A 126262-nucleotide genomic window follows, 5' to 3' on the forward strand; every position below is an offset into this window, starting at 1 on the left:
TGCTTAATATTTTTGGAAGCTCTGTTCACGACGAATATCACAACAATAAGGGAGGTAACTCAACTGGAAGAACAATTCTAAATCGAAAAAACGTGCAAAAAAATATCACCAGTCAAAATTTCAGAAGCAAAAGGCCATTTTTTGATTGTAGGGGAATTTTTGAAAATAAAAGGGCCAAAAATGAGATAAAAAATTGACAATCTCGGCAATCAACCTACAAAGCTGAAATTTAGTGTGCATCCTATTTTCGACCCACTGAATTGATTGGAAACTGTTCCAAACGGTTTTGATAATCCCTGGAGCCTCCCAGAGAATTTTGAAAGTTAAAATTTTCACAAAATTTTACGGGAGCCCTGCAATTGCGCCAAATCACCAAAATCATGTACCTGGAATTGCGCCGGGTGTTCAAAAAAGTATACTAGCAATTGCGCCGAGTTGAAAAAATGCGAAACGAACAAGATATGAATGAATCGTTCAGTCGCAAAAGTTATACCTATGATTTATTCACCCACTCCAGAATCTTCCCCCACCTAATGTCGCAAAAAAATAGGTTCAACGAACAGGAACAAAATTAGAGGTTGTTCGAGAGGGGGTGGGGAGGTGACTGAGAATTTTCCCATTGGTATGAGGAAAAAAATACCAATTTTGCCGAATAAAATGACGCATTTCTAAATAGGTACCCACTACTCACTCATCCATTAAAGCTTATTTAAAAATTGTAACTTTCCCTTTTGAATTTATGGAAGTTCCAAATATGAAATTTTTTTAGTTTGGAAAAGAGATAGGAATTGGTCCGAGCGAAATGAGGTCAAAAGTATTAAAAAATTTGTATTTCAAGAAGTGAAAAACAATGTGTTTTTTAAAAACTTATTTCTTTTTCTGCTCAAGAATTTTAGAATTTGAATGTTGAGTTTTTGAAAATTTCAATTTTGAAAATGAAAATCAAACAGACGTGAACGAAGCGAGGACAAAGCTTGTTTCGAGAAGTAAGAAAACGATGTTTTTATATTGCAAAAATTTATGTTTATAAAAAGTGAAAATATAATAGCAATAAGTACCTCATACCCCTACGTCTACAGTGTCTACACCTAATTTATAAGAACGAATCATTCAACTACACCACAATTACGATTCTGACAGTTCGCAGTGTGAGCAAAGGGTCGGGAAGATTCGTTCTTTTGATTGGCGCAATTCCCCATGAACACATTTCTCTATCTGGCGCAATTGCAGGTATGCTTATTTTTTTACTCGGCGCAATTCAGGGTATATTTGGCGCAATTGCATGGCAGCCAATTTTACAAATGAAATCGGAAAGCTAATATTTACTTTAATGCCATAATTTCAACATGCTGAGTTGATTAGAGGTAGTGTCAAGCCATTCTGGAGATTTTCTCCAGGCATAGGTGGAAATTCCAGATTTTCACGAAGTGCCATAAAAACTATTCAAATCAACTTCAGCACGAATAATCGCTATTGGTGCTTGTTAGTGGCCCATTTGATCGATTGTACACCATTTTTTCAAAAATCGGTTTCTGTCAGTTCAGAAATATAAATTTCTCTTGTGATTTTTTAATTCAACATCAAAACATTTATCGGTTCTGAATCGACCGCAATGTGGGCTACTAACTTGCATTATTATCGCGAGTATGCGATTTGGAAAAATTTTATGGCCTTCCTTGGAGAACTGAAATTTTCAAAATGTCGCTGGAGACTCCAACGTGACTTGAAACCACTTCCAGACTACTTAGCATGTTAAAATTAGGGTAATATAGTAAATTTTGGAATTCCAATTATTTCATATGGTAAAATTTTGTAATTTTAAAAATCTACTGAGGCTCCACAGCTGCTCAAAACGGTTTTAAACCGAGCAAGTTGGTGTACAAACCAAATTTCAGATTTTTTAGTACCTGCCTATATTCGATCAAATTTTGATTCTTTTGTCTTTTCTATTTTTTTGGCCCAAAAATTTTCAAAAAATTCATCAAAAATCGTAAAATGCTCTCGACATGAAATTGTGGCTGGAAGCTGGTGATCTATTTTTGCATGGTTTATTCTCGATTTAGCTTTGCCCAGTTCAAAGAAAATTTTGCACCCTTTCTCCCCTCTCAAACTCGAACAACATCACGTTTTTGAAGATGCTAAACGCGAATATGACCTTCATTTTTCTTAATTAGACCTCTGAGACCGTTCTCATCTTAACTTCATCACCTAATGTGGCCATAAGTCTGAAAATTATTCGATCAACAAGATACTCGTATCACACATTGTAAAATTCTATCTTTTCAAAGACGTGAAACACATAGAAATCATTTCACTTGTTCGAGTCCTAGCTGCTTTTGTGTTTTTCCATCTAAAAAAAAATCAAATTTTCAAACTTTTAGTTTAGGTAGGTATTTGTATTTTTTTTTTCATTCTTCTAGTCCGGCATATGACAATAGGAGTAATTGCACCCCCCCCGGCCGATCCTCCGGGACAACATTTTTCTTAAAGGGGACATCCTAAGGAACATTTTAATGCAAAGTTGTCAAAAAAAAAGTTGGCCTTACTTACAAAATGGCCGTCAATTTTGATTGACAGGTCAGCCGAAATCGCAGATTTTGCGTTTTAACATGGGACTTGCACGAACTTTTTCAAACTTTACAAAGGTAGGTCGAAAGATCATGCAAAAATTTATCACCTGTCCAAATTTCAAGTGTCAAAGTGCGTTTTTCGATTTTTGGTGAATTTTTGAAAATCGAATTTAGGCCAAAAATGAGGGAAAAAATCAAAATTTTACCAAATTGACCAAGAAAGCTGAAATTTGGGATATACCCTATTTTCGACATGCCAAATCGATTGGAAACGGTTTCAACCCGTTTTGAGCAGTTCTGGAGCCTCCAGCAGATTTTTGAAACTCGAAATTCCCACAAAATTCCATCAAATTGGAGTTGTAAAGCTAAAATTCATTCTAAAAACTAATTTCAATACGCTACGAAGTACTGCAGGTGAATTTCAAGTTGTTTTGGAGCCTCCAGCGACTTTTTGAAAATTCCTGAAGCCTCCAGCAGATTTTTGAAACTTTAAATTTTCACAAAATTTCATCAAATAGAGATGGAAAGCTGACATTTACTCTACACTCCAATTTTAACACCCTCTGAAAACGACTTCTGGTGGATTTCAAGTCATTTTAGAGCATTCAACGACTTTTTTGAAAATTACTGGAGCCTCCAGTAGATTTTTGAAACTTGAAATTTCCCCAAAATGTTATCAAACCAAGATGGAGAGTCGAAATTCATTCTGCGCACTTCAATACGCTACGAAGTTGACTGCTGGTGAATTTCAAGTTTTTTTGGAGCCTCCAGCAACTTTTTGAAAGGTTGTATGACGTTTTTTTGGAAAATTGAAATTTCCTAAAAGTAGCTGAAAGCTTCAAAACCATTTGAAACCACCATGTAGTCTGCGAAGTAAATTTCAGCTTGCAAACTCCATTTGGTAAATTAATGTTGGGGAAATTTCAAGTTTCAAAAATCTGGTAGAGGCTCCAGTAATTTTCAAAAAAAGTCGCTGGTGGCCCTAAAATGACTTGAACCCACCTAAAATCGTCTTCCGAGGGTGTTAAAATTGGAGTGTAGAGTAAATTTCAGCTTTCCATCTCCATTTGATGAAATTTTGTGAAAATTTAAAAGATTCAAAAATCTGATGAAGGTTTCAGGAATTTTCAAAAAGTCGCTGGAGGCTCCAAAACGACTTGAAATTCACCTGCAGTACTTCGTAGCGTATTGAAATTAGTTTTTTGAATTTTAGCTTTACAACTCCAATTTGATGGAATTTTGTGGGAATTTCGAGTTTCAAAAATCTGCTGGAGGCTCCAGAACTGCTCAAAACGGGTTGAAACCGTTTCCAATCGATTTGGCATGTCGAAAATAGGGTATATCCCAAATTTCAGCTTTCTTGGTCAATTTGGTAAAATTTTGATTTTTTCCCTCATTTTTGGCCTAAATTCGATTTTCAAAAATTCACCAAAAATCGAAAAACGCACTTTGACACTTGAAATTTGGACAGGTGATAAATTTTTGCATGATCTTTCGACCTACCTTTGTAAAGTTTGAAAAAGTTCGTGCAAGTCCCATGTTAAAACGCAAAATCTGCGATTTCGGCTGACCTGTCAATCAAAATGGCCGCCATTTTGTAAGTAAGGCCAACTTTTTTTTTGGCAACTTTGCATTAAAATGTTCCTTAGGATGTCCCCTTTAAGAAAAATGTTGTCCCGGAGGATCGGCGGGGGGGGGGGGGGTGCAATTACTCCTATTGTCATATGCCGGACTATTCGTATAATTCTTCTTATACGTCTTTTTGGAAGTGGGAAAAATTTGAACTGAATAAATTTCAAGTCGCTCGTCTTCTCGCAGTTAACAAACGCTCGAAAAAATTTCCTGCCAAAAGTCCTGTTTTTTTTTTCATGTTCTCAACCCAACTTCAAAATTGTCCATTCTTTTTCTTTATGTCTCAAAAGATGAATCCCTCTCATTTTTATTTTATTTTTTTGAAAACGAATAAAATTTCTATGTAGTCCTCTTCTTTCTTCGAACAGAAAAATTTCAAAAAAATCCAGTTGGAAGTTTTGTTTTTGTCAGCTGCCTTTGCATGTTGTCGTGTTTATTATACCTACCTGTCTTAGCTTACCCTTAGGGTAAGACAGAAATTAGTTTGCTTGTTTCATAACAGTTCATATTAAGTACCTATACGTAATAGGTCAGCAGTTTACTCCAAAAGTCCTGAACTTCTTATGAGAAATTCGTTGAAAATTAATTTCCTAAATGCAATGCTTAAATTAAAGGGTACAAGGGTAGCCAAAGAGTCTCTTTCTTTGCATTTTTTTTTTTAAATAATAAACTTTTTGGTCACCCTATCGTATAAAAAGGAAAAAAATTGTTTTCAACCCAAAAATCATAAATTACAGGGATGAGTCAAAACAACATAAACCACTTTTTTAAAAATGACGCTATTTTGAGGACCTCTGGCTCAGTCTTCTATACCTATGTCGAAAGAAGAACTCTAAATTTTTCTAGATAGTGATCCTTTAAAAATGAATTTTTTCGCCAATATTTTTGTAAGATTCCAGGCCATTGTAGCCAAAAAGCCTACAGTTTGGACTTCTTTTTCCTGTATTTTTTTCGGTTTTCGAGTTGAAGAAAAGTAGTTTTCTAATGTTTTCTGATTCTTTTCTGCTGGTTTAGGACAAGGTGACCCGAAAATATATTGGCTTATTTTGAAAATACGAACAGTTTTGAACTTCCTGTATTTTGGGATTTTGTATTTTTTAAAATGTTTTTTGATTCTTTCCTCTTTACTTATATGAGACAGAAAAGGTCCATTTTCATTTATTTTTTGTTTGAAAATACAAAAGGAATTTTTGGCTACTTTATAGAACAAAAATGGATTTGATGTTATCATCATTTTTGATGAAATCTGTGAAAAATTTCAGTTCAGTTTTGGTGAATTATTAGTTATATGTTTGAAAGAAGGTGTAACTGTTTTAGACATAAGAGGGAAGGACTCATTTTTTTTGAAGGGGAGAGGGTGTGTTGAATGTACGATCTAAAAAAACACACACATTTGAATCTTTAAAGTAAATTTTTACGATGGGAACTTGATGGGAAGGAGTGTTATATCCAAGAGTGTGTTTTCAAGATTCTGAAAAATGATGAAAAGGTCCTGTAAAGAAATGCTGCAAAAATCATGCATTTTGATTTCCATTATGTTTTATGAAGTTTCATTCGTATATTTTTTCGATCCCTTTCCCCCTCCCCCTACACTCCTGTTGGAGTACGTTTTTTCATGAATTTCGGTTTCCATGTATTTTTCAAATTTTTCCATATTTTTGAGAATTCAGGCACAGAATTTGAAAAATTACGATAAAATTAAGGAATCATTTTCTATTTTTGAGATTCTGCGTCGACCTAACACCATTTCCATCAAAATTCAAGGTCTCTTTAAGGATTCTACGAAGCGATTGATTTGCAAACTGCTGATTTTTGGGGCAAATTCATATTTTGAAACATTTTTTTCTATAATATTTCGCATTAATTTTGCCCAAAAGATTGGAAGATATCATTTTTTAAAGGGGGAAATATTTTCGAACGCAGTGGTGCCAATTTTTGAATCATTAAGTATAATTGTCAACTTCGAGAAATCTAGAAAAATAACCGAAAACTGATCAAATTTTTTCTGATTTTTTGAAATTGGCAATGATGACCAAAAAATTGATATCGATTGCGTTCTAAAATATTTCTCCACTTGAAGAAATGATATCTTTCGATATTTTGGCAAAATTAATACGAAATATTCCAGAATAAAAAATTTTCAAAACACGAATTCACCCAAAAATTAGCGATTTGCAAATTTTCAATCTCTTAGTGAAATCCTCAAAGTGGTCTTGGACGTTCATATAGCAATGGCCTGAGTCGATGCAGAATTTCAAATACTATATATATATTTTGGAACCGCGAGCCATACTGGTTGGATAAGCCTCGAGCAAAAATTACACGTTTTTTTTTTTTTTATAAAATTCGCCCTCTATGAGGACCTATACTAATATACTTATATCTTCTCAAGGTGCACCACTGGAGCTAAAAATTTTTCTGAGTGATTTTCAACTGAAATAAATGAAAGGTTCCCACCGAATTCGGTCGAAACCCCGCGATATTTTGTTGACCCAACCCCCAAATAGGTACCTACTACCTACCAATATTTTGTTGTCTACATATAAATAGGTACCCTTATGTACACATTGTTATATTATTGTATTCAATTTATTAATAATTTTCCATCAATTTTTTTCAGTATGTTCGACGCTTGGCAAATCCGTATGAAAAATCTGCTCCCAGGTTTCGAACCTACGAATAAAGAAGTAAGGGAATATCTACATGACATTGATGTTGAACCAAAATATCCATGTAATACCTATACGTAGGTATTTAATTAATTCACGTAATTTTGATTCATTTTGCAGGTCAAATTGAACGATAATACATTTTTCAACATACCCGGTACCGAGATGTATGACATTATTGGTTACGCAGAGCTGGACTTATTTCTCCGTAAGTATTATACTTTCAATTAGATTTCTCTCGTCAATCTCAATCTCTTTCTCTTCAAAATACCTACCTAAGTACGTACTAATTATATATTTGATTACAGGTTACCATAAGTGGCTTAAACACCACAAGCTCCATAAATACCTCTACTTCTTCGCCAATTTATCGTTTTGCGAAATACAGAGTATTTGCACGTCGGAAGATATTAAAAAATTCGAAGATAAAATTAAGCTGCATAAGATGACCAAAGGTGCATGCGATGCGATAGTCAAAAAATTGGGCGAATTGAAAGAACGAACGACCAAATTGGAGATATTTTGCGAGGTAAGTCGAGTTCCATTTGCAGATTGTAATATTCGTTACAGGTAGGTACAGGTAACTGTGTGATTAATGTATCTTATTCGAGTTTCGCGAGCGAATAAGGTGAGACTTGAAGTAGGATGTGGCTTATTGGATGAATGAAATCTTGAAAGGCGGTACTTGTTTGAATCAACAAGTGGGCTAAATTGAATAGACTGCTCTCGTAGTTTGGAATAATACATATTATCTTTCTTCCACTCGTAATAATATTGAAATTGAAAAATATTCGGAATAAACATTTAAATGATTCGCAAATCAAAAAAAAAAGAAAAAGAAAAACCATCCGATAGAACGATTAATTAATCTACTTCCAATAAAATTAGTTTTCCTGGTGCTTAGTGTAATTTTTAATTTATTATTTCAGAAGGATTACTTCACGAGTGCCTTGCGAATTGACAACTGCATGAACGAAATCAAATCAATCTTGAAAACGCCGATTAAGAAAAATCACGTATTTAGTCAAAGTCAGTTACCGAAATTGATACTCAAAGCTATACAAACAGGTAAAGGAATCAATGTGTTACCTACTTATATTTACTCGAATACGTAGATATGTAAGGTAAGCTATTTTATTTATTTATTTTTTGTTTTGTGCAGTTATTTCGGAGATCCTACGCTTGCCAAGAGGAGATTTACTGAAAATGTACGATCCAGCATTATCGTTATTGAAAATGGCGTGGGGATGTAACTTTTTTGAATCCGATGTGAAAAACGAGCTAAACACGTTGCAGTCCTACTTGAATTCGAAGAAGAAAAGGTAAACTACACTCTTATTATTTTCATCATTTTATTCAATCAGGAATAAAAAAAAAAATTGAGCTAAATCGGAGGATTCCTTGTCGAATTTTCGTGAACTAATATGGGATGATTAAAATAAATTCATACTCCATAGTCACAAAATAACTTATTATTTTTGTTTTTCATTCAGTCATGTAATATACTTAAGTATTTTTATAATATTTTTCAGTTGCTATAAAAGGAGGCTGGTTATTCGGAAGAAGGCTATTAGAAACCATTGTTACAAACTCGATCAAAAAAATATTTGTGCAGTGCACGTAAGTTCATTAACTTATCTACTTACCTATCTCACGTTCAATCATTTTCTCAGCGTTTGATTCAAGTATATTAAGGTTGCCTGATAGTAAAACTTAAAACTCATAATTTTATGTTCTTTACAGTTTGACATCGAAAATGGAATTCGAGCAATTACGTGGTATTTAGAAAATGTCATATTATTCGAAGAAATATGAATTTGGATTAATTAGGTATTCATTCACGATGCCATAATATTAAGTATAACTCGTTTTCGTTCATTTTTCGTGATTGTTATTTTATTATTGTTAGATGTTTTTTTGTAGTTATTTTCTGTTTGACGAGGAAGCAAAATACATATTGATATGTACCTTGATTTACCGGTGTAAATTTCCGGTCGATATTATCGTATAGTTGTAGTTACCTAGATTAGGTATATTTTATAATAATTACCTTTTTATTCAATTTTCTTATGATACTTTTATCATCGATCAACAATGTTATATCGTTTTATTTTTACCTACCTATTTAATTTAGATAAAAATACTTTAATAATCGATTTTGATTCTAGTTTTATACTTAGACATAGTTATTCGTACCAAAAGTAGGTATACCTACCTTTGATTCTCAATCATATTCTCGAAGAAGTGTTATTTATGTTAATGTAAGTTTCTTTTTTCCTAAATAATGTAAAATTCAAAGGTTTTGTATAATAATTGAAAACTCTAGTGAAATAATTTTTTTTTTAATGGTTGCTTCGTCATGATATTGATTGTTCAATTTTTTTTATCTGTATTTTTACGCATTGAACTAGTAGCAAAATTGCTAATAGGTCTCATTTTTTTTTTTTTTAAATAATAATTACCTTTTTATTCAATTTTCCTATGATACTTTTATCATCGATCAACAATGTTACATTGTTTCATTTTTACCTATTTTATTTAGATAAAAATGCTTCAATAATCGATTTTGTTCTAATAGTAATAGTTGTATAATTATTCGTACCAAAATAAGATACCTCTGATTCTCATCATATTCTCGAAGAAGTTTGCTGAATAAGTGTTATTTATGTTAGCGTAAGTTGATCAGTAGGTAACGTAAAATTCAAAGATTATGTGAAGGTGTTGTTCTTGTTATCTAATAATTGAAAAATCTGTCAGGTAGAAAGCAATAAATTTTTTTTGTGGTTGCTTCGTCATGATAAGTATTGATTGCTCAACTTTTTGATCTGCATTTGTATGCATTGACCCTACCTACACGTACGTCTCCATTTTTTGCCAATAATTGCAAACAAGTGAACTGAAGATTGTCTTTTTTTTTTTTTTTTTTTAAAAAAAAACATTTTTTCAAATTGTTTAAAAGTCTCGCTTTTTTGACAGAAATGGCGAAAAAACATCATTTTTTTACCTAAAAAGTCCTGCATTCTGCCAAAATTGTCAATCTTGCTTTTTGCTAAAAATTGGAAAAAACTACATTTTTCAAATTTCAAACTCTCACTTTAAAAAAAAATCGTCCAAATATCTGGCTTTTTTAAAAATGAAGAAAAATTTGCGTTTTCAAGAAAATAGCATCGTTTTTTTGGTTGAAAAAAGTCCAAAAAGTCTGTTCCAAAGTTTAGCTTTTTGGCAAAAATTGCGAAAAAATGTAATTCTTTTGTCAATTATTGACAAAAGTTCTACTTTCTCCAAAAAATTTACTAAATCTAATCGGTGAAAAATTCCAAAAAATCTCACTTTTTTTCCAAAAATTGTACCAAAGTTTCGTTTTTTTCTGCCAGAATTTGCCAAAAGCTCTTCCTTTTGCTAAAATTGTCAAAATTTCTAGCTTTTTCAAAAACGAAAAAAAACGGCTAAAAATTTTATTTTTTTGCAAAGATATCCAGAAGGTCTCACTTTTTTCACTTTTTTCAAAAATTGTCCATAAGTCTGAATTTTTGCTAAAATTGCCAGTTTCACTTTTTGCGAAAAATTGAGAAGAACTCAACTGTCACTTTATACTAAAATTTCTAAAAAATGTCAGTCCTTTCAAAAATTCCAAAAAGTCTAACTTTTTTCAAAAATTGTCCATAAGTTCGGCGGCTTTGTTAGAAATTATTGCCAAGAAAACGATTTTTTCAGCCAAAATTGCCAAAGTATTGCATTTGGCCAAAAATTGTAAAAAATTCTTGCTTTATTCGAAATGAAATTTTTTTGCTTTTTAACAAAATGACCAAAAAATTAAAAATTGTCGTTTTTTTACCAAAAAAAAATCCAGGTGTAACTTTTTTCTGGCAACTGTCCAAAAGTCTCGCTTTTTTGATAGAAATTGTGAAAAAGGAAAGTATGTAAAAGTATACAAAAATTTTCAAGTCCCACTTCGTTGACAAAAAATCGTAAAAAACTCTCGCTTCCTTCCAAAATTAGTAAATAATTTTTTTTCAAAATTTTAAAAAGTTACTTTTTTCTAAAAATTGTCCTAAAGTTAAGCATTTTTGGCAGAAAAATAAATTTTCAAAAATCCCTTCCTTTCGCTAAAATTGTCATATTCTCGCGTTCTTTTACCAAAAATTTACAAAATATGTGCTTAGTTCGAATTTTCATCATTAAAAATTCTACTTTTTGCTAAAATTGTCAAAAGCCTTGCTTTTGGCAAAAAATTGACAAAAGCTCGCTTGTTTGTTTCTTCCAAAATTAGTAAAAATTTTGTTTTTTTTTCAAAAATTCCAAAAATTATGCAAAAGTTTAGCTTATTTGTTTTCCTTTCGCTAAAATTGGTGTTTTTTGCTCATATTTTGTCACTATTTCTAGTTACTTTCCTATTTCTCTGTTTAGAGCTTTTTTTGGTAACTAAAACCATTTTTTTAAAATTTTTTTTTGAAAAAGAAATCGAGTCTACACAAGTTAATAAGCTCTAGATTAGATTTGGATTTGATCTGGTTATTAACATAAAAGGTTATTTATGTGTATTTTACCTTTCATATATTGTAATCCGTCAAATGTCCTTGTGCTCACTCAAACTTTCAAGTTACCTATCAAAGCTTGAAAGCTTAAAGAAAGAAATCATGTTTTTTAATTAAATTTAAAAAAGTTCAATGGAACCTTCAATGACGTCACTTGACGGATATCTGTAATGATTGTGATTGGCTAATATCAGAAAATAAATTTGGCAACGCTGTAACTCGCCGGTTCAAAACAGCTGATTCTTCTGTTATCAAAAATTCAAATTCTAGCGTTTTCTTTTCTTTTTGATCGATGCAGATTGCTGATTTATTTCTAGTTTTTGAATAAAAGCAAGTCACCAACTGCTTCGGAGTATCTACACGATTTACGATTTATAAATTTCGAAAGAGGTGAACCGATCTTTTATTAGTCTTATCGAGTTTAAACACTGTAGAAAAATGCAAATCGTATGTTCGATTTGTCGCGATGCATTCACCGGCGCAGATAACGAAACTATTTATACTACCTCCTGTGGTCACGTTTTCCACCATCGATGTCTCGTTCAGTGGATGCAAAGGTATTCGTTTATTCATATTTTTCTATAATTTCGTACAAAAATATAAGTTACTATACCATGATATCTTCTTGCAGATCAAAAACATGCCCTCATTGTCGAATGAATTTAACGAATAAGAATATGTTCAAGTTGAATTTATACTTCGAAGGCACAGCAGGCCCCAGAAATGGATTAGAAAACGCCCAACAACAAACTCAGCAATTTGAACAAGCTATGAAGAATATCGACATGAGGCAGCTCAGAGAGAGTGCTAGAATCGCAACTGAACAAAGTAAAGGATTAAGGTAAAAACGACGAATTTCGAACTGATGTACAAAGAATAGCTTTAGCTTGTATGCATTGTGATTTGGTATCTATTTGGATTAATTTGATAATTTCTCATTTCAGACTTCAAGTTAGAAAGCTAGAAGATGAATTGAAAGCTGTTAAAAGTAGAGAATGCGATTTACTGGGAAAGATCCGAAATTTAGAGCAAGAAGTGAGATCAGAACGTCAAAAAAATCTACATTTTGGGTAAGATTAACGATATCTTGAATTTTGATTTTATATGTAGCTTTTGTAGTTCGAGTATTAATGAAAATTTTTTATTCCTGTGTAGGGGTTCAAATCAAGGTGCTGATGATGATGTGATACATTTATTAGATGACTCCGATCCCGAACTTTTATTAGATATTGATGCAAATTTACAACAGTGAGTTGGTTTTGGAACTATTCCAGTATATATTATAATTTGTTTGCTTGATTCATTGATGATTTTTTTTTCTAAATAGAATGAGAAGAAATCGAGAACAAGAACCGGAAGTAATCGATTTAGATGATACCGAAATGTAATTCTATTTTTCATACGTGTTGGTAAATTATTAACAACTTGTGTGGCATTGTTGACTTCCCATTTACTTATTCGTATTTTTAGGATGAATCGTAACGAACCAAACCAAGAAATACAAGATCTCAAAAGCCAAATCGAGATAAAAGATGTTATGTTGGCTTCTGCTCAGGCCAGAATTACCGAATTGGAAAAACAAAATACTTGGGTGTTGAATGGAAATAGAAGTGGGCATTTCAACTAGTACGTCTCATTGTGGTATTTTTATTTTATTATTGTTAAATTAAGGGAGCGCCCAGATTGCGAAACGAGTAATTAGTAATCATAAAAGAAGATCGAAAACGGATTTTGTTTAGGTTTTTATTATGTGATTGTTTTTTTATACCTTTTGATTAGTTTTGTAGTATCTTATTTGTGATTTCTTTCTTTTCTTTGTATTTAGATAGATTCAATCTTCGTTTTATGTATCGTCAAACGTTCCTTTTTTAGCAAACAATATTTTAATTTTATTAAACGTGAAATATTTTCCATTTTAGATTAGGATATTACGTTCCTTCTTTTTTACTTATTTTTAAATAAAGATCGTATTTTTTAAAATGAGAAGTTTGTTTTTTCCAAAGTGTTATTTGTTTCTTCCTCAGACAGTACTCACGAAGAGAGCTATCAGAAACTGTCAAAGTGTCTACAGTCCTGGCAAAAAGTGCTCCAAAAATTGAATTTAGTTGTTGACTTTCTTGTGACTCAAAAAATTCAGTTGGCTCTTCGTAATATGAAGAATATGGGTCTAATACGTGACAAGTCAGAAAAGACGTAATTTTAATTTTCGCAATTGCATAATAGGAGGGAATGGAGGGGTAGAGACTGAAAACACCTGATTTTCAAAATGGCTCGGGCTCAAAAATAATTTCAACAGGTTTTAGTATGGCTCGCACAATAGGGCATGGTCAAATTTCAAAGTTCAAGTTTGAAATCCCCCCCCCCCCTCCCATATTCTGATCCTTTGTAGAATTATTCTAAAGTGACCTTGCAACCTATCAAAATGAGTTGAAATTTTGCGAAAAATTCAAATTTTAGGACGAAAATGTATTTCGAGCGTTTTGAAGAATTTTAAGCCTCGAAATGGGATCATGATTTTTGAGATTTTTGGAAAAATGTCATGCGACCTATCAAAATGTGTTAAAATTTTGAGAGAAATTAAAATATTTCGTTGAAAATGTATTTGGAGCATTTAAAAAAAAATTTGAGTCTTAAAATGGGTTTATGATTTTTGAGTTTTTTTTTTTTTTGAAAAGTGTCATACGACTGACCTATCAAAATGCATTAAAATTTAGCTAGAAATTTCAATTTTTCAATGAAAATGTATTTTAAGCGTTTTTGAAGAATTTCAAGACTTAAAATCCGGTCACGATTTTTGGGATTTTTGTAAAAAATGCAAGCAATCCTATCAAAATGGATTAAAATTTGGGGAGAAAATCGAGAAGATATCAGTGCTTTTTTGAGCTGTTTTAAAGAATTTTGACAACAAAATGAGATAGTGATTTTCTGAATTTAAATAAAAAAATCACGAATTAATTTTGGGACTCAAAATACTGTTTTTGAAATCATCTTCACTACACCTATTGGAAATGTTTTATTATGTTTCAATCATTTTTTTTTTGTTTTTTGATAGGATAGGATTTTAATTTTGAAAGCATTTCAAGTAATTGATCTCCTCGTAGGAGTTCCAAACCTACTTCGATAGACTGTGTGTGGGTACCCCTTTTTCTATAAAAAGAGTTTTGATGGAAATTTTTAATTTTCTGCTGAAATTTTTACCCATTTTGGTAAATTGAATGACATTTTTTTCAAAAAGTCCAAAAATCATGACCTAATTTTAAGGCCCAAAATTCTTCAAAAATGTTCCAAATACATTTTCGTTGAAATATTTGAATTACTCTCAAAGTTTCAACCTATTTTGGTACATCGCACGGTCACTTTTTCAAAATTTCCGAAAATCAATACCCGATTTTTGGGCTTAAAATTCTTCAACAAGCTGGAAATGCATTTTCGTCAAAATTCAAGTACGTACTTGAATTTCTCGGGAAATTTTAACCCATTTTAATAGGTCACATGACACTTTTTCAAAAATCCAAAATCATCATAACCCGTTATGGGGGGGGGGTACGAAATTCTTCAAAAATGCACAAAATACACTTTCGTCGAGGTATTGGAATTTCTCGCGAAATTTCAACATACTTATTTTAATATTGGGATTTGGAGGATCATTGGAGGGGGAGGGGGAGGGGGTTGTTCTGCATGTCATTTTCGTTCCCCTAATATTTTAACATGCTTGAGTCAATTTCAGGTTTTTGAAAGACATTTTGGAGTCTCCAGCCATATTTTGGGAATTCTAGATTATCAAAAAATGACACAAAAACAGCCTCAAGTGTCCCAATTCCATCCCATTTGACCGATTGCACACAATTCCAACAAAACCGGTTTTTGATTGTTCAGAACCATAATACATATAGGTATAAGTACGTAGGTTCAGGTAGGTATGCTAATTTTTCAAATTTCCAATTATGAAATCGTTGGAGAAAAATACGAGTTCGAACCGACGACAGCCAATCGATTATACTTTTCATTAATGGAATGTAATCGATCATGGAATGTAATCGATCAAGAGGGTCACTGATAAGGACCAATTGCATTAATGCGTTCCAAAGTTGATTTAGACAGTTTTTATGTCACTTTTTTTTTTAAATTTTAGATTTTTTTTAACCTGTTAGCTGGAGGTTCCAGAACGGCTTGAAACCATCTCTAATCGGCTAAGCTTGATAAAATTTGAAGGTATGAAGTGAATTTTAACTGTTCAACTTGATTGGGTAAAATTTTGTGGAAATTTTGGCTTTCAAAAATTTGCCAAATACTTACTCTTATACGAGTATAAACGAAGAACTTCCAAATCATTCAATTTTTTTCACTTTAACCGGAATGCTTCTAATACTATATCTTACGTAGATTAAATAATAATTAATGTTCACAATTCACATGAAAATAATCACTTCTTTTCCTTTGTTCTCAATCCAGAAATGTGTATGTAGGTATCAATATAAGAAATCTTCATTGATCTGTATAGATAATTCCATGTCTAAAAAAAAAAAACAACTTAGAAATACATTCAATATTCATGCAGGTAGGTACCTATCTTATACATTAGTGAATGAAAGGAGGAGTATTGATATCGATACAGCTATTTTTTGGCACCAGAAAATTCTCCGCTGGTACCCATAAAAATCCACTTTTCCAATTTTTCGTAATTTCGATAATTTTGGGAACCCCTGGGGCGATGACAAATTTATGTTCGGGTTGAAAATGGGCTTAATCGATACTTTAGACCCTAAAACAAAAAACACGGTGATGGTTTTCAATTCGAGTTGTTTTTGTGGTCAGAAGACATGATCAAGTTGCAAATAACTGGTCGTTTTTGCCCTACTTCAAGGCTTTGTAGGGACATCAGTATAGTTTTTGGAAAAAACCAAGGTCATTTTCGGATTCTACGCACTTTTTTAAGTAAACTACTTTCTCCGATTTTTGTTTTTTGAAGTTTCAAGCGCCTACGGAAGACTTTTATGAGAGCGCTCGACGCTGGCGTTACTCCACCAAGTAACCGTGGCGCGAAACCGTGTTCCCCCGAAGTTCAAAATTGAATTTTTCGTATTTAGGAAAATTAGTCTTATGCGCTTGAAATATCGAAAATCGAGAATCGGGGAAAGTAGTTTACTTAAAAAAGTGCGTAGAATCCGAAAATGGGCTTGGTTTTTTTCGCAAAACAATACGAATATCGCTACGAGTACGAACTTTTGAAGAAGGGAAAAAACTGCCATTTTCGCAACTTTGACAGTCTCTCCTGTCCACAAAAACAACTCGGATTTAAAAAATTCATTCTGTTGTTGGTTTTAGGGTCTATAAACTATCAATTACGCTCGTTTTCAACCCAAACACCAACAAAAAGTTCAAAATAGTTGCCTAGTGTTATCTATAGATAAAAAATTTCAATTTTAACTCCTTATTTTTTGTACATTCGTAATTTTGAACCATTTTTAAACCCCCCCCCCCCCCAGTTTAGGTCAAGATTTTCGCAAAATTGGTCGTATTTTTTAATTTTCTACAAAAAAGGACTTTTGTAAAATTTTTCTAGGTAAATTGGACTTACAAAAAAATTTGCTTACGCAAGAAAATGGCAGACAAGCACACCACCTGTTATAGTGCTCTATTTGCTAGAATAATAAATTAATTTTTAAAAGGTAGTGATGGAATCGAACTCCGCGATGTTCTCATATTGTAGATGAAGACTGTTCGAGGAAGCGTTATGGCGAAAAAAATTTGAAAGGGGACATTTCAAAATGGAAAAAGATTTTCATTTTTAGTCCAGATTACGTATTAAGTATATGTACTTGGTGCATTTTCGTAGCATGCATAATGAAAAATGTTTTCAGTATAATACGAATATTTACATACCTATAGGCTTTTACGATTTGCTCGTACATATAATCGGTACCTCGTGTTTTTGAAGTTGAACCAAACAACTTTACTGAAGCAGATTAAGTGCATGATTTACGTAACTTCTTCTCCACTTGCATACATGCATTCGCGACTCGTCACAGACGAAGATCTTCAAAATAATGGCAACGTGACCACGAAAATATAAGATAAAAAATTGGACGGATGCGTGACTAAAATAATCTGGCACTGGTAAAAAATTTTTTAAAGCTTTTAAATAATAATGTGAAATAGTACATTCGATGCTTATGAAGGTATACACTTCGTGAAAATATATTAAAACGATTCACTTCGCGATCTCGTAAAAATTCGTTCGAAATCCGCACAATTACACAATGGTACGAGTACTACTTACATAAATCAAAATCATACACCAATAAAACAATGAACTTTTAAAACTCGCTTGCTACTGAGTAGAAATCTAAGACTTCTAAGAGAAACAATTGACTACATCCCTTTACCTATATTAACCGCATGTGTCATCTTTGTATACTGTATAGTGCCATTCGCACTTACATTGTGGCAATATTCTTCACCCCCACCCAATATCCCTTCCCAGTGTTGCCGAAACATTAATTAAACAGTTCGGTCGGACTACCGCAAAATTAACATAACAAAAGAACGTAACAAACAATTACCTAACAGAACGAAAACAAAACAGTAGAGCGACGTCTTTCTTATATTCTGCAGACTGCAACTTCCCTTTATGATTTTGTGCTCGCCGAAATCGCGAACGAATTAACGTAGCGATTTGAAATTTTAATATGTTGTTAACCTCGTTAAGCTCTTTAATTTGAGCTATGAACAAAAGCTGTACGATTGAAAATACCGAATTTTGTGGGTATCTCAAATTAGCGTTTTGAGAAGGAATTTTTTGAAAATATGAGTTTTTAATTCCGGAAGAACCAGTGAATGGATTTTGATGACTTTGAAACGTGATTAGAATAGGTAGATATTATTTGCTTAGTTTGCAGAAAATTTTTTTTGGCCCCTATTCTCAGTGATTGAGAGTTTGCTTTCCCCATAATTTCCCTTTAAAATTAAAATTTCAAAATTTTCATTTAAAATTCAAAGTTGGACAATTTTACGAAATGACATTTTTTATTCGTCTTGAAAAGTTACATAAGAATTTACCTTCAAAATTGACAAAAGTTCAACTTTTGAAAACTTGAAAAAACTTGAAAAAAATTTATTCCATGTAGGTATTTGCAAAAATTATATGGTTGCCTGTTGCGCCTTCAGTTTTAGAGATAGGCAATTTTGTCAAAGAACTTTTTTTGTTCGTCTCAAAAAATCATGCCAGAATTCATGGTCGAAAATTGGAGGAGCCTCGTCAGGGGGGAGAGGGGGTTGGGGAAACTCGCTCCTTTCCAGATGGAGAAAAATAATAAATTTTGTTTTTTTTTAATATTAAAAAAAGTAGTGATGGATTCCCTAAAAAATGCTTTATAAAGCGAAAAACCACCAAGTTGAAAAAAAGGGCAATCATGTCATCATCAGCCTATGTATGTACTAAGTATAGCAAAATATAATTTTTCTCCATCGATTTCAAAATAGGTAGGTACTCTAGAAGGTGCTAAAATGAAATTTTCACCAGTTGAAGATCGATTTGAGATTTTCGCACATCAGAGATATCCGAAAGGGTGACGAGGGAGGGATGTCTCACCCATCTCCCGCCCCAGACAGAAAAATGTTGGCAAAAATTAGGGAATTTTTGGAGATAATGGAAAATCGAAAAATGTTACCGAAAAATCATGTTTTTTATTTTTATTTTTACTTCTCGAATATTATAAATTTTCAAAAGCTTTCGCTCGAGCCAGATTATTTTTCTTTTCCTTTCTCTGATCAATAAAGTTTGAAAGTAGAAAAATGGACTTCTCACGTCAAAAATAATGTTGTTTTACTTGAAATTTTCTCAAAAAAAAATCCAATTCATTCCGATAAAAACTGCCAGAAAGTCCCAACTTTTGCTAAACTATCAAAAAATGTCTTATTATTCGCATAAAATTATTCGGAATCAATTTCTGATTTTTTCCAAAATTGGTCCTTTTTGAAAATAACGAAGAATTGTGAATTTTCGAAAGCTTTTGCTCTCGTTACATATTTTTAAAAAATTATTATTATAATTTTCTGAAAACTAAAACAATGCTAAAGCCATGAAACCCAGTTTTTTGCATTATCAAGAATATTTGAGAATAATGTTTTTTTAGCGTTTCGAATTAGGTACCTACCTATCAATTTTTCACAGATTTTGTCTTATTTTCCTCTTCTTTTCTCTTGCTAGAATTTTTATACTTTTCGAATTATTAATTTTTTCAAATCTTTTGCTCTCGTTTCGGTCGATTAAATTTAAATTCTGGTACACAATTTCTCAAAAATTTTTCAATAATCAAAAACAACTTCTGAAATTTAGTAAACATACCTACCTATCCAAATCAATACTGGGTTGGCGAAAAAAGGTGCAAAAATTCATTCAAAGGTAGCAAAAAGCACAAAATTTGACTGTACCTCACAAATTCCAAGTTCTCTGAAGCTTTCGCCTCCATTTTGCGCTGGGGCAAAATCAAAAACTTTCCAAAATATATGGTCTGTCTTAATTGATTTTTAAATTTTATTTTTACAAACAAAAAATCTAAATAAAAAAAACACCAAAAAGGTGCGAATTATTTATTTTGGATTTCTGTACACCAACCTTGGAATAAAACGATTCAAATTTTTGTAATATTTGTATAAGTAAAAGCATCGTTTTTGAAAATTTTAAATTATTCAACATTTTTACTTCCAATTCCCCTTTGAAAAATATTGTTCGAACCACATATGAGTTCTGATTCTGACTAATTAGCTAGAATAATTCGGGAAATGAGAGGGGTAAAAAGTTTGAGAAAATTTCAGACTCAACCCCCCTCCCCCCTCCCACTCTTCAAAACACACTGACACCTCTGTTGAAGGTAGGTAAGTACACAAAAATGAATATCAAAATCGATTCGAAACTTCGAAACTTCGAAAGAAACAGGGAGAACTGGAGAAGATAGAGCTGTGTACACAAATTTTTCAGATTTTCATCTCCTAAGTTGTTTTCATCTGCACCAATTTTAAAAACAATATGGTAAACAATTAATTATAATCTCTTTCGAAAATTTAAATTTAAATTTTTCATCAACAGGTAATCCCTTCCCTTCCCCTCCACTCAATTCAAGAACGATTATTTCAATTTGGCAACGTCGCTTTCATAAAATTAGGCGGGAACGAATCAGCGATGATCATCAAAGTAAATAAGTAAATATAAATAATAGAAATTGAAACTTTCATCAAAAAGCTCGAACTTTATCGCGATAAATTCACCAATAATTATGAATAATTGTCTAAATAATCATGTACCTGAAAACCGTAAAGTTACCTACGTTCACAATGACACCTTAATGCGCCTATCATCGAAAATTCCCAATGTACAGAATAGAGTAAGTTCACATAATTCAATCATTCAATCATTCTTACCACAATTTTCTAAATTTTATTCGAATTCTAGGCTTCAGTCGTTCATAATCTGATCAAGTCGTACGATTTATTGAAGCATATGAACGTTGTAAACGTTGCTCCGGCGACCACCGAAGACTTGTGTAAATTTCACAGCAGTCTTTACATCGATTTCCTACGAAACATTTCAGAAAACTATACCAAAACTGTAGAAGAGGATAAAGACGAAGTAGTCGAAGAGTTTTCGAATGAAAGTGAAGATTATGGAATAGGTATTCGAATTATCCAGTCTAGGTTTAGATTAGTATTTGATTGATTGAGTAAGCCTAAATAATGAGTTGTATTATTCAGGTTATGACTGTCCAATTGTCGAACATGTTTTCGAATTATCATCGTTGATCGCTGGAAGTTCTATAACAGCAGCGAAGATTTTATGTGAACGTAAATCCGACGTTGTTATTAATTGGTATGGAGGATGGCATCATGCCCAAAGGTAACGCAGATCTCGAGTGATAGTTTTTAATCTTCTCTGTACCTGTACATTCGTTGATTTCATTGATTTTCTCTATACAGAGATCAAGCAGAAGGATTCTGTTACGTGAACGATATTGTATTAGCTATCGAAGAATTAAGAGTATCGTTCGGCAGAGTTCTATATATAGACTTGGATATACATCATGGTACCTGAATTATTATCGCATCGGATCAGCTGATGTACAATTTTAATACTGAAACCTCTTTTTAAATTACCTTTTTCAGGTAACGGAGTCGAAAATGCGTACAACTTTACATCCAAAGTACTCACTTTATCATTCCACAAACACGAAGCCGGTTTTTACCCAGGAACCGGTGATTTAAAAGACGTAGGCATTGGAAAAGGCAAATTTTACACAGTTAATGTACCTCTAAAAGAAGGAATGAATAATATTTCGTATCGTTATTTATTCGAATGGTTCGTATCGATAATTCATTGTAGGTACTCTCATTGAACATATTCGTTGAGCGATCTATAACGTTGAACTTGTGTTTTAGTATCATCAAAGAAATTATGACCAAGTATAAACCTAATGCTGTGGTTCTTCAATGTGGAGCTGATGGCTTGACAGGAGACAAGTTAGGCGGTTTTAATTTGACCCAAGAGCTATATGGGTATTGTTTGAGACGAGTACTCGGTTGCAAAATACCCACTTTGGTATTAGGCGGAGGTAAGAGAACACGAATTGAAAATTTTTTTCATTTTGATCTTTTTACTAATGTAAATTACTTCACGTAGGAGGATACAATGTGCCAAATGTAGCTCGATGTTGGACTTATTTAACCGCTATTTGTGTGAATCAAAATATATCGAATAATATACCAGATAATGAAGTACGTGATGCTTAAAAAAATATCTTGAGATTTGAATTGAGGCATAAGGTTGATTTATTTAAACTTTTGTTACAGAATTTCAGTATTTTTGGACCTGATTTCACCTTAAATATAACCGAAAGTAATCGAAAAGATTATAACAGTAGGGAATACCTCAACTCTGTACTTCATGAGATAATTTGTGAGTGCTGAATGCTGATGTTGATATAAAGCACCGTCTGAGTTCTACAATTAATCGTATTCAACTGACAGAAAAATTATTCTTTTTGTTGCAGATAATATTCGTGATAATATACAATAAGTGAGACTGAAAATGAAAGTCATTTATAGAAGCAAAGCTGGTCTTTGGATTGAAGTATTGGTTTATCATCGTGTAATTCTTTTTGTAACTTTAGGGTAATTTGTACCTTTTTGTTTAATCGTGATAATTTTTTAATTTTGAAATAAATCGAGTATTTTTTTACAATTTTTTGAATTTGAGTTTACTATTCTGAGTTGATCGAATCTATTGATATGGATTTGAAAAAATTCAATCCCCCCCTCCAAAAAAATAAAAAATCCAAATTGCAAACAATATTTAGCTATATTTTGACTTACTCGAAAAAAAATACATAACACAAGAATAAGCTCAAAATTTCTCAAACAACATTAAAACAAACATAATAAATGCATCAACTTCCAATTAAATACATAAATATTGTGCTCTATCGTTAAATAAATCGTTAAGTACTAAATAATACCTAGCAAATATATGCACAGTGACTAGGAAAACAATTCGGGAAGATCACAGAGATGTTCAAACTCTACCGCAGCAGACAGCAGACCTTGAAGAATACTTCAAAAATGGGAAGACAATTGAACAAAGCAATGTATGTACACTACTATACGTACCAGGTACAGCTTTTTCAAAGGAAGGCTGAATGGAATTTGGCTTAACGACGTAACGATTAAATAGTAATAATGGTGCAATAGGTAAATATGACTAGTGAAGGGTGAATTTTCGGACGCAAATTTCAAAAATTGATTTGGTAATCGTTTTAGGAACTATTGATCCTTTTTAAATTCAAATTATTGTAATGGAATTGACAAAATTTATGTAATTGACTCTGCAGAAGTGATATTTGAAATTGATTTTTTGAACAGAGTATTCTGGCGTGGTGGGCATACTTTTTAGGCCGAATCGTAATTCCTGATTATAACAAAATAATTAAGTAAATTAGACGTATAATAAGCGGTGACCATTTTAAAAACGGTAATATGTATGGTGTCTAAAAGATCAACAACGATGATGATTGATGATCTATACTTCGTCAGAAATCGATTCGTGTAAATTATCCAAATATGAGCCGGTTACCACATCGGTAGGAGGTATTCCTAACTTAGCCATGGTATTTTTAGCCACCTCTTCTCCTTCTTCAGGTGTCTGATCTTTGGTGAGAGAAACCTGTAAACGAATACATAATGAATAATGGAAGATGAAAGTAATCTCAATGGTAGTTCTTCGAATTGAACTACTCACCTCGATTTCGAAGTACTTTCCAAGTCCTTCAACATCATCGATGTGTATTCTGGAATGCTCGATCAAGAATAAACGTCTAGTCTTCCTTACGATTCCTTTCACTCCTAAAGACATCTTCAAAACGTTGAGTAAATCTTCACCATGAGGAATATTGCACTTGGAATACAACGATAACTTGGGTCCTTCGGTGTAAGATTTCTCATAGTAAACCAACTCGTACACAGAGTAATCCTGAAAGAAACACAGAGGTAAATATGGAGTCATTTATGGATTGAAAAATCCACCTTAGAGATCAATACATACCGAACGTTTCCTCAATTTTAATCGACCATTGGGTGAATTGAAGAATACGTCTTCTTGCTGGATTATTTCTCCATGAGACGAGCACATAGCTTGAACTTCGGCCATTATTTTATCATAATCGCGGATTTTAGCTTTGATTTCAATTTTCTTGTGGATATCCGAATGATTCATTTTTCAGCGCGGTAAGTAACGTCAAACAATAACCTACGTGTACTTGGTACTGATAGAAGACTGAGCTGCGATGACGAGGTGATTATGTCATAAAACGGAAATGTCAATGTCACCGAAATATTTCAGATTATTAGTATTTTATTTCACTTTTTGTTTTTAAAAAAAATTAATCTTTATTTTGTCAATATTTACATTCTTTTATCAGTTCACAGATGTGTTTTACAAACATAAAAAATCAACCAATCAGATTCAGCGACACTAGCGATCCTAGAGAACGTGTTGGTTACAACGATCTCATTCTGCAATATTTCATCTGTGAACATTCTGATTCCATGTTTTTAAAATTTTTTTATCAAAATTGACTCGTAATTTTTGCAAATTCACCAAGAATTATTGAAATATTTATTCATTTAATTGTGAAATTATGTAAATTGATATATTCAATGTTCATTCTATGAAAATTCAAGTGTAGTTTGATCAACAGTTGAACGTGAAACTTTGGAAATAACATCAAAGACAGAACGTTTTCTCATGCCGCCTGTAAAATTTTCCCGCGTAATAAGTGTCACTTCGGAGGATCCGGTAAGATTACACAAATCATTAAATATATGTATAAATAACATTACAAAAAATACCAACTCTACTCAATTGAATTGACTCTGTTCACAGAGGTACCCTGCGAAAAATCTACTCAATTCGGATGTCGTGAGTCCTTGGAAATGTAAAGAACCAGGTGAAAAACAGGCAGCTATTATTCTACAACTGGATGAATCATGTGTAATCCAAAGTATAGATATTGGCAACGAGAATTCAGCCTTTATCGAGATATTTGTCGGAAAATCCATAACTCCTGATAGTTTCGAGGTAAACGAAACACTCACGTGTGATAAATTCACCTGTTACAACTTCTATAACACTGGTTTTCATCTACAGATTCTTCGTGTAGCTTCCGTATTGATGTCAGTACAAGATTGTAAAACTGGTAACAACAAAAACACTGTGAGGTTTTTCAAACACGACGAATTCGCCAAACCTGTCTCGAATCAGTCGTGGGATCAGTTGAAAATCGTTTGCACGCAGCCGTTCAATAAACATGCCCAATATGGAATATCATTCATTAAAGTACATTCCAAAAGTGATACTGCTCCCGTTAGTAATTCAGTTTTTGGTAAATTTGCTATGAAAAAAGATGAAAACGACGATGTGTCGATATCTACCGGTAGCTTTTTCGCTAAAAGGAAATTATTAACGCAGGATGTATCAGGTAAACGACTAAAACTCTCTATTGACTCTCTTATTTTCACTCGTGAAAGTAAACACATAATATTTTCACAGCTGCATCTGCCATTAGACAAGCGGCGAATGATCCTAGTGGTTCAATATTGAATAAAGTGACTACCGGTACGAAACGACTCAGTGATTTGTTACCAAATAAAAGTAAGCTGTTTATAAATTTTTCTCTGTTGATCGAGTTTTTTCGAATCTAATCCACGCATATTTTCAGATACGAAAAAACCTCGTACAAACGGTGACATAAACGATGACTCGTTATCAAACGATTGTCGTCGTAGTACAAAAGGACGTTTATTATACTCGCAAGACGACGCTGACGATGATCAGGATGACGACAGTTCTTCTAAACCAACCACTCCTTCTAGTTCGCAGAATAAAAATCAGACTCCTAAACGAGATACACCGACTACTAAAAAAAAGGATACCCCTGTTACTCCGAAAATTACACCTAAACGAGATACTGTTTCTCCTGCTACTCCTAAAAACAAACCCAAAATCAACGATACGCCGAAGCAAAAAAACACCAAAGATGAACCATCTAAAAAACGTGTCAACAACGATCCTCCAACTGGTTCGCAGAAACCCCCGAAAATCGATATTGCTCCGAAAAAAAGAAAACCGTTTAATAAACTATTGGAAGGTGTTGTATTTGCCATCAGTGGGTATCAGAATCCATTCAGAGGCGAACTAAGGTCGAAAGCTATGAAAATGGGTGCCAAATATAGAGCTGATTGGGATGATACTTGTACACATCTGATGTAAATAATTAGTATTTCTTGCGATTTTTATTCGAATTTTTGAAATGGATTTTTAGTAATGCAGAATTGTTTCAGATGTGCTTTTACGAATACACCGAAGTATGTTCAAGTTCTAGGTTTAGGATGGATTGTTCGAAAAGATTGGATTGAGGATTGTTTTAAATCAAGGAAACGTCTTCTAAGCTCAGGGTAAATATTTGTGGCAATGAATATGTACTTTTGAAATATGAAAATATTCTAATCTAATTTCTCTCAGGTATAAGTTGGATAAAAATGATCCTTACGCCAATTCAAACGACGAAGAGATTTGGGAACTTGATAAAACCTCCACCAACGACCCACCTTCTCAACCACCTCCCAAAGAGAAAAAGTAAGTCAACATCTGAACCCCTTGTCAGTTGTCAATTTCTCTATTTCATTGGCTAATATTCTGTTTCGTTTGTTCGTTTCCTAGAGTGACTTCTCAACCAGTGAGCACTGCTTCGTCTAACGACTTGATTGGTTCGCAAGATCTTACTCAATTTGATCCCGGTTCTCCGATATTTGATCAGCCTCAGACAGACATTTATGATGTTGAAACAGACGTCGATAGCGAGCACGAAGATCCTCAGCTCGACTTGAAATACGAAACAGTTTCGATGAAAGTACTTCCAGAGTTCTTCAAAAATAAGAAATTTTATTTAGGAACTGATTTATTACAATCTGCGTCTAAAACGCTTCGACGATATATTACCGCTTATAAAGGGTAAGTAATGTTGATTTGGGTACATTGTTGTGTTCGTGTTACGGCTTCAAAATAATTATTGAACGTTTTTATTTTGTCAGAGAACCTCAAGAGGATGTTGATGAAGCTGATTATATTATTAGTGAAGAAACAAGATACAAAGATGTAAGTATCGTAAAATTTCATTATTTAAAGTATTTTTTGAAATGTTTTAAGTGAAATTATTTCAATTTTAGAACGTATCTGGTACTCCTGTCGTGTTACCTGACTGGATCTGGGAATGTAGCGACCAAAAGAAATTAGTCCCAGTTGATAATTATTTAGTGTAAATTTTTATGACCTTTTTTATACTAACTTAATTTTTTTTTTTTTATTCAGCTGTATAATATCATCGTAAGATTATATTGGAAGGGAGAGCACAGTATTTCACATAACTTTGTCGAATAAGTCCGGCTGTACGCTCCTTTCATATCACTGATTTCTGGTTTAGTACAAAAAAATAAATCCCTCTTCTTTGTGTCGTAACCGTTCTGATAATCGGGATTATTTTATTCGAGGTCGTTCTACTTTTGCATCGGAAGCCCCATTTCTGGGAATAGATTGATCTGAAACTTCTATAATCAAAATTTCAGCCGGCGAAATGGATTTTTTCATTTTTGGCCAATTTTTTACAGTTCAAAAATGCCAAATAAAAAATCCAAAAATGGCAAATTTTGGAAAATTCAAAAATGACAAATTTCTGAAAAATTCAAAAATGGAAAATTTTTGAAATTCAAAAATGACGAATTTTAAAATTTTAAAAATCCAAAAATGGTAAATTTTTTGAAATTTTGTCATTTTTAAGTCACTTTTTTAAAGTAAAAAATTATGAAAATTTGGCTGTTATGGACTTAACTAAACAAAATGTGATCATTTCCAAGACATTCTGGAGCCTCTAACACGATTTTAGATTTTTCCTGAATTTTTTGAATTTCTCCAGAAAAATGCGGAAATTTATTTGGGCAGAAAAATCCGCTCTGGACCCAAATTTTTCCATTTCTGACCATTTTGAACCTTCATTCAACTGATTCATTTAAAACTGAGATGATTTGGTAGGAGAGAGTCAAACAATTGAGTTTTTTTTCAAAAAAAAGAAATTGAGTCAGGCTATTGAGAGTTATCTTTGTCAAAAAATGACAAAATTCAAGAACTTGAATCTTAAAAAATTAAAATGTAGTTTTTTGGATTTTTCTTATTATTTTTTGATTTGAAGCGAGCACAAGTTCCACTTTTCCATAATCCAAGAGGGAGGGGGGTTGGAGATATCTACTGCTGTTTTTCTCATAAAAATTTCCCAAATCCAAAAATAAGAAAGCAAACACCAAAAATGTACAATTTTTCTCATTTTTTGAGAGGGGAAAGAAGAAGGAAAAGGTAAAATTTGAAATTCAATTTTTTTCATCATGTACAGTGGTCAAAATGAACCAAATCCAAGGGTTAAAACGTTAAAAATAATGTGAAAAAAGTTCATTTTTTGGATAATTTGGAGGGTGGGGGGGGGGGATTCTCAGGATTTTTTTTCATGGAAACAAAAAAAAAATGAAATCTTTTTCCAAACTTCGCTCTTTCCAGCCATTTTGGAGCCTTTACTGCCACCAACAAAATGTTATATTTTTCCAATATTTTTGAATTTCTCCAAAATGAGCTCAAATCAACATGGACAATTAAAAATCGAGTTCTGGCCTTTTCTCGACCTGCTTAAATTTATTTCCACACCTTTTGGAGAAATTCATAAATTCTGAAGAAACCGAAAATCAATATGGAGGCTCCAGAATAATTGGAGATAGTGAATTCGGTCAGGTGAGTCCACATTAGCTTTATCAGAACTGTTTTTTTTTATCAATTTTACATAGAAAATGCTTTTAAAAAAGACCCAAATTTCAGGAAATTGTCAAAAATTCACAAAAAATTGTAAAATCAATTCAAATAGCTGAAATTTTGGTTACGAGGGTTTTAGACCATGCCCTTTACAAAAATCACATTTTTGTTCAAATCGAAGGCAGACACTTCGAGTGAGCGTTGATCCATTTGTTAGTTGGAGATTGAATCGATAATCGTTGATTTATTTGTTTATTTTTTACACTGTTTACATCTTCATTTACATAACAAATTATTTGTTTAAAGCTCTACGAAATTATTGCACATAAAAATCCCCAAACAGATCTCTTTTCACTCGTCGAATTTATAGTTATTGTACATTTCCATGAACAAATCATAGCATGAAAGCTTTGATTTCAGTTTGCTGTATAAGAGAAAAGCACCTGCAAAAATTTCAAAATTTAGATCACTTGGTCGAAATAAAATGAAAATATCACATGTGGGATATGATACCGCACCTGATAATTTACGATGCAAAGAGTAAACTTCTTCCGGAGGGGGACATAATCTGTGATGAATCATGGTAGGAACAAGAGCTTGTATTCTATGAACAGTGTTCTGTTTACTGAAATCGAACCCTTCTTTACGCAGTATCTCGCCCAAAATCATAACAGCGTCTACGTGAGCATCTTGCATTATCTAAAAAACCAACTCACATTAATATAGGAGCACCAGCTTGAGAATTCTATCGTGAAAATAATAGATTCATTCATCTCACTTTAGATTCATATCCAGTCAAAAATCCCATTTTCTCAGAATAACTTAGCACTAGAGCTCTATCTCCATCGACAGCTGCTTTAGCTACACGAAGATACTGATCCATGAATTTCTTGCTGTACTCTCGAGATGCTCCGAAATCGAGTAAAACGAGCTGTAGGTTGATGGAAAATTCCATTTAAAAAGGATCAAAATAATCGATCATGAGATGACATAATGGTGACCTGTTTGGTGTTGGTGTTGTAAAAGAAATTGGACCAGTTGGGATCGGTTTGCATGTAACGGAATTCGAACATTTCTTTCAGAACTAGGTGATGAATCAGCATTGAAATATGACAACGAGTATTATAATCTAAATCAACGCATTTATCGACTGGTATTCCTTCTATGAGTTCTGAGGTAAATACTCCTTTAGTGCAGAGTTCATCTGTACGAATAAAAATTGAACGAAATTAATATCAACAAAAATGGAAACGACAAATGAATACTGGTACGAGTACCTATGACTTCGGGAACGTAATATTGTGGATAGGGGGCGAGTAATTGTTTGAATTTTTTAGTACATTCGGCTTCTCTTTCGTAATCTACTTCCCAAGCGAGTTCTCTTTTAGCTACATCTACTAAGTTATCGATAAACATGCCTGAAATGGAATAAAATATTCGCCAATTTATTCGCAAAAATCAACTCGAATATTTATTCCTTTGAATTAGAGATTTTTACCTTGAGGGAAAATATTCCAAACTTTGAGAACTGACATTAAATTATCGATATCACTTTCAATGCCCTGAGCTACTCCCGGATACTGAATTTTAATAGCGACGTCTCTGCCATCTGGTAAAGTACCAGCGTGTACTTGCCCAATAGAAGCGGCAGCAAATGGTTTTACTTCAAAGGAAGCGAATTTTGATTTCCAATCATCGCCCAGTTCTTTTCGCATCACGTTCTGAAATACGTTTAATTCATGTTACGATAAAGTATGAACTCTTCCGGAGATTTTTCTTCTATGAGAAACACTCACTTCAACTTGCCAAGTGGGCATAAAATCAGCAGATTGTCGTACTCTTTCGAAGAGTTTTTGAAACTCAGGACTGATGATGTTGCTATCTTGAATACTAAAAATCTGACCAATTTTTAAAGCAGCTCCTGTAACGTAAAAATAATATCAGTAACATTGAACTAAATGAATCGAATTCTAGTGGACAGCTCACCTCTCACTTTACATAAAGTGTTGACAATTCGTTCAGCGTTCGCAGGTGTAATAAAAACTTTATCTAAAGTATTCGCAACTGAATTCGTTTCAGACATTCCTAATGTTCTTCGAGTAATCTCAGCTACAGTTCCTATTCCTAATCCTGCGAATAGACCGCCGAAAGAAACAACTCGAGCTATTCTGGACGCCGGTACTGCTCTTTCTTTAGCTTTATCACTCAACTAGAAAACAACATTGATTATTTTGAAATTTTAAATCAAGACTAAACGAAGATGAACACTACCTTTGGTAAATTCTTCGATGCTTTAGAAGCCTTAGGAGTTGGTATCGTTTTAGTTTCCTGAGTTTGTTTCGATTTTGAACCGCTTTGAATTGGTATTTCAGTTTGTTCTGGTTTCGTCGAGGTGATATTTTGAGCTAATCCAGTTATTTTGATTGGTTCGAAATTGGGTATATTAATTGTTGAAATTTCAGGTGTATCTGATTTGGTTATATGAGCAATGGGAACTTGAACCGGTGGTTTTTCAGTAATGTGGATTTCTTCTTTGATGCCAACGTGTTCGTGTTGTAAAGGCTGCAGAATCGATTTATACGAGAATTCAATATTTGGCACTTCTACGTTCAAAATGAATTCTTTGGGGATTTGTAAATCATCTTCGGATGTTTTTTCTGCAGCAGGGCTTGCTGAAATTGAAAAATTTCACGATGATTTTCAACCATTGCATTTGAAGTTATACTCGTTTGTAGGGTTACCAACCTTGAGCATATTTAGCAACAGCGCTTAATCCTTCGAATACCATAGAAGATCGTTGCAGAATCTCGCTGACATTTTTCTCCAACTGAAACACAATAATATGTTGGTGTTTCACGTTTTTCCCATGTTCACTTTCAAGTTTAGAAGCAAACGTACCTGACCGGTTTCCAAATTAGTATATTCTTTGACTTTCTCGTTCACAGTTTGAGAAGTTTGTTCGACAGCGCTTCTTATAATAGAATGATTCCAGGTTTCTTTACATTGCATATCCTGTAATTTGACTGCTTCAGTCAGCACAGACTGGAGTCCTTTGAGGACTCCTGTGATATAGGTGCCTTTTGGGCAGCTCATTTCAGCCAAACCTCGCACGACTGAAAGAAAATTTCGATATGAGAAACAAATGCGAAAGATTTACTTGACGATCTTGGCATAAATAGTTAAGTAATTTATTTCATCATACAGAGCAATTGACATACTGAGGACGTTTGATGATAAATTGGCAACCGATTCAAGCAACACAAATGAAGGTAGAAAATCAGGTGAAGGATCGATGTAGTTTTCAAGTAACCGATAAGAGTCACCACTTATTGAATATTTTCCAGCTTTTTCATCGATAATTCACCATTTAATCGGATATTTCTACAAATTTTTTCGAAATTTTGAAATTTTCCTCCATCTGCTTATCAGTTTGGATCTCTTATCATCGAAAAAATGTAAACAAAAAATAGATAGGTAAATGAGATAGGTAAGCAGGAATTGAATTTTTTATTTTTTATTTACCAGCAAAAATATCACTTCGATGATCATTTGAATGATTTATTATTTATTTTTGATCACTTAAAAAATCAGAGAACTTAATTTCACTTCATAAATTCTTGAAAATGAAAGAAAAACAGAAAAAATGTAATTTTCCAACTCTTATTCCAATCCTCTTCTCTGATTGGCTGATTCATTTTCTCATCAAATCCTGATTTTGAGATTTTGGCTTGGCCTGGTAACACAACAAAGATGGCAGTGCTGAGTGTTGTTGAGGGAAAAGGAAAAAATATAAGTTTTCATCGGTCGACGGTTTTCATCGTAGATTTTCGCGAAAATAATAATTCATTTTGTATTTTGTTATTAAATTTATCGCTCGTATTGAAATTTTGGTTCTAGTATTGTGTTATTCGTTACCATTTTGTCTTAGAACGATAGAAATACCGTATAATTCAAGTGTTGACTGTAAGCCGTACGATGACTTTAAGGTATAATTTCAACTTAAATTCTTCATGTATTTCATTTTATTTTTAAGTACTCTTATTCATAATAATGTGTTGCGAATGAGCATCATTTCACCTGACTCAAGTCACACAAGCCGGCTCGAGTAATGGCGCCGAAAATCGTAAACTTCTAGAACGCTTACTTCGTAGCGTCCCCCATTCCAATCCTAGTTAGCTCGTATCTGTTTCATTGTTCTTTATATTAACTTATTTAATCACGATGAATTTCTTTGCGCAGATAAAATGCACGCTTCGTGGAATCAATGGGGTGGTACGGTAGCTCCGCAAGTTACTCCTTACGGAGCTGCGTATCCTCAAGCGGCCCCTCCAGCTACGCCATTCGGTTCGGTGAACCCATTCCAAGCAGCTCCTCCTGCAACAACCCCGGCAGTTCCTTCAGCTTATCAGAATCCCTTGTACGCTCAAACTCAACCACCACCGCCCCAGCAGCCGCCTCAAACACCCCAGCAGCAGCAACAATGGCAGCAGTGGGAGCAATGGCAGCAACAGTATGCTCAGTGGCATCAGCAGTATGGAGACAAAGTAAGTTATTTGGTACCTCTTAAAGTTAAGTATTCGACTCTCGGATTAATTTTGTTCGATATTTTCAGTACCAGGGGCCGCTTCCAACCGGAATGGTGCCTCCGGCGATGCCAGCTGTACCGAATCCGTATCTTTCGATACCTCCGTTACCTCCTGGTGCTCCTACCGCTCAACCACCGCCTCCGGATTCGGTGCCTCCTCCAAGTACAGATAAAGTAAGCATCGAATGAGCTCGCGATTTAAATTTTTGATCGGATGATTGTAATTAATTCGTATTTATCGCAGAATGATACCGATCCTGGTAAACGAACGTCGCAAGATACCGGAAAAGAAGAAACCAAGAAGCAGAAAACTGGTAAAGGGAAAGCGGTGAGTGGAATTATTAATCTTGGCTAATTTTCGTCGCAATTTTACTCATGTTTGAACGTGTTGTTCTCTAGGAAACTGTCGAAGATCTGATCGAACAAGAAAAAACCTTCGACGAACAGTTCAAAACGTGGGAATCCTCGTTTATCAAATGGAAAGAACAGAATGCCAACCACCCAGATAAAGTAAGCTCTCAAATAGTGATTTTCCATCATCTTATTTCCTATTCATTCATTTCAAAAATTGTCCATTAACTTGATGTTTTGATTATTAGACGCAATACAAAGAATACGAAGCGAAATGGGAAAGTTGGCGAGAGCAATTGATTCAGAAACGTGAACAGTTGCGTAAGAAACGAGAAAATAAAGAGGCCGAAGTCGCAGCTGCGGCAGCTGCAGCAAAAGTACGTCTTCATTTATCTTAAAATGAGGTTTAGAATGCTGTAATTAATTAATTTATGTTTGCAGGAGGCTGCTTTAGCTACAAGTAGTAACGCTCCTGGTTACAGTACAGCTAGTACTGCCGCTGTAACTCAGAGTGCTCCGTATATGCCTTCTTCTATGATGTATCCAATGGCCGGCATGTATCCAACTCAAGATATGTCTCAGATGGCTAGTCAATCGCAAAACTTTATGCCCAATTATCCTATGTATAACATGCCTCCGCCTAACGCGATGCCTCCAATGAGTATGATGCCTCCAATGCCCGGGCACGATCAGCAAAATGTAATTCATATTTCAATCTTTCTGATCAATAGTGTATTTGTCTATTGAAAAAGAACCGTGTTAAAACTCATTTTTTCCCCTTTTAGAAACAGAAAATGGATCCCTCAAAACCCAACCAGTCACTAGAATTCTTAACATCTTCGGCTTCAAACGCGAAATCTATCCCCGGATTAGATCTAGTTGGTTCAGATAAACCACCTAGCACTGCTGCTACTGCTGCTACCACTGCTGTTCCACCAGGCTCTAGTATTCCTAGTTCGAAATTGTTTGCTTACAATCAAGATGTAACCAAACCTCTCCACACATCTGACGACAAACCGTTTAATTTTCCAACACCGCCTCAACCCAACAACTTCAACTACAACGAGCAGTCACGAAACCAGTATTCTTCATTTCAGCTATCTCGACCGCCTCCTTCGCTACCTCCGAATCAGTTCCAGAAAAATTACCCTTACGATCAGACTTACGATCAGAAAAACGATTCGAATGATTTCCCACCCGATCGTAACCGATTCGATGACAACTTCGGTAACCATCCAGGACCACCGGGACCGAATACGAAATTCGATGACCATCAAGGACCACCTGGACCACCTGGACCGAATTCGAAATTCGATAATTATCGACCTCCTCCCGTCGACATGCGTAATAATCCACCGCCTGATAATAAAAACTCGAAATTCGGCGGCACCACGTACACTCCTAATTTCAATTCGGAGAAATACGCCAAGTATTACGAAGACGAATACGACGATAGCCGGTTCAGAGATCCAGAACCCTCGGAAAGTCCTCAACGTAACAATAACTCCCAATATAATAATTACGGCCGCAACGATCGCGATAATTTCTCAAACTTTAGACAAAATAATTTCGGAAACAATAGGGGTGGATTTAATAATAAATTCGACGACTTCAATAGAGATTTCAATGAACCACCCGGTAACCGTAAAGAAATGGGTAGAGGTCGTGGTAGATCCAGCGGAAGACCGCCGTTCGGCGATGCCAATCAACCAGATGGGCCGAATTCCTTCAATAATAGATATAGAGGATTCGGTAGAGGTCAATCTAGTGATAATGCCCCTCGTCCTAATTTCAATTCTTGGCAGAGTAATGATCCACTAGCGCCGCCCGATCGGTTTGATAACGCTGATAATGATAAACCTGTGAGTTGTTCGTCATTTTAATTGTGGTGGAATAATGTTGTTTCGATTACTGATCGATTGATTTTTTTTTTCTCTCAGCAGGACTTTGGTAAACCTGTTTCGTTGCTTGATTTACCGATGATGAAGCCGCCCGATTCGTTTGACAGTGAGTAAAGTCTATTTTTGATTTCGAATATTTGCATTTTTTAAAAAGTTTTCCACAAGAGCAAAAAATGTGATGCCGAGAACCCCCCCCCCCCTCTTTGATTTGAAAGATCAAAAATTGAATTTATACAAAAAATTCTCCATTTTTGCATTACCAAATTCAGGAATTTAAATATTTTCAATTTTTTTTTGTTTTTCTTGTGAGGAGGAGGGGTGGGGGGGAGTCAAATTTTTTAATGACGTTTCTCATAAAGATGGGCCAAATCGTTTTTGGAGTTTTCTTATTTTTTGAGAATTGGAGGGGGGAAGTGCTTTCTGGCATGGTTCAATTTTCAAATTGTGGCACTTGAGATTTCTTTTTTGCATAAAAATCAAGAACTTTAGGGAGTGCAAGTGAGACAAAATCACCAAAAATTCTCGCAATCATGAATAAAGTGACAAGAGTCATCTTGAAAAACATTTTTTTAGGGCAAAGAAATTTTTCCGGCCTCCCAAGTTTTGTGTAGAATTATTTTCTGAAGCATTTTTTGATTCATTGATCATTTAAATAATCCCGAGTTGAAGATGTATTATAATTTGATGAATTTATTTTTCAGAAAAACCGTTCGATGATAAACCCGGTGCACCTTTTGGTAATGACAAACCTCTTGATAGTAACTTTCCGAAAAATGATTCTTTCAAAGTTGGTGATATGGACAATAGGTCGGTGCAGATTGATGAATTGGTCATTCGTTGTGGTAATTTTGATTTTTCATTTCGTATGTTTTTTATTTCAGTCGTCTTGGATTCAATGTTCCTCCTCCATTTAAAGGAAATTTCGGAGATGCTGATAATAGGTGAGTTATTTGGAAAAAAAAACGTGAATAATTTAGCAAATAATTATGGATTATTTGTACTTCTTTTTGTAAGCAATTCGATTCATTTTTGATTTGATTTGATTTTTTTTTCGTAGTCGTCCTGGACCGAGAGACCCGAATTCGCAATTTGATGGCCCCGGCGGTAGACAAGGTCCAGGTCCAGATATGAATAAATTTCAACCTCCAGAATCGTTCCCTCCTCCAAAACCTCAACGGAATGCCTCTAATCTACGGTAAATGTAGCATTTGAAACACTCCTTTGTGGTTTTCTCATTTTTTTTTTCAACTCGACCGTTTGTTTCACAGTAATAAAGACGATGCGGCTGTTGATAAACCTGCGCCTGCGGAAGCAGCCCCGCAAGACTTGGTACCCTCGTTGGTATTCGACTACGAACATGTCAAGAAAACTTCGGCTGAAAGTACGTAAATTGGTTTCGTCAGCTCGATGTTGTTTTCAATTCGCAAGAATAATGTTTTCACGATTTTGATTATGTTTTTTTTTTTTTTTTTTTTTTTAGCTCTTCCTTCGACGTTCGATGCAGTTTATATTTTCGATTATGCTCATGGAAAGAAAAAGGCTGTGGATAATAAAGATTTTATCGAGAGTTTAGCCTCCGAAGTCAAAGCTAATGATAGAAATTCGTGGCAAGGAGGTAAATATCGCAGATGGTGTACGACAACGGTGAAATAAGAGATGCTTCGATGATATTGATTAACTTTTTAAACTTTTTCTCGACGCAGAACCTTGGCAGAATAATAAAAAACCTGCAGAGGTGGCCGAACCTTTGCCACAACGCAATAAACCGAGTGACGATCTGACTAAAGAGTTGGCTGGTGAGTTTAAGACGAGCGCAGAAGTAATTTCTTCAAACGTAGATAGTAATTCGAGTGTTTTTTGACAGCCATATTGAATAAATCCGAGACTAAATCCGAACCGTTGACCGAAAACAAACCGAAAGAAGTTAATAAAGACGACGTAGTGGAGAAGAAAACCTTCAGTGCTCCATGGTATGTGTCGAATCATCTTATTACACACTCGTATTTTCTTTTGAGAATCTTGAGTGGAAATTTCATTCGATTTGGTTAATTTTCCAGGCTTCGCGATACAGTAAAAGAGGCACCAGCTAAAGTTGACGAGCCAATGGAGCAGGAACCGCCAACGGAAGTAGTACAGCCTCCGTTAGCGACAGTTGAGCAGCCTCCGTCAGCGACAGTTGAGCAGCCACCGCCAGCAATAGAGAAGCAGCCTCCGCCAGTGGCAATGGAGACTTCAACGCCGATAGTTCAGCCACCACCAGCGCCTGCTGCTACTTCAGTGGCAAAGCCCACAGTAACGGAGAAAACTCTGCTACCCGCTAATTCCAAATTGATAGATGATTTATTACTACCTCCTGGTCGCCATTCTAGACCAATTAAATTAATCATTGTAATGAGAGGTCCTCCTGGCTCTGGTAAAACGTATACGGCCAAGTTGATCAAGGTACGTACCGATGAAAACGTCTGAGAGATTTCCAGTTTTCTATTTTGTATTCTCCACTCTAATAAATGCGTATTTTTACCGGTAACAGGATAAAGAAATAGAAATGGGTGGCACTGCGCCTCGTATTCTCTCCTTAGACGATTATTTCACAAACGAAGAGGATGTCGAGTCAACCGATCCCATCACCGGAAAGAAAATTACAAAAAGAGTAAGCCCAAACGATCGAATCACCTTCTCCAATCAATTATAAACTTCCTTCACCATCTAATTCGCTTTTTTTATCTTACTCGCGCAGGAAACTGTTTACGAGTACGAAGCTGAGATGGAACCGAGCTATCAAGAATCGCTGGTGAAATCATTCAAGAAACAAGTCAGCGACGGATTCTTCCCGTTCATTATTATCGACTGTATCAACGACAAGGTCAAAAAATACGAAGAAATGTATTCGTTCGCATTGTCCAAAGGATTTCAAGTAATTTCCTATCCAGTTTTAATATTATTTCCAAACCCGAGAATTCGAATTAGTATTACAAACGAACTTCATTCGACAGGTATTCGTTTGCGAAATGGATATGGACGTGAGCACATGCAGTAAACGCAACGTCCACAAAAGGACCGAAGAAGAGATTCAAAAATTAGTCGACGGATGGGAGAAAACGCCTCCATCGCAGACCACCCTCGATATAAGATCACTTCTTCAATCGGCCGCCATTACCGAGGTTGTGCATGGTTTTAATTTACACGAAATGTTGAAAATTATCATCTCCAATTACCGACTGATCACGATACCCTTTTTTTCCTCAGGTGGATATGGTCGATGTCGAAGAAGAAGTCTCTGAAAAAGACAAACCAACCAAAGAAACGGAGAAAGACGAAGAGCCTGATGACGAGAACGCCGAACCGGCCGCTGAATCAGACGAACAAGACGAACCGACCGAAGAAGAACCCGAAAAGGCTGGAAAAGAGGTAAGATATGGTGGGAATCTTCGAAGAAGAATCGAAATACCCGTATATAACGTCGAGCGTTATATTTCGACGTCTTGAGAAGAAAATACTTGTTGACGGAATGCGTTTTTACGACTATCCAAGGTCCGATTGTGTGGACTTATTTAAGATCCGAGAGTTTATCGAGATGCAAAGTGGAAAAGTGTGGCGAGTTGTATTGCGAATGTATGATTGATTCGATTGATCTGTTTTTCTAGGAACCGTTCTAAAAGTGACGAGAAGACGATTGAGTATAATCGTGTTCGTTTTGTAGCGAAGTTGGTATTTTTTGACGACGTGGTGAAGATCGATCGTTTCACCGAAGTTTTGTACGAGTTTGTTACCCTTATGAGTTTTTGAAATTGCATGTAGATGTGTGCCAAGTGCTGTATTTGAAATACATATTATGATTTTCATGTCTCATCTCTGCCGTTCTCTGTTCTTCGATGGCTGCTTCTGTCGGAACAGAGTCACTCCCCATCCCCCTCTTCGTACGTTAAATAAATCGGTCTTGAAACGTTTGTGAATATTTTATAGTTGGTAAAAATATTCATCCCTCCAAAATCAGTAGTCTGCGAAAACTCCACTTCATCGATGGATCGTATTGATTAAAAACGGTGCTCTACCCCACTCCCTTCTCACCCTACCACAACTACCAATTCACTACCCTTTTTTTTTTGCCAAATTATCGTAATTATCGTTGCTCGGATGTTCGTTTGACGGAGATGACTAGAATTTTGTTTCATTTTGAGCGAAGATTAAGACATAATGAGAGAACGATGTGATCAATTTTTTTGCAGAGTTGAAAAAAGAATGAATTAGATGCGAATATGTTACAAATTCGAAGATTGAGTGAAGTTTATGGAACTTTGAGAGAAAAATTAATGTTGCTACTCGTATTATGATGAAATGTGTATTGAATGAGACAAAAAAGTCGTTTTCGAGTCGAGATGATTTACCGTTTCGTGTTCGCGATATTTTTCTGGGTTATTATTTTAAGAAATACCGGCCCCAATAATCCCACCTCTGATTACCTCCCCTCACCCCCTCACTCCACGTCCCATCTTACCCTTAATACGTTTCCTCCCTTCGTTATGATGATATTTTTATTGATTCAATTTATTATCAGCGAAGAATGGTAATGATTAATAATTGAATCTCTCTTCAGAAAAAATTATGTACGAGTTTTGACCCATTAATGTGACATTTTAAACATTTTATTCTTGAAAATAATTCGCGAATCTCGCCAGAACTCAAAAAAATGAACGTTATCAGCTAAAAATTTGTAAATGATTTGTACAAGTACATTGATGTATATCGAGTATAATGTTTTTTTGGTGGGGGAGGGAAGAGGTTGGAAGGATTGACATGGGGGTTTGAAGTTAATTCATGAACATTTTTTCAAAATTTATCCAATCGCAATAATATTTTTGAAAAATTTTTTGAACTTTTGTAGGATTGAAAATGAATAATTTTGTTGAATCGATCATCAAAAATGATAATATGATAACTGGAAATTCGATCAAATCGAATATGAGATATTTTATACTTTATCCTTCGATTTCCCAATGAATGATATGAGCTTTATATTCCAAGTTGATATTATTAATTTAAGCTTTAAACCCATTCTGATGTATTTTTTAATGTACCAGACTGATGCTTTTGTGAAAAGGCATTTTTGCCCTCCAAAAGCTACCACAAAACTCGCCCAAATTGGCCCTAAATGGATTGCCCAGTGCTTGTTGCACCATCTCCCTGCCCTCGACCTACCACTCTCAATAACCCAATAACCGAACTCTTCGAGATTTTTAAAAACATATGAACTATGAATAATTATTTGTACGTTGATGAAATAATTTACAAATTATTCGTCATATGGTGTGGAATTTCTCCTCCATTAATACTCTAGTGGGTGAGTTCCCCTTCGCTTTATTGTGTTTCGTCGGTATTCCTTCGAATTGATCGCGAATCGAATCGTAACGAATCGTGAAAGGTATCTCTCGTCGATCGTGTACTTCCTTCGTTTGTTTTTTTCTCTCTCTACTTTGTCTTAAAATAAATAAAGTTTTTCATTCTGTTGCTTAAAAACTTGGAAATTCGTTTTCCTGACAAGTATTTTTATTCTTATACGAAGAAATATAACAAATACGTGAGTATTATAGGTATTGCAGATACCTACTCGACCGAATATACCGAGGTACGATGTAATTGGTGAAAGGATTTTAATTTGTACTTTGTACGCAATGTTTTGGTATATCTACACAAATTATGTGTGTTTTATCGCATGAATAATATTTTTTATCGTTTTTCCCCGTCCAACACTTTTATTTAGGTGATAATTTTGCGAATTACGCGTGAAATTATCACCTCCCCCTGGCCCCTGGTAAGTAAATGAGCGTATGTCTACCGTAACTGCCCGCTTGTATGTTTAATTAATCGTAAGAAAGAGGTAGATAGCTTAAAACCTAAGTACCCGTGTTTCAAGGGTTTCGAAATAGGTATCTGTTTTGAATCACAGGTATCGCAGTAGATGTTCATTTTCTAGTTTAAGCATTTTTGTATGTTTTTCGTTAATGTAACCATAGTTTCAAAAGGGAAAGGAGGGGATATTGCTGAGCTATTTCATACTGTACCTAGTTGAGAAAAACTCTTTGCAGATTTGTTGAATGCTACAGAAATAATGATGTGGGGGTTATTCGAGCCTTGGAAATTTATAATGATTACGTCCCTGTACTTTAATTACCACTTATTTACCTTAGAGATACCGATTTATGGTAAATTACGGTTACCCCTGAATTACCAACTTTTTACGGAGTTATCGTTGATATGACATTAATTTTCAAAAATCTTCGTGACCACTAAGCAATCCATAATAAATAATTTGTAAATACCTGTGATTTATGGTTACCAAAATTACCATGTTTTACCCGAAATTACGGTAATTTTTGGTAATTACCTCAAAATAATTACCAAAATTACTGTATTTTATTTGTAATTACGGTAATTGTCGTATTTTATCAGTAATTACGATAATTTTTAGTGATAGCCGGAAATTGATACCTACTTGTACCTATACTTTATTCCCATTCACTCTGAAACTCGACCAAACGTGATTAAATTCTTCATTTCGTGTTCATTTCTCGTAATTTATCTTCGAATTATTGCTGTAAAATTTACGAATAATTTACCTTCAGAAATTCGTCTCCAAAAATACGTCAACTTTTAGGATAATATTCTTCCTTCTTCGGTGTTTTTACATGATGCTTGTGGATCAATTAACCTCGAGGTGTTTGAAATTCGAACTGAAGAAAGATAATTAATGTTTTTGGGGCTGTGGTCAATTAGTTTCAAATCTGTTTTCTAGATTATGATGCATCTTCCTCAATTTATGATGTCTATGTGTATGTTCTTGTTCTTGATCTTGATCACCTACTTTCTTCCATCTTCGTTTTCAAAACGTCATTTTCGTTCTCTCAAACTTAGGTACATACCTGTTTTTCTCGCCCAGCTATCTCCTTGCTTTCTCGGTTTCTTCAAAATTTTAATGCATCAGCTCTCGATGATTAAGATGAAAAACAGTTGCTACATTTCCATAAATGTGTGATTTGTTTCCTTTTGTGAATCCTCGATACATTTGCTTCGATAATTTGAGTGCAGGATTGTGATATGATAGTTTTAAGTACATACATAGATATATTTTGTTACTGTACGAAATTTTTCAGTAGTTTGTATTTTGTTGGTATTACGTTGCATTTATTCCACTGAATTCGTTGTTTTCTTTTTGTGAAATTTTTTTGTGAAAGTGTTGAACTTTGAACGTTTGTGTATTTATCAAGAATCGAAATTGATTATTCGAGAGGCGTACTTTTTTTTCAAGGTTTCAGGAAAATGAGAAGAAGATTAGAAATTAGTGACTGAAGGTTAAAAATCTTGGAATTGAACGAACTTTTCACAGTTTTTTTTTTTCAATCAATTGATCAAAAATCCCGTTGACACCCCCCTCCCCCCTCTTCCCATCAATACCTTTAAATACTATAATATTTCTAAACAACTTGAAATAGAATAGTCTATTGTGATTTCAACCCATGACAATTTCCATGGAACTTCCTATCTTCATCTTTCCTTTCAGAGATTCTATAATCGACCCCCTCCTCCCTCATATGGGTCAAATTAAAAACAAGGCTCGTAAAGTTACTTTTTTCTCAATTTTGAAAATTCAATTGTTTCATTCATTTTGAAGAAGAAGAAAAAGGTAATAAAAGAAATAAGTGAACAATTTTTTATTCTCTTCCAACCGACTACAGTGCATTTTTAGTGTTTACGATTACAAAGCCCTGTTTTTTGGTGAAAATGTCAAAGTTCAACTTTTTGCCAAAAATCTAAATACTCTCATTTTTCGCTAAAAATCGTCACGTTTTCATTGAAAATTCCAAAAAATATTGTTTTTTTCCTTATAAAAATTACCCAAAAATTCCACATTTTTTACTCAAAACAATGCCAAAAAGTCTTTTTTTAAAAGTTATCAAAAATTCTTGGTTTTTTGCAAAAAATAATTCCAAAAAGTTGTGCTTTTTTCAAAAATTATCCAAAAATCTTGCTTATTGCCAAAAATTCTGGCTGTTCAGCGTTATAAAGTCTCGTTTTGAAAAAAATTGCGAAAAAATGTAATTTCTTTGGCAAATTACTAAATTTTGTTAAAATTATTGCAAAATTTTTACTTTTTCATTTTTTTTTTTCGTTTTATCCACGAGCCTTGCTTGGTTACTTATTTGCCAAAAATTGCCAAAAAGTGTCACTTTTCTGTCAATAATTCTCAAAAAGTTCTGTTTTTTTGCAAAAATTGTTCAAGTCTTGATTTTTGCGAAAAATTGTAAAAACCCTTCGGCTTTCAGCAAAATTTTTAATTATAGACGTCTTTTGGTAGAAAATTCTTAAGTTTTGCTTATTTTCAAAAAGTTTCCAAAAAGTTTCGCTTTTTCGCCAGAATTGCCAGAAAACCATTCTTTTTGTTATAGTTTGCCAATTTCGTTTTATTTTGCAAAAAATTGGCCTTTTTCCCAGAAATTGCAGAAGTCTTCACTTTGTTGCCGAAAATTAGAGCGAATTTTTCAGAATTTGAACGCGCATAACTCCTCAACTAATCGAAATGGAGGAGTGAGGGTTGTTTTTGTCTCATTGAAAAGAGAGCTCCATTTCTGCGTCTGAATTTTTTTGAATAATGTCCATTTCAAAAAGAAACCTCCTTCTTCCCTCCTCTCCTACAATAATAATAAATTTGACCTCTCTATGTGAAGCCCTTAAATTTGAAAAAAATCAACAAAAATAAAGTGAATCATAATTCAAAGTCGTTAAAAAATGCTTAGGAATTTCCCGATTTTGTATCAGAATTTGTTTAAATAATTCCATTTTCAAGAAAAAAGACCTCCTTCGACCTCTTTCCCCTCGTTGGTTGTCTTGTATAGAGCCTTTCAAAGTTTAAAAAAATGTAAAAAAAAATATTAAAAATTCAAATAAGTGATGTATGGAATATTTTTGAAAAATTTATTTCCGGGAAAAAATTTTCAAAAAAACCACCTCCGCCCCTTAAAGGATACTATCCCCTTGTATTGAGCCCCTTTGTCTCAAAGTTGAAAAAAAAGACAAAAAAGAAAGAAATACGTAAAGTACGAGTATGCAAGAATTTGTTTGAAAATTTTTCATTTTTGTTCATGAGAAGAAACCTCCATTAGCCTCTCTAGCAATGTTGGTTTCCTTTGTAATTATGGAGGCCCCCAAAGTTGGGAAAACTTCAAGTCTACGCCTCCCTTGGTCTAACAAGTATTGTTGATAAAGAACTCAATGCAAGAAAGAACCATGAATTTGGGATGAGTTGCCCATGTTACTGGTGAAATGTGGTTATTTTGTTGCAGGAAATTTGAATAATTTTTATTTCATGCTGATGTTGCTGAACTTCCTTTATAGACTTGCAGGTTCCTCTTCAGCTGGTGTATCCCCAATTTATCATTTTAATTATGTTCATAAATGATTTTAACCAATTTTTCTGAATTCTGTGCTGTTTGATTAATTTTTTGTACAGTGTTTTAAATGTTTTTAGGACGTTTTTAAACCAATTTTTTCGGAAATTTTTCAACAGTTTTCAGCGTAATGCGGTAGATTTTTATGTTTGATGTTCCTCTGTGCGTAAGAATGGAAAATTGGAAAATATTGAAATGCTGTAATATTTTCGACAGAGTGTTTCAACCACTATCGTTCCTGATATATGTATTTTACTTGTCGAATGCGTGAAAGAAATTGATCTGAATTTTCATTTTATTGGAACGATTTCTGAATTCTGCTGCTGAATCTGAATAAAAAGCCTGATTGGAGCATTCTCTTAAAATTGAACTCGGAGCTGAGATCTTTCGTAATAATTTAATGCACGTAATACCAGCATCTTATAACTATATTTCATACCAAATAATACATACATAATATATGTAGTTCACTGCATAATTGCTTAATTGAATGAAGTCCACTCGTTATTTATTATCATCTTTTATTACTTTCTATCCTTTGATTGTTGTTGAACGTAAAAATTCGGTTATTTGTATAATTGTCTTGAAGAAAAGAAAAATCCAACTCAAGTTTCTGCATCGATGTCGCGAAATCTACGATTAATAGTGTCCAGCGGGTAGATTGTACGCATTATTTTATAAGATTGTTCTAACATAGTTTAATTTACTTACCTTACATATACCTAATTACCTATACCTACCGGTGAAAACTTTAGTCATTGTACGAGAGTACCTGTATTGTTGATACGCAGGGATTTTCTTCGTATATGGATAGCTTATGTACGAGCAAGTGGGAAAAATCCGAAAATACGGAAGAAAAACTAGGTGAGTTGCAACGACGACTATTTACTTATATTTAGTAAATTTTTTTCGTTTGTACTTGCTATTGTATATTTTTCTTACACTATATATTATGTATAACGATGGATCGGTTTATTTTTATATTATTACCTATTATTTTATTTACCTATTTTTCGTGGTTAATTTTCGCGCGTGTGATCAGGTAGGTTGCATTAATAGGTGGTTATGGTGTTTTGTGGTGGTGGATATTAGGTTCGGAGATATTTTTTTTTTCCCGAAAGTACGTCGAGATTACCTAGGGTATTTTATTCTGTTGCAGATCGTCTCGACGGCGTCAGCAAGAAGAAGGGGAGCACCACGTTTAAGGAGTGGCTTCAATTGCCCGAGGACGAGACCGACTTATCGTGGTATGCCTCCAATGACAAGGCCTCCAATGACAAGACCGCCGCGACCGCCGCCGAATCCAATGTTCCTCGCAAGAAGAGGGTTAGTAATGGAAATAACGATTGAGTAGAAAAATAAGGAATTCATCGCAGTGTGCCTGTGCCTGCTCTGGGATTTTTTGTTTTTGAAACGATGAAGAGAGCAGGATGATTTCAAGTGGTTGAAAAAACCAAACAATTTATAACTTTTTACTTCGGTGTTGAATGAGAATGTGCTGAAAAAAATATTTATTTGGGAAAAATGTGGAAGGGAAGGATTAAAATTAAAATAATCGAAATTGAATCTCAGAAACAAAACCCCTTTAATTCAAATAAATTAGGTACATACTGATACATAATACAAAATTAAAATAAGTATAATCAAAGTTTAATATAAAAAATAAAATTCTCAACAAAATATTAGGTACATTTGAAAAAAATGACAAATTTGAATGTAAATAAGGAGTACTTATTCTGATGGAAAAAAAAAACAGAAATAATATTCATTTTTTATAACGTTTGATTTTTTTAAAGTTTCTACCGTTTTTTTCAATAAATCAAATTAGTTTGCAAAAATAATTTTGTTTTCGAAGTTTTCTAAATTTTTTTCATCGACTTCCTCATTTTTGCTTTACTTATGATTCGTGAAATTTCAAAGTAATGGTTCTCAATTCAGAAGACGGGTTCACCTGGTCACAAAAAAGTTGGAAATTTTCAAGAAAAAGTCAAAAGTTTTCATACTCTGTACGCGAGAGGTGAAGAGGGAAGAGAGGGGGGGAATTGAATATGAATTGCGAGAAAAATTAATCAGGGTTTACTTGGACTATCCAAAATTCAAGTTTTAACGAAAATGTACCTATTAGAAAAAAGTCTAAAATTTTCGCGTTTTGTTTTGTGACGTGTAAAAGTTTTTAGAAAAGAGGAGATGAAAAAATGAACCGTCATTGGAGGATTAAAATTTTTCTTTTTTCAAAAATGATTGGAAAAGCAAATCGTGGATCAAGTGCGGACAGGGGGGGAGAAAGAGTTGGAAATTGATTCTAAAAAAAAATGTTGCTGTGAAAAATTTGAATTCATGATTTTCAAAATGAGATTCAAAAATAGTTTCTTTTTTTTGGGGGGGGGAGGGGCGGCTGCTCAAGGGATTCCAATTTCGATCGAAATTCAACTAACCCTTCCTTTCCTCCCTTGTCTCCTTTTACATGTTTGAAATACCAAAAAAGTTGAATTCAAGGGTACTGATTGTAAGTCCGAATCTCTCACAAGTGCTCCTCGAGTTCCCAATTTTGAAAACAAAAAAATACTTGGAAATTTTGACAAATACATATAATGTGGTTGGTCAGTAATTATTTCATCAATTTGAGGTAACTTGGTACGAATATTTTTTTGGAGGGTTCACGATCATTTTTGAAAATATCGATCACTCCTCAAGACTGAAATCGAAAATCGATTTTACGTAGTCGATTTTTACTACTCGTAATCAAGAACACAAATGAAACAAACAATTCAAAACAAATGATAATTTCGGGGTTGATCGACCATTTTGAAATCGAAAATATCAAACGAATCGATTTTCGGAGTTCTTTTAATCGATTTTCGATCTTCGATTTTTTGATCAAAGGGTCTTGGGCTGAAGTTGATTTTTTATTCCGACCATAATCGTTTGATCAGATATAATTACTCGTACATATATGGAATCGAAAATCGCAAATAAATCGATTTTTGGGTTCGATTAATCGATTTTCGATCCTAATACTATATTTTCAATTCAGAGGCTGAAATTCATTTTTTTCTCCTTTTTCTCGAACCGGATCGATCATAAGAATTAAAAATCGCAAATAAATCAATTTTGAGGTTCGATCAATCGATTTTCAGTCCTAATCTATTTTAATTCGGATGTTTAAGGCTGAAATTCATTTCGTGTCCCTTTTTCCGAACCTGATCGGTCATAAGGATTAAAAATTGCAAATAAATCAATGTTTGGGCTTCGATTGATCGATTTCTGGTAATTGATTAATCATCAAAAATCGCGAAATAATCAATTTTCAAGGTTCGATTAATCGATTTATAGTTCTAATGTATTTTTAATCCGGATGTTAATAGCTGAAATTCCGAACCTGATCGGTCGTAAGGATTAAAAATCGCTAATAAATCGATGTTTGGGCTTCGATTGATCGATTTCTGGTGTTCGATAAATCGATTTTCGGTCCCAAGATCTGCAAGTTTCAGACTAAAATTATTTGTTCATCTCGACTGTCAAACATGATCGATCATGTGGAATCAAAAATCACAAAATAATCGATTTTCAGAGGTCGATTAATCGATTTTCGTAGTTCGATTAATCGATTTTCAGTTCTAATCGATTTTTGATCCGGAAGGTTATGGGTACAAAATTGATTTTTCGTCTCGACTCTCGAACATGATCGATCATATGAGATCGAAAATCTCAAATGAATCGATTTTTGATCGAAAGGTCTGATTTTTTAGATTCAACTCTTCAGTACCTACTTTCTCAGGATTCCGTTTTAAAAAATATGTATAAGTTTTTTATTTTCTGTTTCTTTAAAGGGGTAATTAAAATTGCAGGCTTTGAGGTGGAATGGCTCTTATATAATTTTCATTTCGCACATTCATCCAAGTTTTTTTTTTCAAATAATCAATACGAAATCAACCGTTGAATACAAATTTTTCATCATTTCTAGAAAATACGTAGAAATTTGAAAAAATCTCAAAAATAGCGTTTTTTATGCACCTTTGAAAAAAAATATAGAGAACGAATCAAAAAAATGTTATGCATGATATTGAATATCTATTTCAAATCTATTAATTTTATATGTATTTTTTTTTTCTTAAAAAATTACAATATATTCCAATTTTGAAACTCAAACCTTAGAGTGAGGAGGAGGAGGAGGGGGGGCGAAAAGTCAGAATAAAAGATGCTGTATTCAGTATTTCTCGTTTTTTTGGAGAAAATTAAGATTTTTTTTTCATTGAAAACATGAGAAATCAGTTTCTGCAATGCTTGAATTTATTTTACCCACCTTAAAATTTCATATTCAAGATTCAAATTTCTCTCACTTCATCTGTCAATGAAAAAAAAAATGATGAAAATTACGTAAATGAATAATTTATTTTTATAACGTTACAAAATAAAATAACATAATTTTCTATTATTTAATAATTTAACTTTTACGATAAATCTTATTTATATTTCATTTTTTTTCAACTATTGGAACTAAATAATAGGTAATAATAATAATAATTTCTAAAGAAAACTCGAATTTTCCAGGTTCGGTGGGCCGATTTGGAGGAGAGGGTGGCCCAGCAGAAGATGAGAGCCATCGGTTTCGTGGTCGGCCAAACCGATTGGAAACGTATGATGGATCCTTCCTTCGGAGGGAGTAAATTGACGCAAACTAAATACATTTATAAATAATAATTAGTGTGCGTGTATTTTCAAACAGCGTTGTTTTTTTTTAATTTTTAATTTTTTTTTTATCATTATTACTTTTTATCAACTCTTTCTTATACAAGTACCTTGTATATTGTAAAAGCGACATAAAGTTGACGAATTTATTGTTATTTTGTATTGACTCTGTTGTATGATACCGTTTTAATGATCTTTTGTTTTCTTTTTTCTTATTTTTTTTCTCCTCAATTCTATCGCGTAATTTTTTTCCGTTTTTTTTGTGAAGTGTTGGAAAAAGAATACGAGTAAAATTCATGCGGAGATGCCGAATTTATTATTAGGTATATTAAAAACACACTTCGCTACGTGTATAGTGCTTTTCTCTCCGTTTGCTACGAATTTTTTTGTATACAATTGTATTGTGTATCAAACAATTTCTAGGTTTTAGTAATATATACTTTTTTTTTCGTCATTTTTGGATTTTTTTTGTTGGTGTTTTAGATTATTCGTATGTTGCAATTTACCTTTTTGGAACTTGGAAGCGGATAGTTTGGAGGTTATCGAATCAGTTTTCTGGGCGTTTCGTTACTGAGCGAAGTAGTGACACGAATTCTGTTATCAGTTGGCATGTTAGTCTGTGAAAAATTAATTTCGATTGATCAATAGATTTATGATGATTGAAAGAGAGATTTTTAAACAAAATTTTTGAACATGCCTGTAGAATATTCAGCAAGAAGAGGAATGCCAGAAGCGAGAGTATGGTTAGAGGTGAATTCTTGTTTCGTCTTCTCCTTCCTGGACCTGGCCTTTTATCAAACACGTGTCATTTATTGTGCCGAAAAAAATGAAATAAAATCCAGAATCCCTTACCTGATTGTCGGAGGTGGAGTAAAACTGAAACTTTGCCTATTCGCGAAACCGTGTTTCATTATCACAGGTCCCCTTACGAGACCATTTTTCACCAAAAACACCATTCTGATAGTTTAAAAATCACGAAACTGACTCCATACGCGACAAGCAGTCGACAAATTGCCCAAATTTCCGTTATCCATTAATTATAAATGGCGACAAAGCGGAATAAATCCAACGGGGGTTACTAGGTTATCAAACTTTGTAACGGACCAGTCGTGTTACGATTTTAACTAACCGAGCTAATTAAAATAAATATTTAATAAAGGTACAGGTTATTTTTTATCTCGTCTATCGCTATACTCCAAAAAAAAAAAAATCGCGATCAAAAACCGTGAAATTTAGATGTAATTTAAGGCTCATTTATAATGGTAATAGAAATTCACAAAAAAAATAAATGAAAAAGTTGAATCTATGGTTTTCAATAGGAGAATTTCTATTACAATTATAAATGGTTCTATTGAAAACCACAGATTCAACTTTTTCATTTACTTTTTTTGTGAATTTCCATTACCATTATAAATGAGCCTTTAGAAGACGATGGCAAATAAATACGAGCATTAGAGCGTGATAAATTTTTGTAAATATTTATTCGTTCACAGCTTTTTACAAAATATAAGAATAAATAAATAATTTAAAATAAAAACAAAAATAAATAATCTTAAAAAATACTCCGTGATGCGGTGTTCTCGACACACTCGAGTTTCATATTTTTTTTGAAAGTTCTTCAAAACATAACAAAAAAAAAAAAAGTAATAATTTGTAAAGCAATTACGACGATGAAAGTATTGAACTGAACCTAAATTATAGAGAAAAAAAAATACGTAATACTAAACATAAAAACAAAAATGCAATAAAATTTTTGGCAGTGAATTGTCAGCTGGTACACGAAAATGCCATTTATTTAAAACTAAAGAAAGATGAAAAAAAAGGAATTCAAAAAAAAAATAATTTTCGCTACAAAATATTAATTCTTAATACTAAATGTTTTTTTTTTAAATCGATTTTTTGTGAAAAAATTAGCGACTATAACACAGAAAAAATAAATAATTAATAAATAAAATAAATTAAGAAGCTTCATTTTGTTCTATGATGGCTTTCATAAGATGGTGGGATATGCCTACGACGAAAAAAATGGCCCAATTTGATCGACGAATTCAAATAGAAATAAAATATAAAGCTCTTATTTCCATTTGAATTTTGCAATTTGATTTTTTTTTCGACTCGGCCATCGATACTTGCTTTTTTGTTGTTGTTGGGTTTTTATATAGCATCACAATTCGTATAATAATTCGTCATTAAATAGGTAGTTTACAAAAAAAAAGAACAGGAAGAAATGAAACAAAAAAAGCAACGGTATTAGAAAAAAAGGGACCAATGTACATAATTTACAAGGCAAGCTCGATGTTGTAATGTGTTTTGAGAGGATTTCTTCACGATTGTCTCAGATCTTCGACTTGCCCGCCCAAAATTTCGGCAATGATTGATAATATTCGGTATGACTAAATGGATCTAATTACTTATGCTTCGTCACAAGTTAGATAGAATTTTCTGCAGTCTTCGCCACTTCTACCTACGCGAGCTGCTGAGTTGAATTTTTCGAAAGGCATGCCCGTGCTTCTGTGTAGGGCTGCGCTGGCGGCGTATCTGTAAACAGTTCGCGATTGGTTAGTTTCAAGTAAACCTTGTAGAGAGCTGTTGTGTGATGGAATTGGAGATTTATGCGATGGGTGGAGTTTTTCGATGGGTTTGAGGGAACAGAGTTTTATTAGAATGGATTTTAACCAGATGATTTTTTTCAAATTTTGAATTTGTCTGTTTTTCAGATCGAAATATTGATCTCAAGAATGGAGCAAAATGATTGATTTGAGTTTGTAGAGTATAGAGCTGTCAATAACCAAAAGAACACTGAGTAAATGGAATGCCATTTGTCTCCCCTGTCCCCTAAAAATTGGATTTTTCGTGGTGTTGTTTGTGTTTGGAATATGAAATGAGTTGAACTGGATTATTCAAAACGTTCCAAGTTCCAAAATATATTCGTTTTAATGTGATTTTCTCATAGATAAAAAGCATTGAAATTGACAATTTTCAATGAGATTTTGTAAATTGAACGCACGTCCCAAAATAATTCCGGCATTGAAAGTGGCCAAATCCATTTTGGGGTCTCAGAAGCCCATTTCTAAAAATTTTGCTCATGTCTGAAAATTTTTCATTTTTCCCCACAATTTAAGAACGTCTTGACCGGAGCCATTTTAGGAGATGAAAACGTGTGGAAATTATCAAAAAGATCAAAATAAGAATCAGTCGATAGAGAATTAATAATTGGATAACATATCCAAAAGTCAGTGTCCCAGAGAAATTTGAAGGGGAGAAATTGATTTTTTTCTCTTGAAAACTCTAGTATCACGACCCCCCCTCCCCAATAATTAACGTGTTGGTCGGAAATTGGAACGTACATCTAAAAGATGCCTTAAATGTGATTTTTTGAAATTTTGACTTTTCAACCTCTCTCAACCCTTTCTCAGATACTAAAAAGTGGATTTTCGTGCCTTTTTAAACGGTTTTTGATTTTGTGAAATTTATAGAGCCCTCCCACATTAACCTCTCTACCTCGTTTTTCTAGCAAGAATTGAAACGAATTTTAATTCACCCTTCATGAATATCGTCTCAAAATTTTTAGTTCAGAAACAATTTTCAACCAAATAACTATTTTTTAACCAACTTAAATTTTTTTAAAAGTATAACTACTAGGGACTTAGATGAAAAAAAAAGTTATTTATCCAGTTTCGAGTTCAAATTCGTCAGTTTTTATACGAAATTTTTGAATAAAATTGAGAAAAAAAACTTTGAAAAATATTGGAAGCTCTTCAAGGAAAGTCTTTTCTCATTTTAAATGAAATTGTCCGATGTAAAAACAAATTTCGAGGAGAGCAAATCTCTACAAAAAGATCTTATTGGATCGTTATAATTATTTCATTTTCAAACTTTAAAAATTAAATATTGTTTTTTGTTGCCTTCTTTGCCCTCCTCAAAATAACAGATCAGATCACTTCAAGGATTTCCAGAGGGAAAGGTATCAAAGTTAAATGAAAATTGTTTGAATTTTTCATTTCAAAAAAATTGAAGAGACAAAGATTAAGAAGTATCTCTTTTTGGATAAAATCAAGTATTTTAAATGAATTGTAATTTTTCTGATTTAAAAAAAAAAAACGGGTTTTTGGTATTTTTCTAAAATTTTATGAAAATTTTTTGGAACTTAATAAATTACGAGTATAAACATTTTGAAGTCTGAAAAAATATTTTGAGAGTAGATTGTGTAAAGACCACTCCACAATATTATTAATCTCTCACTTTCACTTCTTTCTTACATTTAAACAATTAAACGTTTGTAAATTTGAAAAACAGGGTTCTGACGGTCATAAAAGTGATGAAAATAATGAAAAAAGTCATGAATTAGTCATGAATTTTGGTAGGTGGCCATGAAAGTCATGAAAAAGTCACGAATTTTGCTCGAAACACATTTAAACAATTTTTAAAAGCCAATAAAATGGAAAATTTGTCCAAAAAGTCAGAAAAATGAAAAAACTGAAATACCTACCTAATGCAACCCTGTGTTTGATTTCCTCGCAGTTTCAAGTTTTTTTCAAGGAGGGGAGGGGGGATTTTCATGAGGTAAAAATGTTATAAATAGGTCATGAAAAAGTCACGATTTTTTGTTAGACATCCTGAAAGAGTGAAAGAAAATGACTAAATATTCTTGAAGCTTCTAGGAGGTGAATAAGCAACAATTTTGAATTGAATTTTCTGGATTGAATGAAGTTGAAAAAAAATTGTATAAAAATCAATCAGAAAGTACGAATAGCTATAAATACGTATTATTCTCCATTTTGTTTTGTATTTTTGGAAAAAGATCCAAAAATCGAAAAAAATGACTTTTGCCAATATTGGAGATGATCTTTTTTTCTGCTGCAAATCTTTTCATCATTTTCATCATCATTATTACCATTTCTCCCCCCCCCCCCCCATTTTTCATGTATCCAAGTAAAGAATTGAATGGTTTTTTTGCAAGTTTTCTGATAAAATGAACGAATTTTTTTGAAAAAAAATTCGCGCAGAAATTCAAATTAACTTTTTTTCCAAGTACAATTAATTGTATTTTTATTTTAATAAAAAGCTCTGCTTCTGATTTTTTTTGAGGTGGGCGAGGGGTGTTGAGCAAAAATTGAAAATTCATAACAAAATTATAGCCAGATTGGCATGCTCATCGAGAGCCAACTTTACAGAGGTTTTTTGAGAGAAGGAGAAGAGCTGGTTCGAATGAAAATTTGCTGACTGATGTAGGAGGAAAATATCAATTAGTTTGCTGATTGATATCATATTATTCATATGACTTATAAAAATTTCCTTTCCATTTTTTACTTTGGATTTTTAGAGCTCAAATGTGAATTTTTTCTTTTAGATAGAAGCAAGGACGAAAATTTTTGCAAATTTGATTTCGAGAGGCCTAAACACTATGTTATATTTCAGGAAGTTGATTTTGAAGGGCGAAAGGAGGGTGACAAATTTTGAAAATTTGTGATTTGAGAGAAGTAAAAATGATGTTTTTTAATGCGAGGAGTTTATTTTTTGGCCTTTAAAATTTTAAAGATTTTTTTTCAGGATGTTAATTTTGAAAAAGAAAAAAGAACAGGCTCAAATGAGGGCAAAAGTTCTTGAAAATTTGTATTTCGAAAGACATAAAAACGATACTTTTTACACGAGAAGTGTTTTTTTCACTTTAAAACTTTAAAAGTCGAATGAATATTTTTTTTTAGAAATTTCAATTCTTAAAAGGAAAATAAAACAAGCTCTAGCGAGGCGAGGGCAAAAGCTTTCAAAAAGTTGTGTTTTGAGAATTTAAAAAAAAAAAAAACTGATTTTTCTTTCATCACAGGCCCTCCAGAATGCGCAGGAACGAGGCAAACTGCTCCCTTTGCCCCCCTCTCATCTCGATGCCCCTGTACAAAATCAACGTTTCGAATGTCGAGGAAGATTTCTAAGCTATTTGTAAAGAGGCGATAAATCCTGGTAGGATTGATTGAGGTGACTCCAAAATTAATTTCCACTGCTTCATTAAAGAGTGACTGAGAAATTATGCCAATTTCCTTTATTTTTGTTTTCGATCTGATTTTGCATTTTCCTCAAAATTAAGGGCTCTCACCCACTTGAATTTTTTTTCTGACACGAGGTATTTTTGGGAATAAATTTCACAATTCCATTTCAACATGTACAAGTTCTACTTACGTTCCCAATTGACAATAGGTGGAGCTAGGTGAGTTTAATCCATCGGCACATTCTCTGTACGCATCACAGACGTATTTTTGCATACAAGCATCATTTGAGGTCTTCATGCTTCTCATATAACCCTGCGAGAAAAAAAACCAAGTATTATTATTATATTTGTATCTTTTTCATCAATCCCAATCTCTCATCTCATCTCCCCTATAAGACCTCGCGCACGGTTGCCTTTTGAACTCACCTTAAACATAGTAATACTGGCGATGGCAGCTTCAGAGATAGTATCTTTTTTGCCCAACGAACGAGCGTTCATTGATCTTTGACTGAATGAGGTTTTCAAGGCTTCTAATAAGTTCATTACGATATGGATAAACTGTAAAATAAACACGTACGAATTAGTCGATCTGACCAATAAATTGGCGAAACTACTTTCTCTTTTGTTTACACTAAATTTTAATTTTTTCTCGACCTATAACCGCGCGTCCATCTATTTCGTCGATGACCCTTTTCATCATAATAAATATGTATGTATTATATTTGTATACTTAGACCTACCTACCTACGAGTCACCTGCACAATTGACGTGTGTTTTATGACCAACAATATTCGTTAATTAGAAAAGAAAAGAAAAGCAGAAAAAATGGTTTACGTAGTGGACCGGAAAATAAGGTCGTATAATATAGGTACATACTCATTATTATGCTCGTATAAACAAACCTGACCTTATTTTATTTTTTCTTCTTCTTTTACAATATTCTATTTGAACGAATATTTTTTTTTCACATTCGATGGAATAATCTCATTCAAAATGCAAACCATATTCAATTTCTTGAAAAAATTTATAAGTAGGTCCCCCTCGCCTATTTATTTTTTGAAATACATGGTCACATTTTCAATTACCTAAGTAGCTTAAAATAATTCCAATTTCATGCGAGAATTTTTTCAAGTTGGTACATAAAAATAAATAACATTTCTCCTAAATATCTCCCATCCTTCCATTCATTCATCCCATTTGCAATATTGTGTGCTCCATGTGGTATGAAAATATACAATACTCGTACCTATAGTGCTATACAGCAACGTAGCAAAATAAGCATGTGCGAGTTTACTTACTTCTCCGGCATGTTTAGCCATTGTGGAAACCTGTTCTTGGTCCTTTGTACCCAGCACCGTGGACAAAACCGTCGTCAAAATTCCCTATATAGCAAATTTTAAGTGCATACTAAAGCATTAATTCACAGCTACTGGAGTAAAAAAAAATTACACATACGTTTCGATATAGCTTACACACGAAACGTATAGAAAGTACATCTAGAAGATTTTTCACCTATTTAAACTCTTATTTGTATAGTATCTCGTATTGCTAATTACTCAATTATTTATTTATAAATTATCAATTTTCATCTCCAGCTAGTGCACAGTGGTGCTAAATTTACAAGCTGAATATTTTTCCAAAATTTTATCTTTGGGTTTGAGGAGGGGATGGTTTGATGGACTGGTTTGGAGATGAATTTTTTTCTAACTCGTGTAACTGATTTTGATGGAGACCCCCTCGGCCCCCTCCCATAAGTTGAACTAGAATTTGACCGGTTTGGCGATCAAAGAGCTCAGTAGTTGTGAAAGAAGATTTCTTGTATTGAATTATCGAATTTTGAAATTAAAGGAGCTTTAAGCGAGTGAATTTTATTTCAATTTTCAACGGGAATTCGGATATTATTTCTTTAAAAAAACAAAGTGAAAATGCCCCATGGTCCTATTTCTCATTTCTTATTTTTTGCTTTAGGATTTGAAAAAATAAAAATGAGTCAAATTTTTGCATATTGGGCTATGTGCTTACTTGAAATGACTAAACTTGAAAAAATCAATAACCTGATCGAGAAAAACATCCTATGAAAGTAATCTGAACTGCAGAAGTCGGAAAAAATCAGTTTTTCAAAGTAATTTTACCCAATTTATTGGTGATTTCTTATCTTTTTGTTGCAACTTTTCACCATTTTTTAGAATTTTCACCAATTTTTTTTTTGTAATTTTCGTCATTTTTTAACAGTTTTTTCTTGTAAATTTTTGGAGTAGCTTTTTTAGCGATCTACTCGTATTGAAAAAAATTGGCAAAAGTCACAAAAATTGTTGGAAAAAAATTTATTGCAAAAGTTGGTGAGAATCATTTTAAGAAATCAGAGATAATTGTTGAAGAAAAGTTAAAATCGCAGGGTGTCTAACAAGTAGTGAAAGTAGTGAAAAAGTAGCGAATTTTAGCCAAAAAGATAGTGAAAAACTGAGAAAATTTTGTTTTGTTTTTTTTTAAAATAATTTTTATTGAAATTAAAAAATACTTTGTATACAATTTTCTTCCGATTTCAATTTTTTTGAAAATTTTTATGTAAAAATTTGACTGTGTGTCTGCGGGAGCGGGGGAGGTGGGCGATTGGAGAGTTTTCTGAAAATTTCGTTGAAAAAAAATAGTGGAAAAAGTAGTGATTTTTCCAGCAAAAAAGAGATACCACGAATCACTAAAAGATTGGTAAAAATTGTTGAAAGTGATTTTTCCCTATATTTTTGAGTATTTTCTCTAATTTTTTGTTGATACAAAATTACTCGAGTGATTTTATGAAAATCACCAAAAAATCTCTAAAAACTGGTAAAAAAATTGAAAAATTGTTGAAAATTGTTTTAGGTACCTAATGTGATTTTCCTCAATTTTTTAGTGATCATTTCACCTTTTCTTTTTTAGTGATGTTGCATCGAATGAATTCGTTGCGAGTTACTTTTCACTATTTTTCAGTGTTTTCGTTTATTTTTCAGCAAGGTTCGTTTTTTTGCTGTTTTTATCAAATTTTTTGAATAATTTTTTCGTTGATCACTGAAAACATGATGAAAAATCACTAAAAATAGTGAGCACCACTAAAATGATTTAAAAAGTGATAAAAATTGTTCCTAGTGATTTTCACTGATATTTAATCGACTTTACTCAATTTTTTGTGATCATTTCACCCATTTCTTTTTGAACGATGTTCACTTTTTTGAGATTTTCATTCAAATTCTACAACATTTTTATCAAATTTTTTGAGTAATTTTTTGCTAATTTCCAAAAATAGTGAAGATTGCTGAAAAAAAATCTTGAAAAAAGAGGCCAATAATTTGTGAAAATCACTAGCTAAAAAATTGTTTTTAATTGTTGCAAGTGATTTGAACTATTTTTTATTTGATTTCTCCTCATTTTTTCCGTTAATATTTCACCAATTTGTTTTGCAATTTTAACTAGGTACCTTCTTTTAAGCTTTTTTACTGCATTTTTTCAGTTTTTTTTTTAAAATTAATTAACAGAAAAATGAGTAAAAATCACTAGAAAAAATACTTGAAGAAAAATCACTTGAAAATATTCGTAAAAATTACTGAAAAAATTGGTACATCGTTTTGAATTTATTTGCTGTAATTTTTTCAGTTTTTAGTGATTTTTTTTTTTACCTATTTTTGTTGGCTTTTTTCATTGTGCTTTCATTTTTGCTAAATCGTTTCACTAATTTTTAATCATTACTGGAAATATCCGCTAAAAATCAACAAAGATAGTGAATATCGCTGCATTTTTTTTAAAAACTGGTGAAAATTATTATTGAAAATCATTAAAAATCGCTTTAATACGTGAAAATCTGTACCCGTAGATAACTTTTAAAAAAAGCTGCGGAACTTCAAAGGCGTTGTGGTGAATTTCAAAAATTTTTCACCAATTGAAAATCTAGTGAAAATAAGAAATGAGAATGAGAAGAAAAATGTCGCCATGAAAAATTTGCGAGTCTCAAAAATTGAACTTTTCTCGCTGTACAACTTTTGTTCATTCGACAACGATTTGATTCGATGAAAATCTAGTCCATCAACACCCCAAACAGGTCTTTAACATACCCTTCCTATTCCCCCCCCCCCAAACCATCACAAAAATCAACTCGTGGAAAAGTGATTAAATCACAAACTTGAAGTTTATAATCTTAAAGAAACGTAGGGGGAAAAAAATCTCCATTTCATATCAAACTCTTCAAGTATTCTTCGAGTTCTGCGGAAAATCGATGCCAGGGCTGATTTCCCCGTTGTTTCCCCCTCCCATTCTGAACTTCTTTTGAGAAAACCATTGAAATCGAGTACCTACTTATAAAAATTGCAGCTCCTTAAAAATCAGCATTACTCTTGAAAAATCTCGAAAATTTCATTAAGTTCATCTACCCAAGGTGCAATTTTTGGCCAATTTTTCACTGATTCAAAATTATTGAAAAGCATAAAAAATCTGATGTTTTATTGAATTTCACTTATTTTCGAATACATTTCACTACTTTCTTTTTGTTTGTGATTTTTCATTGGTTTTTGTTTCTATTTAAATACGTTTCTCAAAAAAGCCACGTTTCGTGATTTTTTGGGCACCCTATGTGTCGATCAAAAATTCAGAATTTTTTACCCTTGCATGTAGGTATTTTTAAATCGTTTTGATCAGCTCCCCCCTCCTCCCTTCCATAGAATTCATTTTCCCAACAACAATTTGCATTTCAGCTTGAATTTTACACGTCAACATCTCTAATTACCCCCCCCCCCCCATCCATAAACGAAACTTCTACCCTTAAAAAGACGAAATGCCGAGTTACGAGTATCAATTTTGATGATCGTTCAAACCATTCCCTCGTCATTAGCTTTTTTTTCTTAAACTATAAACCTATAAACTATTTATATGTATAATATGTATTTGTGCTTTGAAAAAAAGATAATCTATTATCACTTGAAAAATAACTCAAAAATCTGTACATGGAGCGCATGCGTTTAAAAAAATCGTATATTTACCTGCATTGGGTTAGAAACAGAATGGTCGACTTTATCGATGCCATCGTTTCCAATATTGTTGCCGTTTCCGGTCAAAATGGCCGATAATATCTTCAATCCCATTGATAATAAATTAGTCCATGGGGAATTTGACGAAGTCTACACAGTTGAACATTTTGGTAAATAAATATTTCGGAAATTCATTTGCTGGAGGGAGTAAAATATTGAACGATTGGAAACTCACTTGATCATTGTCCAAGACATCTGATTTACTAGGACCAGAGGTTTGTTGTGGGTTGAAGAATAATTGCATGATCATACTGAGCATGCTACCCCACGTGAAACCACCATTATCTTGCTGGAAAATTTGAAAGAAAAATAAAATTACCAAGTGCATATATGGGGCACAATGATCCGATGAGGGGGGATTTGAAATATTCAACTTACTTGTATTTGATTAGTTGTAATGTCTTCCAAGTCGTGTCTGTCTTCGATGGTTTGAGTTTTTTTGGTGGCATTTGGTTTCTCTGCGTATTTTCTGCCTTCGGGTAATACGAGGTGAGGTTGTACTTTGGAAACTTCGGTTAGACTGGGATAACATAATATTGGTAATATTGCACTACTCGATAATATACATAAATACATCCATCCTATATTTTGTTTGTTATACATTCTGTAACAAATAGAGAACAAAAATGACACCGAATTAAACCACCTGTCGTAGTAAAAATAGCTCGTGAAATTAACTAGGTCAGTACTATGTAAGTATCGTACTCTTCTGCTAACGACATTAGACATTAGATAAATCACACGGTCATTTATCGCGAGTCGTAATATTTTTTTTTGAAAAATTCCTAGCCATAAAATTCAATTACCAACCCTATTTTTTAGGATGAGGAGATCAGGTTAACGAAGGGGCGGTGCGGTTGTACACTTGTTGTACAGGTATATAATCGAGAGAATTCAGTTATTAATCACACAGAAAGGAGTATATAGGCAGTGAGAGAGAGAAGTATGTGGTGTGCGCTTCGTAATGAAAGAGTTAATAACGGTACATTCCGCCGCGTTGGGTGCGGATCATGATACATTCACCTTCTGGATATTATGTTCAGGTTGTTTTAACCGAGACTCCACTGACCTACTATTGTACGAATAATATATTTCGTCTGACAACTGCTGCATGCCTGTCAGTATGTGCGGAATGTCAAGTGCTTCATTGGTTCCCCAACTTTCAAACGGTCGCTGATTATGATTGATAACGGAGTTAAAGCCCAAGATAGCGATAAGTGAAAATATTTTATGGGTTTATTAGCTCTTCTCCTTGTCCTTATATACTCGCTTGCGCCAGGCCGGTGGTATTTTTTGTATGTGTATAAATTAGTTGGCAGCGAGAAACTGTCGTTTTCGTTTCGCAGTAAAGAGTTTTTTTTTTAGTTAGATGGTTTGGTTGGCATAGGTCGAGGTAGTGGAAGGGACAGGTGGGAATTTTGCAGTTTGTTGAGGTGTGATTGGGGAATTTGAAGCTTTGAGATTTTGTAGTGAGATAATGAATATGTAATGATTGAGGTCTTCGAAAAGAGTGTTGTAAAATTGATCATTTTTTGGATAAATATACCTGAAAGTCTTCTACTACACATATACCTACCCAAATTGACTTTGTGGATTTTCAAAATTACAGAATTAAATATGCAATTGTTCATTTTTATGATTTCAGATCAATGAAAATATTTTCAAAAGTTTAGCTGAAGAACTCACATTCTTCGTTGTAAGAACTCGAGGTAAGTTGCCAGGTTTTTTAAATGTCCATATAGCCTATTTAACTCAAAATGGAGCGAGTTGAGGAATGAAGGAAATTGTCACTTTCAGTGTTTGACGTAGTTTATAAAAATATAAAAATCACTTTTACGGTGAGTTAACAATACCTATTTACTTTGAATTAGTACGTCAATCTACACAAAAGTGATGAAAAGGAATAATATGCATTACAAATGGATACAAAAATTACATATGCATATTAGAAAATGTGATTGGAACTCTTCCCCCTTCTATCTAGAAAATCCTGCAAAAACTAAGAAAAATCCTCTCTCATTTGATACATCATTACTTGAATACTCTCCAACTTGACACTAGAGTCATCAATGACTTTATTGCTCAGTATAATAATTTCATTTCATTTTACACTGATGGGTCGAAATTGGTGGATCATTATGGTTGTTTGGTCAGTTGTGATAGCGAGGTTTTGCGATTTTGACTACTGTGCTTGTGCGGTTCTCTTTCTTGCAAACTACATATATCAACTATATGCTATACGAGGTTGTGAACTTCACAGCTTCACTAAATTCCATCTCTCAACTAAGATCTAAATCCAAGGAACATCCAATTGCCTCAGAAATCTCATCTCTCCAATGTGACATGGATTTTGTTACAATAACTTGGATTCTAGCCCACTCAGGAATTTTGGGAAATGAAACAGCTGACTTAGTAGCACAGCAGTCACTACGGAATTCAGGTGTACTAAAAACACTGATCTCTGTGTCTGACGTGATGGAAGCCATATGTTTGAGGTTAATTCCCTGCCAAAGTCACATCTACAACCCTCATTATTTGCTCAAGAAGTAGCCTGTTGCCCTATGCTGTGTACTAGGGTGGTTCACGTAACATTTTTTTTGAAATCTTAAGGTCTTACCCCCTAATTTTGTTCCTTTTTGATGAAAAAATGACACCATAAAAATTTTGTTGAAAAATAAGAATATTTTGAGGTCGCGCACAAGCGTTGAATGTTGAGAGCTACGAGTGCGCGAAAGCACAATACTTCCCACGATGGTGCCGTGGGAAACGCAAAGAAGCTCAATGGGGTTGATTCTACGCAACTGTACTGAGAGTGGCATCCCCACTACAACTTATTAAGTGATAGAAATGTTTTTGGGGTTTTTAAAACAACTATTCCAAAGTATTGATTATGATTTTTCCACTGTAGAATTCATTTGAACCCAAATTATGGAATTTAGAAATCAAAAAATTCTATTTTTACTAAGTAATAGCTCTTAAATTGATAATAGTTGATAAAACATCAACTATTCAACTAGAAGTGCTGAATCTTATAAAATATTCATATCTCAACGTAAATTTATCCCATAAATTGTTTCCCTTTGGTTTCAAAGTAGAATATGTAGAATAATACAACCTCAAATTCATACTTGTACTTTTTTCTTTACTTTGCAAATCTTTTGTATGTTATATTTTTACCTTCAGTGATCTTCGGAATTGAAAAATTGTTGTTGACTCATCATTAATAACATCTTAAAAAGCTCACCAAGGACTAGACTTGCTTATCATGCATTGTAGAGGGGATAACGTGTTGTAATCTGCTTCGATCCAACGAGGGGACGCAACACTGCGTTCCCTGGTGCGCAACCGTGGGAAGTATTCGCTAGACGCGCTCATACCTTCTCAACATTCAACTCTCATGCGCGACCTCTAAATATTATTCTTTTGACCTGAAATTTTTTTTCAAGTGTTTTCTGACCAAATGGAACATTTCTAGGGGGTAAGCTCAAAAAATTGAAACATAAAATTTGAGGAGCTGTATATCAAAACGCAGTAAATCCATTTTTATGAAAAATGAGATAAGAGTGTTTTCCTATGTAAAATTCAACAGGGAATCGATTGAAGCAATCGTCGTAAATCCATCTGCCATGCTTCACCTCGAAAATCCCAGTTAAAGTTGAGATTTGCATCAAACCGCAGTAAAAACCAGAAATTTTGCTTCAAAACGCAGTAACTACACTATTTTTACCGTTTTTCGTGTTTTAAGGTTGGTAAACATTGATTTCAGAAGGTGGTTACGGTTGGTAATGAAACTACAGACTTTTAAAAAATTTCCAACATATTGTTCAATCATAATCACACTTGGCCTGAACATAAAAAACAAAATCTTGTGTCATCACTCAGTCACTATGGCAAACGGCGCCTTAATTTTGAATATTTTTTTTACTATTTAATAGATAATAATCATCAAAATGGTTCTCTACCCATGTGTTTTTATTTCAGTAAGAGAGTGCCGGTGTATTTACTGCGTTTTGATATAAAATGTGCGTGATTTTTGTAACCAGTTTCAGATCAAAACGCAGTAAAATTTTTCTCCCCCTTCCCACGTCCCCCCCCTGGTTCTCAAAAATTTGGGCACTTTCATGTTTTGAGGTCATGTTGACTTCCTTTTTCCTCTGATACCACATTTGACCCCATTCGACTCCCCCCGACCCCCCTCAGTTTTTCCCCATTTCTGAAAATTTTGCAAAATGGACTTACTGCGTTTTGATATACAGCTCCTCATTTTTTTATTGGTCTTTGAAACACCCTACTGTGTACACACAGGCAGAGATGGAATCAATCTCAATTAATGGTGTTCTCTACCTCTGTGAAAACGTTTGAAATATGAAGCCGATTTGTTTGTTATTTTCATCATTAGTTCATAACTCATAAGACTGTGTGTAATTGAGTGAACAAATTTAGTTGTATTATCATTAAAAGCGAGGGTATGTAGCCACATTTTCTAATTTAGCTTTTTCAATGTAGATCTGAGCATCAATAGTACCTCCATTCAATTCCCAATGACGGTCACAAAATGACATAAATCATAAATATCTCGACATACCCTTGTTTTTGAATGTTTTCTGAGTGAAATAAACCAAACCCCACAAAAATCCGTCCAATAATTTTCGCACAATCCCCAACCAATGTTTGTACTTTTCATCAAAAAGTGCTACTGATAACAGGGGGTAGAGAATAGCCTTAATTGACCAATTAAATCGGCCAAATAAACACAACAAAACATGACGTCATGCGGGATGTTTGGTACCTTGACCCGTTGCACCTTGACCATTGACCAATCAAGAAGCCTGAAATATTAGTATAACATAGGTAGAGCCAAGATCCGATTAATCGATGATGTTCCAACTATTTAATCAAACCCAATTAATCAATTATAATCAGTACTTGTTCCATCTCTGCACACAGGTCACACATAGTTACATACCTTCCTCACCCACTCTTTATCTGTTTAAAGAAGATTCCCCTTCAATATGATCTACATTTGCCTCTCAAAAATGAAAAAAAATACATTTTGATCCCTTACGGATAATAGAATAATTCGTTTAATGGAACAAAATGTGCTGGGATCGGATAGAACGTTTATATTGTAGGTGTATCTGTGATCGCATCAGACAACGCGAGATGCCTTTGTATAACGTAAGACTCGACCTAACGGCATTTCAGGTAAGGTGCACCGGGGAAGTCCGAATTCGGGGTAAGTCAGAAAAACTGCTCTAGCTCTTAGAGGCTTATATCGCACCTCGGGAGTAATAAGGTCACATCTCAAAAAAGTGAAATTTTACAGGAGAGTGATTTTCTTTTTTTTAAAAACTTGATTCATTATTTTTATCAACTTATACTTAATTGTGAGGAATGAATAGCACCTCATTTTAAAGATCTGGTATCCTACTTTCATTTAGCATAAGTACACTTTGAAAAATACAATCTTAAAGAGGAAATATTTCAATGTTTGGAAAAAGTTTTGAGTTATAACCTTTCATTAAAATTGATGTGGAGGTGAAAGGAAGCGTCCAAAAAAAATTTCGTGGTAACGAAGTTGTAGAGAATTAAATTTCCAATCGACGTAATGTCGTTAGTTTTTTTCTAGAGTGCTTAGTTCTTGAGTTTTTCTCAAAAAACTGAAATTTCATAATATGTGCAAATTCATTTTTCTGAAAAGTGATCAATTTAAAAAAAATTTTCCATTTGGTACAAACCAATAAAAAATGCGCTCCTTGTGACTATTTCTAACTGACAAACATTCAAAACAATCAAAACTATTTGTTAACACTTTGTATGTACGAAATTTGCTCAAAAAAGGTGGAGTTTTTTGAGATGTGACCTTATAACTCCAAACAACTTGCAATGTTGTTGAGATTTTGAGTTAGGCCATTTGCGTTTTTTACAAGATCTAGATAATGTACCCAACTCAAAGTGTAATTTTTGGTTGAGGGGGGTCATACAAACCTCAAAAATGCAAAAACATCAAAATCAATTTTTTTTGAGATGTGACCTTATTACTCCCGAGGTGCGATATCTGCCGAAGCGCTACCCAGGGGTAACTTGAGGGTACTACCCCTACTTCATCACAGCATAAAAAATTTCGCGACCCAGTTTCATTTTACAGGCTTTTGATTGGTTCTTTTTTTGTTGCTGTTTTGAATTTGATTTCAAATTGTAACCAGTGTTTTTCAAACTGCTTTTTACCTCAGAAGAAATGATCTGTAAAAGTGATATTATAAGTGAAAGTATTCCTAAAACAATAATGTAAAACCCCAAGTATTCAATTTTTTTAAATTATCAATTATTCATTATTTATATCGCTTTTTCTGACTTACCCCCTAAATTAGTGCTATGGGGTAAGTCAGAAAAGTGGACATTGATAATTAGGATTCGACTTCATCGATGCGTAATATGTAGAATGATATGTTTTCCAGGTCGTAGAATCCGAATCTGGAGTTATTTTTTTTTTGTAGGAGTGGGGGGTGAGGCGTGGGGAGGGGCAATTCCAAATTTTTCCTACATTATTGTGTAATAGGTCGATTGATATGTTTTCGAGGTCGTAGAATCCGAATCTGGAGTTATTTTTTTTGTAGGAGTGGGGGGTGAGGCGTGGGGAGGAGAAAATTTCAAATTTTTCACACATTATTGTGTAATATGTCGAATAATATGTTTTCAAGGTCGTAGAATCCGAATTTAGAGTTATTTTTTTGTAGGAGTGTGGGGGTGAGGCGTGGGGAGAGGGGATATTTCAAATTTTTCCTACATTATTGTGTAATATGTCGAATAATATGTTTTCGAGGTCGTAGAATTTGAATCCGGAGTCATTTTTGTGGTGAAGGTGGAAGGTGAGTCGTAGGTTCGTATGGGTGGGGGATTTCAAATTTTGCTTATATTATGGTGTAATACGTTGATTGATGTTTTCAAGGTTGTAGAGTTCGAATCTGGAGTTGGTTTTTTGGTAGAATGAGGAAAGTAAAAAATTCCAAATTTGATACAATTTGATGCAACTTTAAAAAAATTTGATACAATTTTATATAAAATTGATATAACTTGAATAAATTTCATAAAGAAATTTTTAAGGTCTGCGCCACATCAATCAATTTAGTATAATAATAATACTATGATATAATATTAATACAAATTTATGATATAATATTAATACAAATTTATGATATAATAATAATACAAATTTATGATATAATAATAATACAAATTTATGGTACCATAATGATATAAATTGATATTTATATTTCATAAAGAAATTTTCAAGTTCTGCCCCACATCAATCAATTTGATAAAATTTGATACAAAATTGATTCAATTTGATACTTATACTTAATAATTAAATTTTAAAAGTGATACTAAATTGATACAATTTGATATAAAATTGATACTTATACTTAATAATTAAATTTTAAAAGTGATAAGGTGCACCGGGGGAAGTTGGAATTCGGGGTAAGTTAGAAAACTTGCTCTAGCACCTAGAGGTTTATATCTGGCGAAGTGCCACTAAAGGTGACTTGAGGGTACTACCCCTACTTCATCACGACATAAAAATTTTCGCGATTCAGTTTCATTTTAGATGTCTTTGGTTCAATTGTATTTTGTTGTTGTTTTGAACTTATTTTGAATTCGGTCTAAAATACAGACTTTCTATTTCTTAGTTTTTCGCATATAGCGGACGAACCGTGCGTCCTAGTGAAAATCTGATGAGAGTGATCTCAAAGAGAATTAAATTTTCTACAATTTTGTTTATGTGCAATTTTTCTAGGACGCTCGGTTTGTGATCTACGCCTCTGCAAAGTTTAGCCTGTTCTGACTTCCCCCAATTGGGGTAAGTCAGGACAGTTTATATTTTATTCCACTGAGCGAAAGCTACTGTGTCAATCGCGCTCAAATTTTTACCATAGGTTAAGAACCCTTATGGGAACCTACATAATAAATTTGATCCATATTGGTTCATTAGAAGGGGAGTAACAGCTGGTCAAAGTTGAAATTGCGAAAAATCATTCTGACTTGCCCCGGTGCACCTTACTAAATTGATACTAAATTGATACAATTTGATATAAAATTGATACTAATACTTAATAATTAAATTTTAAAAGTGATACTAAATTGATACTAAATTGATACAATTTGATATAAAATTGATACTTATACTTAATAATTAAATTTTAAAAGTGATACTAAATTGATACTAAATTGATTTATTTTTTAAAACAAATATCAAGTTTTACTTAATTTTTCATTTCAAAAAGTCTCAAAAATTATAAAATTTTATATCTAACTTGTATATTTTTATAATACATTTTTATAGAAATTTCTTTATGATATCTTCCTAATACAACCTAATAATTTCTATGATTTTTACCTCATTTTTCATTATTCTAAAATTTCCAAATTTTTAAATCTATTATTTTACTGGTATTTAAGAAAATGTACACTATTTTTTACCTCATATTCACTAATCACTTCAACAGTTTCAAAAATTTTATACATTTTGTATCCATTCCTATACTTTTTTAAGTTTATTTCCTTTTTTCCAGAGGATAATAGTTTTCTTCAAGTTAATGTATGTTCTACTTCACCTAATAATTTCTCAAATTTTCCTTCATTTTTCAACATTATAAAATTTCTATATTTTTAAATTGTTTATTTTACTAATTTTTGAGAATATATACATCATTTTCACTTAGTGTTTCATTTAAACAGTTTCAAAAATTTATATATTTTGTATCCATCTTCTTAAATTCCTATACTTTTTCAAGTTTATTTCCTTTTTTTCAGTGGATAATACCTAACAATTTCTTATTTCTTATCTTATTTTTCAACATTCTAGTCCTAAGTAATGAAAAAAATCATCATGTTTTACTAAATGTTCTGCTTATCTGTAAGATGTTCATAGTAGGTACTTAATTGGAATGTAGGTACCTATGCAATTAGTTATCACTTACTACATATAAATTTTGTATCTACAAGTCTTATCAGAAATAACAGAAGATAATATGTAGAATGAAGAGAAAATTTAATCTAATTCATACTGATAAGGTTACAATGATAAGTAATGTATAGATTTTAAATAAATGATTCCATTTTCTAAAGCAGAGTGTTAAAGGACACTGTAGTAGGTATAGTTTCTATAAGTTGAAAAATTTTTAGGATTAACCAGTATGCAGTTGTTCTTCCAGCTTTGTATTGTGATACACACTATGATATATTATAATGTTATTGGTGACTCAAGTTTAGGTAATGTAGTACCACTTTATCATAAAGATTTTGATGAATGGAAAGAACATCAAGCAGAGTTACTGGAGAATCGTGAGTTCGAAAAATTAGATGTAAATAATTTGATCTGTGAAATATTGAATATGGACAAAAAGCATAATCGAAGTTACAAATCAAGACTAGAAGTGCTGTTACTTCACCTCTTGAAGTATAAATGTCAACCAGAAATAGAATCAGCAAGCTGGAATAATACCATCAGGGAACAGCGTGGTGCACTTCAGGAACTTCTATTCTATCATCCATATTTACAGCATGCGGAACAGGACTTTCTAAATGAAGTTTCAGAAAAAATCATGCGACGTGTAGGTAAACTTTTTGTTGCTGAACTTTATTATGAAACTGAAGGTAGGGTGAACGCAAAAAACTTATACCTTGATTACGTGGCAATGAATAAATTTCTTTGGTCATTGGAAGAAGTCATGAATGATAATTTTTTCCCAGAACGAACTGGAAATTGCTGATTCTAACCTTGCTGAATTATCTTTTACTTTTTATAAGAAATTATTTTTTGTCAAGCAAAGTTACAAAAATAAAATAGATTTGTTCATTCTAGAGACATTTTTGACATGTACTCTTTTGAATGTTCTCATCAGAATATCGTCGCCTTAGTTGCAAAAACTCGTATCTCCAACTCTGAGATCACACTTTGTGTAAACCATTCTTTTTGCAATGTAGCGATCCTTATTGGACTTGAATGCTCAACTAAAAGCTAGGTAAGAGAGGGTGGTCCCCCTCTGTCATCTATCTTTTAGTTGAGCATTAAAGTCCAATAGGGAGCGTTACAGTGCAAAAAGAACAGTTTACACAAGGTGTGATCTCAAGAGTTGGAGATACGAGGTTTTGCAACTAAGGCGACGATATAATGAGTTGCTCTCGCTTCTTACACTGAGTGTAAAAAACATTTGGCAAATGCAATACTTCTCGCTATACCCAACCTCGAATTGTCTTTACAACTCACCACAGATGCCTCTGACACCAGAATCGGAGCAGTGTTGGAGCAGATCCAGCCAGATGGAGTAATCCAGCCTCTAGGATTTTATTCTGCCAAGTTAAACGAACGTCAGCAAAATTATCCTACCTATGATCGCGAACTTCTCGCCATTCACAAAGGTTTACTTCATTTTCGCCATTTAATCGAAGGTCATCCGAATTTCACAATTTTCACAGATCATCAACCACTGACTTATGCTTTTACAAAGAAACCAGTCAGCAACAAGCGATATAATGCAAGGCATGCAGCTCACCTCGATGAAATTGCTCAAATCACCTCCAACATCAAACACATATCTGGGAAAAGTAACCAAGTCGCAGATATGCTGAGCAGAGTCCATGAAATTTCCGCACCTATCAACCAATCAACTATTGCAAATGAGCAGAAAAATTGCCCTCAATTGAAGAAATGGCTAGATAGCACTGAAAATTGTCCATTCACCTTAACTCTGTACCTGCTACCTGATAACTCAGTTCTACACTGTGACAAACATGAGCACCATGATCCAAGGCCATACATACCTACCAATCTTTGAATTAAAATTTTCCAACAACTTCATAACCTATCTCACCCTGGCCCAAATGCAACATTACGCCTAATTCAACAGAGATACATTTGGCCAGGAATGAGGAAACAAATTCGCAACTGGTCTCAAAGTTGTGACCTTTGCCAAAAATCCAAAATCACAAAACACACTTGATCCAGCTACCAGGCATTTCCACCATCTGAAAAATTTGAACGAGTCCACATTCATATTGTTGGTCCATTTTCTGAGAGCCATGGCCAAAAATACCTGCTCACAATGATTGACAGATATTCCAGATGGATGGAAGTTGTGCCCATTCCAAATATCAGAGCCGAAACTGTTGTGAAAACCATAATGGACAACTGGATTTCCAGGTACTGTGTCCCAAAGGTCATCACAACTGACAGAGGGACCCAATTTATATCCGAAATACATCATTCGTTCATTACTCTACTCGGAGCTCAACATTTCGCTACCACTGCCTATCACCCTCAATGTAACAGAATAATTGAGCGCCTACATCGCCGCCTCGAAGAAGCACTCAAATGCCACAACTCAACCTGGACCGAGCCTCTACTAGTTGTGCTGCTTGGACTTCGCACAGCATGCAGAGATGATTTTCCATTTTCCCCAGCTAAAACTATGTTTGGGAAAGCAATTCGTTTACCTGGTGATTTCCTTCAATCAACAGATAAGCCAGACATCCTACCTTTTCCAGACTATGTAAGCAGATTAAAAACAGCATTTGCCACCTTCAGACCGGCACCTTTCCTACGTAAGACTTCAAAATCATTCTTTACTCATCCAAAACTACATACTGTGAAAAAGGTATATCTCCGAACGGACAGTGTAAAGCAGCCACTCTCATTCAACTACACTGGTCTATATGAGGTGATTAAAAGAACTGAAAAAGTCTTGGTTCATCCAATAACTGTATACTGTGTCCTAACTCGATTCTAATAAGCGGAACTTATTGTGGTATCTTTTGAGACTTTTTTTTTTTTTTTCTAAAACAGGTTGGACTAGGACTAAAGCGAGAAAAGATACGGTTTTTTCGAGAATTCCCCCTCTTTGAGGGCCCACATTTCCCTTCCAGTAACACCTCCAGAGCTAACATTTTTTGTAAGTGACTTTCAACTCTGAATGAAGGCCTTCGCAGAATTTGACCTTATTTTTTCTCAAAATCCTCCTGAACTTGAGTGCTTTTTACGGCGAAATTCTGGTAAAATGGAATCCGTTGGTTAATAAATTGAATCTTAAATTCACTAGCTGTTGAGACAAGTTAGTCCTATGAGAAAGTCTAGCTCTAGAGCCATAATTCTTGGTCTTAATATTGATTCCACCTATCTTCATCCCTCCCTCTCCCCTAAAAAAAAACTAATCCTTAGCAAAACTCATTTCGGAGTTACTTTCGTGCCCCAACAGTTCAGTTTTTCTTCTGCTGCCAGATCTAAGATTTCTTAGTAATCGAGTTCATCCTTCTCTCTTCCTCTGCATTCAAAATATCAATTGAACGACAATAATTGCGACTTACAAGAAGAAAGTTGCTTTTGAGAAAGTCTAGCTCTAGAGCCATAATTCTTGGTCTTAATATTGATTCCACCTATCTTCATCCCTCCCTCTCCCCTAAAAAAAAAACTAATCCTTAGCAAAACTCATTTCGGAGTTACTTTCGTGCCCCAACAGTTCAGTTTTTCTTCTGCTGCCAGATCTAAGATTTCTTAGTAATCGAGTTCATCCTTCTCTCTTCCTTTGCATTCAAAATATCAATTGAACGACAATAATTGCGACTTACGAGAAGAAAGTTGCTTTTTGAATAAAACTCAATATTTCGAGTTAGTTTCCACCCAAATTTTTAAAAATTTTTGATGCTATTCTTTCCACGTAATGGGATTTTTGTGTTTTTAGGTAGAATATTTGAATTTCCGGATGAGAGGGATGCCCTAAATTGATTTTTAATTAGAACTGAACTCAAAAGCGAACTTAATGATAATTAGGAACGAATTTTATCTGAGGAATATTTTGAAATTTTGTACGAATTTGCCAGCCTTTATTAATAGGCTTATTTTGCCAACGTTTTATTTTTTTTGTTTCAAAATGATTCTACTGAAAAAAACATAGGTTCCTACATTTATGTTGTGGAACATTGAGATACACAAATTCTCAAATTCGGGTCCCAAAATATCAAAAAATTTTCATGTTTAGGATCATTTATGAAAATATTTCATTACTTCTTTAATTTCTATCTTTTTTCGAATTTTCATGCAAAGACCAAAATTAAAAGGGTATAAACTGATTTTCAAATGAAATATTGATCTTTTGAATTGTAGAAAATCATTTGTAAAGATTTAAATTTCAAAAATTTTGTGGAAATTTTAATTTTCAAAAAAAAATTGGAAGGTTTCACAACTGCTCAAAACGGTACGAAACTGATTTGAATCGATGTTGAGTGGGGGCAGAGGGAGGGAAGGAGGGAGGTTTACAAAAGAATGCACGCAGATCAAATTTCAGTTTTTAGGTTCAATTGAATGAAATTTTACTTTTCCCCCCTATTTTTAGCCTCACCTTGACTTTTTAAAAAGTTCAGTGTGCTCGCTCTTTTGATTTAGTTTTGTTTGGATCAGAGAATTTTGTTAGTTCCGATACCTCTCTTATACAAGAGTCGTGACAGAATGATTTTAATTTTTGAATTTTTGGTTAATCTTTTTTTTTGCTTTAAATCTGCGAATATTGGTTTTTTAAATGTTATTCTCATTTTTAAATATTATAAAACGATTTTAATCCTAATTTTTGTGAAATTTTACATAATTCCCTCTGATCCCATTTCTACTCAAATTATCAGCTTTTTTGTCAATTTTCTCTTGAATTTTCCTATTTTCGTGATTTGTTTTCATCATAGATCTGCTCTTTTTGCACGAATTTTAAAATAACTTATGTATAGTCCAGATTGTTGCAAAAATCTGAAATCGGGATTAAGCTAAATTATAGATCATTCTATAAAAAATTCAAAATCTGTCCAAAATTTAATTTAATTTCAGATTGCGAGAAATCTAATTTTTAATTCAGATCCTGTATTTTCCCTCGAGTTGTTACCATGATTTTGATTAATTATCCTAATTGGTGTCCATTAAATAGAAGTAGAGTCGAAATAGTCTAGTTGAATATTGCACAAATCGGCAGTAATAATTATGGATTGCAGCACGATGTTTGATTCATCAAATTGATCCAAATTGTTTTTTTTTGGGGGGGGGGGGAATACTGTTGCTTGAATATATGTCAGGTCAGAGACAGCAGAGTGAAGAGTTGATGAGAAATGAGCTCAAAGGTTTTGAAATCAATGACTAAGTCAACTGATCAGTGATCATGATGAACTGCTATGATATCTATAAACTGATTAGAATCATCAGTTCTCGAGAAATATCATTTTTTAATTTTTAGTTTCCATTGATTGAGTGAATCTTGGGTCTGGATGAGCTGAATGAGTAATTATGCAGATCAAGTGTCAACGGAAATGACCACTGGTCGCAAATTCTCTTAATTTATTGATTCATCAAAGCGACTAAAATTGAATCAAAACACTCTCTCTCAAACATACGGATCCTTATATGTATTTAAACGATGACCGATTTCTAGCGTAAAAATGACATCATTTACAGCGACTTATCCTCTTGTCATTGTCACATTATTTAACCCGATTAGCCATACCTACATATCCTACATTTAAATTCAAATATATCTACATACCTAATGGAAGACTAACGCCAGGTCGCGAATTACCACAATACCGCGAGAATACCCGTATACATATAGCGATAATTGCCAAGAAAAATATGACAATGTGTTTATTACAAGCAACTTACGGTTATTTTACGATAACCCGAGACTCGCGACAAAATCACCATTGGTACTGGCAGCGATCTTCCTACCATAAGGGCCCAGGTGTCACAAATTCCTTGTTGTTATTAACATATTATTCATATTTCATACTTGTTGGCAAATTTTGGAACCACTCGAAAAAGAAACTGTTAAAAGTATTGTTAATTGTTGTACGGCTCGCGTGTGTAAATTATCGTAATTTTGTACCTCTTGTCTTGTGTCTTGTTTTCTTGAACGTGTGCTCGCAATTAACCACTCTCGCGAACGATTGATTCGTTCTCTTCATCTAACTGTTTCTATTTAAGACGTTTTGTCTCTCGTTGTCGCTTTTCTATTTACTTTCTTTTGGTTAGGTATAGGTATACTGTTTCCTTGCGAACTGATGATGATGAATACCTAGGTCTTGGTGAATGATAAGTGGCAAATTTTTTAGAAAATTTCACTCTATGGAGCGATTTTCACGCATTTTTCACTCGGATGGATGAATCGTAATAGGTGAAGGTTTCCTCTTGGTATCCTGTTGCCTTACAAACGGTTTTAGGATTACGTAAGTCTGGCTCTCTGTCTACATTTCGGTTTACAGCTATATTAGACAATGGTGTTTTGTTGAAAGAGACGATGACGACGTTCCGGTAATTAAACTCGTACCTATGTGACCGATGACGATGTTACGCAGAATTTTCGTCAACAGAAGATGTCACTTTCGCGAGATAATTGGTAGATGGACGACGAAGATACCAGACTGAATGTAATCATCCCTCATCGCGTACCTACGTCATCGACTCAATCGTCATCATCGCCAACAAACCGAACCGAACTGAATTTCAACTCATTAGCATTCTTCTCGACAAACAAGACGACCTGTGTGTACGAAAGTGTACCTGTACCTCACATCGCGACATACTTCGATAGCAAAAAAACTCGATACCGATGCCGAATCGATACCATTGTATCCGGCATAAGTCGTACATCCGCACAGGGCACACCGAAGGTGTTGTATCGTCGATGATGTATCATAACAGGGACTTCCTCATCATCGCCATCGCCTTCTTCATCATAAATTCAATCCATTGTTATCGTTTAAGTTTGTCTTCAACTCGCTTGGATACTCTGCGAAGATGCTGAGTCATAATCTTATAATCGAGGTTGATTCGATGTATTCGTTCACACCTGTATAAGTATATTGTATTTATGTAATAACATATTTTGCATATCGCTTTTGTCTCGACTCTTCTTAGAGAACCGAACACGTTTCGTTTGAGAGACTGATTAAATTAGTAAACTTTGATATACGAGGAGGGTCCACGAAGCATCGACGAGAAATTCAATACGTTACCTATACAAGAGAGGGTTCGTAAGTTGTGCACCCTCATTAGCGAGAATTGGAATTGGTATCAGACGGACGCGTTATTATAACGGATTCCTTCGAAAATTAATCCGATCGCTTTCATTTTTACTTTCATTTCAAAGTTGACATAATTACAAAATATTAATTAATCACGCGACCGACCGACCAAGCTCAAACTCGCGGAATCCATCATCACCATGGCAAAGATCACCTATATTATATTTTATTTTATAGGTATTTCAAAAGATTCCAACCTTATCACGTAACCCTGCTCATGCTGCTTCTTTGAATTTTGAAATTACACCTCACACCACGTCACCACCCCCTCACACATTACATACTCTTTCGATTACATTACACTTATGTACTTATACCTACCTACTCACATACGAAAAAAAAACCAGTCGTTTCCAGAACCGGATATTACTTACATGAAAGACGGAATGCGTTGCGTTGTTGTTGTTGTTGGTTTTTTTTACCTTCTTCTTCTTCTTTTACGTATGTTTACATATAAATTAATGATTTTCGTGTAGAAAGTTCCATAGAGAGGTTAAAAATAGCCGACAATATCTATTCTTAGAATGCCTAGGCTGCCACCTATCTCTAATATCGTACCGGTTTCATTTCATTTTTTTTTTTTTTTTTGATCCATACGATTGAAAATTATTATACTGGAAGAATTTGCTTTTGCTTTTGCTCATGGCGGTCTCTTTGTTACTCTAAGATTGCGTCAGAAAAAAAGTTCTAGCGGGATTTATACGTAAGAGTTGGTATTTCGTCTTTCTAGAACTTATGAGAGATTTCTAATTCGATGATGGACGTTTAATTTTATATCGTAGATTTGCCGAAAAAATATAAGAACTTATTCGAACAGATTCACGAGTGTTGAAAATTGGAATACTTTACTTTTCAAGGGGTTTCGGAATGTCTCCTCCCCCCACCTTCCCATTTGACGTCTCTGTTGATGGAAGCTTTGCCAATTTGATACCTGTTTAGTTCTATTACTTCTCGGCTCACCTGTTTTGATTTGTCACATGGGGCATCTTAAATTGTATAACTGACTACAGCATCTTTTGGTTGAAATTATCTTTGGTTTAATTTTTTTTTTGCAAGTTTAAGATGAGGGTTGTTTTAATGATTTTTAAAAATGTGCTAAAAATTCCAGAACCCCCTCCCCCTTATTAAATTCTCATAACTTGAATGAAATTCAAAGACCTATAAACATTTTGAAAATTGAAAAAAAGATTCCAGATTTCTTTGAAAAAATAAACTTGCTTTTAGTGAAGACATTTTTACTTGAAAATATACAATCTCTGAAGAGCACAGGAGAGGAGCGGAGGGAAAAGGCGGTGGAAAATTACTGCTATCAATTATTATGATTTAAAAAAAAAAACATCTTTGGCGTTATTTTAATAAAAATTGTTGTATGTATTGTATTTGTATTTTTCGAAAGTATAAATTATTTCGAATAAAAAATACTCAAAAATTAATTCTAGTGTAAAGTTTTAACTCGAAGTTTTTGCAATAAGTAAAAAGTTTCGATTCTGTCTTTTTTTTTCAGTTTTTGTTCAAAATCAATTTTTTTTGGAGAGAAGGGGGTTGGTTTTTCATTTCTGAAGCAAATCGTGAGACCAGAGCTAACAGAATTTGAATTTTTTCGTGAGTGTTTCAATTGAATCTACGTTTTATGAAAGATGAGCCACTCAAGAAACAATTTTCATCATAGGGGATTGAGGGAACAAAAAATTCTGATATTTTAAAATAAAACTCATCATTCTTTTTTTAAAATTTTAGACAACTATTGAAAATCCTGAAGAGTTGTTGAATATATTCGCCACGTTTCCAACTTTCTAAAAAGTGCACATTTCATCCCTTTCCAATATTTCTCATTTCTAGGGTGAAAACATGAAGCACCTGGGTTAACTAATCAACTTTTCTTTAAAAAAATGAAAAACTTTCCAAAATTTCATTTCAAATCATTTGAATAAGGATAATGTGAGATCAAAAGAACTAACCTCACAAATTACCCATACTTAAGTGCAAAAAAATCACGAAAAACAGGAGAAATTGAAAAGTAGGCAGCTGGGAAGTTACAAAAAAACGAAAAAAAAAACAGCAAAAAGGCTAAAATTGGTCAAAAATTTTGAAAAGTAGATCCTAAAATTTGAAAACACGAGATCAAAAGCTAGGATAATTTGAATTTGAGCTCTGAAAAGTACCCACACTGTGCTGATTGATGGAAATTTAATTTCAACATGAATACATTTTCGAGTTGGAGATGAGAGGTAGAAGAAGATAGGAGGGGGAGGGGGGAGTTGATTCTTTAAAAAAAGGCAAAATATCGTCCATTCCATTTCGAAAAATATTTTGATGAAAATGTTTGGAAATTGAGATAATTTTCAGTCCTTATTTTTCAAAAGTAAAGAATCATGGTCAGAAACTTTGAAAAAATATTTGACGAGAATAAAAAAAATTTTGAATTCTAATATGTAGAATAATGTGACACTTGCATTTTTTTGCAATATTTTCTGTTATACTAAATTCTTACGTATTCATTAATCGAATCAAAATTTCAAAAAAGTCGAAAACATTCCTACTTTTTTCCCATTTTTGATTTTTTTTTGTCGTATATTCAATTATTCATTTTCAAAGTGTCTCTTCGTCGAAAGAATGGAGAGGTCAGAGATGAATTTTGGATTTCCATGTCCCTAAACAGAATGAACCCTTCCCCCCTCGCTTAAAAAATAGCTCTCTTGATGTTTTTCAGTACAAAATTTTATTCTCCTCAAGAATTTTCAGTTAATCCTATTGAATTTTTTTCAATTTTTTTTTTGAAACATTAAAACAAGAATTGAAAAATGAAACGTCCTTGCAATTTTCTGCAGAAGGTCAAGTTGATTAAAAATGCGGACTTGTAAAAAAATTTTGGACACATTTTTTTGAAATTTGGTAGGTTGAGAATATCAGAATTTAATCCAGTCGAGGTAGAAAGCTGATATTTGAATCTGAATCTTATTTTCGATCTTGCAAATCAAATTACCCAGTGGTGGGTTTTAAGCTATCTTAAAGCTACTGGTAGATTTTAGAATTTATAGTTCTGTAAAAATTCTTTTAAATGGTCCAGATAAAATTGTAGCCAGATGTACAAACTTGGATTACTTTTACGAGTACTCTCGGGAGTCGTGACCCTTCGATCAATTTAGAAACAATTTTCCAAAATTTGTTCCCACTAATTCCAGTGTAAATTCATCTTTCTCTTCGCAACAGTTAATTTTTTATCAAAAAAAGACATTGAAAAATGAGCCTGAATTTGAATTAACTGGAATAAATTTTGTCAAATTTCTTTGGCTCGTATGAATTTATTGCATTAAGTATAGGTAAAAGGAAGAATGAGAACGAAGAAGGGAGAAGAAAATAATTTCCACTTTCTCAAAATCACTGTGGACAATTATCAATGATTTTAATTTTTTAGATCGAATCAGTTGCAAGAACTGGCAGACTAGAAGAGTTCGAAAAATGCCTAAAAATGTTGCATCCTTTGTTCTCAGAAAAAGGCCAAATTGAGTTTGAAGGTAAATATCCCTTTCCCCCACTCCTTCATCGCAAAATATTCCGAAAAATCCATAAATTCTGAAGCTTGAGTGTATTTTGTACCTATATTGGTGAACTCAATTTGCCAAAAATTGTGGCAAAGTTCGAGCTGGATATTTTGGCAGCCATAACCCTGTCAACGGAGCTTCAAAGAACATTCTTCCCTCTGTCTCTCCTCGAGAAAGAAACACTTTCCTTCTGTTCATTAGTTCAAAAAAAATATCTTGTCAAAATATTTTGAGCCGACTACCCCCCCCCCCTTCTTCCATTGTCTCTTTCTGGTGTATTTCTTTTCCCGAACGAACTTCATTTTCACTACATTTGAACTTATTTGACCCAAATGTCGTAAAAATTCCGTCCATTGCCATTATTTATCAAGCTTATAAACCTACCACAACGATGAAGCTCATCGCTTCATTTTCTGTAATAATGATAGTCTTTAAAGAGTTGCCATTATACATAGAAACGACTCGATGCATTTTTCCTGGAATCGAAAAATCATTGGAAATGACCTTGTTTGAGAGTTTGAGACGAGCAAGAATCTGGGAAAGTTTTACGCAAGAGTGTACATTATAAAAACAATGTATTCCACGCGACGGTTATTATAGCCATTAACAGTTATAACGATGTACGTTATATAGGATTACCTTATAGCCGGCGTACCTTACCTATACCTAACCTACCAACCTCTCTGTCTACACTCTGAATTTATCTTATGAAAATGCTAACTTTACGCTTTAATTGATATTTTTAACGATTTCGATTTTTTTTTCTCGCTCGCCATAGCTGTGGTGGTCTTCTCGCTCCAGCGAATCTCAAAGTCAAGATGTACCGCATGGTGATAAGGAAAGTGTGAGAATTAATGGCGAAATTGAAATTACGTGTGAATTGTGAAATTAAAAATACTTTAATAGATAGAGGAGAGAGAGGTACCCATCGGTATGATTTTTATACGGTACTTACTACTTACCTATTACTACACATGCTACGAATTTAACGATTAGTATTTCGGTTAGTAAAAAGGTATTTGTACTCGACTTCACGAGTATACATATAGAAGTCAAGGGCATGTACGACAAGGTTAAAACTAAACGATGTTGTGAAGAAATGTGACTACGAGAACTCGAGACTTTGCTCTGTGCAGTTGTTACTTTCCAACTAGCTGATTTCCGGTTACATTTCGAGCATGTTTGAATTTCATTTTTCATTCATTCGTCGTGTGTATTATAAAGGTCATTTCTTCTACTTCTTGGTCTTCATTCATGGATAGAGAGGTGATGCGAGTGTATTTTTTTTTTGTTTTGTTTTTGTTGTGTAGATAGCTAATGTTCTTATGTGTAGGTAGAGGTAGGTACTCTTGTACTATTTTGAATTCTCAAGAAGTCTCTCATGGTCTAATTTTACCGCGTGAACATGTCAATTGTGGTACGTGTTACCGCTAATTTTTGTCTTGGAAATTGGTCTATGGTCGAGTTTTAGAAACGTGTGCCCGGATTTTATGACCTAAATGAGAGTATATTGTGGAAATTTCAACTTTGGATGGGATAGTGTTGCTTGTTTGAGGCGATAGAATGATGAGGAATTCGGGGGATTTTTTGAGAGGAAATGTAAATTATGGATAAGTTCAGGATGAGATGTCTTGAGAGAATCGAGTTGTGGTGTAATTGGGTAGATTTAATTGCAGCAGAAAAAATGCGAAGCTCGAGACAAAATGTATGAGAGAAATTGGTAATTGATTACTTTTGCTGCAAAGTGTCTTTAGTAAAGTTTAGAGAACCCAATTCATTTTTTTTTCAGGATTCGAAAGTCCCTAAATATCCTCATCTTGGGCTGAAAAATGCCCCTTTCAACTGATCGAGTTTAAAAATAATTGGATCCAACCTCGTCCCACTTCTTTTACCTACCTCATCAAATCACTTTGTTTTTAATTTTCACTTCTCTGGTCTCTGAGATCTGCCATGTTTACATCTTGCAGTCTTGGATTTCAATTCCATAAAAAAATAAGCATATAAAATGAAACCCTTCGTGATATTTCTCCCAAAAGCTCAAACCGCTCAAATAACCTTGAAATCATTCAAAGCCAAGGTTAAATCAATAACACTCTACAATGTTGATCGAGCCACACTACAGTCCAATCGGCTACGTGCAACAAGAACAGTAGACTGACTTGAAAATACCCTTTCTAATGTGTATGACTCATTCCCTACTCGATGATCAATGTTGATTTCACTTCTCGATGATTCACTCTGCGTACCTGTGTAGATAAGAAATTAGTTGACTTTGAAATACCCTCAATTAACGGTTCAATCGTGTTCCATCAAGTTCAACGATCTTTATAATTACCCTGTAGCTAAATCTCGTCTAGATGGTCGTAAATTTCGTCTACAGAAATAAAATTATAGATAGGTTGGTATTTGGTAGTCGAGTTTCATTGATGATGTTTGTATAGCTAGAATGTATTTTATGGAATCAATTTGATGGTTTGATGAATTGGTTTATGATTTGGACCCATATAAGATGAGATATGAGGTATATTTTATAGAAATTTCTGATTCAACGAATAAAACTGACTGTATGATTAGGCAGTGGAATTTCATTGATTCGTCAGAAACTGTTTTGTCAGAGAAATGAGCAAGATTTGTTGATCAATCACGAGAATTGTATTCAAATTCAAACTCCATCATCTCGTATGTTGTTCTCATAATTTTAATGAATGAGAAGTTCGACTCACGTCAGTGGTGAGAATTTTAACTCTAGATAAATTGGAGACATTGAGCTAAAAGCCTGTAATATTTATTAAATCGTGAGTAAATTTCGCAAAATTATCTACGAAACTCATTAAATAATTCTTTTCTTTAGCTGGAAGTACAAATTTTCACCACTATTTTAGCAATTTTTCAGTAGATACTGATTTTATTCAAGTGAAATGTGTTCAGCCATTTCTCCTTAGGAAATTATTGCAGAACGTGGATCATTTTTACTCATTCGAAATACTTAACAGAATAGTTTCCAAATTTGGCCAAAATAGGTACCAACATATGATTTTCAAACATGGTTTTATTTCAAGAGAATGTCTTTTGATTATTTAATCAGAGTCCTATCAAAAGTGACATATTTTATGAATGACACCTGATTATTTTATTAGAAAATCACTTTCAGAAAATTCGGTCAGAAGGGAAGAAATTTGAGGATGACCTTTGATCATTTGCTCAGAATATTACTAACGAAAGTGACTTTTATTTTATAGTCTACTTTTGATTATTTTGAATTTGATCAAGACACTTCCAGAAGTGCTCTTAATTTTAGGGATTAAATTTAATTACCTACTTGATCGAACTATCACTTGCCCTTTGATGAATCATCAGAATATCACTAAATTTCTATTTTATACAGAATGATGATCTTCGATGGTTTTGACATATTTTATAAACGAAATTTTGATTATTAAGAATATCACCATCAAAACTTCCTCTTATTTTGGAGTTGACCTTTGGTTGTTTGATCACAAAATTATCAAAAGTGGTTTTTTCAGAGATGATTTCTGATTATTCGTTCATTAATGCTATCAAAAGTGACTTATTTTGAGGATGACTTTAGATTATTTGATCAAATCGCAATCTCAAATGACTGGATAATCTTCAATTTTTCATTCAGAATATTATTATCTATCAAAAGTGTCTCATTTTAGAAGTGACATTTTGGTTATTCGAATTTCGATTAGAATATTACTTGCCCTTTTGATCCTTTGATGAACATTCAATGACATTCATTTTAAATATGACCGTTGATTATGTGATCAGAATATCATTATCAAAAGTGGCTTTTAATTTTGAGATAAGTTTACGACCCATTGATCATCTTGATCAGAACATCAAACTGAAACTGACTCATTTTAAGAATGTCAAAGATCAACATGGAAAATGAATCATTTTGAAGATGACTTCTGATTATTTAATCAGAACTCAATCCAGAGTGACAGAAGGATCTTTGATTATTCTATCAGAGTATTAATGTCAAAACTCTCTTTTATTCTTGAGATGACCTTTACATTATTTGATCAGAACACTATCAAAAGTGACTTATTTTGAAAGTGACACTTGATTTTTTGATTTAAATATATCTGATCTCTGATTATTTGATTAGATGAACATTTCATTTTAAATATGACCTTTGATAAAGTGATCAGAATATCACTATCAAAAGTGACTTTTGATTTTAAAATGACATTATTGATTATTTGAGCAGTACATCAAACCAAAAGCAACCTTTTATGATCTCATCATAACTGACGTTTATTTTAGAGTGGATATTATTGATCATTCGATTAGAAGATCATCATCAAGAGCGATTTAGTTTGAGGATTACCTTTTGATGATTTGATCGAAACACAATCTTGAGTGACAGGATGATTTTTGATTATTTAATCAGAACATCAAACTAGAAGTCATCTTCCCAATTTTAAGAAAAACCTCTGATTATGTGAACTGAAAATCACTTTCAGGAGTGATCTTTATATTTTGACGTGTCGTTGACCTTTGATTATTTTATGAGAATCGCCTTCAAAAGTGACATTTATCAAATTATTTGACCTGAATGGTTTTAAGGATGCCTTCTGATTATTATCAGAATCACTATCAAAATAAATCGTTCGATCAGAATATTTTGGGGATGACCTTTGATTAATTTATTTGATCAGAATAAGTATTTTTTGGGATAACCTTTGATGACCTTTGATTATTTGATCAAATTATCACCTACCATAAGTGAAATTCATTTTAGGGGTGTCTTTTGATTATTTGATCTGAATATTACCATCAAGAGTGTCTTTCATTTTAGAGTTGACCTTTGATTTTGATCAAAATATTGCCACCAAGGATGTGACTTCGAGATTAGGAATGTCTTTCAATTGTTTGATTACCTACTGATTATAAAATCAATTCTGGATCATGTCTTTTAATTCTAGGGCGATTGATCATTGGATATGATATTTCATCACGTATCAGAATCACTTCCAATATCAATTTTAAAGGTGATCTTTGATCAAATAATTTTCTACACTCACCTTCCACGCGATGAAATGAGAGTTAAGTTATTCATCTAGTCTGATCTCTGATGTGTAAGGAATATTTTTTTTAATTGAATATTTGTGGTAACTAAACTACATTAGTTTAGCTGTGAAAACCTTGAAATGCTACAAATTAACTTAATGGGCATAAATCTTCAACATCATTAAAAACAAAGCAAAATTTTAAATGCTCGATTACTTGATTTGAATGATGAATTTATTCGATTTTGATGCTTTTCCCTCTGTATCTCCTAAAATATCGATTTTAGAGAAAAATTTGCTTTAGTTAAGTTTTTACTTGGGATTATGTTTTGCATCGAATCGTGGGATGAGTGCATTCGGCAGAAGCCTAATTTCAAACGCAGAAGTTAGCGGAAGAGGGGTGGGGGTAATTCGTTTTTTCAAAATTGTGAAGTATCATAATTTTATATGGTGAGAGGTTGAAGGAGGGAGTATTTTTGTGTAGATCAGGAGTAAATTTCATCTGAAACTATAGTCTTGCCCTTAGTTCTCTTCTGACATTAATGAACCCAAATTGGAGTCACTTGATCTAAACAAATTGTCCCTTTCCCAATGACCTTGACCGCGACACATTTTCAAGGCAACGAGGTAGTATTTTTGTCGCCATGTGCGAATACCCAAGCAAAAAAACATTCCTATCATACCTCTTATAACTACCTAAGTAGTAAGTACACCAGTGTTGGTGTTGGTAGATATCTCACACACACACACACACACACACGAATCAGTACACGAACGAGGCGTGCTTTCTGATGACCTGGAATTGACCCTGATTCGTGAATACGAGACCGAGTCGAGTCGAGCCGATCTGACATACACACAGCGCGAAGTGCTAGATTATTGAAATGTAATAAAATTTTATGAAAAAGAAACGCGCATCATATAGAGAGGTTGATTGTGTTGCTTAGATACAGCGCTGAGAAACAGAGAGAGAGACGAGATTGATACCTGTGCTGTGTTTTTTTTACAATAGGACAACAATCGTGATCGCACCGGAAAAGGAACGAAATTACGTTTATCGACGTCTCTGTCTGTCGGTTGTATTTGTAATTTCTACCAAGAAAAGAGACAGTTTAATGACGCGTACAAAATAACCTGGAATTCAAATCTAACCTAGCCGAATATCTAAAGTAGTTAAACTATAAAAATATAATTTCACGTGGAAGAAAAAAAGTAGACTTTCCATTAACTGCAGCACTACCTGTGTTAATCCAACGACTAAGATGATGAAATTTTTACTCTTGTCTCGTGCTATCGATGAAGTGTGTTTTTTTCCCTCTGAACTATGAGCAGAATTTTTTCCAAGATGAAAAATTTTTTCTAGTTATTTGGTTCAGTTCACACGATAGATGGACTATGATACACACGTGGCCATAAGTGTGGCCGACGAGGGAATTTAAATTAGATTTTTTTTACGTGATGCCGGACTAAAGAGTGTGGAATAGGTGTAATTCGACTACTAGTTAAACCAGAAGAACCGTTATTAGTTCTGGTATTATAAACGAGCCTGAGCTCGTGATGCTGAAAAATTCACCGGTATAGAGTACCAAACCAACGATTCCAAAGTTGTTACATATTTTAATACTCGTACGTAGCTGTTCTACGTAGCAGCATCATCATCGAAGACCAAAAAATTCAACTTATGATATAATTCCCAAACGAGAAACTATCGAATTAGCCCGCGAGTGGCGAATTAAAAGTCGTTCCGAGTTAGAGAGGCGTTCTCCGCATCCACGCTGCAGGTAGAGGGAGATGTCTTTGAACTGGCCAAGAGAGCGAGGTGAAAAAAGTGAAAAAAAGGACTGGATTTTTTCGATAACGACTCGTTCGATGGAATTAAATTTCCACACACGGATTGTACTGGAGGAACGAGAGAGGAGAGACCGAGTATGTATTAAAAATAATTCCAAGATGAGCTGGACAACGCCGCCGCCGCTCAAGAGGTACAGCAGAGGTGTAGGGAGGTATCCGTTAATAACCGCAATCTTCCATAGACCTGCTCGGTTATATCGGATGTGTTATGTTAATGCAAAACTATTCGAAATGTACTTTCACTTCTTTTTCCCCCCCTCTTCGTCCTCCTCCGTCTGTTCGTCGCCTTCGTCGTATGTATTTTACGTCTTCTATTGCCTAATTATTGGATATTTTGCCCAGCACATGAAGCTTTACAGGTGGTCTATTCTCGTATACTAGAAATCATTTCCACGAATTGGATAACCGATCATGTGCCTGTGGAAAAGCTCCGATGGGTTTTTTAGTGTATAGGAATTCTTCGGATCTTTGGGTGTTTCCTTTTTGCTGCTGTGCTGTAAGTTGGTCATACGCGCTGATAACCTAGTGACTCGACTCGGTGTGTCAACCTTGCAAGCACGAATTCCGTTTCAAATGTCAAGATTATACCTTCATCGTACCCTTCTGGACATTCGAACGAGTAGATAGTTTCGCACGAATCACGTGCGTCTTCCTCTTCGTCTTCCGTCTACAATATTATTGCCATTATCAAAGAGACGTTGTGGAATTGATGATGATGGTGATGGTGTAAAAGTAGGTGGATATGTATGGTACTGAGACTGACTGAAGAATGAACAAGAAGACGATGCTAACAACGTATTCGCGGATAATTCGATTGACCCCGAATTATTCCCCAATACGCGAATAAAATTGCTCGACAATCCAGCCATCGAGGAATTAATAAATATACGTCGAGGAAACCGAACCGTTAGCGGAGCCGGCACAACCCGATCGAAATTAATATACTCATACCACCATTTCCCTCATCACCCATACGAGTTGATCGTAAAGATGAATTTTTATACAACTCGAGACGCGAGTCGTTTGTGTCGACAGAATATACCGAATCACAAATGTATGTATGTATTTTATGGTGAAAATATTAATAATGCAAGTTGTGAAAGCTGGAGAATTTTTCAGGCTGATATTGTGATTGGAAGGGCTGAGGGGTACGGAGAGTTGGTGAAGCGTTGTTTTGTCCAAATTGAAGGTTTTTCATGAAAATACTGGATGATGAAAAGAGCCAATCAGAGTCAATTTGTCATCAATTTGAATGAAAAATTAATTTTTTATTTTATCGAAGTCAAAGTTGCTGTAAAAAATAATGCGGTCATTTTTTTCATTTTTCTAAAAAATTAATAAGCCCCTTGAATTACAAAAAAAGTCGAGTTCAATTTTTGTTTAGAGAGAGATTAAAAATTTTTTAAGAGTTTCTCTCTCAGTTTTTGAAAATGACGAATTTAACTTTTCAACTGTGTGAATTAAAAAAAAAACTCGAATTGAACCGAAAATGAGAAAAATGATCAAAAGTGGAATGGGGGGGGGGGTTGAGAAAAAGAAGGAAGTTCAAAATTGTATTTGGGAATTTCTTGGATTGTTTTTCACTTCAAATTCGATGGAGAGCAAGTTGTAGGAAGGTAAGGCAAGGAAATAAAATGAAAGGAAAGGAAAGTCAGATTTTTTTAGTTTATGTTGAATTATTGCATTTTTTTCAGATTTTTGGAGTAGTCATTCCAATTTGACAATTGTTTGTTCATTTTTTTCACGAATTTTTGAAGATTCTGTAAAATTCTCTCCAATTTTTTCGTCAAGGAAACGTTTTGGTCAGAAACCCCTCGAGCACACCTGATTTAAGAGAGAGATCCTTTGCAATCTTGTGTGTGAAGTAATTACCTAGAATTGTTTGAGATCAAATTTAATTCGCCATGTTTTGAATTTTAGTGAAAAATTCCGAAAATAAAAAACAATTTTATTTTTTACCTTTCAAATCACCTTTTTTTAAACAAAAATTTCAGCTGCTCACAATCAAACAAAAAATTCAAAGTTCGAGACATTTTTGTGACTCAAAATATTATACCACTTGTAACGAATTTCCAATTGTCTGGCTAAATTTGAATCAATTTAAAGCACAAAATTATTTACCTAGATTATCACAAATATTTTTTTGTCGTTGGAAAATTCTTTAAAAATTTTCCAAAATTTATGGAATCTCATTCTAATGAGTTGAATCTTCCACAATGGGAAACTTGGAAATTTCAATTCTAATTCTGCCAGAAAAAAGATAAAAAAATTCGAATGGATGGTTAACATTTTCTCGGTGGTCTTTTCTGGTCTTATTCCAATTTTTTGATTACAATATTTAAAGGACGTAGTTATTTTTCAGAAAATCCCAAAAAGTTGTGAATACTTCGATTGTGTGGTTAAAATTTTGTTAATGGTCTTTTCTGGTGTTGTTTTTTTTTTTTGGATTATATACTTGAAGTTTTGAGGTTTACTTTTGATGAGCACGAGTAATCAAAAATTGAAGAATTTGGAATCCAATTCATTTAAAAATGTTATAATTGAAAAATTTGGTCATTTTCATTGCAAGTGGGCCTCAAAATTCTGGAAAACTAACATTTAAGCATGAAAAACACTTTACTGACAATTCTGATCAAATTTTTCAAAATTCCAATTACCTACTTACGTACTTACTTTGACAGGGTCGTGAAGTGGGGAGGCCATAGGGAGTAATTTACCCCAAATCTGTGTTTCCTAATTCAAAATTCATCGAAAAAATTTCAATTTTTCAAAAAAAAAAAGTCAAAACAAAAATCTTGATCAACTAAATAATTTTTCACAAGCCAAATTTTTTATGAAGGAGGGAGAAAAATGGCTTTTTGTCCCGAGGACCCTTTTTGGGTTCGGATGCTGTCTAAAATATCTATGTATTTTCTGGTATTCTGTGTTGTAATTTTGTAAAAGCTATCAAGGAAATTTTAGTTAGAGATTCGAACTTCTTAAAAAATTTTTAAAGAGAAGTTGAATTTAAAAAATACTCTTTTGGTTGCTTTTATGGAAAAGGGCCAATTGGCCTCAAAATTTTGAGAAAATCAATATTTCTGACTAAGTATAAAGAAAAAAATTTTAGCAATCTTGAAAAATTTCGAAAATTCTATATTTTGGTGATTGAACGAAAGACTGTTGAGGTCTGATTTGCGATCCTCAATCCCTCCAGAAGTTTTGAATGCCAATTTCTCGAATTCTTTTTGCCAGAAAAGGGTCAAAAATATTTTTAAAATACTTTTTCTAATTTCAAGTAGGTAGGTTAGGATTTGCATGAAATTACATCATGGAAAGAAGGGTAAAGAGGACGATTTGTCCTGGGCTATGATTACCTGAAGGGCGAAGGGCTCTGTTCTGAAAATCAAAGACAATTAAATTTTCAAAAATCATTTTAAAATGTTGATTGATTTTTTTTTTTTTAAATTAATTTAAACAAATTGATCGACAAAGTTTGCTTTCATGTTTGAAATTTCACGATTTTCTACGAGTTGGAAGGGGGGAGGGGAGAGTAAGAGTTTGCTTAGAGGCATTTTTTGTTTCTGAAAGTTCTGCTTATACCTACCTACGTAATTCGATATTATTCGAAATTGTTTGAAAATTTGCCCAAAGTGTAATCTGTTGTTTAATTTGATTACTTGGATTTAATTTTTTTTTATCTATCAATTTTTGACACTTTGTTTTTATTCAGTACCCCTTCCCCTCCCTCTCTTCATTATTCCATATGTCCTACCTCTTCACCCCCCCCCCCTCAAAAAATGGACTCGAAAAAAATCGTTTTCGTAATAAAATGGCTATATTAGAACAATGGCCTGAAGTCCTCTTGAGTGTTTAAAATTCTTCAATCTTTGATAACTTCTTGATTATAAACAGTTCAGCATTGGCCCTGTACAAATTTTGCCTACCTTGCATTTCACCGGAGCTATAACGTTTTAAAACCTCCAAACTGCTTTATCAATATCATACGTATGCCTATTTTAAATACAATCGAATCTTATTATCGATTATTACCATTTGAAATGTCGATCACTTGGTCATCTTACCCCCTCCTCTACACTTGGTCTCTCGGTCACTCGTCAATTACCTATTCATTCATTTCCTGTAAAACAATTCACCTTGCGTTGTGGCTCGAAAAAAAAATCCTATATAAAAAGGAAGTCAGCGTGTAAATTATTACGCGAATTAAACTTGGCCACAGTGAGCGCATTATGACGATGCTCAATTCACCTGCTGTCACCTTGCCTGGTGGTACTTCTGCATCTTCACTACAATAAAGGACACCACACGTAAGCGTGGCGGAATAGCCAGATTACGAGATGAAAAAAATATTATGGAAAACAAACCGAATAGATAATAATACGCTCGTAATACCTATAAAATTATACTTTGTGAAAAAATTCCATCGAGTAAATGTAGAATATGTGGGGAAAGATGGCGGGATTTTAATAATAAGACGATATTTGTAAGTATAGGTGTATACAGCTTACCTACCTTTACAGTTTAGATCAATATACATACTCGTATGAGTTGATGTATATGTATAAGAAACTTGAAAAGGTGGATCGGAAGCGTATAAACGCGCTATAGCAGGCCAACAACCTACCGAGCGAGGACAACTACTAACCCAAATCTGATGATGAAATTGTGTTAATGAACTTGCCACGACGATCTCGTGTACCATACACAAATACGAGGCATTCGACTTTGATGTATTACCAATTGGCGATCGATGCGATCGATCATCGAGAATCGAGATGCGGTGAAAAAGTGCAGAATTAGCGAAATTATCACTCGAGGGGGAGAGAAGTGGGAGATTTTTCATCGGCGAAGTTGCATCAGCCGAGAGATTTCTAATCGTTGGAATTTTACCTACTAGCTGCATCAACAGGTGATTTTGTGAATGAAACTCGTCTCAGGTACGACGACGACGACGACGTTTTACCAAATATTGAAAGTTGTTACGTGCGTCCAAGATGACAGGACGGGTAATGAGATTGTTAATGGAAAAGATGACGATCTGCTTGGTAATTGCAGTAAATGGAGGTAATGAATACGCGAACGTGTTAGTTCATTAGGCGAGGTTGATGATCTCCGAGCAGCCAATAGAGAGCGTTGTTAGTTTCCTATAGAGGTTATGGAGAATTTACTGGAACTGGAAGTGTAGAAAGGGTTGGTGAGGAGTATTTGAAACTGAAGGGTTGGTGACAGATGAATTAAAATTATCGAGGGAGTGAAATGAGTTTGTAGGAAAATTCAAAAGAGTTGTGCAGAATTACTGGAGTGATGGAAGGTGTGGTTGGAAGGGCTGGGAGGGTCTCACAGGGTTATTAAAATGATGAAATGATGTGTCAAGAGTCTCTCGAGATTATTAAAGTGATAAAAGGAAGTTTTAAGACGATTTGAAATGATCTCAGAATAATTAAGGTGGTGAAAGGAGGAGGCAACTGTGTTCAAGATTATTCAAAAACCAAAGAGAAAGTTTCTGAAGGGTTGGTAAAAGTTTTACAAAATTTCAAGTCTATTGAAAAGTAACATTTTAAGTTGACCTTACTGAAAATTTGAAAATGAACAATGAGTAAAATTATCCATCCAACTAGGTCCTTTGAACTTTGAACATTTTTCAACGAAAATTCTCTCAGAAAATTGAAAAAAATGTCAAATTCGTGACTTTTAAAAAATTAATCTATCTTGTAAGTATAAATAAATAATTCAAAAAAAATCCATCACCTGAAAAAATATCGAGAAAAAAAAATTCCACAACTTACTTGAATATATGTGAAAAAATCAAATTTCATTCGAGATCTATAAAACCAGCAACACACAATCGCGCGTCGAAAACAACCAGCAAATATTTCGCGAAACGCGAAATTCGTGTGAAACAAAGTGAAAAAAAAAAAAAAAACTGAAAATAAAACCAGATGAAAGAAAAAAAAATTAATAATACGGAAAACAAAAACACAACTCGATCCGAGTGTTCGAGGGTATCGTTCTAAAGATCGAAGTGAAGGCTAAATCCGCCTTGAACTTGTCTTTATATAGGATGACCTACTTTTTGGTCGATGTGCAGAGAGAGGGAACTTGCATTCGGGTACCTGACGATATTTACATGCTTCTTACTATCGAGACATCGAATACTTGACTGAGTTGATTGCCACTGGCTAAGGTTCTATGGAAGCCGGCCGGCCAAGCTTGAGAAAGATCTTATTTCATGACCTCCTCTCCCTATCTCCAGCTCTTTCGTATTTAGAGAAATAATCAAACGAATTCTTCGAAAACTGAGTGCCAATACGATCGCCTTTCCTAGCATCTGACGTCATATTGCCACTATACACTAATTGATGAACTAGGGCACTATATAACGGAGGGTATGCTGGTCCGCCATTTTCTTGCGAAAACGAATTTTTTTCAAGTCGAAAACAATGACATTCGCAAAAATTTTACCATCGTTTTTTGTAGGAAATGAGAAAATATGATCAATTTTGCAAAAATCTTGAGAGGGTATTCCCGAGTAAAACAAGTGAAATTCCCTTGTACTCGGATTTTTGACATTTTGATAAAACAGTGTTGTTGGGTACCTTTGAAAAAATGTTGGAGCCAAAAAATTTCCCTCGCCCCAATCTCCTTTGCCCACAATGGCAAAAAAACTTTTTTTTCGGAGAAAAAATCATAACTTTACGAGTTTTAAATAAAAAAATTTCAATTCACCCAAAATATATTGGGGAGACATGAGTCTACCAACGTGAATTTTTTCAAAATTCTCTGCCCTCCTCCCCCCTAGAAGGAAGATATTGACAAAACAGCATTTGAAACCGCCGTATCTCCGAACCTAATTCTGGTATGAAAAATTTTTTTCTTTCAAAAATGTGTCTGCATAACTATAATTGGTATTTTTTCAAATTTTTTTTCCTGGTGGGTCATCTTCAAAAACTCAAAAAACACAATATGTGTTTTGGCACCACCAAAAAAAGCGATACTGTCAATGATATAATTCTGCAAATTTTGCATGAGTGCCCACAAAAACAATAGAAAACCAACCAACTTATTGAAACACCAATTTTGGGGGCATATGCCCCCTCGCCCAATTTTGGGGCGAAAAAATATTGACAATATGGGTATTGTTATCATATGAATCGAACTCGCTGAACACGAATGTGAAGTTAGATTTTGAGTAGGACCCTCTTTATGGTCACCATAGTGGAGGGGAGTTGTCCTTAAATTGGATTTTTCGTGAAACGTGCTTCATTGTAGCTCTATTTACTCCATGGTCAGGGAGTTGCATGCCATAAATATGTAGTGCTATGATGAAGCATGTTTCACTAAAAATTCAGTTTTGAGGGAACCCAACGCCTCGAATGTGGTCTTCAAAATGGTTCAACTGTAAATATAACTTGATATTTGTATTCAGTGGGACTCTTCGCAAAGATTTCCCATGAATGATGTCAAAAATATTGAAAGATATCATCCCTAATATCTAAGAAATACTTTGGAACGCATATGATGCCAATTCTCAAGTCATTAAATTGTCAACTTGGAAAAATCAAAAAAAATTCCTAAATTTTTGGCGATTTTTCTCGATTTTTTGAAATTCAAAATATTGGCACCACTGCGTTCCAAAATATTGCCTCAGCATTTTTTCTATGTAGCTTTCAACAAAAAATTACTATTTCTGCTAAATTTGGTAAAAATCCAACGTTTTTTTTTCGCGGACCCCCCCTCCCCCCATCTACATGTTTTTAATATAGGTACTTGACTTGCTATCATTTCAAAAGGGTATTCCCAGGTAATATGGGCGAAATGACCCTGATCCCAGATTTGGAAAATTATATAGGTAGATTATTGCTGAGTACCTCCAAAAAAAACAAAAAAAAAATTCGACCGGAATTTCCGCCTCCCCCCCCCCCCCCTCAAACTCATTTCCCTTGGACAGTGTAGCAAAAGAGAGAAAAATTCTGTATCCATGAGTAGTGGGAAGAAAATTCTGGTACCACGCAAAATATGTAGGGGAAGCCTGAGCCTTTCAACACGATTTTTTTCAAAAATTTTTATCATAGTGGTGGTGGTAAAATTGACAAAAGAAAACTTTGAACCGTTACAGCTCCCGGATTAAAGGGTTGAGCACAAAAGCCGTTATCGTCAAAATGTGTCTTTTTACTAGTAAGTTAGTACTTTCTTGCCAACAATCCCTAAAATTGAAATTTTGTTTGCAAAAGGCTCTTATTTGCAAAAAACCCTGAAAAATACGTGTTTTTCACGTTTTTTTTTTTTTTTTTGCAATAGGGTATTATGCAAAATATGCGAACATTTTCTTCGGACATTATCAAAAAAGTCCTAATATTTTTTGTAAATATGAACAAAAACCCCTGTTGTTGGCCAAAATTTTAAAAATTGCTATTATTGCCAAATCAAAAAGTCTTAACGTTTTGTAAAAATTACCAAAAAAGCACCTGTGTTTTGCCAAAATGTTCAAAAAATCTTGTCGCCAGAATAATTGTCAAAAAAGTCTCATTTTTGCAAAAATTGTTGAAAATTGTTTCTTTTTTGAAAAAAATTATAAAAAAATTTCAACTTTTGTCAAATTCGTCAAAAAAAAGTCCTGTTTTTTGCCGAAATTGTAGAAAAAATAATACCTTTTTTGACGTTACCAAAAAAGTCCAGATATTTTTTGCAGAAGAAAATTCTTGCTTTTGCCAAAATTATCCCCAGAAGCCATTTGTTATGTTTTTTGCCAGAATTGTCTGCAAAGTTCTGTTTTTGCCTAAATTGTCAAAAAAATCTCGTTTATGCAAGTAAAAATTGTAAATAAGTTCCTTTTTTGTCAAAATTATAAAAAACTCCCAACTTTAGTAAAAATTGCCAAAAAACTCCTGCTTTTTCCCGAAATGTTCAAAAAATCCTATTGCCAAGATTAGAAAAAATTCTTGCTTTTGCCAAAATATCCTAAAAAGTCCTGTTTTTGGCCAAATCATTGTCAAGTTTTTTTTTTTCTGTAGTTATCAAAAAAAAAGATGTTTTTTTGCCAAATAAGTGTAAAAAACTTCTGCTTTTACCCAAAATTTTCAAAGCTCCTGTTTTTTTGAAAATGATCCACCTGGAGAAAAAATTGAAAAAAAAACAATTACTTATAGAAGATATATTTTTGATTGAAAAAAATGGGGATACGGCGGTTTCAATTTTTTTTTGTTAATATTTCCCCCACCCCCTGAGAGGCCAAAAAATGTTGAAAAAATACACGTTGATAGACTCACGTCTCCTCCATATATTTTGGGTGAATTCAAAATGTTTTATTCAAAACTCGTTGAAGTATGATTCCTCCCCCCTCCCCCAAAAAAGTGTTTTCGCCCTTGTTGGCAAGGGGGTGGGGTGAGGGAAATTTTTTAGCTCCAACATTTTTTTCAAAGGTACCCAACAATGTTTCATCAAAATTTCAAAAATCCGAGAAAAGGAACATTTCACCTATTTTACCCTGGAATACCCTTTCAAGATTTTTGCAAATGTCATAGTTTTTGACTTGAAAAAAAATTTGCTTTCGCAAAAAGAAAATGGCGAACCAGCATACCACCTGTTATAGTGTCCTATACTTAATGAACTAGGTACCGTCACAAAATCTAACTACCTTGTACCGTCACAAAATCTAACTACCTTGTAATTTAATATTTTTTTTTTCAAAACCACCTGGAAATACCACTAAATGATTACACAAATAAGAATTTTGGCGATTTACTCAATTTTGAGGAAAATACTCAGGTAGTTAGATACTGTGATGCTAACCATTGGTACGTGTCACAATATCTAACTACCTACGGCCTACGCGTCACAATATCTAACTACCTTTTTTTTTTCACTGTAAATCGCGGGAGTTACTACCTTCTTTTTTTCGCTGAAAATACTCAGGTAGTTAGATACTGTGATGCATACGCGTCACAATATCTAACTACCTTTTTTTTTTCGCTGTAAATCGCGGGAGGATGTGTGCGGTGGTTCTCCACTACGACGAGGAACATTCACTACGACGAGGAACATTCTCGTGATGTTAAGAATGCCAAATCAACGAATCGATCTATTTTATTTTGAAAAATTATGAAAAAATTTGCAGGTATGTGTTGTATGAATTCATGTTTTATTTCCTTTTTTTTTTTTTTTTTTTGTACAAGCAGCTACAATATGCTATAAAATATGTACCAAGACCTGTTCAATTTTTCAGACCAAAAAAAAATATACTTATTCACAGTAATTTTGCCATTACATATAAATCTGCCTTGTAGTATTCAAATTTCAAATTATTCTTTCAGTTCCTGTGTTTATTTTATTTTTATAATAATCAACCATTTATATTTGACAACCTATGGTACAAAAAATTTTAATTTTATACCTGCAAATTTTTTCATAATTTTTCAAAATAAAATGGATCGATTCGTTGATTTGGCATTCTTAACATCACGAGAATGTTCCTCGTCGTAGTGGAGAACCACCGCACACATCCTCGCGCGATTTACAGCGAAAAAAAAAAGGTAGTTAGATATTGTGACGCGTATGCATCACAGTATCTAACTACCTGAGTATTTTCAGCGAAAAAAAAAAAGGTAGTTAGATATTGTGACGCGTATGCATCACAGTATCTAACTACCTGAGGATTTTCAGGGGGAAAAAAAAAGGTAGTTAGATATTGTGACGCCGGTGACGCGTACCAATGGTTAGCATCACAGTATCTAACTACCTGAGTATTTTCCTCAAAATTGAGGGAACCGCAAAAATTCTGTTCCCTCACCACATTTCTGGCAATTTTGCAATATTTTCAAAAAAAAAATTGCAAAAATTGCGGGTAGTTAGATTCTGTTATATTACCATGAACTATACCCTTATTACTTATACAAGCTGTCTATAATGTATGCCTTCTGCAGAATAATTAGTTAGTAGTACACTACTCATTCTGTAGTCGAAATGCGGACAATTTTATCCCATTTTAACGCATCGACGCAGTAAAACGTGCCATTAAAACGTTTACTTTACTGTGGCATCGGTTTTCGCGTCCTTTTAAATCGCGGCGACGTCTATGAAAAATATTGACCTTGCGTAACTGAACTAGTTCGTGTGTTTAAGGAAATGAGGTCGTTAACTGCACCCGTACATATTGTCATCTAGTGCATCTCGTCTCGTAATGGTTAAATCACGACCTTAACCGCCGATAAAATTTCGTCCGATAAATGCGTGCGAGGTATGTAGGTTGAAATTTTATTAGGATCGAAGCGTGAAGCTGTCAACACTGCTGCAGGCGAATGGGATTGCGAACTAAAGGGATTTCCGATGTACGTGTTTCTTCTTTACATATAGGAAATGGACGATACGAGATGTGAAAGGATTGTGGCTCTTGGACGACGACGTGACGTGAGTTTGTGTGGAATGTGATGTGTTTTTTGATTGACGAGAGTATGAGTGGGGAGGAGGGGGGGAGGGTGTTGTATGAGTGAATTTGAGGAATAGGATTGGGAAAATTTGATCATTGGTTTACAGATTTTTTTCTACGTATCATTATCCAATGCAAAAAATAAGGTGTTGACTGTTAAAAGATGATAAAAAGTGAAAATTTGATTCCATTTAGTTTTAAATTGAGGCTAAATATGACTCGGATTTTTTTCGCAGTATTTTATGACTTCTGGATGCACAGACTCACACGATGGATGATTTTTCTCAGAACTGTTGCTCTCTTTTTCCGTTTCTGTCTCTTTCTGTCCTTTTTTTTCACCCCAGTGTACGTCTTTTCATCCTCTGCCTTTGAAAAAACGAAACTTGAAAGTAGGTACCGGTAAAAATAAACGAGTCTTATCATCATCATCATTTCTCAGAATAAGCAGACATTCGCAATTTTTTTTTCAAATTTCGTTATTAAATTGCCAAATACTCTCCCTTTTACTTCAGTACTTTTCCTACTACGACGTACTATTTTAAAACACAAACGTCAATCAAATTACACCACCTCAACTCGAGTGATTTCCTCAGCCTTCTTTTGAGTACAATGGCGAAATTCGGTCAACCTTTTCCTGCTTTCTCGACCAGACTAAAATCTCATCACCTTGTACGTCTCTGCGATAATTATCCTCTCATGAGCTCTGCTGGATGCTGCGTGAGGGATCTCGCAACCATCCAGTATATCTTATTACAATATATCGAGTTTCAAATTAGTGTGAAGTATGGTAAATGATTTTTTTTTCTTTAAAGAATAAAAACCTACCAAACTACCCGCTTTTATACATTCGAACAACTGAGAGGAATGTGAACGGCGCGGCGCCACTGCCAAGTTTTTTGCTTCCGTGTTTTATTACAACATCGTTATTCAATTAAAAAAGATTTTATAGAGTAGGCCGAATACAGAGCACACAAGAGATACGAGTAATCACACGGTATAAAAAAATACCTGTATACGTTCGAAGGTTAAGGAGTATAAAAAGAAAGGGGAAGAAGCGTATGAGATGAAGTTAAGGCACGCGAGCTATAGTTTAGAAATATCGAGTGAATCTTTTATGATCTCATTATGGTAGTATTTGAGCCAACTTTCTGATCCCGAGTTACTAAAAGAATCTTTTTAAGATTCGATTCGGGTTGTAACTTTGAGCATGTTTTTTTCAACGTTTAAAGGCTGAGAGTTTTTTGTTGAAAAAAGTTACAAAAAGTTTTTGATTAAGTCGTCACAACTTTAGTTGATGTTTTTTCTTCTAAAATTTACGTTTTTTCAACGTTCTGAGGTGGTATACTTTTGATACAACCATATTTTTATTTCTCAACATTTTTGAGGTCCAGATTTTAATTTAATATGAGTTGTTCAAACGTCAATTTATGAGGCTCGATTTTTGTCATACCTATTCTAATTTTTTTGAATTTCCAAGGCCTACTTTTGATGTGATTAGGTGATCATGTTCTAATTTTTCAACATTTTTGTGGCCCAATTTTGGAGGTGAGAAGACAAAATTGATTATTTTTTGAAGTTTAATTTTTTTGTTAAGCTGCAAAACATTGATTGAGTGAAGTTGAATTTTTAAAAATTCATATTTTAATTTTTTAGCATTTTGGAGACCACTTTGGAGAGGGGTCATGATATCTGAACTCTAGAATAATCCAGGCCAACTCAGCGGACGAATTTCAAAAATTTTCATGCGAGAAGTTGAACTGAGATAAACGTTTGTAAATTTCGGCTGTATAACTGCATTTTTGATGAAATTTTTAGGAAATTTCTACTCAAAAGTCTACTGAAGGCTCCAAACATTTTTAAAAAGTCGTTGGAGGCTCCGAAATGATTCAAACGCATCAGCAGTCGACTTAATAACGTGGTTAAGTCATGAATTTCGGATTTACAACTTGATTTGATGAAATTTTGTGGGAATTTCAAAAACTACTTAAAACCGTTTAAAACCGGTTTCAATCGATTGGGCAGGTCGAAAATAAGGTATATTCCAAATTTCAGCTTTCTAGGCCAATTTGTTGAAATTTTGTTTTTTCTCTCATTTTTAGCGTAAATTTTGATTTTAAAAAATTCACCAAATTAACTGTTTGACGTTTCGAAATATTTTTTGATTTTAAAAAAATATTTATCTTTAAACTTGACGTTTTTAGGATTAGTTTTGTCTCTTATTCAAAAACTTGTATGACTTTAAATTGATTTTACAAGTTTTTTGTAATGTTTAACCCAGAAAATATTACCCATTTCAAAAAACTCCGATTCAAATATCAGCTCACACAATGCCATCGTGCAGAATATCATCTTATACGAATTTTAATGGCTCCCTATAATAATAACGAGTCATTTTTTGACTGGGTAAATTTGTCGATTTCATTGCCAAGGCGTTTATGCCTACAGCCGTCACGTAAGTGGAAGGGAAGAGCGAGGTTGAGCGGTTAAAAGGAGCTTTATAAGTATTATTCTCGAATGTAAAATTGTTATTAATTAAATTATCAGGTAACGATGAACTTATCGTATTAAAGAAGCAATCACAGTTGCGATTAAATACAGTGAAAGCGATTTTATGTGCATTAACCCAATTTCTTTTTTGTCTTCTTTCTACTTTGTTGTACGATACGTTATTATTTTGTTATAATAATTGTTGCAAACGTTAATTATTTATCTCGATGCTAATAAGTCTATTAGGTAGTATATTAATTTCGATTTTTTTCTTTTTATTCGTTTCAGATTTTTCATCGGTTCAGGCACGGTTGCAAATTTTCACACAGAGGAAAAAAAATAGTATATCGGTAAGTTGGTTTTTAAATTAGACATTACGCAGATCCTGGTATAGGAAAGTGTTTCTCGTTAACTTGGCTCGGCTATCGAAATGATTAAGATTTTGATAATAGACTGTGTAATTGTTCAACCAGCTGTGAATTAGATTGCATCGCTTGGTCATCGCCACCGCCGCATTGATGGACGTTGTTGCGGTGGCAATGGCGATGGCGGCGCAGACGAGTATCGAATTAAAAAGTCGATCGTCAATTATGTGCATTCTATGGTGGATTTTTTTTTCTTCCTTCTAGTTGTTTATTCATTTGCACGCTTGTTTGTTTATTGTGTATGATGACATTTGGTGTGTGCGAGAATTTTCAAGAATTTTATAGTAAATAAAACATGGCCGAAGACGAGGAGTAATTAAAGATTGTGGGGAGGTTGTAAGAAAGTGAAGTGAAACTTACATATTTGTTTTAAAATTACACTACTATACGAGTATCATTCTATGTACGACTAGGTACTTGCGCATTTCTACACCGAACGAATGTCGAATTGAACAGAAAGTATAATCGAATAATTGCACAGACGAAGAAATTTTTAAATTGTTGACTGGCACGAGCTACGATATCGTAAATTTTACGAGTGAACTCGATTCTCTCAGAGATTGATCGACACGTGATGTGATTTTTTTTTTACGAATGACCAATTTGTGACGTGATGCGCTGGTTGCTGCTCACCTGCTTAATTACGCACGAATGTTCGAAAAGTAAAATTTTAATCGCAGATTTGCGGTAATAATGAGGTTTTGATCAGTGTTGAGAGTGACATTTTAACTCGTGTGTTGAGAATAACAAGAGATGAGAATTTTAGACGAATTGTGATAGATATGATTTCATTTTACAAATTATTTATTTATACATTCGTATAATCAATTGAGGTAGGTAATTTAATATTTTGAATGCTCGAAATGCTAATGCAAGTTATAATTTCTCGATTCTGAAGAACTTTGTTGGGAGATTTCTCGAAAGTCGTTTTTCAAAATTTTTCCCTCTGCTGAATCTGCTTCGAGGCTTTCAGTTGGATAAGATTTTCTTCGATTGTTCTTCATTCAAGGTACTCGAATATAGATTGAAAAGTATAGGAGTCTATCGAACGTTGTGGTGGTTTGGGACGTCTTTACTTTGAGGGAGACGTCGTCAAAACCAGCGTGCATATAATAAGCCCAGGGAACCTAAACTTGCCCGATATCCTTGCGAAAGATATCAAATTGCAGTGATGTTGAGACACCTCATAAATGATCATAAGACCGCTAAATGTTCGTAATGTTTTATTCACTTCTCTGGTATAACACACGCGAAGACTTATAATAAAACACACTACACATTATTGAATAAAATACACTTGTAGTATCGACTACAAGCGGAAGCTCTGAACTTGCTACCTTACGCTAGCACCAGTGAAAATATACCTAGCGAGCTTTCAAAGCTCGAAGCTTGGAGTGGTGCATCTCGAACTACTTCGATAGAGTGCACTACTCGTAAGCAGTGCTGCCACTCCGACAGGAACACAACTTCCCTCTAGGTGGAAGCTGCGGGCGCATCCCCTACCGGTACATATGCCCCGCTTCCATTGAACAGCGTGGACATCGGAGATGCTGGATCATTGAAGCCAAAACTTGGCCAATCGGACAACGGACGGTAGGGCCCCTCTGCCCCGCTTCTATGAACCCGCAGCTTCCAAGATGTTGAATAGCTAGGTTCTTCGGCATCCATCCATGACTTCCAACGAGTCGAATTTCCAATTTTAAAACATCTCTGCTGCTTCTTTCACGGCACTAGCGACTTAAAATTACCTTAGATGCAAACAATTTGTCATATAAATATTTAAATAGGTTACAACTTAGTCGCTAAAATGCTACAAAATTCACAAACACAAAATATTTACATAAAAAGCAGAGAAATGAGCGCAAATTAAAACGCGCAAAAAATACGCGTTGAGGTGCGTCACCACTTGTAAAAATGCTTCGCCGGAGTGATAACAGCCCGTTCAGCAACACGAGATCAATGAACTCTTCTCCTGGAGTAATTAACAGGTACTTTTTTAATTAATTACGCGTTCCATATCGTACTTGTAGATGTTAGCCTAATGATGATATTCTTCTTTTCCAGCAGCACTTTTCCGGATCGACGTCGAAATAAGTTCGCTGGAACCGAGCGGAGATGACTGTTTTTGACTCAGCTCAACACCAAGGTAAGTTTCTAACTTCTCTGCTAACTTTTCCAAAATCTTCGTATATTGTACGGTGCTAAGCTCTGTTTATCTCCGTTCCAGGTATTTCAACGATTTTTTCTCAGCCACAGGCACGGACAGCGATTCTTCACCAACCACAGCAGCTATCTCAGCTTGGTGAGTTTTTGTTTTCTTTTTCTCCTTGATCAAGTACCATTTGTGTACCTTGTCGCTACGGAAGTTCACCAGGTGACTCGTTTTTTTTCTTTTCTTTAGGTGATCTTTGAGCCGGTGTTACGTTTATTCGGCGAATTTGCCACCTTGTTAACAATAACACATAGGGAGCTGTTTTTCTTCTTTTTCTTGCTTCCAAGGAATTTGAAATGATGCCGCTATCGTGGGAATTGGATCCACTTACCTGACTGAGTGAGTCAGCTTTCAGCATTTCGAGATGCAGATGAGTTGTTTCTATTTTTCTTCATGTTAATCTTCTCATCATTTCTGTTACAGGCGAATCGTTGTCACATCTAGAAACACTAGGCGAGTTGTTCTTCTTTTTCTTACGACGCACCTTCCGCCAGAGATGACTGAACTCTCAGCCTACAGCATCCATATTGAATAGAGATGCCGGAACAATACTGCAGTGTCTGGAAAATTGCCAGGATTGCAGGTACGTTGAATTTACGGCTAGTTTTTCATTTTTCTCGTACATGTTAATGGAATTTTTCAACATCTCTTTTATCAGCGAACTGACATTACGAAAACTGGAATTTTTTCCTGGAGCTGGAACTGGAATCCTTTTTCTCATCTCTGCTGAAGTAAGTACCTCGTTTTTTCATCTCTATTTTCGCGTACCAAGTGATCTTGTTAGCTTTAGATCGTGTCGCGTTCGTTTTCTCTCGTGTTGTATTGCATTGGCCCCACGTTGGGCGCCAAATATGTGGTGGTTTGGGACGTCTTTACTTTGAGGGAGACGTCGTCAAAACCAGCGTGCATATAATAAGCCCAGGGAACCTAAACTTGCCCGATATCCTTGCGAAAGATATCAAATTGCAGTGATGTTGAGACACCTCATAAATGATCATAAGACCGCTAAATGTTCGTAATGTTTTATTCACTTCTCTGGTATAACACACGCGAAGACTTATAATAAAACACACTACACATTATTGAATAAAATACACTTGTAGTATCGACTACAAGCGGAAGCTCTGAACTTGCTACCTTACGCTAGCACCAGTGAAAATATACCTAGCGAGCTTTCAAAGCTCGAAGCTCGGAGTGGTGCATCTCGAACTACTTCGATAGAGTGCACTACTCGTAAGCAGTGCTGCCACTCCGACAGGAACACAACTTCCCTCTAGGTGGAAGCTGCGGGCGCATCCCCTACCGGTACAACGTATCTGTAAAAATAATAAATCGATATTTACCAAATAACTCACAGATCTGGGTGATTAATTTGTGTATTAACGTGAATGACAAAGTTAACATTGTCTGCTCCAGAACTACTTATGTACCTACATGTTTGGTGCAATTATTCAATTCACTATGCTGGAAAACGTGTTGAAAAGGAACACGAGGAATTTCCATAAAAAGTAGTATCTCAAAACGATCACGATTTTGTCCAAAGCGTACATTCTGAAAAATAAACGAACAGGCACAGATTATGTTGGGCTATATAATTTAGAAAGAATTTCAAAGTTGATGCAAATAGGGCAATTCTCCAGTCCGGTTATTCTGCTTTGATGAGACTTCAAAAATTCAAAATATGGGAGTAATTGTGAGGGGATTCGTTTCGATTCCGATGAATAATGTGTTCTTACAAATTTTGATTTTTCAAATTTGAATTGACCTTTGTAATTGATTTTATGATTTTTGGAGAGTTTTCAAAATTTCAAAAAATCATTTTTTTTTACTGTTGGGGCTCAATTTTATTCTGGAATTATCCATATTTTAAAGAGCTTGTGCGATTTCAAGTTTTTAATAAATTTTTGAAATCTTATCGAGAATTCAGAAATTTAAATGGACGGTTAATCGGATGAAAAAAATGCCACACGTTCAAAACACGAGTAGATTTAATAATCTCCATTCTGACTCTCTTGAAATTGTTATGGCTTTTTTTTACTTATGAGAATTGAGAAATCCAAACAGAGAAAAACTGTTGGACCGAACAAAAGAAAAATTAGAAGAAGATTCAAAAATAGACCACTAAGTTGGAATTTCAGATGTTTGGATCCATTTTTCGATATTTGGCGAATTTTTGACAATTCAAAATTGTTCACATCACTTTCCATGAAAAATGCCAAAATTTCATAAAATTAAGGTAGAGAATTGAAATTTGATTTTTAGCATATTTTTGGATCTCCCAAACCCAAATTAATTGGAGGTGGTGGTTTTGAACTGCAGGGAACTATAATTTTGATTATTTTTTTCAAGAGGAGGGGGCTCCTCATATGACTTTTTATGGACTGTGGAAAAATCAAATAGTGAATATTTATTCAACGGTGAAATTCAAGAATTTGTGGGGAGGGGGGAATTGAATGAAATGTTGAATTATTCCACTTTGGCTTCTTCGTGGCAATTTTTTTCAAAGCTGGGAAATCTATGAAAAAATTCAAAATTGTTCACTTTCTATGAAAAATAACGAAATTTCATAAAATTAAAGCAGTGAATTGAAATTTGGTTTTTAGCATATTTTTGATCTCATGGCTTTGAACTCTTCTGAAGTCTTCTGGAGAATTAATACATTTTCCAGGTTTGAAAAAAATTGTCACGAAGAAGCCAAAGTGGAATACAACATTTTCCAACTCATTCAATTTCGCCCCCTCCCTCAAAGTTCTTGAATTTTATCGTGAAACAAATATCCATTTTTTGATTTTTCCTCAAATCCATAAAAAACCATGCAGTGAGCCCCCTCCCCCCAAAAATAAAAAAAAAACAATTTATCCAAAAATTTTCCATTTTTGACCCATTTTTAAGAAAAAATCTTTCTCCTTTCCCTCCAGGTATGTTGTTCTCCTTGTACGTGGAGTCCCCCCCCCCCAGTTGTCTAAAATGAACAAGAATAAAATAAATCAAAGTTGGTCAAGCGTTTTTTGAAAATTTTCTTTTTCTGTGTCGCAATTCTTCTAAACAATCTATTCTAGAGAAAAAAGCTCCCTTTGAGTCCCCAAATAATGCTGGTCTCATCCCTCCAAAATATGCAACAATTTATAAAAAAATCCAAATTTCCAACATTTTTTGAATTTTTTCCCCTTTTTTGGTCAAAAATGGGTGGAAAGACTCCTCTCCAAGGAAAGTTTTAAAAATTTCTGAATGTATCCCCTTTTCAAGAAAAACCCTCCCCCCTTGGTCTACAAAAAATGTTAATTCTCTATGTACATACAATAAAGGCTCCCAAAGTTGAAAATCAAAAAAATCAATACCTACCCTTAAAGTTGGAAAAGATCAGAAAAATAAAATAAATTTGAATCGGTATTTTTTTCCATTTTCTATTTCTGTTCCAAAATTCCTCTACATAATTCACTGTAGTATTCGCAGAAATGAGGGAGGGGGAATAATTTTTCATCTTCCAGAGAGGACTGGGAGTCAAAGCTATAGTGCTTTTTTGATAAAAAACTTTTGTTTTCACTTTTTATTTTTTGAGGAGGTCCTAGTTCCATTTTTTTCATTATTTTGTGGGGACGGGGGGGGGGCTCAAAACTATCAAGTAGTGATTTTCTAATGAAAATGAGACAGATCTAAGAATTGAAGGGTGGTTTTCCAAAACGCATTAAGTCCCAAAAGTAAGTTCCGAGAAAAAGCATAAAACATACTCCCATTTCATTAGAGGGCTTATTTTGAGTATGCAACCAACCTAACATTGAAGTTTAGGTATAGCTTGATATGATCCAACACGCGGTGTTGAGTTGAATGTTGCACAAGAGATTCAACAAGTGTTGAAAAACATGGACTTAATGCGTTTTGGAAAACCACTAGACGTTTTATGTTGAAAATTAGCATTCATTCAGGAAAATTATGAGGTAACTATAAGATAATTATAAAATGAAAGTACCATGTTGTAGGAAAATCAATTTCCAACAAAATGGTTCCTACTACTTACTGTTTATTCTCAATCGCGAGTGCACAAATTGAAGAATTAAAAAAAACACCACGCGAAAAGTACATTTTTCTGCCTTTTCTCCTTTCCAGCTTGCATATTACCATTCAATTCAAAACCTCTTATCAAAAATTATGTTTGCATTTCACTTCTGAGGAATTGTGATTTTTTGAAAGTTTTTGCCTTATATTTTCGAATTACGTTGATATTGATGTCGTTTTCTTGTGATTCGATACTGCTGAGCGCGAAATTCGTATGAAAAAGATTCCATGTTGTAAAATCAGCTTAATTTTGAAAATGGTGGAAATTTAGGAGAGGGCTAAGTGAGTATCGAATCATAAGAAAACAACGAAAACGACACCACAATTCATCAAAGTACATAACTTTATTTCAAAAATGAATAGAAATTCAGGAGGGGGCTGAGGGCTCCGGAGGGGCAGTTTCAGTGTAGGAGAAAATTTGACGCCATATTCATGCTCAGTGGTATCGAATTATAAGAGAATGACACCAACGTCATCAAAGTAACTTCATTCCCAAAATAGTGAAAATTGAGGTGGGGGCTGAGGGCTCCGGAGGGGCTGTGGGGGTGTAAAACAAAATCTAACGTCATATTCGTGCTCAGCGATATCGAATCATAAGAAAACGACACCCTACTCGTTGATAGTCATTTTCCCCAAAATTCCCATTTCACCCCCCCCCCCCCCCACACACACACACACACACATTTCCCAATTTTCTAACATGGCGCACCACCGCAAAAATTTCGAAAAAGGTATTGGGTCAAAAATACGTCCAAAAAAGGTGTTTCTAAAATGTACCTCGCAATCGTCATTGTTAAATACCATAAAATAAGTTAAAAAACTGAAAACGTCATTTTTGAGGGGTAAATATGGGGGGAGGGGGTTGAAAATTTCTGTGGCGATACTTCCTAAGGATGCACATGTACAACATACTATAAAATTTTAAAAATCAGTTCGTATGGGAACAAGCGATTCTACAAGTGTTAAAAAACATGGACTTAATGCGTTTTGGAAAATCAAGCGCATTTCAACAATTTCACAAAAAGCTGGAAAGAACATGGATAAAATAGGTATTTTAGGTAGGTATGCGTCTCAGATGATGTGTCCTGACGTCACTAACCAAATGGCGCGAAAAAATCAATTTCGAAAAAAACGGACTTAATGCGTTTTGGAAAACCACCCTTCAATTAGAATCTAAAAACTTGAAAATATTAATTTTTTGATTGATCTTGTGTTCTGAGGAATTGGGGCCTAAGGGACCGGAAATTTCTAGGGGGGGGGACTAGATAGGTGCAAATATGAATTTCCCAGAATCCTTAATCGAATTTTTACGAAAATCCATGTGGATCCCAGTCGTTTTCTCTTTGCAGTTTCTTTTCAAGACAGATGAGTTTCAAAGTATGATTTCAGACTAAATCTGTGCAAGTTGCCAGAATTTCAACAAAAAAACCTTCTCAAAGAATGAAAAAATGGCGAATTTTTTTCCAAATTGGAAAACCAGGCTGTTTTTGTGATTACCAAATTGAATTTTTCAAAAGTTCATCATTTTAGGTATTTCAAAATTCCTCAATTTGTCGAACTCGAGCTTCTATTTGATCAAAAATCGTGTTTTTCGTTCAGATATTGGGGGAGAAAGGGAACCTCTAGTTTTTCATTTCTCTTGGAGGGGAAAAAGATCAATTAAATTTATCGTAAAAGAAATCTTACATTTTCATGGTTATTTTTGCTCTTGCTTGATGCTTCAAATCTTCACCAAATAGATAAATTTTGGCCGCTACCATGCAATCTACGATATAACTTTGGAAATCTTCTATTTCTGCCATATTTACTGGGAAAATCCGCTTATCGGTTTCATTCAAAAGTAGCTCCAATTGGAGCACTTTATCGTGCATGAAGGACCACTGTTGCTCCGTAAAATATCGTAGAATTTTTTCACCATGGGCCAATTTATTGTGAGCTCGAACCAAACTATAAAATAAATCATAGAATAATAAAAATGTCTCTGGAATTGAGCAGATTGGTCCATTCTACGTAATAAAGCAGTTTCAGAGCTTCTTCAACTCACAAAGGTTTTTGACGGACCAAAAATAAAATTAAATCCAATACGTAGGCTGGCAAGTAATGCAGAAAAACGCTTTTAATCCTGTAAACCATCATGCTGTTGGTAGCAGGATTATAGTTTGGATACCACAACATCAAATCGAGTGGGCATGTTTCAAAAGCGTACTCGAAATTACGCATTACTTCGCGCCATGTCAAATCTTCGAAAGAATTTTGTGAAACGTTGTACACGTTGATTTCTTTCAATCTGAAAATAGAAAACAAAAATATTTCGAGATGAATGCGCACGTGCTTATATGGTAAAAATACACGTATCCTGTACAATTGTTCTCGCGAATTGGCCCATGGTAAAATTAAAATACTGTTGATGGCGTGATCGGCTGGTATTACGTTGGTTTTATTGTCCACCTTCATCGCAGTAACACGCATTAGTCCTCTTCCTGCTGCAGCGTAGAATCCCGCTGGTCCATTAAGAGTATCATTCCAGCCTGGTAATGGTTCTTTGACAGATGCCACAACTGAAATTATCTTCAGTGTTTTAATTGTATTTTGAATTGAGTGAATTTTTACTATAGCTAATGAGCTCAGAGCTTACCTATGCTTGGTCTAGCCACTATAATTGGTACTTTTGATACGTAATTATGTAGCAGAGATTCCGTCAGACGTTTACTATACGTGTAGGTATTTGGCAATGGGTAAATTAATCTGCAAAAGTTGATATGTTTTACATTGAATGTCACCATTTTTTTTTTAATTTTTAGGAATGGGGCAATGAGGGAGAGGGGATGTCAGAGGGACCGAATCAAAACAATGGATTATTCGTATTTGGCGTTCTCATAAACGTAATCAACCATGTGGATGTCGCACGTTTTCCCTGATTTTCAGGGGGTGATGGGGGGAGGGGGGAGGTACAAGCTTAGAGGGACGCTTTAAAAAATGAGCTGATATTTGTTATTTAACCCACTTAAAAACTTATGAAGCATGTCATACAATTTTTCCCATTTTAAGAAAATTGAAGGGGACCAGGGGGTGTTTGAGGAACTGAATCAAAAACATAATTTGATATCTCTATGCAACACTTCAAATAACCTATAAAACGATATGTCACACGACCTTTCATGTTTTTTTTACATTTTGACCAAAACTTTGGGACGCCGTGACCCCCCCCCCCCCCTCCTTCCCACATTCATTGTTTTTCAGATCCGATCTTGAAAAATTAATAGTGTTGTAAATAGCATAAAAATATACGCTTACTGGATTTTTTTTGAAAATTTTAGAATTATAGCTCCGAAATTTGGCAAGCTTTTGAAATTTTTGGAAATATTTTTGGAACTTCCTAAAGGAGGAGTCCCGATGAGGCAATTTTTGGGCCCTGAAAGTTATCAACTTGACCACTCTTAAAATATTGTAATAAAATGTCCCAAATATGAATTCGTGGTCTGTTAACTCAAAGTGACCATTTTTTGGGCTTCAGGGGTTCCTAAAGTTGTAAATAAAAAAATAATTTTAGGAACCATTGAGTATTATTTTCAAAAAAAATTTTAGCGTGAAATATCTGTTTGAACCAGGTAGCTTTATGAGGTGATTTTCCTATTTTCGACCTTCGAGGGCAGAAACTGGGAGGGTTTCAATTTTTGGAAAATTTTGAAACCTGCATTTTGAACCTGCCCCTTTGAGTTCCGCTAAAAAGGTTTTTACAGTTTATTAGCATCCGAAAGACCTCCATTCTACCAAATTTTAAGCTCAATAAAATTTTAGGCTGGTACTCAAAAATTCAACTTTTCAATTTTTCGTAATTTCGATATTTTGTGAACCCTTGGAAAACTAGAATCCTGCGATTTGCGCCAAACGTAACGTTTTGAGATATATGCATATTCAATGATCTAGATGAAAAAGTGTTTAATTATTAATTAAGCTCCCTCTATACTCGTAACTTTGAACCTTTTTTGTACAGCCCTCACTTTAGGCACCCCTAAAAAAGGCATTTATGCATATTTTTTCAAATAAATTGAAGAACTTACCTACATTTGAAACACACTAGCAAGTGCTCGATAATTTTTCATTTGATTTTTCCAGTAACTTTCATAATTTTGCTATTTTTGCTCAAATTCTGAGATTTACTCTACGAAAAAAACGTTAAAATCACGAATTCAACGAAGTAAAAGCTCATAATTTGACCCAAAAAAGCTCATATTACGAAATTTACAGGAATTTCCCTCTTGAAGGGAGATCAAAATCATTTTTGAATATTTCCAAAAGTTGAAAGTTGAACTTTTTTATGAAAAGCTTCAAGGTCACATTTAAAAATTCGTGAAAAATGCAACCAATACATTTTTTCATCTATTAAAGTAATGTTCAATTTTCATCTATAACCAGAGAGTGTTGTTTTCATTCCAAGATCCTGATACGCTCAAGATAACGCCCCCTACCCCCACCCCCACCTTTAAAAAACTGAGCGAAATGAAAATATACATAGGTCGTGTAATATATCGTTTGTTATGTTTTCGACATCGCCAAGTTCGAATATCAAGTTATTTTTGGGATACAACCCCTTCAATTCTACCTATGTCCCCCATCTAAATAACCTAAAAAGTTCATGAGATGGAAAAATTCGAGTGACGTATCGTTTGCAATGTTTTCGATGATACGGATATCGAAAATCAACTTATTTTTGCTGTAAAACGTCTCCAATGTCTTGGGAAACTCTTTGGTGACCCCTGAATTTAAATCGTATGATGTTACGCACGTTTTTGATTGCACTGAACCTCAAATTTACCTTCAATTTTTAGGTATACCATCTATCTTTCCTGCTCTATGTGACTTGTCATTTTGATGAAAAAAAAAAAAAAAAAACAAACAAAACAGGGAAACCCATTGAAGGGGCATCTGACTTGTCATTTTGATGAAAAAAACAAAAAAACAAAACAGGGAAATCCATTGAAGAGGCATCTCCATTGTTATCTAGTTCTAAACGGTTGCATAATCTTTTTTTTTTTCAATCTTGGCTAGTAAAATAACCACCATCATTTAATGGGCTGGGAGGAAATGACGTTTGAACTTTAATTTGAAGAGACCGAGTTCAAATATCTATTTGTTGGTCGAATTTGACCTCTTAGTGTCATTTTATTCTCCCATTAATAAAAAATTGGTGGCTGTTGGGCTAAGAAGTGGAATTCAAAAATTTTACTTACTGTACGTAGGATTTTCTTTCAAAATTTTGATTTAAATTGAGGACCTTTGCGTTCCCCAAGAATGTCAAAATTCCATTTTGAAAAGGGTCATTCCGTGCAAATCGGCGGATTTTTGCACGATCAGGGCGAAATGTAATTTCTCGTCAATTCGTTGACAAATGTGGGGGGGGGGGAGGTTCACATGTTCGTCTACACGTTGATAAAATATCTCAAAAATGCAAAATTTCTTCATTTTTTAGGTTTCTGATGGTATTTTTTCAATAAGTGCCAAACTTGTAATTTTTTTTCTCGAAAATGAAGAAAATACCAGTCCAATTTTTTGATATCTTATTCTACATAAAAAGGACTAAAACTGAGAATTTTTCAGAATTTTAACTCGCGGACATCGTGGTTATATTTAAATTATAAGTTTTTAAATCGATTTTTTTAGGTTTTTGAAAGTGGCAACAGTGATTTTGGCATCATTCGTCAATTACCCCCTCAAAGTACTACAATTTGAAAAAAAAGTTCAAAATTCTATACTACGTACAACCGGAGCTACTTGCAACTGACATTTTCCATTTTCGACCCATTTTCAAAAACTTTGAAGTCCCGCAGCTCCACCAAAAAAAATCGAAAAAATGTCCGCTTCGCGTCATTCGTCATCGTTTGATGACCTGTACACGTGATCTGATTTTAAAAAAATCGAAGCCCCTTCGTACAAAAATCCGCCGATTTAGCATGGAATGACCCAAAATTGATTTTATCAAAAGAGGATGAAAAATGGTATAGGTCTAGGTACCTACAAATTGAATAAAAAAGAAACGAAAGGCTAGTATTTACTTAGGTGTAATGATTTCCAGCAATTCAGGATCCATCCATTCAACTAGATTAATTATATTTTGTGGATTATGCTTCGATGGGTACATTTTTTCTTCCACTGTTGTATTTTCGCAACAACAATACGCTGTGGAAATGTAAACAAATGCCTGAAAATTCGAGAAAAAATTTTAATTCAGTCATAGATAACACTCTAATACGTGATTGTTTTTGTACCTGTACCTCTGTTGTAAACATTAATTTGATAAAATTATAAATGATAAATTTTCAATAGTGTTGTTATCTAATGAATGAAAAATTACCATTGTAGGTACAAGGTACATGTTTTCTATAATGATAATTTTCTTTCTTGAAAGCGCGCACGTGGAGAAGACGTCTATAATTCTTAATTTAATGCCACGAGTGAACTCTCCTCGTTTTCCCCTCTAGTAAGTAATTAAGTGCGGAATATGATGATGATGCGTTCATAAAATATAAACCTAAGTTCTCTTATTGCAACGTCGAGCTAGATTGAGGAGGGGGAAGGGGGAGGAGGATGAAAATATGTACGTAAAATCAATTTTTATTATGTCAGAGTAATGAACGAATATTTTAAAAATCAATTTATGTAATAAATTTATCCTTATGTCTGGTTGTCTTTTAAAAACTTTTTTCTGTTCTCTTTTTGTATAAAAATTATTTTTTCGAAAAAATAGGTACCATCCAAGTATTATCAGGATGTGTTTCAATTTTGCTTTTGTACTGTTTCTTGTTCATCTATCCTGAAATTTTATCCTTTCTTTTTTTCAGAATTATGATTTTTTCGACTTTTTTTTAGCTATAGGTAATACAATGTTACGGATATCTTTTCAAAAAATGAAATTTCAAAACATGATGTTATAAAATTGGAAAAGTTTTTGAAAAAAGTAGTGAAAAAGTGGTGATTTTTTCAAAAAAAAATCCGTCAGATATGTACCATGAAAAATAGTTTTTTTGTTTTAAAACGTGAAACTGAATGATTTTTACTCACCTCCAACTTTTTCATCTGTTGCGCCAATTCGAGCATTCTTACGGTTCCAACAGTATTTACATTAACAGCAGTCCGTAAATCGGCGTTCATTTTTAAAATTGCAGCACTATGAAATATGATGGATACTTGGTCAATCAATCTATCTCGATCAGTGCTCGATAATCCTATCCCGTCTTCTCCCACATCTCCGGATATGAACACAACTCTTTCGAACACTTTTGGGTTGTCTTTTTTGAAATTTTCGAAAACCTGTCGATTATTTCAAGATTAAAACGAATCGCAAAAATCATATCATCATCTTGTTTTAAAAGATAAATAATTTTCTATTACCGGCGAGTTGAAAAATTCTGATCTACGAGATATCGGGTTTTTGCCATATTTTGATCGCATCAACACAAAAATTGTTTCTAATTGAGGGCAGCTGTGTAATAACTTCCATACTAACACTTTGCCCATGAATCCGGTCGCTCCAGTGATGAGGATTTTTCTGAAGGCGTAAAACTCGGCTATTTGCGATTTTTCGGTCATTTTTTTTTTTGCATACGATAAGAACCACTACGATGAACGAATATTGTACGTACAAAAGTAACAAGCACGAAAATGAAATTTGATTATTGCTTTGTCCCGAGGTTTAAAAACATTGTAATCACGATTGATGTTGCATTGCACGAACATTGACGCGAATTGTTATTGACTGAATAAATTTCAACGAAAGCATTCGAATCCCTATAGATAAACTGCATCTATATATTAAAATTATGACCGGATTCTTTTGACTCTGAGATCTCAGGAACGGCTGAACCGATTTTGCTGGGTGAGGTCTCAAAAAAAAGCTTTTGACCCGTAGATGTGCAGGTTTTCATTGAAAGTTCAAAAAGTTTCGCCGAAAAGCTCAAAAAAGCTCAATAATTGATTTTAGCCTTTACGTAGCGCATTTGACGTATACATAGTAGTACGTATATTATACCTTGAAAGAGCATCGAAAGAAGTCTAATGTCGAAGAAAAAAGTTTACAAAAAAGTTGCACCTTAAAGCTCAAAAAAGCTCAATAATTCTTTTGACTCTGAGATCTCAGGAACGGCTGAACTGATTTTGCTGGGTGATGTCTCAAAAAAAAGCTTTTGCCCCGTACATGTGCAGGTTTTCATTGAAAGTTCGAAAAGTTGCGCCGGAAAGCTCAAAAAAGCTCAATAATTGATTTTAGCCTTTACGTAGCGCATTCGACGTATACATAGTAGTACGTATATTATACCTTGAAAGAGCATCGAAAGAAGTCTAATGTCGAAAAAAAAAGTTTACAAAAAAGTTGCGCCTTAAAGCTCAAAAAAGCTCAATAAATGATTTTAGCCTATATGTAGCGCATTTAATGTATACAGAGAAGTACATATATTATACCTTGAAAGAGCATCGAAAGAAGTCTAATGTCAAAGAAAAAAGTTTACAAAAAAGTTGTGCCTTAAAGCTCAAAAAAGCTCAATAATTGATTTTAGCCTATACGTAGTGCATTCGATGTATACACAGTAGTATGCATATTATACCTTGAAAGAGCATCGAAAGAAGTCAAATGTTGAAGAAAAAAGTTCACAAAAATGCTGTGCCTTAAAGCTCAAAAAAGCTCAATAATTGATTTAAGCCTATACGTAGTGTATTCGACATATATAGAGAAGTACGTATATTATATCTTGAAAGAGCATCAAACGAAGTCTAATGTTGAAGAAAAATGTTTACAAAAAAATCTGTGCTCTAAAAAGCTCAAAAAAGCTCAATTATGACTGGATTCTTTTGACTGTAAGATCTCAGCAACGGCTGAACCAATTTTGCTCGATGATGTCTCAAAAAAAAACTTTTGACCCGTAGATGTGCAGGTTTTAATCAAAAGTTCGAAAAGTTTTGCCGTAAAGCTCAAAAAAGCTCAACAATTGATTTTATCCTATAGGTACGTAGCGCATTCTATATAATACACAGTAGTACGTACATTATACCTTGAAAGAGCATCGAAAGAAGTCACATATTGAAGAAAAAAGTTCACAAAAAAGTTGTGCCTTGAAGCTCAAAAAAGCTCAATAAATGATTTTAGCCTATACGTAGTGCATTCGACATATACAGAGAAGTACATACGTATATTATACCTTGAAAGAGCATCAAATGAAGTCCAATGTCAAAAAAAAAGATTACAAAAAAGTTGTGCTATAAAGCTCAAAAAGCTCATTTTGTCATGGTTTTGAGAATCAGCCCATTTGATGTATACAAAGAAGTACGTATATTATACCTTGAAACAGCATCAAAAGAAGTCCAATGTCAAAGAAAAAATTTTACAAAAAAAGTTGTGCCATAAGCTCAAAAAAGCTCAATAATCGATGTTAACCCTAAACTCAATGGTTTCAACGTATACAAAAAAGTACATATGTATATTATATACCTTAAAAGAGCATCACAAAAAGACAAAATCTTGAAGAAAAAAAGCTTACAAAAGTCTGTGGCCAAAGCTATGTGAAAGCTTGAAAGTTTTAGCCATGTAGTATTTGATCTTATTTGATGTGTAAAAAAAATATACAGATGGTACTTTGATAGATCATCACGAAAAAACCATTCTAGACAGTAAAAAACTTTGGAAAATTGTCAGCAAAAGTTCAGAGAATGTTTGAAAGTTCATTATAACAGTTTTTTGTCACAGCAAGATCTCTGCAACTGCTGAAACTGATTTTGATAAACAGCCACTTGATAGAAAGGTTTTAAATAGTAGATCTGCAGGTTTATGTTGAAAGTTCAACAATTTTCACCATGAGCTAAAAAAGCTCAAAACACCATTTACTAAATTTTAAAATGTGAAGTGAAATTACAACAAAAAATTGATTTTAACTTGGATCTTGGATCTTTCAGGGTACAACATAAGTATTTTTGTCTACCCATTAAAAATATGGCCTAATCAATTATTAAACTTTTTTAAGCTTACTACACAATGAACTTGCACATCTACACTTTGAAGCCTTTCTATCAAGAGGTTGTTATTTTAGGTGAAATACCACATGTCACTAAGTTTTGAGGTTTTGCTTAACTTTTTTTAGAAATTTTCAAATGTTGATGGTAAAAGTTAAGGTAAAGCTCAAAATTTTGTGACATGCAATATTTGACCTATACTCTGCGTATTTGATGAATACACAGAAGTAACTATATATTATGTATGTACTTTGAAAGAGCTTTACAAAAAGATAAATCTTGGCAGGCTTTACAGAAAATTTGCAAAAGTTTAACACAGAACTTGAAAAAGCTGGATATAAGCTTAATAAATATGTAAACTGCTGAACTGATTTTCATGAACGATGTATCAATAGAAAGCTTTAAAGTGTAGGTGTGCAGATGGTTTATGTTGAAAGTACAAATGGTTGCATTGTGAGCTGAAAAAAGTTCAATAATTGATCTTATGCATCCTCAATGTGTACATAAAATTACTTAGGTACCTATATTGTACCTTGAAAGATCAAAAACAATTTTTGACAGAAAAACAATTTTGAAAGTTGACTGTAAAAGCTAAGCGAAAGCTCAAAATTTCGTGATAGGTCGAATGGTGACTTATAAAATTCCCATGAATCATGGAGACTTCATAAGTAATCATCCACAAAAAAAGCATCATGGAGGCATTGAAAATTAAAACTTACAAAGTACCCATGAATCATGGATACTTGGTAAGTGATTATTCAATAAATAAAATAGATTGCGGTTAAAGATCTTCACAATTTGAGCACATGAACGAGTCATTTGTGTAGGGGCAGGGAGTGCGCAGATTGAGTTATTATACAAGGTTGAAAGTTTTTACCAATTTATGTAGAATGTAGATGTGCAGCAGATTGAATCATTTTAGTCGAGGCTTTAACAATCTTAGCAAACAGCAAAAGAATTACTGGGATTTTTGGTGATTTCTGATTTTAAAAAAATGATTTTTTTTTACTAAAAACAATCAATTTTTGTTAATTAAAAAAAAACGAGATTGTTTTTTGATTTGGTGAAAAACAAGAAAGATTGTCAAAATTTTGGTAGTTATCAACAAAAAAAATTATGTACTTTTTTTGTACTTATTTTTGTCACTTTTATTAAAACTATAGGGTAAAAAACGAGTCTTTTTTTGGTATTTTTGGTAAGAGTTTGCAATGTTGCCAAAAAGTGAACACTTTTGTAAAAGTTAAGAAATGAAACCAGGACTTCTTGCCAATTGTTGGAAAGAAAGGTAATACTTTTTCGCAATTTTTATTGGAAAATGGGACATTATTTTGATTTTTGATGAGAGTGATTGAGTGTTTTTAGAATACGTAGGTATTTGGAGAAAAAGTGATGCTTCAGGGTAATTTTTGGTGAAAAAAGTTGAAATTAAGTACCTATTGGCATTTTTTGCGATAAAACAAACTTTTTCTTTTAATTTTTGAAAAAGGCACATTATCTTTCACAATTTTTGGTGAAAAGCAAGAATCACAATGTTAGCCAAGAGAGTTTTTTGAGAATTGGATATAAGCAAAGAAACACCATTTCATGACTTTTCAATAATTATGTATTGAGAAAAAAGTAAAACTTTTTAGTGATTATCAATCAACAATTTCTGGCAAAACAGGTTCATTTTTGAACAATTTTTTGGGGGAAAAAAGTAAGCTGAAGATTTTTTACAAATTTTAATAAAAGCAAGATTTTTTATCAATTTTTGCCAAAAGCAAAATTTGGACAATTGAAAAAAAAGCTTTTTGACAATAATTGTCAAAAAAATACCTTTGTGCAATTCTTTTTGAAAAAGTTAAGCTCATTTTTTCAAGTACATACCTATGCTATATTTTGAGAGAAGATAATTCTTTGATTACAAGAGGTTCCAAAGCTGATTTCAAAGTTGAGGAAGCGTTAAAAAATTTTATATGTATACACTTCAATGGTATGAATATGTAGGCACTCAATGTACACATGAGATTATAAGCTTTATGAGAACATATTGTACTTTAATACATACAACGTTCAAAAGTTGATTGAAAAGTTTGGGAAGGTGCAGAATTGGACCTAAGCGTCAAGCTGCAAAGAAAATATGGGTAACCTGCCATTTATACAGCCCAAATTATAAGAAAGACACTATTAGATCAATCACTGAAAAGGTGTTTAGTAATCAACTTATTTGCCTTATTGCGAAAAACCCATGTGTTATCTGCACAAACAGCTTCATACATAAAATATACTTCCAAAAAATCCAAAAGTTGCATGAAAAGTCAAGCGAAAACTCAAAATTCAAATACATTTTTAAATACCTACCCATGTACTTATTTTTTTCCAGTAGTTTTAAAGAATTTGCACTAATTTTGAAAAAAATCGTGATCATTTTAAGTATTAGTTAGTGAATTTTTAAAATATACATTCACGTTTTGAAGAATCGCGCAGTATGCGCGATTAACGGGTTTGCTAGTATGAATTAATTACCTACTCGTCGTCTGCAGTACATTCATGTACCTATTTAATGAGGAGCTGACGATATTTTTAAAAAAACTGTGCCTCGTAACTATAGCTGCCTTTCAACTGCTATATAACCATTATTAGTTTATTACATGTACATAGGTAGTGCATTAGTGACTCAACCATGCCACAGTGATGAGAAATAATAATCCCCCAAAAAAGTACCTCACGGTAAAAAAAGGGGGGTTGAAAAAGAACGCGCGAGGAAGGTTCATCGCCATTGAAAAAGAAAACTTAAAAAAAATCTCCATAATACAACTGAAAAATATCCAAAAAAAAATAACCCAAAACAAAAAATTACTGATATCTACATTGCAGGGAGTTGGAGAATGATTGGTGGTATGTACCTAATTACCTGCCTACGTATACCTACTTCAGAGTTCGCAAATAATGAACAAAAATTTGCCAACTTCCGCTCCCTTTCTAACGAAGTCTAATCAAATCAAATTTGATCATGGATACTGGAAATGGAAGCTACCTAATTGTCTAAAGAAGTGGGCGGAAGTTGGGAAATTTTTGTTCATTATTTGCGAACTCTGAAGTAGGTATACTTACGTAGGCAGGTAATTAGGTACATACCACCAATCATTCTCCAACTCCCTGCAATGTAGATATCAGTAATTTTTTGTTTTGGGTTATTTTTTTTTGGATATTTTTCAGTTGTATTATGGAGATTTTTTTTAAGTTTTCTTTTTCAATGGTGATGAACCTTCCTCGCGCGTTCTTTTTCAAACCCCCTTTTTTTACCGTGAGGTACTTTTTTGGGGGATATCACCAATTTTTTCTGAAGTCTTTATGAACAAAATATTGGGTTAGATTTGCATTCACTTTTACTCAAACATGGTTTCCTTAAAAAACTTGTGGAGGCGGGGGTTCAATTCTCTTCTGAAGATTTTTTTTCTAGTGCATGTTATTCATTTAGTTATTTGTCAAAATTCCAACATTCAAAAACCTGTTGGAGGCTCCAGAACTACTCAAAATGGTATGAAACTATTTCCAATTGATTTGAATTGTCTGAAATGAATTTACACACGAAATTTCAACTTTCTAACATAACATGGTAAAATTTTGATTTTTTTCATTTTTTTAAATTATTTTCTTTTAGATTAAAAAAAAAAGCAGAACCAATTTTCTAGGTTGAGATTCAAGAATATAAAACGCAGTGATAACAATTTTTCATTAAAAAAAAATAGTTACTTGAAAAAAAATTTCATCTAGGTACAGGCGGGATTTGAACCGAGGACCTCCTGCGTAGTAATCGGAAGCATAAGTCACGCAGCCACGTTGAAGAATGCGCATTTCAACTTCATACAACGCCGAATGCTACGTATGTTTCGAATATAACGGCCATTCTGATTGATACATATAAGTTGACGTTGGTTTGAGTTAATTGAACAAAGCTACAGACTTTTAAACTCAATCATTTATAATGAAATTCGGCATATAGATTACTAAAGCTATAGAGAAGTGCCTTTTGTACGTTTTAGCTCACTTGCAAAAATACTTTCTGAATAATGGGCGTTTGAAATTTTAAAATCGCGGAAAAAAGTGGTTAGAATTCGTTTTTTCAAAAATCCCTTCGTAGTGACCTGGCGGGTGTAGAAATACACCATCATGCGAAATTTCGTTGAATTTGGCCGAGCAGATTTTCTGAAATGTGTATTGAAGGAAACGATGAAAAAAAAACAATGTAAAAACGGCATTTTTGAACTTCTCCTGCACTTTTCGTATTAAACATGCAACTTTCAAATTTTGATATGTTGGTAAGCTCGTCAAGATCTTCGAAATGACATATCAATCTTTGAAATTGGTGCGATCGTTTTTGAGATCGAAAGGTACTAATTTTCGCGTTTGTTGGTCTCAGAAGAGTAGGCGTTTGCGGTAGCGGCGACGTTCTTTTTCCCAACCCCCTCGCCGTGCTACCGCCCGGCCTGATATTTTCGGAACTCTCATTACTTCAAAATAATAATTGTTTTTCAGTGTTTTCATATCTTCCAAATTACGAAATTCCAGAATAATTTCTAAGCTTGCATTGCCTCTGAATTAAGAAATTTCTAGTTGTTTTTCATAGTTTGCATTGTTTTAAAATTTAAAAAATTTCAAATCAATTTCCCGAATTCCGCATTGCTACAATTTCATAAAGTTTTCAATAAATTTTCAGAATTCACATCGTCGTCTCTAAATAACAAAATTTTAAATAACTTTTCAGAATTTTGCATTGCTGCTGAGTTATGAAATTTCCAAACAATTTTTAGAATTCACATTGCCTCTGAATGATCAAATTGAATTCTTATTGTCTTCATATAACAAAATTTCAAATCAATTTTCAAGTTCATATTGTCCAGAGATTGCAAATTTTTGGAATTCACATTGCCTCTAATTTTTCAGAATTCTCATCATCTTCATATTACAATATTTCGTATCAGTTTTCAAGTTCACATTATCTACAAATTACAGAACTTTTAATCAATTTTTGGAATTCTTGGCGTCTCTAAATGACAAAATTTCATATATTTTTTTAGAATTTCCATTGTCTTCAAATTTACAAAATTTCAAATCAATTTTCAGTATTTGCCTTTGATTCTGAATTATTAAATCATAAAATATGTTCAGAATTCGCATTGCCTCTAAATTACCCAAAAAAATATGGGTAATTTTTACAAAAATTTAAACTATTTTAGCACAATAACCGGATCCCATTCAGAAATACATATTTATGTAGGTATGATAAAAGGCTATAGGTGGATAAGTATGGTGAATTTGCCCCCGAGAGCTTCAGGGTTGATATTTGCATGGAAGGTTGGTACCCTTGAGCACCTTCCGTCACGAAAGTTTCAGACCCCCAGACCCCCCCGTTTTTGAGAAACCCCCCCTTTTCTAAAATTACAATAAAAATTTTTTTCTCAGCCCCATGTGAACCGATTTTTTCAATTTTTTGGTATGTTGTAAACATCCATAAGAGGCATCCCCACAAAAAATTTCAACCCCCTCCCCCATATTTTCCCCTCAAAATGGCGTTTTTTAGTTTTGTTTGCCCGTTTTAGCAATGATCATGATTTGGCACAAAAATGCGAATATCATTTTTAAATGTATTTTTAACTCCTACAACGTCATATTCGTGTTCGGGGGGTTCGATCCATATGGAAACAATACCAACATTACGAAAATAGCTCAGTATTTAATATATGTAGTAGGAATTGATGTGGGGGCTAAGACACTGGAGGGGTGTGGATGAGGGTAGCGTAAAATTGGACGTCATATTCGTGTTCGGGGGGTTCGATCCATATGGAAACAATACCAACATTACGAAAATAGCTCAACTTTCAATACTCGTACAGTAAAAATTGAGAAGGGGGCAGAGGCGCTAGAGGGGTGTGGATGAGGGTAGCATAAAATTGGACGTCATATTCGTGTTCAGGGGGTTCGATTCATTTGGAAACGACACCAATATTACGAAAATAGCTCAACTTTTGATATAGTAAAAATTGAGAAGGGGGCAGAGGCGCTGGAGGGGTGTGGATGAGGGTAGCATAAGATTGGGCGTCATATTCGTGTTGGGGGGGTTCGATTCATATGGAAACGACACCTTGTTTACCAAAAACAATGATTTACATCAGAATCCATTTTTAACTCCCTCTGTTGGTTTTTTCAATTTTTGACCACGGCCCACCAAAAATTTTTTTTTGAAAAAAATATATGTTTTGTAGGAGTTAAAAATACATTTAAAAATGATATTCGCTAAAACGGGCAAACAAAACTAAAAAACGCCATTTTGAGGGGAAAATATGGGGGAGGGGGTTGAAATTTTTTGTGGGGATGCCTCTTATGGATGTTTACAACATACCAAAAAATTGAAAAAATCGGTTCACATGGGGCTGAGAAAAAAATTTTTATTGTAATTTTAGAAAAGGGGGGTTTCTCAAAAACGGGGGGGGTCTGGGGGTCTGAAACTTTCGTGACGGAAGGTGCTCAAGGGTACCAACCTTCCATGCAAATATCAACCCTGAAGCTCTCGGGGGCAAATTCACCATACTTATCCACCTATAGCCTTTGTTTTGAAACTCAGTATTTCTAACTATTCAGCTGTTACAATAATAATTTTTACTTATAATCTTACAGTAAAAATTATCATTTTAATAAATTTTGCTATACTAATAGTAAAAATCATTTTGTTTTAATAATTTTTACTAAAGCATGATAATAAAATTTACATAAACCAATTGTGTAAAAATTACTCATTTTGAAGTAATTTTTATTCTATAATAAAAAGTAAAAAAAAAATTACTCACATCAAGGTAATTTTTATACTATACTTACAGCTGTAGGTATACATAGTAAAAAGTATTTGAATAAGTGAAATGAAAATTCATTTAGCAAATGATATTATCATATTTCATAACTCAAATTTTTAAAATTATAATGAGGAAGTTAGAGGGTTCAAATTTTTTTTTTTTTTGCACCATCATCATGTACCCACTCTGAGGCATTTACCTATCCAATATTTCCAACAAAAACCCCGTCACCTACCTACCTTCAGTAAAAGCTCGCTATAAAGCTTTCAGTTATAACAATGTTTTTCTCCGCTCCCTAGATAAGCCCATTTAAACCATTACCTATCCAATATTTCCAATGAAAAATCTGTCACCTACCTACCTTCAGTAAAAGCTTGCTATAAAGCTTTCAGTTATAACGCTGTTTTCCTCCGCTCCCTAGACAACCCCATTTTAAACCAATGTAAAATTAATTGCAATATAGCGCTCACGAGTGATTATAAATCGAGTTTTAACGCTCTAAAATTCAGGAAAAATCACATTTTTAAAATAGTTTTAAGTAGGTACAAAAAATCCATTTTTGCGACAAAAAAGCTTATTTTCATGTAAAAAATTCTCACTTTCTGAAAATTTTCACAGTAACAACAGTTTTTTTTTTTTGAAAATTTTTGCACTTTCAATTTTTGAAAAACTAAGTAAACAAAACTTTTATGGAAAATTTTGCTAAAAATCTGTTTTCTAACTTTCAACAGTTTCAGTTCATACAAACAAGTAAAATAGTTTTCAAGTTTGGTCAAAAAAGTAAGATTTTTTGATAAACTTACCCCTATCAAACTTTTATAGAAGGTTGATTACAATTCTTACAAAAAAGGCAGGTAAGTATCTAAAGTTTTTACAAAAGAGTAGAGTTCTAGATTTTTTGTCATAATCTTGAGAAGAAGTTCACATTTCTGCTTCTTTTATTAAGCAGTTTTTGCTTTAAAATAACGTCGGCTAAGTGTGAAAGGGTGCCTCGTGCAACTCGTTACTTGATACCTGTGTAAAACTGCCTTTCCACACTGAGCGCCATCTATCAGTCCAAGTACAAATCTAAAGGCATCTTAGGTGATGGGAAGGGTGCCTTGAGGTAACATAACTTTTGGTTTGAACATTTGGGCTGATAGATGGTGCTCAGAGTGGAAAGACCGTTTTGCACAGGTGTCAAGTAACAAATTTCACGAGGCACCTTTTCGCACTTAGCCGACTATAAGAATTAGCGGTATTATGCTCATCAGCGTTAAAATGAGATTTTTGCTTATAACACGTTTCGGCTTATAACGCTCTTTTTTCCTGGTCCCTTGAAGAGTTGCCGTGAAGAGCGTTATAACGAGCTTTTACTGTTCTTACCTCATGGGGATTTGAACCTGGGTCCCTACTCCCTACATTTCCTATTCCTACCTACATATACCCTAACCACTCTGCTATGAGTACACCTCGAGGGTTAGGGCATTAAAAGAGTAGGTATATATGTTTGGTAAACGC

At 33.8% G+C, this 126262-nt stretch overlaps 8 protein-coding genes across 18 annotated transcripts; 4 read left to right on the forward strand and 4 right to left on the reverse strand.

Annotated features, from left to right (window-relative positions):
• Nucleotides 1-11652: 11652 nt before the first annotated feature.
• On the forward strand, nt 11653-13386 carry LOC135837365 (E3 ubiquitin-protein ligase TRAIP-like). Of its 2 annotated transcripts, none has more exons than XM_065352607.1 (6): nt 11653-11963; nt 12038-12247; nt 12351-12476; nt 12562-12654; nt 12734-12811; nt 12877-13064. In XM_065352607.1, exons 1-5 carry the CDS (start codon nt 11845-11847, stop codon nt 12792-12794), a joined length of 609 nt encoding a protein of 202 aa, XP_065208679.1. In that variant the 5' UTR covers nt 11653-11844; the 3' UTR covers nt 12795-12811; nt 12877-13064. The 2 variants fall into 2 exon arrangements, with proteins under 2 accessions (XP_065208679.1, XP_065208678.1); XM_065352606.1 differs by having other exon boundaries at nt 11658-11963; nt 12734-12790; nt 12877-13386.
• Nucleotides 13387-20619: 7233 nt separating this feature from the next.
• LOC135837367 (histone deacetylase 8-like) lies at nt 20620-22640 on the forward strand. Its single transcript, XM_065352609.1, has 9 exons — nt 20620-20789; nt 20858-21077; nt 21157-21298; nt 21379-21485; nt 21565-21757; nt 21838-22010; nt 22079-22173; nt 22249-22354; nt 22449-22640. The coding sequence occupies exons 1-9, from the start codon at nt 20682-20684 to the stop codon at nt 22472-22474; spliced, it is 1170 nt and encodes a 389-aa protein (XP_065208681.1). The 5' UTR covers nt 20620-20681; the 3' UTR covers nt 22475-22640.
• Nucleotides 22641-22737: 97 nt separating this feature from the next.
• LOC135837369 (uncharacterized) lies at nt 22738-24359 on the reverse strand. The gene is made up of 3 exons (XM_065352610.1): nt 23996-24359; nt 23693-23923; nt 22738-23617 (listed from the first exon to the last, which is right to left on the reverse strand). Exons 1-3 carry the CDS (start codon nt 24164-24166, stop codon nt 23474-23476), a joined length of 546 nt encoding a protein of 181 aa, XP_065208682.1. The 5' UTR covers nt 24167-24359; the 3' UTR covers nt 22738-23473.
• A 139-nt stretch (nt 24360-24498) lies between these two features.
• LOC135837366 (DNA repair protein XRCC1-like) lies at nt 24499-27466 on the forward strand. The gene is made up of 10 exons (XM_065352608.1): nt 24499-24748; nt 24836-25030; nt 25100-25430; nt 25502-25603; nt 25671-26217; nt 26293-26406; nt 26474-26587; nt 26672-26962; nt 27043-27106; nt 27178-27466. Exons 1-10 carry the CDS (start codon nt 24698-24700, stop codon nt 27268-27270), a joined length of 1902 nt encoding a protein of 633 aa, XP_065208680.1. The 5' UTR covers nt 24499-24697; the 3' UTR covers nt 27271-27466.
• A 1571-nt stretch (nt 27467-29037) lies between these two features.
• Nucleotides 29038-32229, reverse strand: Coq8 (ubiquinone biosynthesis protein COQ8, mitochondrial). Of its 2 annotated transcripts, none has more exons than XM_065352611.1 (12): nt 32017-32229; nt 31697-31911; nt 31544-31625; nt 31070-31470; nt 30785-31007; nt 30595-30719; nt 30297-30519; nt 30076-30216; nt 29800-30002; nt 29577-29729; nt 29317-29497; nt 29038-29241 (listed from the first exon to the last, which is right to left on the reverse strand). In XM_065352611.1, exons 2-12 carry the CDS (start codon nt 31889-31891, stop codon nt 29150-29152), a joined length of 2019 nt encoding a protein of 672 aa, XP_065208683.1. In that variant the 5' UTR covers nt 31892-31911; nt 32017-32229; the 3' UTR covers nt 29038-29149. The 2 variants fall into 2 exon arrangements, with proteins under 2 accessions (XP_065208683.1, XP_065208684.1); XM_065352612.1 differs by having other exon boundaries at nt 32001-32229.
• Nucleotides 32230-32556: 327 nt separating this feature from the next.
• Nucleotides 32557-62600, forward strand: ZAP3. Of its 6 annotated transcripts, none has more exons than XM_065352614.1 (24): nt 32557-32784; nt 33038-33342; nt 33411-33557; nt 33628-33711; nt 33783-33893; nt 33983-34111; nt 34176-34433; nt 34520-35596; nt 35675-35741; nt 36337-36442; nt 36517-36576; nt 36693-36830; nt 36904-37016; nt 37116-37250; nt 37339-37431; nt 37500-37605; nt 37693-38077; nt 38166-38285; nt 38373-38549; nt 38629-38796; nt 38882-39043; nt 45831-45939; nt 46235-46401; nt 49627-50218. In XM_065352614.1, exons 2-24 carry the CDS (start codon nt 33043-33045, stop codon nt 49771-49773), a joined length of 4359 nt encoding a protein of 1452 aa, XP_065208686.1. In that variant the 5' UTR covers nt 32557-32784; nt 33038-33042; the 3' UTR covers nt 49774-50218. The 6 variants fall into 6 exon arrangements, with proteins under 6 accessions (XP_065208686.1, XP_065208687.1, XP_065208690.1 ...); XM_065352615.1 differs by having other exon boundaries at nt 35678-35741; XM_065352616.1 differs by having other exon boundaries at nt 32558-32784; nt 45867-45939.
• On the reverse strand, nt 51227-93508 carry LOC135837377 (uncharacterized). 3 transcript variants are annotated; one of them, XM_065352625.1, is made up of 8 exons: nt 93124-93508; nt 61177-61402; nt 60974-61087; nt 60751-60888; nt 57046-57129; nt 56174-56305; nt 55939-56060; nt 51227-52302 (listed from the first exon to the last, which is right to left on the reverse strand). In XM_065352625.1, the coding sequence occupies exons 2-8, from the start codon at nt 61399-61401 to the stop codon at nt 52176-52178; spliced, it is 942 nt and encodes a 313-aa protein (XP_065208697.1). In that variant the 5' UTR covers nt 61402; nt 93124-93508; the 3' UTR covers nt 51227-52175. The 3 variants fall into 3 exon arrangements, with proteins under 3 accessions (XP_065208697.1, XP_065208698.1, XP_065208700.1); XM_065352626.1 differs by lacking the exon at nt 93124-93508 and adding an exon at nt 74890-74895; XM_065352628.1 differs by lacking the exon at nt 57046-57129 and having other exon boundaries at nt 93124-93507.
• An 11381-nt stretch (nt 93509-104889) lies between these two features.
• LOC135837373 (putative fatty acyl-CoA reductase CG5065) lies at nt 104890-115705 on the reverse strand. 2 transcript variants are annotated; one of them, XM_065352620.1, is made up of 9 exons: nt 115326-115705; nt 114996-115244; nt 113990-114135; nt 110572-110681; nt 110299-110494; nt 109981-110223; nt 109623-109883; nt 105318-105434; nt 104890-105199 (listed from the first exon to the last, which is right to left on the reverse strand). In XM_065352620.1, the coding sequence occupies exons 1-8, from the start codon at nt 115521-115523 to the stop codon at nt 105335-105337; spliced, it is 1503 nt and encodes a 500-aa protein (XP_065208692.1). In that variant the 5' UTR covers nt 115524-115705; the 3' UTR covers nt 104890-105199; nt 105318-105334. The 2 variants fall into 2 exon arrangements, with proteins under 2 accessions (XP_065208692.1, XP_065208693.1); XM_065352621.1 differs by having other exon boundaries at nt 105314-105434.
• Nucleotides 115706-126262: the final 10557 nt, after the last annotated feature.

The sequence above is a fragment of the Planococcus citri genome, chromosome 2 (genome assembly GCF_950023065.1).
Source record: "Planococcus citri chromosome 2, ihPlaCitr1.1, whole genome shotgun sequence".
Lineage (NCBI taxonomy): Eukaryota > Metazoa > Arthropoda > Insecta > Hemiptera > Pseudococcidae > Planococcus > Planococcus citri.

What these genes read in the sequence shown, in the direction of transcription:
- LOC135837377 (XM_065352625.1), bottom strand. Translation starts at nt 61,401, where the DNA reads ATGTATAACAAACAAAATATAGGATGGATGTATTTATGTATATTATCG. An exon ending in TTACAACTAATCAAATACAA is followed by an intron (nt 61,088 to 61,176) that starts GTAAGTTGAATA and finishes CAAATTTTCCAG; the next exon opens with CAAGATAATGGTGGTTTCAC. An exon ending in ACCTATTGTCAATTGGGAAC is followed by an intron (nt 52,303 to 55,938) that starts GTAAGTAGAACT and finishes AACTGTTTACAG; the next exon opens with ATACGCCGCCAGCGCAGCCC.
- LOC135837366 (XM_065352608.1), top strand. Translation starts at nt 24,698, where the DNA reads ATGCCGCCTGTAAAATTTTCCCGCGTAATAAGTGTCACTTCGGAGGAT. An exon ending in GTGTCACTTCGGAGGATCCG is followed by an intron (nt 24,749 to 24,835) that starts GTAAGATTACAC and finishes CTCTGTTCACAG; the next exon opens with AGGTACCCTGCGAAAAATCT. An exon ending in CCACCTCCCAAAGAGAAAAA is followed by an intron (nt 26,588 to 26,671) that starts GTAAGTCAACAT and finishes TTCGTTTCCTAG; the next exon opens with AGTGACTTCTCAACCAGTGA.
- Coq8 (XM_065352611.1), bottom strand. Translation starts at nt 31,891, where the DNA reads ATGAGCTGCCCAAAAGGCACCTATATCACAGGAGTCCTCAAAGGACTC. An exon ending in CTAATTTGGAAACCGGTCAG is followed by an intron (nt 31,626 to 31,696) that starts GTACGTTTGCTT and finishes ATTGTGTTTCAG; the next exon opens with TTGGAGAAAAATGTCAGCGA. An exon ending in ACAACACCAACACCAAACAG is followed by an intron (nt 29,730 to 29,799) that starts GTCACCATTATG and finishes ATCAACCTACAG; the next exon opens with CTCGTTTTACTCGATTTCGG.
- LOC135837367 (XM_065352609.1), top strand. Translation starts at nt 20,682, where the DNA reads ATGAATAATTGTCTAAATAATCATGTACCTGAAAACCGTAAAGTTACC. An exon ending in TTCCCAATGTACAGAATAGA is followed by an intron (nt 20,790 to 20,857) that starts GTAAGTTCACAT and finishes TTCGAATTCTAG; the next exon opens with GCTTCAGTCGTTCATAATCT. An exon ending in CACTTTGGTATTAGGCGGAG is followed by an intron (nt 22,011 to 22,078) that starts GTAAGAGAACAC and finishes TACTTCACGTAG; the next exon opens with GAGGATACAATGTGCCAAAT.
- ZAP3 (XM_065352614.1), top strand. Translation starts at nt 33,043, where the DNA reads ATGCACGCTTCGTGGAATCAATGGGGTGGTACGGTAGCTCCGCAAGTT. An exon ending in GAAAGAAAATTACAAAAAGA is followed by an intron (nt 38,286 to 38,372) that starts GTAAGCCCAAAC and finishes TTACTCGCGCAG; the next exon opens with GAAACTGTTTACGAGTACGA. An exon ending in AATCGGCCGCCATTACCGAG is followed by an intron (nt 38,797 to 38,881) that starts GTTGTGCATGGT and finishes TTTTTTCCTCAG; the next exon opens with GTGGATATGGTCGATGTCGA.
- LOC135837369 (XM_065352610.1), bottom strand. Translation starts at nt 24,166, where the DNA reads ATGAATCATTCGGATATCCACAAGAAAATTGAAATCAAAGCTAAAATC. An exon ending in TAAAATTGAGGAAACGTTCG is followed by an intron (nt 23,924 to 23,995) that starts GTATGTATTGAT and finishes TGTTTCTTTCAG; the next exon opens with GATTACTCTGTGTACGAGTT. An exon ending in GAAAGTACTTCGAAATCGAG is followed by an intron (nt 23,618 to 23,692) that starts GTGAGTAGTTCA and finishes ATTCGTTTACAG; the next exon opens with GTTTCTCTCACCAAAGATCA.
- LOC135837373 (XM_065352620.1), bottom strand. Translation starts at nt 115,523, where the DNA reads ATGACCGAAAAATCGCAAATAGCCGAGTTTTACGCCTTCAGAAAAATC. An exon ending in CTGGAAATCATTACACCTAA is followed by an intron (nt 110,682 to 113,989) that starts GTAAATACTAGC and finishes CAACTTTTGCAG; the next exon opens with ATTAATTTACCCATTGCCAA. An exon ending in GCCAATTCGCGAGAACAATT is followed by an intron (nt 110,224 to 110,298) that starts GTACAGGATACG and finishes TTCTATTTTCAG; the next exon opens with ATTGAAAGAAATCAACGTGT.
- LOC135837365 (XM_065352606.1), top strand. Translation starts at nt 11,845, where the DNA reads ATGCAAATCGTATGTTCGATTTGTCGCGATGCATTCACCGGCGCAGAT. An exon ending in CTCGTTCAGTGGATGCAAAG is followed by an intron (nt 11,964 to 12,037) that starts GTATTCGTTTAT and finishes ATCTTCTTGCAG; the next exon opens with ATCAAAAACATGCCCTCATT. An exon ending in GAACAAAGTAAAGGATTAAG is followed by an intron (nt 12,248 to 12,350) that starts GTAAAAACGACG and finishes TTCTCATTTCAG; the next exon opens with ACTTCAAGTTAGAAAGCTAG.